The following is a 144,179-nucleotide window of genomic DNA, read 5'->3' on the forward strand; positions in this document are numbered from 1 at the left end:
TGTGTTTTTTGTTTTTTATAAAGGGCCGGAATAATACACATTTTTGACTTTGCAGGCCATATGGTCTCTGTTGCATATGCTAAACCTTGCCATTATAGTATGAAAGCAGTCATAAACAATACTTCAACGAATGGGTGTGACCAGATTTGGCCCACAGGCAGTTTGCTGACTCTTGGTTTAGATCAAAATACCTTTTTAATGATCTGAAAATAGGCAGAAAATCAAGGAAAAAAACACTTTATTGATAACATTTTATTAACTCCGGGTATATAATATAACTGGTCCTCACATCTAAAGACAATAAACCAGCAAATTTTCATAATGTCAGGTTATATATACTTTAAGTTAATGAACTAGATATATAAAAGCTATAAAATATTTCACAGGCATGGGAAGATGTGTTCATGAGACTTCATTGTAAGAAGAGGTATAGAATGTCAGAGATTTTTCAAACCTACAAAGGAATTTCAAAATTTACACTGTTTACAAAGTTCTTGCGTGGATAACTTTTAATCTTCATTCATCAGAAGACTTAATTAGAGCAGCTTTCTTCTTATACTTTTCTCCAATCTCTCTAATATTTTCCAAGAGATCTTCAGACGCATGGTCTTCATACTCTCTATCGACTTTAGCAATCTGCTCCTCAAGGTGTTTCTAGTGGAAACAATTAGCAATTGTTAATGTAAAAACATAAATTTACAGACAAGAGTACACCCTTTGTAAGAAAAGGATTAAAAGGAATGCTCTTGTATCCACCATGTAGGATCCTTTGTGCTCTTTCCAAATCATATTCTCTTTTCTCCCCAGAGGCAACTACTTTCCTAAATGCTTTTCTTTTCTTTATATACTACGCGCACACACACAGACACAGGTGTATGTACTCTAAACGATATAGTTTAGTGGAACATGGTTTCAACTTCATATTTATTGAATTATATTAAAGGTAACATTCTGACTTTTCTTCAGCCAGTATTTTAAGATTCATTCATGTTAATACATACCACTACATTTATTCATGTACTGCTATACAGTATTCTATAGAATGAATATACCCTTTACTTATACACTTTACCATTAATGAATTTTTTTATTCCCAAGCATGGTAGGCTGAATAGCAGCCTCTCCAAAGATGTCCATGTCCTAATCCCCAGGACTTGTGAATTTGTTATCTTACATGCTTGCAAAAGAAACTTTGCAGGTATAAGTTAAGGATCACAAGACGAGATTATTCTGTGCTACACTGGTAGGTCCAACATAATCACAAGGCTCCTTGGAAGAGGGAATGAGCAGTGTGACAATTAGAGTAAAGATCTACAGACAGAAGAGAAGTCAGAGGATAGGAGATGCTGTGCTAGGAGGAACAGGCCACAAGCCAAGGACTGCAGGTGGCCTCTGGAAGGACTGCAGCCAGAGGTCCCATTTTAGACTTCTGACCACCAGAAATATCAGAAATTTGTGTTGCTTTAAGCTATTCAATTAGCAATAATTTGTTGTGGCAACAATAGGAAACTAATACACTAGGTTATTTGTTTTTTCACTATTTCAAATTTAATAACATAGCAAAGCACAATTTATTTCACAAAAATTAGGTGGCCTACAACAACGAAGTTTATGCTGTCAGTTCTGGAAGCTGGCAATCTGAAATCAAGGTATTGACGGGGCTATGTTCTCTCTGAAAGTTCTAGGGAAGAATCCTTCTTTGCCTTCTCCCAGCTTCTTCCAGTTACCCTTGGTACTCTTTAGTTTGTAGCTACGTCACTGTATTTCTGCCTCTATCTCCACATGGACTTTCTATAGGATACCAGCCACTGGATTTCAGGTCTACCCTAATCTAGTACGACTGCATCCTAACTAAGTACATCCACAAAAACTTTGTTTCCAAATAAGGTCACACTGTGAGATTTCAGATAGATAGGTAGTTTTGGGGTATATTGTTTAACCCAGTACAGTACTCTAGCAGCATAAAAATTTAATTTAATACCTAGAGTGAAACTGCATGGCTTTATTAGGGATTGCCAAATTGTTCCCTAAAATTGTTATATCAATTTACAACCCCAGCAACATAAATGAGAACTCTCATGTTTATAATTCTTGTGGCAAGTAGTATTATTAAAGTTTAATTTATTGCCAGTTTATTGAGGGTGGGAATGGTATATCTTTTCATATGTTTGTTGGCCACATTAGGTCTTTATGAAATTCCCTTTCAAGTCTTTGGCCCACTTTTCATATTTATTTTTCAGAGATTATATGTATCTAGATCTGTTACCAGTTGTTTAAAAAAAATTCTACCATTTTATTGTTTATCTTTCTACTCCCTATATAGAGATCTTAATTTTAATAGAGTTGAATTTAATTGAATAATTCATTTTTTTCTCCACTATTCTACAATACTACCTCTCATATATCAGTTTCTTGCCTATGCTCAATCAGCTGTTTCTGGATTCTTTGCAAGACAGGCTAGTTTGTATGTATAAATACTACAATGTGGTGATTAATATACCTTTATAATAATTTTCGAACATCTAAACAGACAAAAGAAAAAAAAAGATTCTGTGCCCTTCAGGGAGGTAGGAACCCAGAATAGGAGTCAGCAACCTTTTTCTGAATAAGTATTTTATTTTAGGCTTTGCGGCCTGAATACAGCAGATGGTCTTTGTGGCACCTGCTGAGCCCTGGTCTTGTAGCGGGAAAGCAGCCAAGGTAGTATGAAAGTGAAATGAAATGGTTGTGTTTCAGTAAAACTTTATTCACAAAATTAGGCTGTGGGCACAATTTGGCCTGCAGACTGTAGTTTGCTGTCTCCTGGCTGAGAACATCATGGCTCCACTAGGAACTGCTCAAAGAAACACACTGACCCATGGGAAATACAACATCTGAAGACACCATTAGATCCAAATTCCTGTTTTCTTCAGTACAATTTCATCACTCATAAACTTTCTCCATATTAGGTTTTAATGATAATTGCTTAATTTTCTATGCTCCTTCTATACTTTACTGGCTAATTGTGAATTTTGCATAGTGCAAAGTAGGTGCTCAGGAAATGAACTCAGTCTGATCTTCTTAACAACATTAAACTATAGAGTAATTAAAAAGTAATAATAATCTATCATTAGACTTTCAGATATAATTTTGTGTTAACTGATTGAAACTTTAATAGTTGTGGGTACCTTTCACATAAATCCATAGTGATAAATCACTACTAGCTTAACAACACTAAGGTCAGACTAATAGTTATCTACAATAGAGGTACAAAGAATATTGGCAATTATTTAGAATAATCCTTTCATTTTTACAGAAGACAGACCAAAAGAAGTCAAATGATACACACAAGCAGACTTTCTCAATCTAAGCCAACAACAGTGTATTATGAATGAATATTTCTCTTAAAAACCAACAGTAGACTAAAACTATTACACAGCATACATGGGAGAAGGAGAAAGTAATCAATCGCTCAAATCATTTTCTGGTCTGTGGCTGAAAAAGGATTCACTAAAGGTTATAGAGCCACTAAATTGCTGAATTAGAAGAATGGGTAGAATCCTGGTTTTCTGATGTATGTAGGATGCTTTTCTTAATTTTAACTAGTAAGCAATGAAGAGCACTGGCAAACAAGAAAGCAGCAGATCAATGTCATTCAGGAGAGATGAGGAAAAGTAGGATATCATATGCTCTGCTCTCAATATACGGAAGTCTATTAATGTAACATAATGAACCTTCTTTTCTTAAACCATTCCCAATTGGAAATATATTACCTAATAAATTACCTAGGAATTATGGAGTATAGCAATTACCTTAGCTTTTGTATTCTGTACAGATGGTTGGAAGAAAAGTTTTATTGTTAAACTTTCAATTTATGTGAAAGGTGAGGATGAGGTAAGCATTATGTTTCAGAAATACTTGATTCTATGTTTATATGAAATTAACAGAATGGAAAAGTGGTTGTCATAACATGTACTTTCATCTGAATGAAATCTTAAATGTACTAAAATGTTTACAGTGCGTAGAATGAGGTTTGGCACCACATTCTATGATGTTGATGCAATAATCGTTGTTTATGTGAACAAAACAGGTTACTTATAAGATGCGCAAGTGTCCCCTCACACCACTGCTAGACAGGATTCTTCTGATAAATTTACACTAGATCATAATTCCCATAGAAATAAAGCTTATCATTTATTTTTTTGTAGAAACAAAAGAGAAATATATAAAAACTTTAAAAACTTTCTTAGAATGTAGAAAAGACCTTCATACACTTACCTCCACAGACCCTACATGGGTAGCAACCATCTCTAAAAGACACTGCAAATTATTTCCCACTTTTCGTCTTTCTTCAGTTGTGGTCTGTACAACTAGTTGGTATCTGTAGGATAAAAACTCTTGTTTGAGTTGCCTAGTAAAAAAATTTAGTATATACCCCTTCTAGTTAGTTCACTTCCCCTTTTCATATCAACAAAACCAGGCTGTGATAGGGATATGTGCTGCGTGTTATATGTATGATTAATTCACAAAGGTGCAGCTTTCAATCACTAAACAGAAATAAAAACTTTTTCAAATATCCTTTGTAAGCAACAAAACAGCAAAACTTCATTCTTTAACATACAAAGCTTGGAAGCAAATGGTTTTACCCGAGTCTCCAAAGGATTGTAAACTTCTTGATCTAATCTTTTTCTACGATTATCATGCATAATATCATTTATAGTAAAAATTTCTCTTTATGAATGTGTTTTGGGGTGAGAAATGAAATACACTTGAATGGGAGAGCAGGAGTCTTGTTCGATGGCATTCAAATTCAAATTCAAATTCAAAACAAAAACTGCAGGCCAAAAAACCCCTTCAACCAAATTTTCTATCGCTAGGCTACAAATAAGAAAATGAAGATCTGTGATTTTCTTTTTTTTTTTGAAAAATATATTTTATTGATTATGCTATTACAGTTGTGATCTGTGATTTTCTTAAGGGTAATACTTCCAACATTACAGTAAGATTTTTAAAAGTTATTTGGAGGTCACTTGACACTTAGAGAACCTGTAAATTAGCTAATAAACATACTGACTTTATACAGGTTGAACTAGAGAATTATATACACACAAAGGCAAAAAAATTTCTATAAGGAATGTCACTATTTTTAGTTACATTTATGGCACTGTGTCTAAAATGTTTCCTATTTAAGTTTTAATAAGGGAAACAAAAAGGGAAAACTTGACAGTGTATAATTTGATAGTAAAGAACTTCTAAAAAAAGTAACAGCGTCCAGTTACTTCTGCTATAGTGCTTGTTGGAAACATGTATTTGTTGCAATTGGATATATTAGGTAGCAATTAGAGCATAATGCAAATTTTGCATTTGCTTATACCAATTTCCTCCTTGAGAAACATTATGTGAATGCAGAGCACTGCATTCAGCTGAATCCAAATGCAAAGAAATATATAAAACATACACGCACACACCTGACAGGGGCACTAGCTCCTACAGTTCCTTAAATACGTGATGAGCCACATGCATCTATATCTGATACTACAATTTTCTATTTAGTTTCAGATAACCCTCCTTCTACCTCTTCCCGTTAATTCACAAGGTGCAACCCTTTGAAAGCCCACTTCCCCATATAAAATTTAGGTCTTTTTAAGGTAGAGTATACTACTTCTTGTGGTATTTAGGTATTTCTTAAAAATATTTAACATGTTTACAATTGTGCTAACATTTTCATTAGGTTCCAGTCTTTGTTTATGTGTAACTGACCAAGTTTTGGAAAGTTGGGCCCCGATCATAATTTTCCCATAAGCCCTGTGGTTTTTATTGCAGATGTTTTTTCATAGTGAAGCAGGGTGTAGACTGAGAGGCCTCCAAAGCCCCCATAGCCCTTGGTTGGAAGGGTGGGGGGAACAGATGATATGGCTTGAGATATTTTCATAACAAAGGCAAAATAATAGCTGTGCTACTGCCTCCGGGCAAGGTGTGTGTGACTTTCAGGATGTATTCTGGGGGGAAAAAAACCCCCAAGGAACTGTAATTGACTTTGAAGCTAGTAAAAGCCAACAAGAAAAAGCCTAATACCACCTTGACTGGTTGTGTGGTTCCTGGCAGTCTTTCCAGGAAAGAAACGAAGGTTGAAGGTTGCTTTTCTGAAAAAATGGCTAGAAGAAACCTTAAGGCACAATGGAAGACTTAAGGACTTGAAAAAAGCAGGTGGTAGAGGCAAGGCCAAATGGCAGATATGTGGCTCAACTTCTGTGCCCTGAAGGGTGGACTAAAAAGTCAATCTAAAGGTTCCCTGTGTAAATTCCAGCAAAGCAGACTTAAAAGTCATATGTAATCAATTGCTGCTCTTGGTGTGTTTATACAAAAGAACAGGAAATATTAAAACTGGACTTAATGCAGTCCCTTTAATGATAATAAGGGTAATCTTAGGAAGAAAAATAATAATTCAAAAAAATCATAAAGCTCAGTGTTGGACATTAAACTAGTGCAGCTATCTTCAAAGTTTTTCATTTAAAAGTTAAAATTGGGTTTTTGACATCATCAAAAATGCTCAATTTACAGACAAAAAAGATCTGTCAATTTGCCACTGTTAAATGTCATGCTATCAAGGGCCTTGCAATTAAATGTCTTCCCCAAAGACTCGCAGTCTCAAAAAACTGGTTCATGACTGCAAATTGTATAAATTAACATGTGTGTTCTTCCTTCTGTTTTCATAAGGCGTAATAAGCCTATGATCTCATTACCTAAGTAATCAGTTGCAATATAGAACTCACTTAAGAAGCCCACCTGCAGCTCCACCTCCTAAGACTCAACAGTTTGATTGAACTAAGTGGTTGGTTGGTGAAATGTTGGTGCGGTCTGTGGGCTTCACTTTAAAACTGGTTTCCTTTTCCAAAAAAAGCCACTCTTTTCCTAATGTGGGACATTGAAATGAATTGGTCCCTGCCTTGGACACAGGGTTTCAACTGTGCTTTCTAACCTTCCTGTCTCCAGAATATGACAATGCCAACATGTCCAAAGGTCAGCCCTTGGACACCAAACACGCCACTGCCTGGGGACAGCCAAGTGACCTCAACTCTGCAAGGCCCCCCCCCCCCCCCCGCCCCGCACACACAAAGGCCATCCTCTGCTCTGCTTCACGTGCTTACTTTGTTAGGAACTACTGAACTCAGGCATAGGTAGAACAATGGCTATGGCCAGCAGAAGGTAACTCCGAAAATTTAAGACCTTCATCCATTGTGCTTTATAAGATTATAAAGACCCACTTCCGCCCAAGATGGAGGCGTAGGTAGGCACACTGTGCCTCCTCCCACAACCAAAATAAGGACAACCATTTAGAAACAAAGTAACAACCAGAACTGACAGAAAATTGAACTGTATAGAAGTCCAACAACCAAGGAGTTAAAATAGACACATTCATCCAGACCAGTAGGAGGGGTGGAGTTGGCAGCCAGGCAGAGAGGGGTTGTGGCAAAAAAAGTGGTGGCACCTGGCACGCAAGGCAGCATCTAACTCCAGGCATGCAAGTCCTCAGCGGGAGGACCCTGGGCGCCCAGGTGGCAACCGGCAGACCCAGAAAGGTGGCGATTGTGAAGTGGGGCATGGCGTGCAAGGCGGCTGGCTGACCAGATGGTCCCACATTCGAGATCAGAGAAACCAGGCAAAACTGGGGAGCGAGACAGACCATGCAACCCAGGGCCCCAGTGCGGGGAAATAAGGCCTTGGAACACCGACTAAAAACACCTGCAGGAGTTGAGGTATCGGGAGAGACACCCAGCCTCACATGAGAGTTCGCTGAAGAGACCCACAGGTTCCTAGAACATACACAAGCCCACCCACATGGGAATCAGCACCAGAAAGGCCCAGTTTACTTTGGGAGAAGGGCAGAAGGGACTGAAATCCAACAGAGAGCAGAGCAAGTGCCATTGTTCCCTCTCGGACCCCGCCCCCACATACAGCGCCACAACCCAATAACTGAGCTGTCTTGCCCTGGTGAACACGTCAGGCTCCGCCCCTCATACATAACAGGCATGACAAGACAAAAAAAAAAAAAAAAAAAAGGCCCAAACGGAACAACAGATCAAAGCTCCAGAAAAGACACAATCAAGTGATGAAGAGGTAGCCAACCTATCAGATGCACAGTTCAAAGCACTGGTGATCAGGATGCTCACAGTATTGGTTGAATTTGGTCACAAATTAGATGAAAAAAATGAAGGCTATGCTAAGTGAAATGAAGGAAAATGTACAGGGAACCAATAGTGATGGGAAGGAAACTGGGACTCAAATCAATGGAGTGGACCAGAAAGAAGAAAGAAAACTCAAACAGAAAAGAATGAAGAAATAAGAATTCAAAAAAATGAGAAGAGGCTTAGGAACCTCCAGGACATCTTTAAATGTTCCAACATCCGAATTATAGGGGTACCAGAAGGGGAAGAGGAAGAGCAACCAGTGGAAAACTTATTTGAACAAATAATAAAGGAGAACTTCCCCAATCTGGCAAAGGAATAGACTTCCAGGAAGTCCAGGAAGCTCAGAGATTCCCAAAGAAGTTGGATCCAAGGAGGTACACACCAAGGCACATCATAATTACATTTCCCAAGATTAAAATGAAGGAGAGAATCCTAGAAGCAGCCAGCAAGAGATAAGGAGACAGTAACCTACAAAGGAGTTCCCATCAGACTCTCAGCTGATTTCTCAAAAGAGACCTTGCAGGCAAGAAGGGGCTGGAAGGAAGTATTCCAAGTCATGAAAGGCAAGGACCTACATCCCAGATTGCTCCAGCAAAGCTTCAATTTAGATGGAAGGGCAGATAAAGTGCTTCTCAGATAAGGTCAAGTTAAAGGAGTTCATCATCACCAAGCTCTTATTATATGAAATGTTAAAAGGACTTATCTAAGAAAAAGAAGATAAAAAACATGTATAGTAAAATGACAGCAAACTCACAGTTGTTAACAACCACACCCAAAACAAAAACAAAAGCAAACTAAGCAAACAACTAGAACAGGAACAGAATCACAGAAATGGAGATCACATAGAGGATTAGCAACAGGGGAGTGGGAGGAGAGGGGCAAAAGGTACAGAGAATAAGTAGCATAGATGGTAGGTAGAAAATAGACAGGGGGAGGGCAAGAATAGTATGGGAAATGTAGAAGCTAAAGAACTTATGACACATGGACATGAACTAAAGGGGGGGGAATGTGGTTGGGAGAAGGTGTGCAGGGTGGTGGGGAATGAAGGAGGGGAATGATACAATTGTAATAGCATAATCAATAAAATATATATTAAAAAAAATCAGGTACCACTTCAAACCCTCTGTTCCAAAAGAGAAAGAGGTCGATGAGATATGGACAAAAATTAAATTATAGAATGCAAAAAGAGAAACCATGTTAAAGAAAAATACAAATATTTATTTATAATGTGAAGATAAATATTAGAATATTAAAATGATATATACAGAAGCCATATATATATATATAGTCCCCAAAGTAAGAAAGGGTCGGAATTGAAACAAAGTATAGACTGATGGTTCCCCAAAGCCCCCATAGCTCTTGGTTGGGGGATGAGGGGAACAGATGATATTTTTCATAAGAGGCAAAGTAATAGCTGTGCTACTGCCTCAGGGCAAGGTGAGCATGACTTTCACGATATATCCTTACTCATGGTATAGCCAGAGGGGTAGTCTTTCTGGATCACTAAGTCACTCTTGCCCTGACTGGGAATGGCAGCGGGAAGAATGTAAACTATACAGGGAAGCTGGCAAATGTAGCTCACTGTGGGAAAAGTCAAAAATAAGGTCATGCAGAAGGCTCTGGGTCAGGATTTAAAACTAAGGGTGAGGAGTCACAAGGAAAGCCATGATGAAGGAGTGTAAAGAAGCCATGCTGCCAATACAGAAAGAGGAGCCATGAGAAAAACAAAAAGCTTACAGTAAGGGTACAACCATGCGGCCAGTAATAAGATAGGAGCCGTGCAGGCTGTAGAAGCTGGCCACCATGGGCTAGTAAGAAAGCTGGCATGCTGTTTTAAGCATGCCTGCTCCAGCAAACTCCAAAGCCACTAAGGATCCTGCCTTGCGAAACACTGACCTGCTGCCTTGCACACCCAGACTCTATCTGGACTCTTGAAACTTGTGCCTTCCTGGACTTCACCATAATCCAGTGCACCACGGCATATGTATTCCTTGGACTATAACGTGGAGGCTAATGACAACATACCCCAGATCCTGAAGAAAAAAGCTGCTGTGAGACTGCACAGCTAGCTTAAAATTAGAAAATGGGGAACTTTTTGAGCTTTTGGCTTATAGCCTTTTGGGAAACAATGGAAGTGTTGGGTCTTGTGAGAAAGAAGGGCTCCAAGCATTAGTACTCTGAGTGCTTGCAAGGTCAAAATATTGTAAAAAAAAACCTGTTCCTTCCAGAGTTAATTGTTGGGTCATTCACCAAGGTGCTACATGGACAGGCCTGTTTACTTGGTTACAATTATGGAGTGAATATTATGAAGATACATGTTGTGTTATAGCAGACTAACTCTGTAATCTATAGTAAAATTATAGTTTATATACACCTAATTTCTAAGAACTATATCTTAAAAATATGAGCTTAGTGGAGTTTATTAAAGCTTAGTGAGACTTTACTAAAATTTGCTAACAAATAGCCAAAGTTATTTGAATTGATTTAAAATTTTATGTTGTTTTCAGGGATTAAAAACCCAATTACTAATTACATCTAAAAATGAAGGGGCAATAGCTATAACAGCAGCAGAATGTATTTGTCTACACATATACATATGTAGACATATGTATAGCTATATGTATTTGTATACATATATGTATACCAGCAGAATGTATTTGTCTGGGGAAAGTATCTTCATGTTACAAGCTATTCTGTTTAAGTTCTATTCACCACTTCCTCAACAACCAAAGAGCTCTACAACACATATTAAAGCAAATAAACATAGATCTAGTTCTACAGAATGTCAAATAAACTGAAAATAAACATTATAAATCTTGGTGAGATGAACTTACTCCCGCTGAATAGAATCTAATTCGTTCGTAGCTTCACTGAGGCCCTCATTAACAGCACTCTCCAGCATGTGCTTGTGCTTCTCCAAGGACTCCAGCTCACTGGCACATTTATTGTCCTCTTCTTCAGCTTCCTATCAGAATAGAGTCATGGTTATATATTTTGATATTCACCTCCTATATACTTCAGGTGGATTTAAAAAAATTTATGTAAGCATTTGAAAAATCAGGTTGCATCATCATTTGTATTCTCACGATGCTTACTACTTTACATGTAAGACATATTCAATTAAAATACTCTTTTGGGAATCTTATACTATAAACATAAATGTGAACTTCTCAACAGACCTGTTTAAAATTTATTCAGCAGTGTTTTCAAGTTTGTACTGAAAGAAATTTTATGATACTCCGATTTAAATTTTTCCATGACATTAAAGATACTTTTTAATAAGTCAAAATGTGGGTAATTTTCACACAACCATTATTTTACACATATATTAATTATGAACAGCCAAAGTAGCCCAAATTCATCAATTCTTAGGTTTCTCAAGATGAAATATAAAAAAGTCTTTTACTTTCACTTAAGTGCTTTAAAGAAAAAATTCAAGTGTTGTCATAGAGAACATATGAAAAAACAAAAATGATTATCAAATGCCTCATATTTCACATGTAGATCACATTATTGTGGTGTATTTTCTACAGATTTCACACTGCTTATAAAATGTATACGTTGTATAGGTCAAGAGAAAAGTTTCAATTCCTGATACCTTGTTGGTGTAACTAAGTAAAAAGTATTGGTGGTTAAAATTTTCACATAAACTGCATAAGTGGTAATGAACAGAGTCATCTGAGTACTACCGTAAGTAAATGCTGGCCAGAAAGAGAGGTGGTGGGGAATGAATCTTATTATTTTACCCATATTCTAGATTTCATGTAAATGACCTTTAGAATTTGGCCAGGATAGTCAGTTTGTAATGACACTTTTATGCAATTACATACAAAAGGTCTTATTGGGGTATAAACTTTAGAAGTACTTAAGACTAAATCTCCATAAAAAGGTAGAAAAAATTATGTTTAAAACATAAGGATACTAAATCACATATGCAGGCATAAAAAATTAGTGAAAGAGTAAACATATTCTATGGTGAAACAGCTGGAGTCCAGACAGTCATTTAAAAAAAATAGAAAAGCTCCACACAGTAAATTCTGGAAGACAAAACTAAAACACAAGTTGTAGGATATAGCTTAAATATTTCAGTTTGCTGTCAGAACTAATACCAAGTCAATCAATCAAGACACAGCTTTGGCTAACCTATATAAACTGTGGCAACGTTCTTACCTTAACCTTTTGTTGGTAAAGATCATCCAGCTTTTGAATTTCTTCTTTCAGACTTCTTACACTTCTCCTACTTTCTGTTATCATTGTATTTAACTTGGGAAATAAAATTTTGGGTGAGAAATCATAACCATACATCAAAAAATTTAATTAGTTATTTAACTTTTATATTAACAACTAAATAAACCATGTTATTTCTTCTAGTTCTTTTGGACACTTCTCAGTAAAATAAGGATACCATCATGTTTTTCCACTAGTAGCTGTGGGAATGCCTTTAAGCTCTCATGTACATTATATAAATATTATATACTGTTTTTATATTAATGTATTAATAAATATAAATTATTTTTTCTCTCTAGTTTCCTTAGACTTTATCTACTTTAGTTCCCTAGCATCCCATTTATGTTCACTTTCTGGGATAGTAAAGAAAACTATTCATATGAATTTTATTGGGTAACATTTGCTAATTGGTTATAGTCAATACATTCTTCCAAAGAGTAACCAAATTTAATCTTGTGCTTTAAGATGTTAAAACTAAAATAAAAGAAAAGGTGTTTCTAAAGCTCATTTCGTGTTGATAGTGCTGACACCAGACGATATTGGTAATACAGAATATTTTTTAGCTATATCAAGAGGAAACTATTTCCCATAGGAAACAGAAAATAGTAAAAGGTATAAACTAGTACCTTTCTTTAAAAGGACGATTTTACATATAGACAAAAAATTTAAAAATTATATATGTTTTGGGGCAAATTTAGTGAAGGTATTGTTACTTAGCAAAAGATAGGATGGTTAAAGGACTACACTTGTTAAAGAAACGCATATATGTCTCATTCAGTCATCAAAAGTCCCTAGTAAGGGACCTTCTATTTTACAAGTGAGAAGAGTCGGCTGGAAAAAATGCTATTTACTCCAGGATCATGCAACTAGCATATACCCAGAACTAAAACCTAGATGTTCTAACTCAAAGGACATTTTGTATACCACCCACCTTTTCAATTATGTTAAAGACCAGAGTTACTGAAGTTATAAACTTTGCTTCCACTCTAAAGATATTTTACTTCTAAAGTAATTACTAAGTTAAGCTAGTTGTTTCATGAAATTCATCTACAGTAAGACCAATGGGCACCTAAAAATCAGAATCTCCACCGGGTCCTCATGACTGGTCAAAATCATGTTCACTTATCTTTGAGGAGCTTTTATTTTCCATGTCAGCTTTATTAAAGCTTTATTCATCCATTAATTAAACATTCCCCTACCCATTTATGAAAATACACATTTCCACTGTGGTAAACAGGAAAAATTAAAGAATAATAATCATTAATGATAATTTTGCAACCAAAAATAATCATTACTAATATTTGGCATACTTCCTCTAGTCTTTCTTTCTTGTTTCTTTCTTTCATTCAACAAAGAGATATAAAGTTGCTTATGAAAAAAGGAACTCAGAAAAGCCCTGGCTGGTATGGCTCAGTGGATTGAGCACTGGACTGCAAAGCAAAGGATCACTGGTTCCATTCCAAGTCAGGGCAGATGCCTGGGTTGTAAAGCCAGGTTCCACAGTGTGGGGCATGTGAGAGGCAACCACACCTTGATGTTTCTCTCCCTCTTTCTCCTTCCCTTCCCCTGTCTAAAAATAAATACATAAAATCTTAAAAAAAAAAAAAAAAGACTGGAATTCTAGCACTTCTTGCTTCCAACCAACCAAGATACTTGTATGAGACCTTTCCTTCTTCCTTTCAGTCAGTTTCAGAATACAGGACACCTATTTTCCCAATGAAAAAAATTAACCTTCCAGCTCTTCTCTGGATCCTATGCTTTCACCTTCCTTCATGAACTACATTCATATTGGTCAATCCCTTTTGCTCTTATTTTTTTTTAAAACTTTACCCTCTTGCCCTTGAACCCCCTTCTTATCTTTGTAATGAAACCCTTTTTCCTATAAAATCCCAAAAACAAAACCTCAAAAAACAGAAACCTTTCCCACGTACCACTTTCTATTGTTTCATCTCCTTTCCTTAGACAGAAACATTTACTATAGTTTAATCTGTAGTAGTCCACAAAGAGTAGCCTATTCATAGTATAGTATATTCCATCTTGTACCATTTAAGATTCGATGCACAGTAATATGCTCTCTGGCTCCTATGCTTTTGCAAATGTCACTAGTAACCATCTTAATGGCTAAAGCCATGAGCAACTTTCAGAGTTAATCTTATTTGACATCTGATTACTCCTTTCTGAAATCCCCTTCCTTGGTTTTTAAGACCATGTAAACTCCTGGTTTCCTCTTTAAGTTTTGGGAGGTCCTTCTAATTCTTCCTCATAAGTTTCTCTTTCTCTGCTTGTGCTTTGGACATGGGTGTTTTTTCAGGATTCTGATCTTGGCTACATTCTCACTCACTTGGGAGAGCACTCTCTCTCTCATTCTCACACTGGGAGATCTCCTGGCTTAAGTAGCTATACACTAAGAAATATCTGTATCTATAGATCTCCAAACTCTAATTGCCTATTGGACATTCTCCACTTTAGTGTCCCAGAAATCTAAAACTCAGTATATCCCATCCTGAAATTCTCTCTTCCATAACCTCCTCTTGTATTCTTTATCTAGGTTCTAGAACATCACCACTGACAAAGATTCTCTCCTTGACAAAACTATTTATACTCTGAACTTTCTTCTTAACTAGGGTGACTTTTGGGCTTCACGTTTGTCTCTATATTGTCTAATGTTAGCAAAACCCCCACTTACGTATTTTAACCAGAATCCCACCATCTTCAGTATCTGATCTAGTCCTCGTCTTCCAGCCCCCCTTAATGTTCTTTCCTTCAGTAAGAACTCTATTAGGTCGGTTTGGCCAGAATCCCCCTTAATTCTGAAATTCCCCTCAGTAATTTTCAATCCATTGAACTCTACCTTGCTCTTTGGCTATAAGTTCTCACTTCTCTTTATTGTTATTTGAAGTTGAGTCCAATCTCTCTTGCCTTCTACAAAAACCCCACTGTAATAGTACCACTTGAATAAAGTCTGCCTTACCATCTTTGACAAGTGTCATGAATAATTTTTCCACACCATGTACCAAAGCTGGACACCTAAACATTTTAAATTCTTCTCTCCCTTAAACTTTATATCCAAATAAACCACTAAATTAGGTTGTTTCAATCTTTAAATCTCTTTTCATCTTCACTACAATAGCCTTAGTTTCAGTCTTTACCATTTAGGTTACTGTGAGGTGTCTTTATTGTGTCTCTACTCTTCAATATAGCAACACTGATAGAAAACTTCAATGGTCCCCACCACCTATAGAATAAAAATTCAGCAGGTAAGTAAGAAGTAATAAGCCCCTTCATAATTAGGTCCTTATTACTCCAGGCTTCTCTGTCATCCTACTTATACTCATGGTGAGTCATTAACATGCTATGCTCTTTGATCTCTGCACCATCAGTGGTGTGTGTGTGTGTGTGTGTATCCTTCTGTGTAATCCACTGGCCAATTCCTACATGTTATTTACAACTCAGCTCAGCCACCACTTCTTTCAGGAAAAAAACTGTGTTTATTTTAGATAGGTAATTATGAGAATCTACAATGATGTATTTACACTACAAAAATGACATGAAAGTTAATGTTTTCAGGCCCTCCTTCTCGCTTGAGATATAATTCACAAAGGTAGATACTGTATTACCAACACCAATTACAATAACACCAGATGCAGGCTCTCAAAAAATATCTGAATCAATTTTAGTTGCTAATATTTAAACTTTACATTTATATTCATAAGTGTAACTGGTTTAATTTTCTTTTGCAATGTCTTTATAAGGTTGTGGTATGAGGATTATGAGAATTCATAAATGAAAATTTTTAAAGGTTTGTGTTTATATTGTACTACTTCATAACTCAAATAAATTCCCTCTACCTTTGTAGTATACAGATTTCTCATTTGCATTTTCTTGTTTTTTTTTTCTTAAACGATTTTGGCAATTATTTTAAAGTACTTTTCAGACTGATTAGTTTTGTTATTCTAATTTATTTATTTGTTTAAACTTTACTATTTCAAATTGGTATTTTACCTTATGCCATTTTAACTTGGTTAAACAGATTATCAAGATGAAAAAATAGTTTATATATATATTTAGGGTATACAATACAATGACTTGATATATGCATTTTTGTGAAATGATTAGTACATTAAGTTTAATCAGGATCACTCCTTTCTTGAAAAGTCTTCCCTACTTCGGCTTTTATAGCATATTCTTTTCTTTTGATTGTTCTCCAACTATTTTGTCTACTTCCTTGATGTATTTTTCCCAGAATCTTCTTCATTTTCCAATCCCTTAAGTGTTGTTCCTTCTCAAAGATTCAATCCTCTGCCACTTCCCTGTATATTCTCTCCCTAAGAAATATCACTCACATATTCAACTATCACATATATGCCAAAGATCCTGATATCTGTAATTTTGGACTCAACCTCTCCCTTATGTTCACAATCTACTGCTTCAACTTCCTTTTGGATGTCTATGTACCCAAAAGAGCAAGCTCAACATCTCTAGCACAGTCTTGGCCACCCCAACATTCATTTTTCTTCCTTTAGGTTGCCCACACTATGAAAATTTAACTCACTGTTGATATTTCTTTTGCTCTTCGGTTTTACATTCATCCATTAAATGCTTGGGTTCTACCTTCTTAACATTTCCTAAACCTGTCCCCTTTCTTCCACTTCTATTTCTACTACAATAAGTTAACCTCTTAACGATTTTAGTTGCTTCACCTGTAATTCACTTTTTTCAATGCTCAAATGATTTTGCAAAAATATAAATCTGATTAGCATAACTGCATACCAGTCTTTTTCTCCAAATGGGAATTTATATTTCATATCAATTTCAGTTATCTTTATCTTTGGAACATTAACCTGCCCATAGTAGGCATCTCATAATGTCCATTCCTCTTCAGTTTTCTTTCCTATAGACTTTAAAAAGTTTCAGTGTAAATTTGAAAGATATTTCAGTCACGAGGTTTCTATTGCTTGCATTCCACATTTTGTTGAGTCTTTTGTTTTGGTGCACATCAAAACAGAAGTGAGGAAACAAACTGAAGCGGGCTACAGGAAGAGTTCGACTTAGGTAACAATCATGTCTATGAAACATCTGTTAAAGCAGTCCTAATTCCTTATATTCTTTTCATACTGTAACGTTCCAGAAACCCCAAATTATAACAATATGTATCATGAAATTCCTCACTTATATGTTGCAAACTTTTCAATTTTTTTTCCGAGTGGAAAAATACTTTCTAATACAAAGTCAGTCTTAACAGAATTGGTTAACATTAAAAACTACGGGGTTTACTTGCATTTGTAAAACACCATAGGTTTTATTTCCAGATGAGAAAAAATAAACAAGTCTCTACTTTGAGAAAAGACAGGATTTCTTTTATATAGTAGTTCCCTTTTATCTGTGAGGGATAAGTTCTATGATTCCCAGTGGACACCTGATACCACGGATAGTACCGAACCCTATATATACTTGAACACAAGCATTGCAATACAGCAGTTAATCTGATAGCTGAGATGGCTACTAAGTGACTAAACAGGTGGGTAGGTAGTGTATAAAGTATGAATAGGTTGTACAAACGGATGATTCACATCCTGGGCAGGATTTCATCAAGCAACTCAGAACAACATGTAATTTAAAGCTTATGAACTATTTGTGGAATTTTCCACTTAATATTTCTGGACTGCAGTTGACTATGGGTAACCAAAACTATAGAGAGCAAAACTGTGGAGGGCAGGGCTGGCAACTGTATCTTGAGATCTGTTAGCCAGACAACAGTTCTTGGACAGCTGAATTAAGTAGGTTTTCCTTTAATTGTTGAATGTCATAATAATACCTTTAGTTTGTATTAGAGTGGCTTTTCCTTTTTTTAAGCGTATTTTATTGATTATGCTATTACAGTTGTCTCATTTTTTTGCTCCCTTTTATTCCCTTCAAACCTGTACCTCCCCTCCCACCAGCATTCCCCACCCTTAGTTCATGTCCATGCATTGTACAGAAACATTCTTTGGCTTCTCCATTTCCTATGCTATTCTTAACCTTCCCATCTATTTTGTACCTATGCTTCTTACTCCCTGTACCTTTCCTCCCATTCTCCTCCCACCCCCTCCCTGTGATCTCCATTTCTGTGGTTCTGTTCCTGTCTTAGTTGACATTTGCTTAGTTCATTTTTGTTTTGCTTTTTATGTTTGGTTGTTGATAGTTTTAAGTTTGTTGTCATTTTACTGTTCATATTTTTGATCTTCTTTTTCTTAGGTAAGTCCCTTTAACATTTCATATAAGAGCTTGGTGATGATGAACTCCTTTAACTTGACCTTATCTGGGAAGCACTTTATGTGTCCGGAAGTGATAGGTTTGCTAGATAGAGTTATCTTAGATGTAGGTCCTTGCCCTTAACAACTTGGAATACTTCTTTCCAGCCAAAGAAGTATTCCTTTGCCTGCAAGTTTTCCTTTGAGAAACCAACTGACAGTCTCATGGGAACTCCTTTGTACGTAATTGTCTCCTTTTCTCTTACAGCTTTTAAGATTCTCTCCTTATCTTTAATCTTGTATAATGTGATTATGATGTACTGTGGTGTGTGCTTCCTTGGGTCCAACTTCTTGGGGACCCTCTTAGCTTCCTGGACTTCCTGGAAGTCTATTTCCTTTGCCAGATTGGGGAAGTTCTCCTTCATTATGTTTTCAATTTCTTGCTCTTCCTTTCTCCTTCTAGCATCCCTATGATTTGGATATTGGAACGTTTAAAGTTGTCTCAGAGGTTCCTAAGCCTCTCCTCATTTTTTTGAATTCTTGTTTCTTCATTCTGTTCTGGTTGAATGCTTATTTCTTCTTTCTGGTCCAAATTGTCGATTTGAGTCCTTCACTGTTGTTTCCCTGTATATTTTTCTTTATTTCACTTTGCATAGTCTTCACTTTTTCTTCTATTTTGTGACTGTTGTCAGCCATTTCTGTGACCATCCTGATTATAGTGTTTTGAACTCTGCATCTGATAAGTTGGCCATCTGTTCATTGCTTAGTTCTATTTCTGGAGTTTTGACCTGTTCTTTTATTTGGGCCATATTTCTATGTCTCAACACACCTGTTAAGTTGCAAGGGGTATAGCCTTAGGTATTTGGCAGGGCTAGGCAACTCACTTTGCTGTGTTGTGGAGCTGTACGTGGGGGACGAGTCAGAGAGGGAATAACACCACTCGCTCGGCTCAGGCCTTGCTCTCAGTGACTTCCTCTGCTACCCACAAGCAAACTGGGCCCTTCTGGTGCTGATTCCTGGGGGTGTATATATGTTCTAGGACCCTGTGTGTCTCTCCAATGAACCTTCCTGTGAGGCTGGGAGTTTCTCCTGCCATCATAACTCCCCCCAGGTTTTTACAGCCAGAGGTTTTTGAGGCATTCTGGAACCCTGGGTTACTTGGTCTGTTCTCATTCCCCAGTTGTTCCTCCTGGTTTATCTGCACATGGGAGTGCCCAGTCCTTTAGGCACTGCCTTGAGGCATCCTCCCCACCCCTCCTACAAGTATAAATGAATATTTCTTCTTTAACTCCTTGGTTGTTGGACTTCCATACAGTTTGATTTTCTGGCAGTTCTTGTTGTTTTTTATTTTTAAATTGGTTGTTGTCCTTCTTTTGGTTGTGGGAGGAGGCAAAGTGTATCCACTTCTTAAATTTTCTTAACTCTAACAATTCTTAATATAAAGGTTATTATATACAATAGTACTGTTCTCTTTCAGGGATACTGGTGTTCACAAAAGCAGAAACTTTTTGCAAGCTACTTTTGGAAACAGACTATCACAGACATTTAAATTTAAGTCTCCATGAGTTCTGTCCACAATAAAAAATTTGGTAAAAAGAAATTTCTTAACTTATCATAGCTAGTTAGCTTCTAACCCCCAAATGATACATATCTACATTTAAGGTAGCCACTTAAAATTCCTTTAAGTATAAAAAGGAGTATTATTAAAATATCTCACGGTAGAGGAGGAAATTCTCCATTAAAAACAAAGAGAAATTTATTCAGTTACAGATATCCCTTCATTATCAATGATGTATCTATCAAGTCTAGGATGTTTAAGTTACTTCAAATGTCAAGGGTATTCCCAACTCTCATTTTAATATTTTATCAAGAATTAATTTCTGCCCTGGCTGGCGTAGCTCAGTAGATTGAGCGCAGGCTGCGAACCAAAGTGTAGCAGGTTTGATTCCCAGCCAGGGTACATGCCTGGGTTGCAGGCCATAACTCCCAGCAACTGCACATTGATGTTTCTCTCTCTCTCTCTATCTCCCTCCCTTCCCTCTCTAAAAATAAATAAATAAAATCTTTAAAAAAAAATTAATTTCTTAGTAAGTTAGAAACCACAAACCACATGTAATTTGAAGTTAAAAAGTATTATTTTTGCTTTTAATGACTATGTTTTATTACTTACTTGTTCTAAAGTATCATCTAATCCCATTTTTTTATTTAGAGCTTTATTACTTTCTTCTTCAGTTTGGTTCAAGAGTTCCTTGAGTGGTACCTACAAAATACAGAGGAATGTGGGTTACATATGACATATATAATTACAAACTTTCTCTCATGAAACATCTACATAATGTGATAGGAGGAACCACTTTTGGAGGAAAAAAGTGAATCTGATAGTTTGAATCTAACTTAACATCATTGAAATAAAGAATGACAGCAACTAGAGGGGAAGGGGAGAGGGATAATGGGGGAAAAGAGGGAGAGTGTTGTTAGGGAATATGTATAAAGGACACAGAGACAAAGCCAAAGGGGGTAGGATCAAGGGTGGGAGGTGGGACTAGGTGGGGCAGGGGGAGGAATGGGGGAGGGAAAATGGAGACAACTGTCCTTGAACATTAAAAAAAAAATGTACCTTGCTTTTGGTTTTGAACACATGCAAAATTCTAGATTTGTTTATCTATTCTGGAAATCCACTGTTATTATTTAAATATTTTATAAATACACTTAGTTTAATGCAGTCTCAAAAGCAATTTACATGTTTTATGCTATATATGCATCATCTTCTCTTAATCTTTTTCAGCTGTTTAGTCTTACAATTATCTGCTTGTACTTCTTTTCTTTGCTGCTATTCATTGTAACTCTATTGTAATAAAAAAGATTAGAGTAAGGATTGCTTGAATAAGCCAAACAACTGAGGACTCTGAGGCTGCATAAGAAACGAGGAATATCTCAACATGCTACTGTAGAGATTACTGGGGTAGACTATTCTGTGAATAAAGCGAGGTGGGTGTCCCAGATAGGTAAATGTTTACTAGTTTATTTAAATAAAGATATAACTCAGGAACATAGAGCAAGGTATTTGGGAAGGGGCATGGAGCTTTCATGTTCTCTGAGCTTTGCCATTCTCCCTGTATCTCCACATATTCACCAGCCTACAAGCTTACCTGCTTCTATTTCTTATGTTTTTATGCTATTTTCCTGGTTCTATTTTAACACAAAACTTCACTGCTTCTCATTATTATTACTTTTTTTTTAATTGAGGCAAAACTTACACATTAAAAAGGTTAAACTGAATTAAGGTAAAATAAATTTAACATAAAAATAACTTTCAAATGTATAATCCAGAGGCATTTAGTGATTCACAATGTTGTATAATCACCTCTAGTTCAAAAACAGTTTCATCACTCCAAAATAAAGCCCTATAAGTTACTATGTTTTCAGTAGACCTTCTGAAGTTATTAGTGAGTTTTAATTTGGGCTGCTTGTTTGAAAGATGTAATGTCCTCTAACTTTTTTCCAAATACTACTTATAACAGCTGGCATGGTACCTTCTTGAAGCTCTTTCTCCTTTTATTGTTCTATTATTATGTAATACAATTTCCAGAGATAAATGAAAAAATGGTATCTTCTTTTCTGAGAGTATGTACTTTTTATGTGATGGGTAATTTTTTCTATTGTAATTTGATTCAGGTAATTATTTTCTTACACTAGTCATGTCAAACTATTCAAAACAACAGTGAGTAAACTCTCCTCCTGGCTAGCTACCTATCTGCCTATTTACTTAGCAATTGCTTAAGAAACAATTCAGTAAAAGACTAAACGTTTACTGGTACATTTTTTTAGATAGAAAGTGAATCTAGCTTTATTTAATCAAAGTCTATCAACCAATAAACTGTAATCTCTGGGAAGGTAGGGACTATGTCTTTCTGGGTATTTTATTTCTAGCACCTAGCTAAGATGGAACATATGCCCTAAATTTATTAAACAAATAAATAATTCTTAAAGGAAAAATGCATAACTTTAGAATTGACCTTTTCATATAAAAAATTAGGTATTTTGAAAACTGGTATTTTTGGAGGGCCATGAAAATACTGAAATTTGTACATAACTGAGAAATTGCAATAGAAAAATTAAAAAATTTTCTTCCCCAAATTACATGCTTGGTCATATTAATAAGGTGGAGATTTCTCATTATTGCTGAAGCCACTTAGTGCTCTATTATATTTCATGTTTTCACATGTGTTTTTGTCCCTGAAACTCTTTCTTACAGACTACCCCCTTAAGTCTTTCAAGATTCTTTGTGGGTGTGACACTTCTATAGATGCTTTTCTCTCAATTCTGTGAAGGACTAATTTGTTACCACAACATGTAAAGACTGCTAATAAAGCACAACCCCCCCCCCATAATTAAATAGATAAAATAGGCAGAGAGGAAGAAAAGACATAATTCTAAGAGGAAGGCACAATAGAGAGAATTTCTACTGCCAAGAAGAAAGAAGAAGAAAACTTTTGGTGGTTTGTTTCTATGTTTAGTTCTGCATAATGGACATGCTGAAGTTTTTAAACTTTTAATTATAGGCATATGAACCAGACATCAATCATATAATTTGAAAACCTTTGAAGTACTCATGATTACTTACATAAACTTGAGCTCTGTATTTGACAAGGCAGTTGGCACCAGCTTCAGGATTAAACTTAATTTCAAAGTCATAACCTTTGGAATTCTCAGCACCCTTAGGTATAAGTTTTAATTTTCTAGCCAACTTGTGATACTCTGTTAATTGTGTTTCAATCTACAAAAATAGAACACAAAAAAAGAAATGTTAAAAAAAAAATAGCCCCATTACAAATGGTTTCTAATCAGCATTTCTGTAATTTTATACAAAATTATATTTCTGTACTTTTAGCAGGTTAATAATTTAGTATTTTTTAGCTGTAAGAGTGGCAGTTTTAAAATATGAAGAGTAAAAGACTTTACTCATACTAAATTTGTAGGATAATCATAAAACTATAATTAGTAAGCAATATATTATCGTTATCCCATTTATCAGACAAATAGTTTTGAAATAAAGTTACATATAAGTATTAACAAAAATTCACACCATTTCCTTTAAAAGTAACCTCAGAACCAATAAGCAGCACAAACATTAAGAAAAAATATGAAGCAAACTAAACTGAGGTACACACATCATAGTTAAACTACTGAAAACCAAAAATAGTATTTTGCCAATATTTTGTTAAGGATTTTCATTTTTGTGACATATATTTGTTCGTCACTACTGCTTGAATATAAGCTCCACGAAAGTGACTGAATTCCTAGCCTTTAGAATAGTACTTGGTACACAGCAGTTAATATTTCATTAAAGAAATAAATCTGCAGAGTCTAGGCAATTTGTTTTCATGCTGCTTCCTCCATTTAATACATACTTAGTTTCTCACTGCTGTTCCCCATGTATAAAAATGAATACTTTGAATGAAAGAATATAATGGCAAAACTACCCATTGGAAGGGACTTACTTAAATAATTTGCCATTCCTAAAAATTTATTTGCTCTACTTATTTACCAAATTTAAGATTTCCTCTTAATGAATCAAGAAATCATCTCAACTACTACAATTTGTATATCATAGCTTTCTACGGACTACTAAGATTTGCAGGTGTTAGGGGTAGTTTCTTCTATCGTTTTCTAGCATTTAATTTATCTAATGAAAACAGTTTTCAAAAGTTCATATACTGTATCATGCCTAAATGCAGGGTGAGCAAATATGTGGTACACGTGTCTCTACTTTCTCTTTTCCACAACCAATTCAGACAGTGAAAAGTGATCCCGCCTTTCCTGATGAGTCTAGATGCAGTCTTGATGTGTATCTCAACAAAGAGCCCAGAAGGCTACCACCAGTCAGAAGTGGCATATAGAATAAAAATTAGCTCAGAAAAAAAAGATGAATGAAATATGTATATTGAACTTTTGCACTCTGCCACCATTCTATACTGTCTTATCCGCCACTCAAGGGCTTTGTTCTTAGTGTCTATGGATCTAGTCTGGTTCCTCATCGGGCCATTGCTTACCTAATTTCCAGATAAATTTTTTCTTTCAACCTGGTCCTCCAAATTAAAAGTAGCATTCTTTTAAGTACAGCTATTTAACTATTAAACTCAAGAGTTTACCCAGTCCAGAGATTCCTAACTTCTCTTTTCCCACACAGTAGTCAAGAGATAAAATATGTTCATTAATATCCGTTGAAGTAACACATTCCAGATTCACCAATCTAGTCTAACCAAACTTCATTTTATAAATAAGGAAACTAAAGCTATGAGAAATTAGATGACACAATGAAGTGACACAGGCATGAGGTGGCAAATCCAGGGTGAAAACACAGGCTTACCAAATTGTAAGTTCAAAAACTTTAGGGATCACCACCACAGGCTATTTCTTTTAAATGCATATTTTTCTCCTTAATACATGAAGGTAAAGATTACTTAGAGAGTTTGGAGGATGAGGGAGTAGAGATGGTTAAGGCTAAAAAAGGAGACAATGCTTATTTCTCATACTAAGCTGTCTATTCCATATTAAGAATTACATATGTAGGTATTTAAATACAGATTTTTAATAGTGCAACTATTAAGAAACCCTCTGCACTACATCTATAATGTACTTTATCATGTGACCATGATGAAAAAGCAGTATTGCCCCCTTAGACAAACATAATTGCACTTGAATTACTTTCTCATTTTAACAATGGTGATAAATATAAGAAAAATTGTAGTAAAGAAAGTACTAGAAGTAATAGAATAAAACACCATTACTTTTGGACGAAAAGAAGGAGACTAATTTTTTATTAGTGATGTTTAAATTTTAGAACTACACCTACCAGTAAACAAACATCAAAACTAAAAATACTGCCCTGACTTATATTGCTTAGTGGGTTGCGTGTCATCGTGCAAACCGAAAGGTCGCTAGTTCGATTACTAGTCAGGGCACATGTCTGAGTTGTGGGCCAGGTTCTCAGCTGAGAGCATTCGAGAGCAACAGATCTATGTTTCTCCAGCACATGGATGGTTCTCTCCCTTCCTTCCCCGCTCTCTAAAAATAAATCTTTAAAAAAAAAAAAAAAGGCAGAAACCTGAAAACACTAGTATAAAAAACTTCAAATTAAAACTTAAGTTTGAAACTCTTAAAAGTAGAGGCTTTTAAAAGACATGTTTTCAGAGAGAGGAAGATGGTGGCGAAGTAGGATGGAGCGGATTCCACTTCTCCCTACAACACAGGAGAAAAACCTAGCCCATCTATGGAAGAACAGAGCAAACAGTCACCATTACCACAGCATATATGAAAATAGAAGATCAAAAATTGTAGTGGACATTGAAAAACTAGATGAGTAGGTGCAAGCTGTGAACACCAGGATACCCGAAGGAGATTGCACCACAGAATGTCACAGGCATTCTACCACAGAAGTTCACACTATGAACCCAGGGAGCCAGAACAGATCAATTTAAGAAGCTGAGGCTAACAAGAAGAGTCTCACAAATAATGGGAAGACAAAGAAACAATCCCCAAATGAAAGAAAAGGAGTAAGCCTCAGAAAGAATGCTAAATGAAATAGAGGCAACTCAACTATCAGATACTGAGTTCAAAGCAATGGTTATAAGGAAGCTCAATGAGCTCACAATGAACTACTGAAACTACAGGGAAACTATAATGAACTCACTGCAAACTATATCAACATGAAAAAGAAAACAGAAACTCTCAACAAGGGCCAAGAGGAAATGAAGAATATAATTTCTGAACTGAAGAGCACAGTAGAAGGAATCAAAAGCAGGATTGATGAAGCAGAAGATCAGATCAGCAAATTGGAGGACAAAGTTGAAAACACCACTCAGAAATAGGAAGAAAAGGAAAAGAGGCTCAGAAAGAATGAAGAGGGATTAAGGGAAATGCAGGACAATGTGAAACGTAATAATAACCATATAATAGAAATACCAGAAGGAGAAGAAGAAGAGCAAGGGATAGAAAACCTGTTTGAAAAAGTAATGATGGAAATCTTCCCTAATTTGATGAGAGAAAAGTCACACAAATCCAGGAAACACAGAGAATCTCCTGAAACCCAAAGTGGCCCACTTTGAGACACATCATAATTAAAATGACAAAATTCCAAGACAAAGAGAGAATCTTAAAGGGAGCAAGGGAGAAACAGGAAGTAACATACAAGGGAGCCACAATAAGGCTCACAGCTGACTTCTCAATGAAAACACCCCAAGCCAGAAGAGAATGGCATGAAATATTCCAAGTAATGAGAACCAGAGGCCTGCAACCAAAGCTACTTTAACCAGCAAGGCTCTCAATCAAGACAGAAGGCCAAATAAGGAGCGTCCAAGAAGTCTAAAAGAATACACCTCCACCAAACCAGCTCTGCAAGAAATGCTAAAGGGACTGCTTTAAGGAAGGCAAAGAGAGAGACAGAGAGGAACATAGGCACAAAAATGGCAATGAGTAAGTATCTATCAATAATAATCTTAAATGTAAATGGATTAAATGCTCCAATCAAAAGACATAGAATAGCTGAATGGATAAGAAAGCCTGACTCACACATATGCTGCCTACAAGACCCACCTCAGGACAAAAGACCTACACAGACTGAAAGTGAAGGGCTGGAAACAAATTTTCCAAGCAAATGGACAGGAAAAACCCCTTACAAAAACAACAACAACAACAACAAAACAACGGAGTAGCAATACTCATATCAGACGAAATAGACTTCAAAACAAGGGCCACGAAGAGAGACCCAGAAGGTCACTTCATAATACTCAAAGGAAGAATCCACCAAGAAGACATAAACACTGTAAATATATATATGCACCCAACACAGGAGCACCCAAATACATAAAGAAAATCTTGGAGGACTTCAAGAAAGATACTGACAGCAACACAATTACAGTGGGGGATTTTAACACTACTATATGGACAGATCTTCCAAACAAAATATCAACAAAGATATTGTGGCATTGAACAATGCCCTAGAGGAAATGGACTTCACTTATATATACAGGGCCCTCCATCCCAAAGAAGCTAAATACACATTCTTTTCAAATGCACATGGAACATTTTCAAAGATAGACCACATGATAGAACACAAAACAAGCCTCAACAATTTCAAGAAAATTGAAATCATACCAAGCATTTTCTCCGACCATCAGGGACTGAAACTAAAAACCAACCCAAGGGAAAAAACCCAAAACACTCAAAATCATGGAGATTGAATAGCATGCTATTAAACAGTGATTGGGTCAAGAATGAAATTAGGGAAGAAATCAAAAAGTTTCTGGAAACAAAGGAAAATGAACTCACAACCCAAAACTTATGGGACATAGGGAAGGTAGTTCTGAGAGGGAAGTTCATAGCAATACAGGCCTACCTAAAAAAGATAGAAATATTTCAAACAACCTAACCCTATGCCTACAAGAACTCGAGGAACAACAATAAAGACATCCCAGAGCAAGTAGAAGAAAGGAAATAACCAAGAACATAGCAGAATTAAATGACATAGAGACTAAAAGCACAATTCTAAGGATCAATGAATCCAGGAGCTGGTTCTTTGAGAAGATAAACAAAATCGACAAGACTTTAAGCAGACTCATCAAGAGAAAAAAGAGAAAGAATCCAAATAAACACAATCAGAAATGAAAGAAGACAGATTACAACTGACACCACAGAAATACAAAAGGATTGTAAGAAATTACTACAAAGAACTGTATGCCAAGAAATTTGAAAACCTAGATGAAATAGACAAATTTCTAGAAAAATATAATCTTCCAAAACTCAATGAAGAAGCAGAAAGCCTGAAGAGATTAATAACAGAAGATGAAATTCAAGCAGTAATCAAAAAACTCCCGACACACAAAAGCCCCGGACCAGATGGTTTCACAGAATTCTATAAAGCATTTAAGGAAGAGCTAACCCCTATCCTTCACAGACTATTCCAAAAAATCCAAAATGATGGACGACTCCCAAACTTTTTTTAAGAAGCCAACATCATCCTAATCCCAAAACCAGATAAAGACACAACAAAGAAAGAAAACTTCAGGCAATATCGCTGATGAACACTGACGCTAAAATCCTCAACAAAATATTGGCAAACCACATCCAACAATACATTAAAAAGATCATACACCATAACCAAGTGGGATTCATCCCAGGGATGCAAGGATGGCTCAACATTAGCAAATCAGTAAATGTAATACATCACATAAACAAAAGCAAAGACAAAAAACACATGATCATATCAATGGATGCAGAAAAAGCATTTGATAAGGTACAGCACCCATTTATGATAAAAACACTCAGCAAAGTGGGAACACAGGGAGCATCCCTCAACATAATAAAGGCCATATATGAGAGACCTACAGCCAATATCATACTCAATGGGCAAAAACTAAAATCTTTTCCACTAAGATCAGGAACAAGACAAGGTTGTCCACTTTCACCACTTCTATTCAAAATAGTATTGGAAGTTTTAGCCACAGTGATCAGACAAGAAAAGGAAATAAAAGGCATCCAAATCAGAAAGGAGGAAACAAAACTGTCATTGTTTGCAGATGACATGATAGTGTACACAGAAAGTCCTATAGACTCTCTCATAAAACTGCTTGAGCTAACAAATGAATTTGGCAAAACAGCGGGATACAAAGTCAATATCCAGAAACCAAAGGTATTTTTGGACACAAACAATGATACAATAGAAGCAGAAATCAAGAAAAAAATCCCATTCGATATAGCAAAAAGAAAAATAAAATACCTAGGAATAAACCTAACCAAAGAGGTAAAAGACCAATTTTCAGAAAACTACACAACACTGAAGAAAGAAATGAAGGAAGACACAAACAAGTGGAAACATATACCATGTTAATGGATTGCAAGAATTAACATTATGAAAATGTCCATGCTACCCAAAGCAATTTACAGATTCGATGTAACACCTATTAAAGTACCAATGGCATATTTCACAGACATAGAACAAATACTTCGAAAATTTATATGGAACCACAAAGGACCCTGAATAGCTGCTGCAATTTTGAGAAAGAAGAGTAAAGTAGGAGGGATCACAATACCTGATACCAAACTGCATTACAAGGCAACTGTAATCAAAACAGCCTGGTAGTGGCATAAAAACAGGCACATGGACCAGTGGAACAGAACAGAGAGCCCAGAAATAAACCCAAGTCTCTATGGTCAATTAATATTAAACAAATAGGGCAGCAACATAAAATGGAGTAAAAATAGCCTCTTCAACAAATGGTGTTGGGAGAACTGGACAGCTATGTGCAAAAAAATGAAACTTGAGCACCAATTTACACCATAAACAAAAATAAATTCAAGGTGGATAAAAGATTTAAATTTAAGTCACGACACCATTAAAGTCCTAGAGGAGAACATAGGCAGGAAAATCTCAGAAATTTCATGCAACAACATTTTTCTGATATGTCCCCTAGAGCAAGGGACATAAAGGAAAGAATACACAAATGGGATCTCATCAAAATAAAAAGCTCTGCACGGCTAAAGAAAACATATTAAAATAAAAAGAGAACCAACTGTATGGGAAAACATATTTGCCAATGATACCTCAGACAAAGGTTTAATCTCCAAAATATATAAAGAACTTACACAACTCCACTCTAAGAAGATAAGCAAACCAATTAAAAAATGGGCAAAGGACTTGAACAGACACTTCTCTAAGGAGAACATACAGAGGATCCAGAGACACATGAAAAGATGCTCAATATCGCTAGCTATAAGAGAGATGCAAATTAAAACCACAATGAGATATCACTTCACACCAGTGAGAATGGCCATCATAAACAAAGCAACAAACAACAAGTGTTGGAGAGGTTGTGGAGAAAAGGGAACCCCAGTGTACTGTTGGTGGGATTGCAGACTAGTATAACCACTATGGAAAACAGTATGGAATTTTCTCAGAAAACTTAAATTGGATCTGCCTTTTTACCCGGCAATTCCACTGTTAGGATTATATTCTAAGAACCCTGAAACACCAATCCAAAAGAACCTATGCACCTAATGTTTACAGCAGCACAATTTACAATAGCCAAGTGCTGGAAGCAACCTAGGTGCCCATCAGTAAATGAACGGATCAAAAAACTATGGTACATTTACACAATGGAATTCTATGCAGTAGAAAGAAAGAAGGAGCTCCTACCCTTTGTGACAGCATGGATGGAACTGGGAAGCATTATGCTAAGCGAAATAAGCCAGGAGGTGAAAGACAAATACTGTATGATCTCACCTTTAACAGGAACCTAAACAACAAAACAAAGAAACAAGCAAAATATAACCAAAGACACTGAAATAAAGAACAGACTGATAGTGTCCAGAGGGGAGAGGGGAGGGAATTTCAGGGCAAAAGGCGAAGAGTTTAGAGAAACAAGTATAAAGGACACATGGACAAAAACTAGGGGGGCTAGAAATGGGAGGGAGGTGGGGAGGCCTGGGGGGTGGGCTGGGATGGGAGTAAAAGACAGAAAAGTGTATTTGAACAACAATTAAAATAAAATTTAAAAAAAGAAGAAGAAATGGGGAAAAAAAGACATACTTTCTTTTCCTTTTCTTAAAAAAAAGTTTTTATATAAGTTTTCTTAGGAATGCAAATAGTGTATATAGTAGAAAAGATTGCTGTGAAACTGTTAGGAAAAATGTCTCTAAACAACCTGTTAATTTATTATATTGTTTTATAATACACTGGTGTCATGCCCATTATAATGCTGAATCATGAGAAGTTCATGTATACTGCATGTTACATGTAAAAAAGGCAGAAGTATAGAACATTGATAAGACTGCTAACAACAATAATAAGGATAAATTTTGTCTAGAAGTTCATATGGTAAGCCCACTTTCTCAACAATGTTGGCTAAAATGATAATGTACTATCTATAGTATTAAAATGAAGTCAAATAATTTGTTTTTGATGGAGATCACTAATGACTACTGTTAGTGAATTTGACAGAAACTTCTGAATCCTCTTATTGCATCTGACAATGGTAAGTCATTTCCTCTTCTGACCTCTCTGGATAGTCCTTAGTTTCCTTTTAGACCTCTCTTAAAGAACCTTTACCTACTCCAAGGTGTATTCCCAGAGTTCTATTTTCCTATGTATTCTTCCTTGGTAAATTCATCTACCCCTGGTGGCTTTAATCACATTACTGTACACTGATTTTTACCGAATCTACATGAGAAAGCCAAATGATCCAGACCCATATAACAATAGCCTATCAGATATTTTCACTTGGATGGCTAACAGACACAACAGATCCAGCACACCCTCTCCATTCTTGACTAGCAACTTCTCTTTTATTCCAGGGTGAGTGGTACTACTGCTTGCTCAGTCATCCAAGCCAGACACTGCGACTACTTTCCCTTTCTCTCATCAGGTCGTTTTACTCTACTTTCTAAGTAGTCAGAATCTACCCACTTTCAATCTCCACTAGCATTATCCAAATTCATTTTGTAATTTCTCACAACATTTCCACCACAGATTATTATTTGACTGTTTTTCTACCTTCCAATCCAGCTTTCACATCACCAAAACTGAGATTTTTCTGAAATGTGATCATATCTGTTTAAAAATTGTTAAGGGCTTCTTGGGGTTTTTCAGGATAAAGTCCAAACTTCTAAACATGAAAAGAATCCTCACTGTCTGTTCCATGCTCATCTCTTAAGTCTTACTTGTTGCTGTGTCCCCATCCCCTGCTATTAATCACTAGCCATATGAAATGCTTAGAATACCAGAGTGCACCATACTATTTTCTAGGTGTTTCCATACACTCTTTGCTGATTGCCCCCTACCCTTGTCATGCTAACTCTCCCTTGCATTTCTGAATTAAGTTCAGGTATTATCTCTTTAAAGAAGCCTTTCTAAAAACTAGCACAGCCACTCTGGCTGGTGTGGCTCGGTTGGAGCATCGTCCTGTGCACTAAAAGGTTGCAGGTTCGATCCCCATTTGGGGATCCTACAAGAGGCAGCCAATTGGTGTTTTTTTGTCCTTTCTCTCTCTCCCCTTCCTCTCCCTCTAAAAGCAATGGGGGGGGAAAAAAGTCCTTTGGCAAGGGTTAAAAAAAAAAAGCCCCACACCAGATCCATCTCTCTACACAATGCACACTAAATCTGGGTAAGGTATACTATATGCTTCCTCAGTATCTAGTGTAAATACCTACTAGAAGCCTAATCTCATGGTAGAAAAATACCTACTACAATACATTAGAAGTTTCTTGAGGGAAGAATTCATGTCTTTTTGTCTTTTTTCCTCCATGCCCAGCATGATGAGTTGTACACAGCAGATGTTAAATAAATGTTTCAGTAGTGAAAGGTAAATTAAGAGGGATTCATCATCTTCTAGAATAAAAGTCATGGGACTTAAAAAAATTATTCTCATGGCTTGAGAAACTTTCTTGCTTATTTTTTGGTTCACTGTTTGAAAATAAAGTCTATGTTAAATTTGACTAAAAGAAACTAGGATGTTACTGAACTGACATAAAGGGATGAGTGAGTGTGTTTCAGTAAAATGTCAAAGCTAAAAATTTTACCTCATTATTAGCTAATTTATTCTACACTCTCAGTTCTTAATTAGGACAGACCTTTACACAGGTCTGCTCTGGTGAGCAGCCACTCTGGAAATGCGACATACCGCCTCTTTGCCTCTGGCATATTTTAGCTCCTCATTCCACAACTGCTGCTGTTCATCCTCCAGGTCCTTAGTTAGTTTATTAATTGTCTGCTGTAATTCATTTCTTTCATGATTTATTCTTTCAATGTCTGCAACTGAGTACTTCTGGTTGTCAACAATATTCTGTAGTCGAACATTCTCCTGTTTCATTGTTTCACATTCTAGTTCTGCATTGAGAAAAAGAAAACAAATTTGTTAAATTCTTACAATTCCTAGAAAGAAATCATGCTATTATTTAATATACTCAATTAAGGTATCTAAATTTTCAAGTTATATAGATGTATAATTTTCTCTTTTGTATAATTCTGTTTGATCCCACCTTGTTGATAACATTCTTGAAAGATGACAAAGTTTTCCATGAACCTTATTTCCCTATTGCCATGCTATGGTTTTCAGAAAGTGCTACATGAAAAAAAATATTACCCCACACGATTATGATTAATAAGTGTTTACACTTAAAAGGGCTTTTAATACTCCTACACGATTTTCTGCAATAAGCTAGAAAACCCACAAATTTTTCACATAAAAATATTTGTATTAAAATATATCAGTTTTTTATTTTATTACTTTTCAGTGGTTTTATCAGATATTAAGTAACCATGGTGATTAGGCTCTTGCTTTGTCTATTTACCAAAATTTGTAATCAAGAGTGACTATATTGTACCAAGAAAATATGGGACAAACAGCAAATCGTTATGCAAAGAGGAAGAGAAGTTATAAAATTTGAAATATTTTGGGTTATATAGCATAGTGTTTTCTAACCTTCTGTGACTCATTGCTTACAAAGAGTATGGCAGCATTTTTGAGCAGGCTGGGATAAATGGGTGAGGATGCTCATGACCCAAGGGGCCAAGAGAAATCATCCTGAGGGCTGACAGTATCCAGATATTGGCTTTGTTACAATCCATTTGTAGCACTGCTGTTGGAAAGCACTGTACCTGAACTCATAATAAATTAATGGTTGGCTTAAGTAAAATTCTATATAGGAATCTGCACAAAATAATATGAAACATATATAATATCTATACAGTTTAAATATGTTTAATTCACTTTTGGACATGAATGGCTTTAAATAATTAAGAAAGTTAAAATACCCAGAATGAAATAGTCTTAGATTAAGAGTTGTCAAATTATTGTCTCAAACTAAATCACTCTGGGATGGCAAATGATTGCTAAAGTACTTCTCTTATTTCGTTTACAATTATTGGAAAAAAATTCTTACACAAAAAATAGGAAGTAGGAAAACTCTCTTGATTAAATGCCAATAAAGAAGATCAAGTACTAATATTATAAAGTATTGATTTAATTGCATGACAAACATTGCTATAGTAAGAAATTGGTCCATGATTCCTTGTCATGATGGAGAACAAATACCAGGGACCAAGTGTAAACAAACTATTCAAAGAGTTGGTTTAGAGCAAATCTAATATTGTATACAATCATTGATTTTTTGGGGGAAATAATGATTCAGCCAATTCCCTTGATAATTATTATCCCTGACACATGGTCAATATTCCATAGGGTAGGAGTTAAATAAGGATGACAGCTAAGCTGGGAGGTGAGGAAGTTAGGGGCTGGAAGGACTGAGTGAAAAGGTAAAAAGACTCACGAACATGGACAACATTGCAGAGATTGTGGGCTAGGTGGAGGGGGATAAAAGGGGGACTAAATGGTACTGGGAAAAAAAAATACAATAAAACACAACAAAAGGAAACAAAAAGAATTAAATCGAATGTCCTAAGGACAATCTACACAACTCCTATGTGGGACATACAGAGCCTGTAAAATCCAAAAAAGAATAAAATCAAAGAAGGCAAAGACCTGGGAAAATAGTACAGTAGGTCCATGTAGTTATTTATTTTGTAACTGCCATCCAGGGGCCCTGCGATTTGTAGATACCTTCCTTTGCTCTCTTTCTGGCACTAGAGAGTTTATGAAAACAAGGTTAGAAACACACAGGCTATAAATAAGCTTTCTGTAGTTGGGCTCCTGCTTCATTAAGAATTATAGTACTTGCATCTTTTCATTGTGTTTTCTGTCAGCTTAAGCTGCTGAGTAGAAGGTAGTGATAGAGAATAAGAGAATTATAGTACACTGATGCTAGCAGTAGTTTAAGAATCTGGCTATTAATTGGAAGGTGGAATAGATCATGTATTTATTTGTAGGCAGCATATGTTCTTAGATTAGGTCCCTCTTGGTTTCAAAAAGCCAGCTGCCTGAAAACATGTTAGAAGATATAGTAGCATGAAGAATGGCCAGCCAAAGATATGAAGCCCTAATCCCTGGAGTGTGTAAACATTGCCTTCTTTGGAAAAGGGGAGTTTTTGCAGAGGTGATTAAGTTTAGTATTTTGACAAGAGATTACCCTGGGTTATCTATGTGGGCCATAAATGTTATCAAAAATGTCCTTAAAGATAGAGGCAAAGAGAAACTAACACAGACATGAGAGGCAGATGCACAGAGAAGGCAATGTGAAAATGGAGGCAGAGATTGCAGTGATACGGCCACAAGCACTGGAATGCCATCAGACACCAGAAGCTGGAAGAGGCAAGGAATGGATTTCCCTCCATGGTCCTTGGAGCAAGTTGGTCCTGCTGGATTTTGAACTTCTAGCCTTTAGAACTGTGAATGAATAAATTTCTGTTGTTTTCAGCTACCAAGTTCATGATAATTTGTTATAGCAGCTTCAAACAACTAATATAGAAAGCACTGAAAACTTGGTACCCTATTAGATATTTACCATTAAAGGAAAAAAGATATGGATGATGAAGGTGTCTTTCTATATGTGATAAAATCCCACACACAAGTCCCCTTCCCAATCTGAATGACCTCTTTTAGCATTAGTTGTGCTTACCTATTCTAGAAATATCTTCCTCGAGACCATTCAATTTCTGGTCAAGAATGGCTGAATGAGACTCCAAATTGCTCATGTATGCCTGATATTTTTGAACATCTGCTTGTAAAGATGCTTTCAGTTTTCTCAATGTCTCTAAACGATTCTTTAAAAGAAAAAATATTAAATTAGTTATTCTCATCACTAATAATTCCATACTTTACTTGAAAGTAAAACAATATTATTTAAATTCATCTTAGAGAAAGGTAAATAAGAGTTTCTCTTTCATTTTTAGAGGGAGTCAGAGGACTTTGCTATTATTACGTAATTAAGATGTACTTTTTACCAAGTCAGGTTGGGACAGAAAATGTCAAGAGCCAGAGCGAAAAAGCACAAACATTTAAAATCTGATATTTTACAGAACAGTCCAGATACTTCAATAATACACAAAATAAAATTAGATATCTGAATACTATCATTTAGCTTTAAGAAAGTTCCTAGAATATAATATACATAATAGAAACCCTTTTATTACCATTTTTTTCCACTGCAAAACTCAGGGCTCTTGTAAATAATACTCCCTAGAGGTGTATAACATGGGACCTAATTCAAAATCCTTTTGGTCTTATGTAAATATGTAAGACTCTTTCATCATACTGTGAACATCATTAGTCCAATACTGACAGAACACCAGGGAAAACAAAGCCTCAGAGACACCAAACATGTTTTCATTGGGAGTTCTGTCCTATAAAAAAAATCCTACTTTCAACAAATATATTTTGTTAATCTATTTTTTAAAAAATTTTAATAGCTGGTATTCAGTAAGGAGACCCCATGGTCCAAAAGAACTAAGTAAATGTATAAACTTATTGAAGATAAGCATGTTTACTAACCGGTTCTTTTTCTCTTTCTTGTTCCAATCTTGCAATCTGTTCATTGAGTGCTTTGTTTTTTGCTGCTAATGATTCCAGCTTGAAAGCATCTACATTAAATAAATCCTCTGGAGACAAAACCCAAAAACTTTGTAAGATCTCAAATCTGTCTAGAACACTGTTCCCCAGGGTTTTCCCATCGCTCTCTCACTTCCTTTTGGTCTCTGGCAAAACACTGTCAGTAAAGGACATCCACCCTCTCTAAAATAGCTAATGGTTCTCCTTTCTCCACTACACTCTCTACCTCCTTGTCCTGCTTTATTTTTCTGCATAGTACTTGGCACCATTGACTTATAGTTGTTCATTTGATTACTGTCTCTAAAAGAATATAAGCTCATAGGGCAGGAATTTTTATCAATTATTCACTACTGTATCCTCAGTGCCTAATGGTGGCTGGCATAGAATAGGTATAGAATAAGTAAATACAATTTACGATGAACTAATTTTAAAAAGAAATACCAAAGGACTCAACAGATGCTTTTTGTATTAGATCACTATGAATTTTCTTTTTTTAAAACATCATTTACCTTGCTCCCTTTCTCATGTGGAGAAGCTGAAATTACCCTCATCACTCTTTAGGAAGGTGCATCCCATGGGAACATAAAGGGAACTTTCATCTTTTCTGCTAATAGTGGCAAGGCAATATTCTCCTGTTCTGATTGATTTTATTGTCTTTGGAGAAGGAGCTATACACAAATTGATCCATTTTACCTACTGCTCTGGCATTTTATATACAAGGCTATTTCAATAAAAGAAACAAAAATGTAAAACTATGCCGCTGGAACATTTTAGAGTTAGCCAGTAAGTACTGAATGTTACTAGATTATAGCAGAGTGGAAACATTTTTCTTTGGAAACATAATGGTTAACTTTCTGTCACAAATATTGAAGGTGACCTTAGGTCTTTTGACTAATTTGTGCTTTGATTCTCAAATAGTAAAGCAAGGGTACCACAGAAATATGCTCCAAGAGGAATAACACTTGCTGACTATCTTCTGTGCTCCTGGTAGTATGTTTCAACTTTATGTATGGCCATCTAATCTCACAAAGCTTTGGTAACAAGTAGTTTGTTAAGGTCATATAGCCAGTAAGGGGCAATGCCTAAGGTCTGACTCCAACATCCGTATTCTTTTTGCTCAATTTTTACTTCTCTTTGCAAAAAAAAAAAAAAAAAAATCAATGAAAACAAAACTCAGTAAGCATCCAAATGAATTTAAAGTGAGTATCTTATATAAACACTGGGTATGGCAAGCCAAGCTACAACTCCATGGGCTGAGTTAAATAAAAAGTAAACACTAGGAATGAGAACACTTACTCAGCTTTGACTGCAACTCTGCGTTCATCTCCTCAAAGCTGTCAGCACCAGTCATGAAACTCTCATAGCATTTTATGGTGTAGTCCAAAAACAACTGATTGGATTAAGCAGATTTAAAAACAAAGCCATGATTCTCTGTTTAATTTGTTTTACCTTTCTAAGTGGAACTTTAAATTTGAATTAAAAAAAAAAAAAAGTCCAGAATACTAAATAGCTATATGAACTCCTATATAAATGAGACAAACATGGGGTATATCATTAATTATGCTGCACAAATTTAGCCTGGTACTTCTAATACTGAGTACGAAAAAAATAAAACTTAAATTTGGATAAGGGTGATATTTAATAAACAGTAAAAAAACTCCATACATTCAGAATGTGAGACAGTCACACAAGGAAGCTTATTAATTCATCACAAAATTTGGAATTCAACAAAAATTGCACAAACTTGTTTATATTTAGGGATAATCTACTTTATTAAAAATTAAGTAAATCACTAATCATGTAAGTCCAATTAAACTCACAAGGCTTAGTTGTGAAAACCAGAAATTACCGCATTTTGCTGTGTATGACGCGCTCCCACATTATAGATGGGATTATTGTACCCATGGCATGTAATCATTACACCCATGAATAAGGCACATTCCTTATTTTTCCCTCAAAAATTTGGGCAAATATGCATTTCCATGCATATTATACATGGAAAAATAATGTAATTAATAAAGGCTATAATTTCACTGTAACTGTGGATTAAAAAATGGCATGATTAGTAGAGATCTAAACAGTAGAATACTATTATTCTTAATATTTATCTAGGAGAAAGTAACACAATATTTTGCAATTATAAGCTGTTTTGGTCATGGACAGTGAATAATTTGTTAGGGGGTAAGGATGGCTGATCAGAATTTTTCCACAGCCTAGATAAAGTAAGTATCGCTCAAGAGAAACCAATTCCCTTTGCACTGATTCGGTGCTTTACTAAGCAACCTTCTTATTACTTAATTGAAAGGAGTATTCTGAATAGGCAGTATACATATTCCTCTAACTAAAAAAGTGTATCACTGATGGTAAATCAATACATTTTCATTTTACAGCAGATAAGTCTCTTGTGAATTCAATGAGAATGAATCAGTTTTCTTAAGCTCAGTCAATTTTTCAGATTTAAAAAAAAAACAAGAATTTCTGGACCCCACAAAGCAGAAGTTCAGAATCTGTTCAAGTTAAATGATAACTTTCTAAAAATAGCATGTCATGGTTAACAAAGTGTTCCCTACATTGACATCTGAAATAATAGCTAGAACAGCAAGAATAACTTTTACTGGTTTAACCTTCAAAATAAATGCCAAAATTTTAATGTTTATTAAGTGTTGTGTGTACATTTGGGGGATATATGAGGTATAAATAAATCTAGTCTAGTACACACTGCAGCTTGAGAACAGGGATCACAGATGAAGTAGAAAAGGGGCACAATTTTTGTTAACAACAATAACAACAACAAAAGTAATGATATCATGCCAGTCCGTTGATACATCTTTGAATTATTTCCCAGGTAATAATAAAAAAGGTGAGTCTGAAGTTATTTCCACTTTCTTTTTATGAGAAGTGCTCCAAAGAGTAAAGATAAGAATTAAAGCAGATAATGGTATAATGGGTTTTCTTCTTAGGTCCCTGCATGGTGAAAGGTGTTTTACATATGCCACAGGACCTTCATGTTTAATCTCAACATTATAAATTTATTTCTTAGAGCTGTTTGCTCCATTTAGAAACACGAGTTTGTGTGTTTTAGGAAATAGGGTTGGGCTAGTTATACATTTTGGGCTCCAATAAAGTGTGGTTTGGAAACCAATTTCAATGATGTTTACTTACGGAAGTGGTAACTTGAAGTGGCAATATGCCTAACTAAAAAGGCCAAAATAAAAGAAACAAACAAACCCCCAATATTTTAATATCCAATCTATTATGCTTTGTACTGACAAAAAATTATATTAAAATAATGCTGCCTTACTGAAGTCTTCATTCTAAGAGACAGAAAGGAAAAGAAATGTTATATGTATACATTAGTAAGAACATGTCATGATCTAATTCCAATTGCCTTGTATTTTTTATTTACGTAGTTAACATTCCCAAGTCACTTTGCCTAATTTCAGGAAGTTACAATGTCACTCTAATAAATCCATTGACTGATATTTAAAAAATCATTTTTAGAAGTTTTTTTAGGAAGCAAAATGTCAATCTCTACAAAAGAACATATTAATTTCAATAGTGATGTATTTAGTTAATAAAATCAAGATAACACTAATGTTTATGGTAATGAGAGGTACCTTATTATACATAATTCCATCTTCAGTTTCTTCTCCCCAAGGCTGGCCATCATCAAATAAAGGTGAACTTTCTTTCATGGCAGTATGTAACTAATTGGTACACAATCAACATATTAAGTTTATGAGAAAAACATAGAGCTCTCACGTTTTGTCAATTGTTTTTAGTGTCATTTTAAGATGCATTTACATCACCACCTGCTTGAAAGTCTCTTCAGAGATTATTGTACTGAGCCTTAAAATATAATCCTTTAGATATTTTAGTAACTAAATCCCTTAGGATTAAAAAAGGATGGGTTTCATATTTAGTTCTATAGAGAAAAATATGCTGATCTTTACTCTATTAAACCACTGAAAACATATACACACATTTTAATGTAATTCTGAGAATCCACAACATAAAAGGTGAACCAACAATAATTATTTCTCTTTTATATGAACTCAATTTTGGTGCTCAAATGTTATCTACTGACTCCTTCAGTATGTATGAATATGAAATTTAGATTGAATTTTACAATATAGAATTCTTCATAAATACAATTGTTTAAACTTCAAAGTGATTATAGGTAATAAATTGTAACAAAACATTCAGATTTTTATAATTCCTAAGCTAAAGGACAAATGGCCAAAGGGTTTTAATGCATAGAAATTCCCTTTGGAATCTTGTTTTTATAATTTGTTTTAAAAATATAACTTGTCATAATAAAATAATTAGAAACTTTAAATGAAATTGCTATAAAATGTGAAGGTATAAATGTATACCTAATATAAGGATCATTAAGCTTCTAAGAAAAGGACTATGCATTAAGAGAGTAAGAAAAGGTGGTTTCTGCTGAAAATATTTCATTAAATTTTCTTATCATAGCAATTAAAACAAGATCCCTGAGTGGGGAGTCTCTCATTGATTCTTAAATTGCTATAGTTCAGTTTTACCACCTCAAACAAACCAAGATAGGAAGGAGATTTCAACTTAAATAATAGACTTGGAGGCATCTCAAGAGCTCACTTGCTGATAGAAGCCACAATAGGTATTCCAGGACTTCCTGCATTGACTATGAACATGCTAACTCCCAACCAGGTAACAATGATGTAAGTTGCTCAGGCAAGCCCCCCCCCCCCCCCCACAAGGTAGTGTTAGAGCAACAACAGGAGTGTTTGGTGGTGGGAGCAGAGAGGTGATTATCCAATGTCCATGGGTATCACTGAGGAGAAACAAATTGAATACATAAATGCTATATAAAGTTCAATAAAACTTGGGTTGTATTAATGAACTATGATATTGGATTTCTACTCTAATTTTAACAATTGGGTGTGTTGAAGGTAGTAGAATGTCTACTGGGTCAAAAATCCATCCACCCAGTGCCTGACCACATTTAGTTAAGAGCTGGCTGATGGGCAAGAGAATGCTGAGGCAATAATATTGGTTTTAAGGACTTTAACACCTCTAAGGCAAAAAACTCAGAAGCTATAAAAATAAACTGTATTAGATTGATAAAAATTTATGCTTCTGAATAGTCAAAACATAGCACATAAATCAAGAGGGAAAAGGGAAAATATTTGTACCATATACATAAAAGCTAATTCCTCCAAATTGACTATTTTTTAAAAAGATTTTTTTAAATTTATTTTTAGAGAGGGAAGGGAGGGAGAAAGAGAGAGAGAAACATCAATGTGCAGTTGCTGGGGGCCATGGCCTGAAACCCAGGCATGTGCCCTGACTGGGAATCGAACCTGTGACACTTTGGTTCGCAGCCCGCGCTCAATCCACTGAGCTATGCCAGCCAGGGCTCAAATTGACTATTTTTGATATACAAAATGGTATTTACAAATCAGTAAGAAAACAAGGCAAAAGACACGAATAGACAGTAATAATGTGAAAAATATTCAAGTTTCAAAACAAAAAATACAAATATGAAAATTATCAATGATTAAAATCAATAAGTTTAATACATAAATTCAATATATAAAGGTTTAAACTAAGAGCACAGCAAGTAATAAAATACCAAATGCGCCAAAAATATGCACCAGTAGGTTATGACAAACCATAATTGCTTTAATATACATATTAAAAATAGCTATTTTCACCTTCCAAATGGGTTAAGATTTTAAAGCAATAGTGCCTATGCTTTAAATAGTACTATGCTTTAATAGTGCTAATGATATGGGAAAAGTGGTATGCTCATACACTGTTGAGGAGCTTTTATGTAGTGCAAGTTTTCTGGAGAGGAATCTATCAACATGCATCAAAAGCTCAAAAAATATACATAATTTTCACAGCAAAAATGCACCTTTAAAACTATATTTCAAGGAAATGTTTTAAGTTGTTGGATATGGGTACATCACTCTCTGTGTATGCTTTTCTGCATTTTCCACACTTTTTGCAATAAATATGAATGTTAATTTAGAAAAGGGAAAAAAAATAAATGTTATGGGGGAAATAATCTCCTACTGACTTTGAGCTGTAAAACCTCATGAAAACAAAGAATCTCCTTGCAAATGTGATACTTCCTACCCTCACCTCTGGAACCATGATTAATAGTTTGAAGAGTTTAAAATCAAGTACACTTTGAAAAATGAAACTGATGCAGACTTTGAGATAATTGGCAAAAGCATGATTAGGAGAAACAGAAATACCTTGAGGGGAAAAAATGTTTTCTATGTATACATTTAAAAATGAAAAATCAAATACCTTGATGCAGTCTATTAGCCAAACCAAGGCTGCCACAATGTGAGGCCATGTATGAGGGGCCCCCACTGTATACATGGAGCTTTTGGATATTGCAAAAGGATACCTATGAAAAATTAGAAAAAATAAGTTAACTTAATGTTAATTTTGTAAAAGTAATGTCTAAATTAAGAAGAAATTTCTTCTTAATTAGAAACTTCTTACTTAGAAACTTCCATGTATACATTAACAGTCTCCACTTGTTTTTAGAAGATCTATGCTGAGATTCTGTCCTTAGTCTCTTACCCTCCAAGGATTCTGTGTACTTTTTGGTTTCTTCTCTGAAGATTTCTGTGTATACATATCCCCTAAGCTGCAGAGTTTGATTTACAACTAATATGCTGGACTTGTTACCTAAAAGATCATCTGTTCTCTCAAATTAAATGTACCTTGAAAAGACCACATACACACAACCCTTCATCCTCAAATCCATTCCTCCCCCTGTGTTTACACAGCTTCTTAACTTCATCTCACTCCATTTTCACCAGGCCTTCAATCCTGTCTTTTTTGTTTTTATGAACTCTGTGGTAACCAGCCCATACTATCTATTTCTTATCACTTCTGTAGTTGAGGGCCTTCTGATCTATCAGCTGTAGTTAGGTAAAAACCTCCAAAGAGTCATTCAAGTTACCCTACATATATTGCCCATAGTGACCATATTAAAATATATTATTTCTCTTAACTCAAAATCTTTATAGATTTATTAAGTTTGATTCTTCTGTGTTCCAACATTCTGTCTAGACTAATAAAAATAACATACGAACCCAAGCCCTTTGAAGATTCTTGGAACCTCTTCTTCAAACTTTGTGTCAGGAAATTCATACGAAGGGCACAGGAAGCCATAAAGAAAAGTGAAGATCTTTAGGAAGTCTTTAACGGAAGGAGCTTGTAGAGATTTCATGGATACACTATATGCATAACCATTTTCTGTAAGAAACTATAATAATTTTTATGAAACATCAAACATTTTATAATAGAAAAATTACTGGAAAATATTTAAGGAAGCACTAACAATTTAGGCTATTTAAAATTATAAAATACCTCACAGAGTAGTCGAATACACTGTTGAATGAATGCTTTGTCATTAAGTGGTCTTGGGTCCTTGATTTTTTCAGAACAGGAAAATATACCAAATTGACTATTCCGGGATCCAGGTCCACTGGTTCTGGAAACATTTTTAAAAAACGGTCAGAACTATTTCCTTCTGTGGTCAAGTCTAAATTATTTCAAGGTGATTTTATATTTTAACATAAATATCAAACATTAAAGTTCAACAATTCTTTAATTTTTATTTGAACAGAATTCTCTTCAAACAGAAAAAAAGAGCAAATAACAAAGAGTAAAGTATTAAAAAAACTCCACACACTTCTGGTGCTTTGCATTAGATCCATCCTCTAAGCATGTGCATTTTGAGTCCACTAGATCTTCTGCACAAACTGTTTTCCAAGTCTATTCAATAACTTAAGTCCCTTAGCCATTCTATTTACCCCTCCATGATAGTTCCTTCACTCCCAACCCTTTTATTTGCCACTAGTTCTTATAGAAAAACTGCGATTGAGATGTTAAGTAGGTTATGCATGCTTTTATTCATGAACACTTTAATGTCATGAAATATTATGTGTCTGATTGTTAATCTACCATAAATATATGTTGCTATATTTTACTCATAAATGGCCACAGCATATATGCTCCATTCCAAGCCTGTCTCCCAAAACAAAAACCAATTTGTTTAAATCTTTATGATGGTTTCTTTTCCTACCTATGTGGTTCAATTCAGCTCACCATTGTAGGTTATTAAATATCCTTGAAACAATTTTCTTTATTGGACAGATGGCACAAAACTGAGTTGCAGATGGCCCTGCATATCCGTGGGTTCCACATCCACAGATTTAACCAACCATGGATAGACAATATTAACACAAAAAAGTCATGTTGTTGATGACATGTACTATATATTTAGGTTTATGATGGTTGTGTCTGTACTGAACATGTACAGACTTTTTTCTCATTATTCTTCCCTAAACAATACGGTATTTACACATGTTATATTTTATTAGGTATTATAAATAATCTAGAGATTTTTAAAGTATACAAGAAGATATACTTGTGTCATATGCAAATACTATGACATTATGTGTAAAGGACTTGAACATATGCAGATTTTGGTATATGCAGGGGCTCTTGAAACAAATCTCTGGAGGATACCTAGGGATGACTGCATAATGAACTTTGCTGTAATATCTGAACTATGTTCATCAAAACTTCATTTTTCCCTGCAAGTTTGATTGCTGCATTCAAGTTCTCTCTTGCCCAGGTTCTAAAGTTCTTAGGTCCTCACAAATTTTTTCCCTTCAGAATTTGCTAATTTGAGAACCACTTTTCTTCATACTGCTATTGTTTAACCTCTAATATATAGCACTTATTCTACACAAACTATACTAATGGATATCTTTTTTGAATTTTAAGAGAAATTCCCAATCAAAATACTGTATCATTAACTTATAGTTTAAGAGCATAGGACCTAGTATGAGGGTCTGACAAACTGTCTCTAATACTAGTTGTGTGACCTTGGGTATATTAAATTCTCTGTGCTTCAATTTCCTTACTGTAAAATGGAGACAATAACAAAATCTACTCATAGTACAGTTCTGAGGACTGGTTAAAAGAGTTAATACAGATAAAGCACTTAAAACAAAGTTTGGTTTATTAAAATATTCTGCAAATGTTAGATTTTAAAATTATCACTATCTCTGAAGTTCAGCTCTGAGATAAAAGTTGTATTACAAAAATGCCTTGAGATTTTCCATCAAATGGAAGACAGTTTAACTAGGTTTCATGGCATACTTTTCCTAATGTAACACATATTTCATCTCTAAATACTTTCAAAACAATTGAACAGATTTATCTTAAAACATAGTTATATTTTGTTTTGGTGAAATGAACAGTTTATTTTCTCAATTTTGGGGTTGAACATTTCTTTTAAAAAATCAACTTTATTGAGGTGCAATTTGCTTAGAATAAAATGTTCAGTTTAATGAGGTTTAACAATGTGTACACTTGTTTAATCTCTACCACAATAAAACTGAAGATTTTTATCATCCCCAAACTCTTATACTTCTTACTAGTCAATCCTGCTCCACCTCCAGGTCAGGCAACCAACAATCTACTCTAGACAATGGTTCTCAAAGAGTGATCTAGAGATATGAGAAATCAAAACTATTTTCATAAAAAATTAAGACGTTATTTGCTGCTTTCCCTCACAAGTTTACAGTAGAGTATTCCAGGGGCTGGCTATATGATATATGATATTGTAAGAGATTAAATGCAGAAGCAGATATGAGAATTTGGCTATCTTCTATTAAGCTAGACATTGATGAGATTTGCCAAAATGTAAAACAATAATACTCTTCTTATTGAAAGTTCTGTTTTGAAATTTTTAAAATTAAAAGCATGTTATTTATGTTAACAAGTAGTGTGTTGTTATTTTAAATTGAATTAATACATGTTTTAAAGTTTTCTCAGTTTTGATTTCTAATGTAATAGATACAGCCCACAAAATAAAAGCTCTTTGGAGTCTTTAATATTTAAATGTATAAAAAAATCTGGGACTAAAATATTGAACTAGATGACGGTTCCTCCTAATTCTAAATGCTATGATTCCATAGTGTTTGAAAATTGGTATAGAATTTTTAATTAACTATTTACTGGTAACAGTGAAATAGTCTGATTATGCTGATAGGTCTCTAGCATCATCTAAAGCAGATATAATCATTTAACCATTTAAACAGAGGAGAACTCGATTAAAGCTTTCTCTTGAAAGGGGCCATGCTAATTTTTTGTACCCAGACAGCATTTAGCCCAGCTCATTGCTTTAAGAATCTCTTCATTAGAACTAATAAAAAAGATCATTACCTTTTACCAAATACAGAGACTTTTCTTTCAGATGTGGGTTTGTTTATGTTCAATTTTCCAAAGGCTGGTTTCTCCTTGCTTTAAGAAAAGGAGGAAAACAAACTTTTTAAAAATACTAGTTCAAGAAATTTTTGGAAATATGTCAGAACCAAACATCTTCCCTATTACCTATAAAAATAATTCAAAATTATGAAAACTTTCAGCAGCAATCATAACTGTTAGGCCTATTCTGTATCAGAATAGTTACACTTAATGTAAATTATCTGAATTACAGCCTAAAACATCGACAACTGGAAGCCTTTCTGCTTCCAATACAATTCAAAACAAATCTTTTGGCATATGTAACATGCAACAGCACAAATAATTTTTCTGACTTCAGAAAAAAAAATCTATAAATACTTCAAATTTCTAAAAAGAGCAGAGGTCCATACTATGTAAACCTAAGTAATTTAAAAACAGTTACCAAGCAAAACTTGTACCTTGTGTTAACAAAAAATGTTAACTTCATGGCTGAAAGTCTTTTTTAAAAAAAAGATTAGGCCACTGTTAGCACAAAAGACCAAGTCCTGGGGTATGAAGTCCGAACCCCGAGCAGCATGGCAAGGTGAAAAGACATGTCTTATGTCCTGGAGTTAAGCCAGTTTATACATCAAATGTAGGGGTGGGCAGTTGGAGTCATAAGTTGTTCCAAAAAATTTTACATTAGCTATGGACAAAACTGGGGAGAAGCTGAAGTGGAGCCAGCTCTGGGATAGCTGAGTTAGCAAGGAAGAAGTGTCCACTCCTTTGGATTGGCTGTGGGCAACAGAATGAAGTTTATGTATAAATATCAAGCAGAGGCTCTTGGGGTTCTATGGCACCTGGCTATTCTCTCTTTTAGATATTCATAAAAATAGCCACCTGGAAATTAATCCTAATCCCAACAGATATACAGAAATGTAAGTAATATTTTGTCAGAGTGGGCCCACAGCTATTAACTGGCTAATAGTTTCTTCTCTCACTCTCAGGCCACTGTAAGCTGTAATTTTATTTCAGAACTTTTTTTTCTAGTCACTTGGTATTAGAGAAGGATTGAAACAGCCCTACAGTGGCTTACTAAGAGCCCTCTCCTAATTGGAAGAAAATGACTCATAAGAGAAAACTAGTTTTTGATAGTGAGTTCTTTATCGAGCGAATCTTGAGAAAATATTTTGGAGAAGTGTTCTGTAGGCTGCTACTCAACTGCAACTTATCATCAGGGCAAAAAATACCTTTGATTGAGAAATTTGCTAGTTGAATATGCCTTAGTAAATTGAAGGTTATGGCATGGAGCCTACTCAAACAAGCAGCTCCAGAATAAAGGAGGAAAAAAGAAAGCGTGCTGAAGGGAATTAATTTTAGGAGTTGCCTTGCAAAAGACTTGACTTTGAGAATTTAAGGATCAAATGAGATAAAACACAACACCTAGTAATAGGCCCACTTTCAGCATTCATTGACCCACATTAGGTTACTACTGAGAACAGGCAAGATTCACCATGACATCACTCATTAGCTTTGTATTAACTAGCTTTAAAGATTTCTCTGTCCAAGACAATAAAGCATGAAGTACTTACTTTTGAGGGGTATAGAGGCCTTGTTTATTGAAGTCTTGGGATCTTAACTCCTGCATTGAGAGGCGGCCAGCACCGCCGGTAGATACTGAACTGCGCTTCATGCTTATGACCTGCATCCATGAATTCAGTATTAAAAAATCTTTCCCAGAGGCACTACTTAAGCACCAACTATTATCTTTATCCTCAACAGAAAGGCAGCTAATTCTATTGTTTCTTCAAGATAACCTTTTCCTGGAAGTTAATCCCCACAAACATACATGAATCTGAGCAGTTTTTTGTTAGCTGGTCCATAGCTATCAACAGGCTAACTGTTCTCTTTCTCTCACTCTCTGGCTACTGTAATTTAATTTAGAACATCCCAGAATTTTCTTGTCACCTTCTTGGTTTGAGCATCTATTTATTCTTCAATCTATGCTTCTGCATCGGCCACTTTCCCACTGTAACCCATATGCCATTCCTAATCAATACTTGAAATGTATCCTTAAGATTTAAGATTAAGACTTCCAGATGTACTTACATGGACACTAGGATGTTACACTAGTATCTCAAACACACCAAACAGTTCCTAACCCTGCTCCAATCAATTCTTCCTCCTTTCTGGTCTCCAGCCTCTCTTCTTCCCATCAGCGCCCCCCTAGGCCTTCCCCTATCCCGTGTAAAAATTTACTGGATTCCAGGAAACTAGCGTTTCTCAGATTCGGCCCAGATCTTAACACGTTAGCCTCTAAATTGCGGGCACTTGTCGCCTTCTCCCTCCACACCAGTACTGCCGCCATAGTATTAAACCGCAGTAATTATTTACCTTACTCCAGTCGAATTTCCGTAATCCCGGCAATCAACCACTAGACAGGAAGGCAGCCGCCAAAACACTAACTCCAAGATCTACCCGCCAGCGCCGTTAGAATTTTAAAATTTCCGCTTCTGTGACGTCATCACGCCTGCTTGCGCGTGCGCATCTCTTACGGGGTGCTGCTCGTCGCCGGAAATCTGCGTCGGTCGTTCCCTGCGGTCTTTCCGGGTACGTTACCGTCTCCGAGCACTACGAGATTGCCCGGTGAAATCGGCTCCGACGCCTGTTTATCTCTGAAGGCGCTTGCCCTTTAAGTTGTTGGGGAGCGGGGAGATTGCTCCAAGTTTCTTAGGAAATGCCTTGTCCGTACAGCAACATGGCCGTGCCCGTTAACTCTTAGAAAAGGAGACTTTTTTCATTTGACCTGAGAGGGGTGTCTTGACCACTATTTAGATGGGTGCCGTTTCATGATGCAAGTTTGCGAAGGCGACAAGCACTTTTCTGACATGGGAAGCGGGTGAGGTAGGAAACAGTGATTGCTGAGTTTGGGTGCAGTCATTTCCGAAGATCGCACTGGTGTGGCCGACGCTAAGGTTCGGCTCAGAATTTGCTTTGGATTTTACGATCCTGTAGTGTGGTGATGTCCTGTGAGAAGTTAGGACGAATCCAAGTGGTCAGGGGTAGGGTTAGTGAGAAGCAGATAAGTAGCAGAGAGAGGTGCAGTGAGCATAGTTAGTTATTAGTTAGCTTTGTTAAAATAGGACACTCCCGTTTCCCTGAGTTCCCTGGAACTCAGAGACACACACTGCCTAATATCTAGAGTGGTGGGGGTGGAAGATAGAGCTCAGAGCCAAAGTCGGGATACCTGGATCTTGTACCAATTGTGCTAACCTAGAGTTGTAATTTTGGGCACGCCATTCCTTCCATCTGAGTTTCACCCTTCCTATCTAAATCTCTAGCTCTCACTAGCCACTACAGGACCTCCTCACCACAAGTGGAGGTTCTGAAGGGAGGACCAATGCCGGAATTACTATCACCAATAGCATTTGAGCAATTGCTTTGTGTAAGGCACTGCACAGCTATTTATGTCGATCGTCTCATTAAATTCTCTAAACTGCCCTCTGAGATGTAATAAAAAATGATGAAATTGTGACTCAGTGGGATGAAATAGCTTGTTCATGGTCATAATGCTAAAACATGGAGTTATACTCTAAATGCTACTAGTATTAACTGTGCTTGTGTATTAGTCACTTATGTATTTCTTAGCCTGTCCCCCTCTTAAAGTGCCCCAATACACTAGATTTAGTAAGCAATATCCAGAACTGAAAACCGTCTTTTGAAAAAAGATTAGGAAGTTCTGAAAAACCTAGTTGAAGAGAGACTGTTCAGAACCAGTACAGATCTAGATTGTAACCTTGCAGTTTTGCTATGGCTTAGTGCTTCTGATGTGCTGTTAAAATTGCATTTTGCTTTGCTTTTACCCTTTTTTGCACTTCATTGATACCAAGGGTTAAATAGGGCAGTGATATTGGAGAATGGGTTGGTTTACTATGACAAATGTAGTTTGAAAAAAAAAAAAAAGCTGGCATGCTGATAACTCCTGGAAATTGTGACCTTGTGTGGGTTTATCTCATTAAAAAGGGTGGTTTCACATAGGCAGTACAGTATTATTTGCTTTCACAGGACACTTTTACTTATTAAGGAGTCAGTGACTTTCTGACTTGGAAGATGAACACTTAGTGGCTAGATCCAAGTGCCAAGCTGGGCCCAGGAAGATAGGAGGATCAAATCAAGATTCTAGAAATTAGATCAGGTTTTAACAATCTTTGGCCAAGTTGGCTGAAAGTTTTGAATTATCAACTCTGAAATTAAAAGTTTATATGAAAACATTGTAATTTTCCTTAGACCTGCTGCATATCATGAACAGTAAATTCTCTATGTGTGCATGTCAAGTTTATTTGCACATAAATCTACCCTTGTGTATGAAGTATATTTTTTTGAAATACAGGGCATTTAAGAACTTCATCTGGAAAGTTGGGTTTTGCATCTAATCTCTAATTCCTTGTGTTTTTTTTTTGTTTTGTTTTTTTTGTTTTTTTAAGAAAGAGAATGTCAGTGGTGCATCAGCTGTCACCAGGATGGTTACTGGATCATCTTTCTTTCATTAACAAGATAAACTATCAAGTTCACCAGCATCATGAGCCTTGTTGCAGCAAAAATGAACCCACTACTTCTGTCCACCTTGATTCTCTTCATGTGGATTCTAAATCTTCTTTTGGATCCTCTGCTAAATTGATTGCTTCTGACTCTACCACTAAGCCAGAGCAAGATGATAGGGGAAATTGTGAAGCGTTCATGCAAAAGTACATTTTTCGATCTGAACTGTTTGATATCAATAAACCTCATATAATTTCCGCTGTTCGCAAGGAATGCCAAAGTAATGAAAAGGAAGATATAATGAATGGTATTAAAAAGGAAACCTCCATTTCTACTCTTAGGAAGGTAGAAAGTTTTAAGAAATTTTTATATTTCTACAGAAAACACCAAAGAAATTTATTATTCCAATGTCTCAAATATCTTGTGATTTACTAAGCATTAAGAATAAAGCATAAGAAGGCTTTGATATATCCAGAGTAATTTTTAATTCTTTGCTAACAATTTGCTATAAAGAAATAGAGATTTATGATATTGTGATAAGTACCTGAAAGAGAATACTATTACTAATTCAGGCAAATAATAACACGCGACAGTAAAGGACTTTACACTTTACTAAGTATGGACATTATCTTTTAATGTTTAGGTGTTTTAGTATTTTATTAGGTATTTTAATGTTTAGGTATCGCATATTGGGTAAATTTCTCATTTTAATATGGAAAAATAGAGATGAGCATATGTAATGAATGTTATCTTGACAAACTTAACCTTATTTCTGATGTACTTTGGCAAATTGTAAAATCAGCTTAACCTTAAGTAAGTCCATTTATTTATTCAGCCAAGAAACATTTATTGTCAGTCTGTTAGGAGTTTGCCACCAAGTTAAACACAGGTTTCAGCAATAAAAAATAGAGTCCCTGCTCTGTATTGCACTGTCTTACATGTTTTTTGCTATGGAATTACTAGATACAGAACAGTGTTAATATATCTGATTTGTACCTCACCATCAAATCAGTCATAAACAACTATTAGGAATGTATTAAGAATACATTGGAAAATATTTTTGGTGACAATACGTGGATGATAGTTCCTCTTTTCAGAAATGAAGAAAGTAAATGTCAACTGAAGAAAGTGTCAACTGATGACACTGGATTGTTTATACACTTCCACAGTTTTCTTGTATTCCATGGATGTCAGTGCTACATTTTATCATTTCGTACTATTTCTTACTAATAGCGGATAAGGCTGAGGTGACCTTTTATCACCTATTAAATTTGTAGTAAAGGTAACAATTATTATTATTTGGGAAAGGTTTTGTAGCCTTTCTCTACCCTTGACACTGATTTTGACCTTGGTAGTCAATTATTACCTCTTAAAGACAGATGCACGATATGAAAAATGTTGTAAAGAAAAAAATTCAAAATCTTAATATTGTGATAGCAATATAATTTTCTCCCTGTAATTTACTCTTTAGAAGCGTAAAAGGTGTCTCACTTTCAATCAAGGTGAATTGGATGCTATGGAATACCATGAAAAGGTAAGATGGAAATGTTCATTGTTGACATTATAAGATTAATGTGAAGTAGTATAAATAAATAGTATAAATAAGGATATTCTTAAAAATCAAGCAATCATTTGATTAAGGTTAGAATTTAATAGTTGGAGTGGTTCATTGTTAATTTTATAGTAATGAACAATTTAAACTAGTTTTTATTAAAACTTCATGTACTCCTATTTTACATATTTAATGTAGGTAAACTTATGCTATATTGGTTTAAGTTTAGAAATTTTATAAGTTATAAAAGCCTGTTGTCCACAGCTAAAACAACTTGTTGAGTAGCAGAAGAAAGCACAGAGAATGTGAAGGATGTATTTCTGGAACTTTGAGGTAAATGAGATCTAGGAGCTAAAGAAATGAGAGAAAATAGAGGGTACACAAGCTTAACTCTCTAAGGAACACCTTTGATATGGGAAGTGGTGTTGAAATTTGGCTTAGAGACCTGATAGTAAGTTTTGGACATGTTGAGTTAATATGATGGAAAAACAATAGATTTTTTCCTGTCTTTTTTTGTGGTAAAATATACATAACAAAATTTATCGCTTTAATCTTTTTGAGGTATATAATTTAGCATTAATTACATTCACACTATGTGCCATCATCACCACTATCCATCTCCAGAACTTTTTTATTATTCCAAATAGAATCTGTACCCATCACATAATAACTTCCCATTCCCCACTCTCCCTAGCCCTTGACAACCTCTATTCTATTCTCTGGTTTTATGAATTTGCCTATTTTAGGTGTTACATATAAGTGCAGCTATACATTATTTATCTTTTTGGAGCTATATGATTTATTTCACTTAGTATAATGTTTACAAGGCTTATCTGTGTTACAGCATGTATCAGAATTTCATTCCTTTTTAAGGTTGAATAATATTTTATTGTGTGTATATACCACATTTATTTATCCATTGATTTGTTCTTTTGGGTTGTTTCTACTTTTAGTCATTGTGAATAATACTGTGAATGAATATTGGTGTACAATATATATTTGAGTCCCTGCTTTCAATTCTTTTGGGTACAAATTCTTTCTGGGTACCCAGAAGTAGAATTGCTGGATCATATAGTAATTTTATGTTTAACTGTTTGAAGAACTGCCAAACTGCTTCCACAGCAGCTGCACCATCTTACATTCCCACCAGCAGTGCACAAAGGTTCCAAGTTTTGCACATCTTCACCAACACTTGCTGTTTTCTTTTTAACACTAGCCACCCTAATGGGTGTGGAGTGGTAGCTCATTATGGTTTTCATTAATACATTGGATTTTAAATGTGTTGATGACAGCTAAATATACAAATGCTAAATTCTTTATTACCAAAAGTCTACTGTGTTTTGTTAATTTTGAAAATACACTTATTGCCTGGAAATGCAACTTGAAAGATTTAACTGCAGAAATATGCAAATATTCAGGGTCTGATATCATAAGAGTAATTTACAAAAAAACCCAGGGTCTGATATCGTGCAAGAAAGATTAATAATTTTACTTTAAGATGTTAAATTGGATTAGAGAATATAATTTTTAAATTCATGTGTATTTTTATTGTTAAACACTTATTACAATTAATATTAATAAATTATATAATTTATATTTAATGATAACTGTAAATTATGAAACATTTGTATGGTATAGAATGTAATCTAACTCTTAACAAGTCAGAATAGAATACTTACAAATCTAATGTAGAGCTCTTTTAGTTTCAGTAGCCAATTTGAATAAAGACACAATTTGGCCATTTTATTATCAATTAAAATTTTATAGAAATTAAAATTTCTATCTGCTGTAATGTAACATTCAGGAATTAATGACTAAGAAGGTTGGTAGGAGGACTATTAGATATGCAGGTGACTTTAAGGAACATATATTATGGAAAGCCTGGAGTAGATCTTGCCTTATTATTTTCTTCACTGAACCTATCTGTGCCTTTCACTTTCTTCCTATGTAAGTTCATTTATTCATTTGTTTACTTATTAACTAAAATTAAATTAATACAATTTACATAAAAATACTCATTAAATACCAACTGTATACCAACTGTGTCAGCCTTAGGACTTCAGAAGATTGTATCAACTGATTAGCACATTAGAAATAGACAATTTTGGCTGTTTCCTCCATCCTTACCATCATAATTATTATTTTTGATCTTTGCCAATATGATAGGTAAAAATAGTATTTTAGTATGGTTTTAATTTTATTATGTGTGTAGTTAAGCATTTTTACATATGTTTAAAATTCATTTGTATTTTTTTCATGTGAACTGTTGGTTTCTTTTGCACACTTAAAAATTGGGTTGCTATCTTTTTTACTGATATATAGAAGCTTTCCATATGTTAGGGAAATTAGCGCTTTGTGTATGATACAAATTGGGAATATATTTTCCAGTTTGTCATTTAAATTTTAATTATGATATTTTTTGTTTTTTTGCCACACAGACAATTATTACATTTTATTTAGACAAATTTATTTATTTTAATCTTTTATGACTTCTGGATTTTTGAGCCATAATTGGAAAGGTAATTCTCTTAAGGTTTTAAATTAATTTCCCCATGTTTTCTTTTAGAACATTTATGGGTTTATTTCATACTTATAGCTTTGATTCATTTAGGTTTTTTCCTGGTATAATGTGTGGACTATGGATCCAATGTTTTTTTCCCAGATCACTACCCTTTTGTCCCACCATCATTTATTTTTTTCTGCTGATTTGAGATGCTAAATGTGCTAAATTTACATAAGTATTTTCATTTATTTTTGGACCTTAAGTCTTATTTAATTTGTTTGTCTAATGTATTTGCCACTCTCCTTTCAGATTTTACAATATCAGTATGTTTCTTTTTTTTATTAAATACTTTTGAATTTTGTTGTTGTTCAAGTACAGTTTTCTGCCTTTTACCCCCACCTCTCCCTCCCACCCCAGCCATCCCCACCTCCCTCCCCTGTTTCTACCCCACCTTGTTTTTGTCCATGTGTCCTTTATAGTTGTTCCTGTAAACCCATGTTTCAATGTTTGGTAGTACTTGTCCCCATGCCCCATCTTCTCATTGCTTCTCTGTAACAGAATTTTCTTGGCTTTTAAAATAAATATCCCCATTTGAATTTTAGGATTAATTTTAATGTCTTGTTAGAAAAAAATACTATTGAAATTTTTATGGCATCAAGTTAAATTTGTCAATTAGATTAAGGGAATATTGACATCTTTAAGATGTTGATGATCCTGTCCCAAAACATGAATATGTCTTTCCATTGTTCAGGTTTCTGTTGTCATTCTGTAAAATTTTCTTTATAAAGGTCTTGCAAATTTACTGTTGCAGTTAATTTTTGTTTTACTGAATCACATGGGTTTTCCAGGTAATAACTATAACTCCTCCAAGTGGTAATAGTTTTATTTATATTTTGCTAATTGTTATATCTCTTATTGATTCCTCTTTTCTAATTATATGGGCTAGAAAATACATTACATTAAATAATGTTTGTGAGAATATCTGTCCTTGTTATTTTAGTGACTTAGTGGAGATGATTTCCTCATGAAGTACGATTCTATCGGTAGTTTTAGGACTGAGTGAGAAAGAGCAAGGAAGTTTACATCTATTCTTATTTATTTAGTGTTATTATCAAACATGGTAATTGAGTTTTAGCAAATGTTTTTTAAGCAATTATGGAGATTGAATAGATGATTTTTCTCCTGATATTTTATTTTTATTTTTTCTCATACATAACCATCCTTGCATTTATTTGTAGTGTGTATTCCACATGACAATGGTATAATATTTTTTAAATATTCTGCTGGATTTTATTTGCTAATATTTTATTTGGGACAGTCATAAGTGAGATTGGTCTGCTATATTTTTTTAAATATATATAATTATATACAGATAACTACATATATTAGTGTTGGGAATTGTGATTTTTCTTTTTTCCCTCCTCACCTCTCTGGAGTAATCTATTCTTTAACAGTTTGGTAGAGCTCCCCTTTGCTTCCATCTCAGTATGTTGCTTTTCATGGTGATAGTTTTTTGATATTTTCTTTTTCCTCTTTGGAAATCAATTTTAGACTAAAAAATTTTCTTTTACAGTCAATCTTGGTAAATTATATTATTTTAAAATATTTTCTATTTGATCCAATTGTAAAATTTATTTATGCATCCTGTTTCTGTGGTTATTTTGTCTTCATTATTTATGTCATATGTTTACTGTCACGATAGATTAGTTAATAGTTTACCTAATTTATTAGTTATCTTTGAAAATAATTTATTTTTAAAATTTTCTGACTCATTTTTGCTGTAATCTATATTTATTTTTTCTGACTTTCTGAGTTGTCTTTTAAAATTAAATTTATTGGGGTGACATTGGCCAATAAGATTATATAGGTTTCAAGTGTACAATTCTATGTATGATACATTGTCTGTATATTGTCTTGTGTGCCCACCACCCAAAGTCAGATGTTTTTTCCATCACCATATGTTTGACTCCCTTTTCCCTGTACTGTGCCTCCATCCCCTTTTCCTCTGGTAACCAGCGTATTGTTGTGTCTGTGAGTTTTAGATTTTTTTCCGTTTTGCTCATTTGTTACTTTCAGTTTTATATCCCACATATGAATGATCATATGGTTCTTAACTTTTTCTGTAGGGCTTATTTTTAGCATGATACTGTCAAGATCCATCCATGTTGTCACAAATGGCAATATTTCATCTTCTTGTGTTCGAGTAGTGTTCCATGATATACATGTACCACATTTTCTTTATCCAACCATCTATCAAAGAACCTTTAGCTTGGTTTTCCTGTCTTGGGCATTGTGAATAAAACAGTGAATGTAGGGGTGCATATATCTTTTTGTAAATAAATGTTTTCAAATTTTTCGGGTCGACACCCTGAAAAGGGATTCCTTTGGTGGGTTATAGCTGTTCATGTTGTTGAAACTTCAAGGCGAGAAGCTGAGGGGCCCTGTCACCACCATGCCTCTGACATCATCTGAGTAGTCTTAATTCATTTCTGTTGTTTTCTTTCTTTGTTCATAGAAATATTCAGTGTTAAGAACTTTTCTCTGGGCACTGTAGCATCCCATAGATTCTGATATATTTTAATTTTAATGATATGAAATTTCATTGAAATGTCATGGTTTTCTAGAGATTTGCTTAAGTGTTGTTTGTAATAGTTTTAAAATTCCATGTTGGATTGGTATTGCTGGATTGATGGTAACTTTTTGCTTAGCACTATAAGAAATGCCAGATTGTTTATCAAAGTAGTTGTACTGTTTTTATATTTCCCACCAGCAATGTATGAGAATTCCATTTGTTTCATATCCTTGCTAGTATTGATAAAATCAGGTTTGAACTTGAAGAATACTAGTAGGTGTGTAGTGGTATCTTATTGAAGGTTTTAATTTGCATTTTCCCAATGACTAATAATGTGAGAATCTTCATTTGCTATTTGATATCCGTATACATTCTTTGTTGAAATTTGTGTAGATTCATTGTTTTTTTCCCATTAAATATTTGATATAGTTAATCAGTGAAGTTATCTAGGCCTGGAGTTTCACTTTGGGGAAGGTGTTTAGTAACAAAATTTGGTTCTATAGACAACGGGGTTTTTTTAGGTTTTCTGTTTACTGCTTATGTTAATTTTGGCAAGTTGCATTTTCCAAGAAATTTGTCCTTTCATCTACATCATTAAATTGTCAGTGTGAAGTTAGTCATGGTATTCTCTTATGATGCTTTTAACGTGTGTAGAATCTTTGGTGAACATGACACCCCCTTTTGTTTCCAGTAGTAATGATTATTTTCTAATAGCTAGGGGCTAGTTATTTTGTTGATTTTTTTCAAAGAACCAGCTTTTTTTGGTTTTTGGCAGTTTGTGGCAAAGTGTATATAACATAAAATTTACCACTTGAACCATTTTTAGGTATACAATTTAGTGGCAGTAAGTACATTCACATTGTTATGCAGTAATCACCATTATTCATCTCTAGAACTATTTTATCATCCCAAGCTGGAATTTTACTCATTAAGCAATAACAACCAGCTCCTCTTCCCCCTAATTGCCACATATTCGCTTATTCATTTGTTCATGGGCTTTTGGGCTGTTTCCACATTTCAGTTATGAATTATACTGAAATAAATATTAGTATATAAATACCAGTTTGAGTTCCTGATTTTAGTTATTTTGGGATTATACCCAGAAGTGGGATTACTGAATTGTATAATCTATTTTTAATATTTTAGGAACTACCATATTGTCTTCCATGATGGTTGTACTAGAAAGGAAAAAACTCAGCTTTTTCCTACTAGTTTTCCTACTTTTTCCTACTACTTTTTCCTACTAGTCTTCTTTACTACTCAAATGGAACACTTCACTTCTAACACTTCTGGTCACCAAATGTGTGAAGGTTTTTTTTCTACACTAAATAATTCTCTTTGGCACCAGCTAGGTGTTCAAGAATTCAACTCAGTTCTGACACTGTGCATCCATAGATAGCATCAGATTTCATAAATTAAGGAGTCAGTCCCATGAGCCCTAAAGGTGACAGTCATAAGCCCAGGTTGTCATCTGTGCTTCTGATCAATCTGCTATAGATCATAGGTTCCCATGACTGCCCTCCTAAGCTTTGATTAGTTCACTAGAGCAGGTCACAGAACTCATAACTCAGGGAAACACTTATGTTTACCAGTTTATTAAAGGATATGGTAAAGGATACAGATGTACAGTCCAATGAGAAGACATAGGGCAAGGTCTGGAGTGTACTGGTGCAAGAGCTTCTGACCTTGTGGAATTGTAGTGTGTCATCCTTCCTTTATGGGTATGCTCACCAAGTTGGAAGCTCCCTGAACTATTGGAATTTTAAGGATGTTTCCTCATGTAGGCATGATCAATTATAAACTCCATTTCCAGCCCTTTCCACTCTGGACAAGCTGGGGTGGGGTGCTGAAAATTTCAAGCTTTAAATCATGGCTTCTTCTTTCTGGTGATCAGTTCTCATCCAGGAATCATACATGATCCCACTTAGGATCACTGTATTAGAACAAAAGATGTTCCTAGTACACTAGTCACTCAGGAATTTACAAGTCCACACTTGTAGGAGCTCTGTGTCAGGGACAGGGTCAAAGACAAATATTAGAATAAAAGATGCTCCTAGTGTTCTTATCACTAGAAGTTCTGTGCCAGGAACCTGGAGAAGAGGCCAATATATATTCTTTTATTTCACATGTACCATTTCACATTCCCACCAGCAAAGCACAAGGGTTCCAATTTCTCCACATCCTTGTCAACACTTATTTTCTTAAACAGCCATTTTTAATAGCCACCCTAACGGGTGTGAGTGCTATCTCATTGTGGTTTTCATTTGCGTTTAACTGATTTGTGATATTGAGCATCTTTTATTGGGTTCTTGACCATTTGTTTATCTTTGGAGAAGTGTATGTTTATGTCCTTTGCTCATTTTAGAATTGGGTTTGTTTTTTGTTTGAGTTTTAGGAGTTTTCAAATATATCTTTAGGTATAAATTTCTTATCAGACACATGATTTGATATCAAGTATATTTGAAGAAGCAGCCTTTAATGCAGTTAATTTTTTTTACTGTTTTCTGTTTTGTTATTATCTGTTCTTTTTTATTCTTTTCCTTTTGTTTTACTTTGTTCTACTTTCTCTAACTTCTTAAAGTGGAACCTTAGATCACTGAATTTAGATCTTTTTTTCTTTTCTAATATAAGCACTTAAAGTTGTAGGTTCCCTTGAATCACTGCTTTAGTTTCATTCCACATATTTTGATACATATTTTATATTTTCACTTTCATTTACTTCCAAATATTTTCTGATTTTCCTTGTGATTTCATTTTGACCTACATAAATTATTTAGAAGTGTGCTATTTCATTCCTTGATATTTGAGGTTTATCTCGATATCTTCTTGTTAATTGATTCTGACTTAAATTTATTTGGATATAAGAAGATTATACTCTGATGATTTCAGTCCTTTTAAGTTTATTGAGTTTTGTTTTATGGTCCAGCACATGAATTATCTTTGTGAGTATACCATGTATTGTTTTCATATCATTTTGTTTAGTCTTTTTAATATGTATTATATAGTTGTTAGAAAAAGTGTTCTGTGAATGTCTGATCAAGTTGGTTGATAGTATTGTTCAGAACTTTTACGTCTTTAGAGATTTTTGGTTTAATTTGTTTATCAATTGGTGTGTAGATTTTTTTAGGTGAATTTAGAATTGTGTTTAGTCTAAGTCTAATGTTCTCTTTTACTGATCAAAGATCTGTGATCTACTCAATACTCTGTCAAGAATTCTCACAGCTCTGAGCTTTTATCCTATTTGGAAGCTAACAAATTAGCAAGTTTAGATGTAAGATTTTATTACAATAATGATTTTTTTCTCCCTGCATATCAGGAAGCACGTGTATTATGTTCATAGATTTTCCTTGTACTCCAAGTCCCGTGGTGATGATGCTAGCATCCTCGTTGGATACTGTGAGTGTAGTAGATTTGATTCCTAGCTTAACAACCCAAGCTTAGGGAACCCCAGTCTTTTAAATGGGTTGCAAACAGATTTGTTCAACCTTTGCCCCAGAGGGAGCCTTTATTAATCTGGACAGCAAATATGTCTGCCCTCTGTCTTGGATGGAGACATAATCTCCATCTTCTGTGCCATATAAATGTCCTTGAAAATTTATTGTGGAACAGAATTGCCTCTGGTCACATTGGGAGGCCCACGGTGAATTGTCTTCCAGTTGCCCAATGAATCATGAGTTTTTCCAGTCTGCATGGTGGAAACAGGCATTATTCTTGGTCTTTTGGGAGCTCCAGGCACTGTTTCTTCTCCATCCTTTCTGGTGGTCCTTTTCCTGGCCTCAAATAATTCTCTTGCACTTTTTTGCTGATCAGTAGTACTTAGGGTAATTTCTCTAGTGTGACTATGGCAGATCTATGGAGTTTTCTCTCTGTGCAATTTTTTTCATTTATGGTATTCTGTCCTGTGAACTCTTATTGTCTTAACTACTCCAGATTCTCTGCTTAGTTTCCACACCTCTGGATTTCTTTTAGGCTCTACCCAGATTCCTAATTCCCGTGGCCTGGAAACTCTCCAGGCAATTGGTGGGGGCAGTCATAGGGTTTACCTATGATTTCTTTCACTGTCCTTTGTTGCCTTAGTGTCTTGAAAGGTGCTGCCACTGTTACTCTGTGTTGCCTGTAGGTTGAAGTCCCTGGCTGCTTTTAATATTTTCTCTTATCATTGATTTCCAGCAGTTCGGTTATAATATTCCTTAGAGTAGCTGCTGCCTCCTTCTCCTCTTCCTCTTCCCTTTGTTGAGTTTCTTAGATCTGTGCCTTCCTAGTCTTCAGCAAATTTAGAAATTTTTGGCTATTATTTCCTCAAATATTTTTTCTTTTCCCTTATTTTGGACACTTTTATTGTGTTGTGTTTTAAGTGCATCAAACTCTTCTTCAGTGTGCAATCTGCTGTTAATTCAGTCTAGTGTATTTTTCATTTCTGCTTTGTAGTTTTTTTCTCTAGACACTCAATTTGATCTTTTTAAAATAGTTTCTGTGTCTCTTACATGCCCATTTTTTCTTTATAGTTTGAGCATTCAAATATGGCTATAAGTGCCTTAATATCCTTTTCTCCTTTTTTTCTAATCTTTTTTTTAAATGGGCTGCAAGTAAACTGTCTCAACTTTTCCTACTTTATATCATCGGTGTCAATCCTGTGTGTTTCCATTGACAGACTTATCCTCTTATAATGTGTTGTATTTTCCTGGGTTTTTTTTTTTTTATATTCCTGATAATTTTTTATTTTTTGTGAGATGTTTCAATTTTAGATTGTTGGATACTGGGTATTTTCATATTTCTATAAATAGTGTTGAGCTTTGTTCTTGGACAAAATTACTTTGAAACTGGTTGATTTTTTTGAGACTTCCTTTAAGTTTTTTTAGTTAGGATTGGTGCAAACTTTAGAGGTTTTTTTTTTTTTTTTAAACCATTACTGAGGCAATATCTGTGAATTATGAGATTTTTTTCATTTTGGCCTTTGGGAACACTAACTGTTCCCAGCTCTGTGTGAGCTCTGGGAATTGTTCTCTTTGATTGTTTCTGGACCTTTTCTGACATTGGGTAGTTTCATCACATGTATATGCTGATCATTACTCAGATGGAGACTTGGCCCTTTGCAGCTTTCAAAATCTCTCTCTGTGCAGTTCTCTCTTCTTTGGTACCCTATTCTGCATACTCTACCTGCTTGGCCTTCTCAGGCTCCCAGCTCTCTCTCTTCAAGACTCAAAGAGACTGTTGGACTCTGAATGGGTGAAAAGTAATTTTTTGAAGTAGCTTCAGATGAAATGAACTCCATCTTGTCCAGAAGCAGATATTGGCTTTTATTTTTATAATTATTGTAGTTGTATTATTGCAAAATTTGTTTATATGTTAATTTTATAGTTACTTTTCTTAATAATTTAAGCTATATTTTACAAAATCAAAGGTAGGTTTATTTTAAAATTAAGTCACTAGAAAATGTAAGATTAAACCTTATGATTTAAACTTAATTCTTTTTGTAGATTAGAGATGACACTTTCTTCTAGAAGAATTATCAATTCATTTTATAACTTATTTTAAAGATATATTTTCATATATAATGTTTTGTTATCTGTCTGTTTATGAATAAAGTTAGTAAATAAGTTTATTTTTAAAAATTCCAATATTTTATATTATTATGAACTCTTTCAAATGATTTCTACAAAAGAAAATGGAACAAGATTATTTTAGAAAAATCAGAAGACCAGAGCTAAAGTAAAATGCAAAAAGAAATTTTCAATATTACTATAAAACTTAGCAACAAATAAATTTTAACTTCTATATTCATCCATTACATCCCAAAGTATGTTTCAGCTATATGTAATTTTAATTATTTTTTCTCACCAACATTCTTATCACTTCAAAAATACCATAAATCAAACATTTTTAGTTTTTGTATGTTATAATGAAGAGAATATCATATCTTACCCACTACTACATTAAAACACATACAGAACAATCTTTATGAACAACAGAGGTAATTCAAGGAAAATTAAATATCAATATATAATATGCTTAGAAATGAGTTTGAGTGTTCAACATTCATTGAAAGATGACATGATAATTTTGTCCTACAGGATCTACTAGTAATTGTTTTCCTTCATTTTCTTTTTTATACTTTTTTACTCTCTGAATATATGAAAAATGAATAAGATTTTGAGTGTCTTCACAGTTCTACTCTCTCTACACTAGACAGTAGGCAAGGAGCAAGAAGAGAGATTGATTTATACAACAAATTACCTTTATTTATTTGCTTGTTTATTTATATTGAATTTATTGGTGTGACACACTGGTTAACAGAATTATACAGGTTTCAGGTGCACAATTCTATAACAAATCATCTGTACACTGTATTGTTTGTTTACCACCCCACGTCAAGGTTGCGCCCACCACCATTTATCCCACTTAGACTCTCTTCTACCTCCCTCCATCCCACACCCTGATAGTCACCACACTGTTTTCCATGTCCATGAGTTTTGTCTCTTTAAAATTTTTGTTCAATCCCTCCATAATGCCCACCCAGTCCCAGCTACCACACTCAGGTGTCCGCCTGTTCTCTATGACTTTCCACTATTTTCTTGTTAGTTCATTTTGTTCATTTGATTTCACATATGAGTGAAATCAGATGGTATTTGTCTTTCCCTGACTGGCTTATTTCACTTAGCATAATGCTCTCCAGATTCATCCATGCTGTCACAAAGGGCAAGATTTCCTTTGTTTTTATGGAGAAGTTGTATTGCATTGTGTAAATGTACCACAGCATTTTTATCCACTCATCTACTGATGGACACTTGGGCTGCATCTAAATCTTGGCTATTGTAAATAATACTGCAATGATCACTGGGGTACATATATCTTTTCAAACTACTGTTTTGGGTTTCTTCAAAGAAACACCTAGAAGTGGCATTGCTGGGTCATAAGGCAATTCCATTTTTGAGGTAACTCCATAGTGCTTTCCACTGAGGCTGTACCAATCTGCACTCCCTCCAGAAGTGCATGAGGGTTCCTGTTTTTCTATATCCTCGCCAACACTTGTTGTTTGTTGATTTACTGATGCTAGCCATTCTGACAGGTGTGAGGTGATATGCCATTATAATTTTAATGTGCATTTCTCTGATGACTGGTGACACTGAGCATCTTTTCATATACTGATTAGTCATCTGTATGTTATCTTTGGAGAAGTGTTCATTGCTCATATTTTAATTGGATTCTTTGTATTTTTGATGTTGAGTTTTGTGAGTTCATTGATGAATATACTCTCCCATTGAAAGGGTTGTCTTTTCATTTTGATTGTTACCTTTGTTGTGCAAAAACTCTGTAGTTTGACGTAGTCCCATTTGTTTATTTTTTTCTTCTGTTTTTCTTGCCCAAAGAGAATGTCAGAAAAAATATTGCTACATGACATGTTTGAAATTTTACTGTCTATATTTTCTTCTAGGATTTTTATGGTTTCGGGCCTAACACTTATATATTTAATCAATTTTGTTTATCTTTTCAAAGAACTAACTCTTGGATTTTTGTGTCCTTTTTAAGACTCCATTTCATTTATTTCTGCTCAGATCTTTATTATGTCCTTCCTTCTACTTTGGGCTTTGTTGTTCTTCTTCAAATTCCTTTAAGTAGAAAGTTAGATTGTTTTTTTGAGCTTTTTCTTGTTTTTTTGGGTGGGGGGATAGGCCTGTAGTGCTATGAATTTCGCTCAGGATTGCTTTCCCAGTGTCCCACAGATTTTGGATTGTTGTATCCTCAAAGCATCTTTTGATTTCTTCTTTGATCTTGTTGACCCATTCATTGTTTAAGAACACACTATTTAGCTTCCATGTGTGCATGTTTTTCAGTGTTCTTGTGATTGATTTCTAGTTTCATAGTATTATATGGTCAGAGAATGCTGACCATATGCTTGATATCATTCCAGCCTTCTTAAATTTATTGAGACATGCTTTGTGTCCTAAGATGTGGTCTGTCCTAGAAAATGTTTCATGTGTACTTGGAAAATATGTATATTGTGCTGCTTTGGGGTGAAAAGCTCGGAAGATATCAATTAAATCCATTTGATCTAGTGTGTCATTTAAGGACACTGTCTCCTTATTGATTTTCTTTCTGGAAGATCTATCCATTGAAGTCAGTGGGGTATTAAAATCCCTGACTATCCCTGTATTCCTGTCACTCTCTTCCTTTATGTCCATGAAGATATGCTCTGCATTTTTAGGTGTTCCTGTGTTGGACAGGTATACATTTAGTAGGGTTTTATCCTCTTGTTGGATTATTCTCTTTATCATTATATAGTATCCTTCTTTGTCTCTTACTATAGCTTTGGTTTTAAAGTCTATTTTATTGGATATAAGCACTGTTACCTCAGCTTTTTTTTCTTTTCCATTTGCATGAAAAATATTTTTCCATCCCTTTACTCTTAGTATGTGTATATCTTTTTATCTGAGATAGGTCTCTTGGAGGCAGCAAATATGAGTCTTGTTTTCTTATCCATTCAGCTACCCTATGTCTTTTGTTCAGAGCATTTAAGCCATTTACACTGAAGATGATTATTGAAAAATACATATGTAATGCCATTTTATTGTTATAAGACTGTTTCATTCTGTTCTTTTCTCTCTTTCTTTTTTTCTTCTTTTTAAAGAAGCCCTTTAACATTTATTGCAGTACTAGTTTGGTGTTAACAAACTCATTTACCTTTTTCTTATGTGGGAAGCTTCTTATTTCTTCTTCAATTTTAAATGATAGCCTTGCTGGGTAAAGTAGCCATGATTATAGGTACTTGCTTTTCATTACCTTGAATATTTCATGCCACTGCCTATGGACTGCTATGTTTCTGTTGAGTAATCAGAAGCCAGTCTAATTGGTGCTCCTTTGTAGGTACTACCTGCTTTGCTCTTGTAGCTTTTAGGATTCTCTCCTCATCTTTAAGTCTTGTCATTTTAACTATGATGTGTCTGGGCATAGGCCTCTTTGGGTCCAACTTGTTTGGGACTCTCTGAGCTTGTTGGACTTGTGTGTCTTTTTCCTTCACCACATTAGGAAAGTTTTCAGTCATTATTTCTTCAAATAAGTTATTGATCCCTTGCTTGCTCCCTTCTGCTGGTATTCCGATGATGCAGATATTGTTATGCTTCATGTTGCCTAAAATGTATTTTAAGCTTTCCTCACTTTTTAAAAATATTTTTTCCTTTCGCTGTTCTGCCTGAGTGTTTTTTCCTACCTTGTCTTCCAGAACGCTGATTTGATCCTCTGTTTCATTTAACCTCCTGTTTATTCCTTCCAGTGTATTATTTATTTCAGATACTATATTCTTTTATTTCTGACTGGTACTTTTTTATAGTTTCTATGTCTTTTTTTCATGCTGTTGAGTATGCTTATAATCATTACTCTAAATTTTCTGTCTGATAAATTGCTTGTTTCCAGTTCATCTTCTTCTTTGGAGAATTCTCTCATTTGAGAGTTCTTTCATTTGGGGTCTGTTTCTTTGTCTTCCCATTTTGTCTGACTCTTTGTATTTTCCCCCTTAGTTGTTAAACTATTTAAGCTGTAACCAGCAGCCCTGCTTTAGCTCCACAGGGTGGGGCAGAGTAATTCCTATGGGTGGCTGTTGCTTCCCCGCAGGCTGATGCCACTTTTAAAGGAGTGCTCTGCCTGAGAAAGACAGCTTCTGCAGTGTCAGGAATGACTCAGCACAGGGATCATTGTGGCTCTCCTCTCAGTTCTCTCCCCAGAGCCTCTGGCCCCAGACTTTCCTCAAGCATCTCTAGTCCACTCTGCTCTCCCTCTGTCAGAGGCCAGAGTAAGTGGCTGCGAACGAAATTTTGTACATTGGCTGTGTAAGAGGCTTTCTGCATCTCTACCCATCTTTCCCTGGCAGACACAAACCCTGCTGCTTTTCACAGTTTTCTGGGTTTCTTTCTAGCTCTAGTGCTGTAGGCTGGGGAGCCCAACTTGGGGTTTAGATCCCATACTTCTCAGGGGAACCGCCCAGCTGTTGAAATATCCCTCTGGAACTTCACTTGCTGCCTGGTAAAGCCCAGGCTCCCTGTGGGAGCCCAGCCAGCCCTGTCTCACCTCCTCTGCACTCCCTACCAGTCCCATTGTGGTGAAGTGGTTTCTTCTATCTGTCCTTGGTTATAGGCTTCTCTCCAGTGTTCAGTTGTTTATTCTGGATGATTTCTTTACAATGTTATAAATCCAGACTGATGTTGGGAGAAGGTAGTATAGCTTCCCCTTACTCTTCTACCATCTTGGGTCTCTCTTAGTTTTGGATTTATTCTTGTGTATAGTATAAGATAGTGGAAGTGTTTCATTTTTTGCTTGTATTCATCCAATTGAATAGACTGTCTTTACGCCATTGTATGTTTTTGCCTCCTGTGTCAAATAATAACTGATTATAAAGGTGTGAGTTTATTTCTGGGCTCACTATTTCATTAATCTATGTGTCTGTTTTTATACCTGTAGTATGCTGCTTTGATTACTATCGTTTGTAGTATAGTTTGGTATCAAGTATTGCTGCAGTCTTTTGTAAGTCCATATAAATTTTTGGAATATTTGTTCTACTTTTCTGAACTATTGGTATCTTGATAGTAATTGCACTGACTTTATAGATTGCTTTGGGTAGGGTGTATATTTTAATGATGTTAATTTTTCCTATCCATGAGCACAGTATATCTTCTTCAGTTTCTTTAGTGTCTTCTTATTTTCTGAGTATAGGTCTTTTACATCCTTGGTTAAGTTTATTGTTGGGTTTGCAAGCAGTTGAGAATGGGTTGTTTTCTTGTTTCCTCTTCTGATAGTTCACTACTGGTGTAATAATGTAACTGATTTCTGGATATTTACTTTGTATACTACTACTTTAGTAGTTTTATAAGTTTTTTGGTGGAATCTTTAGGGTTCTCAATATAAAGTATAATGTCATCTGCAATTAATGACAGTTTTACTTAGTGTTTTCTAATTTGGATGCCTTTTATTTTTTCTTATCTGATTACTGTGGCTAGGACTTCCAGTACCTTATTGAATAAGAGTGGTAAAAGTGGACATTACTCTCATGTTCCTGATTGTAAAGGAAATGCTTATAGTTTTTACCCATTGAGTATGATATTGTCTGTGGGTATGTTATACATGGCCTTCCTTATGTTGAGGTTTATATTTCCTCTATTACCATGTTCCTGAGAATTTTTTTTAACCATGAATGGGTGCTAGATTTTATTAGATGCTCTTTCTGTGTCCATTGATATAATCATGTAGTTTTTATCCTTCATTTTATGTGATGTATCTATCATGTTTATTGATATGGGGATATTGTACCAACCTTGCATCCTCAGAAAAAATTCCATGTGATCATGGTGTATGATCTTTTCAGCCTGTTACTGGATTTGGTTTGCCAATATTTTGTTGAGGATATTAGCATCTATGTTTATCAGGGACACAGACCTATAAATTTTTATTTCTTTGTAGTATCTTTATTTGGTTTTGGAATTAAGATAATGCTGGCCTTGTAAAATGAGCCTGGGAACCTTCCCTCTTTTTGAATTTTTTGGAATAGTTTGAGAAGGATAGGTGTTAATTCTTCTTTGAATGTCTGGTAAATTTTACGGTCCAGGACTTCTGTTTGTTGGGAGTTTCTTGATTACTGCTTTAATCTTAGTAGTTGTAATCATTCTATTCAGATTATCTGATTCTTCTTGATTCCGTTTTGGAAAATTGTATGTTTTTAGGACTTTATCCATTATGTCCCGATTATCTAATTTGTTGGCATATAGTTGTTCTTAATATTTTCTTACAATCCTTTGTATTTCTTTGGTGCCAGTTGTTACTCTTTTATTTCTGATTTTATTTATTTGAATCTTCTCCTTTTCTTTTTCTTAGTCTGGTTAAAGACTTGTCAATCTTGTTTATGTTTTCGGAGAACCAGCTTTTGATTTTATTGATCTTTTGTATTTTTTTAGACTCTATTTTGTTTGTTTATGTTCTAATCTGTATTATTTCCTTCCTTCTACTCACTTTGGGCTTTGTTGGCTTTTGTCAATTACCCTTAAGTATAATGTTAGATTATGTGTTTTAGATTTGTTTTTGTTTTTTTTTTTTGAGATAAGCCTGTAATACTATGAATTTCCCTGTTAAGACTGATTTCACTGTGTCTCACAGGTTTTAGGTTTTTGTGTTCTGATTTTCATTTGTTTTAAGGTATCTTTTGATTTCTTTGATCTCATTGTTAACCCATGTATTGTTTAGTAACATGTTCTTTAGCCCCCAAGTCTTTGTTTCTTAGTTGTTTTTTTTAAGATTTTACTTATTTATTTTTAGAGGAGAGGAAGGGAAGGAGAAGGAGAGAAACATCAATGTGTGGTTGCCTCTTGTGCACCTCCTGCTGAGGACCTGACCTGCAATGCAGGCATGTGCCCTGATTGGGAATTGACCCAGTGACCCTGTGGTTCACAGGCCAGCATTCAGTCCACTGAACCACACCAGCCAGGGCTCATGCAGCTTTTAAGATTCTCTCTTTGTTTTTGACCTTTGGCATTTTAAAAATGATGTGAATTGGTATGAGCCTCTTTGGGTCCATCTTGTTTGGGACACTGTGCTTTCTGGATTGTGGTTTTTTCTTTACTGGGTTATGGATATTTTCATTCATTATTTCTTTAAATAGCTTTTAATCTCTTGCTCTCTTTTCTCTTTCTGGTAGCACTATTATGTGGGTGTTGTTATGTGTCATGTGTTCCAAAGGTCACTTACTATACTTATTTATTTTTTCTTTTTGCTGCTCTGAATGGGTGTGTTTTTTTTCCTACCTTGTCTTCCAAATCAGTGATTTGATCCTCTGCTTCATTCATCCTATGTTTTATTCCTTCCAGTGTATTCTTCATTAAATATAGTATTCTTCATTTATGATTGATCCTTTTTTATGGTTGCTATGTTCTTTTCATGTTGTTGAGCAGCCTTATGCCATAACATTGAACTTTCTCTCTGGGAAATTGTTTGTCTCCATTTCATTTAGCTCTCTTTGGGGGAGATTTTTCTGTACTTTTATTTGAGACCTGTTTCTTTGTCTCCCGATTGACTGCCTTTTTGTGTTTGTTTCTATTTATTAGATAGGTCTGCTATGACTCCTAGTCCTTGTAGGGTGGCCTTGGAGCAGTCTCTTTGATCATCTGAATTGGGTGCTCCAGGAATGTTTTTTGTGTGGGTTTGGTGGGCTCCCCTGTAGTAATTGAGTCTTGATTGCTATTGGTCTGTTTGTGCCTGGATTCACCCTGCTGAGTAGGATGCTGAACCTTGACCATGGTATGTGAGCTGCTGTGCAGGTGCTGGTGATGTGAAGCAGAGTTCCTCTTAGCATGGTTTGGTGCTTGCTGAGATCTCCCTTTGGATATGCTGCTTGTGAAGCTTATTGGATCCTGTTCTGCTATTATCTAAAGCAGGCCACTGGGGGTTTTTTCTGGGTCTCATGGGAGGGACTCTGGTGCACCCCAATGTTGGACCCTGTTTGTGACTGGCTCTTGGCAATCTGTTTGGAGCTACAAGTGTTCCACAGTTTGTGTCTGCCTCTACTGGGCAAGTGTGTGCTTGTGAAGGACAAAGCTGCACATGAAAGTTGGCCGTTCCAGCACTAGGTTTGGTGGCAGGTCAACAGTATTCCCAAGGTTCCCTAACGAGATTCACTGCCATCTGTTTCTACTTGCCAGCTACCTGTTAGGCTCAGTCACTTTAAGAACCTCTGGGTATACTCCTCAGCAGGGCATAAGCTTCACTGAATGGGTTGAGAGGGAGTCCAGAGTGTGGAGTTATTACTTTCCCCTGTGCTGATGCCTCACAGAGGGGAGTGCTCCTACCAAGAAAGATGGTGTTTCCTGAATGGATGAATGACTCAGCTCCGGGATCCTGCCAGCTGTCCTTTTAGCTTCCTCCCCAGAGCCACAAACCCCAGACTTTAGTTTGCTCTGCCCTGTTTCTGTTGAAGCTCAGGCTGAGTGGCTTCGAATGAAATTTGTGTGTGTGGCCTGTTGAGGGGATGCCTTTGTCTCTAGCAGACTCCTGCCCGTCTCTGGCAGAAAGAAATTCCCCTGCTTTTTACAGGCAGATTTTTGTATGGGTGCCTCTTCCCAGCTCTGGTTCTCTGGGCTGGAGTGCCTGGTTTGGGGTTTAGATTCCATGCCTCTCAGGGGGAATCCCCTGCGACTGAGCTATCCCTCTGGAGCCACAGCTGCCACCCGTAGGAGTCTCTTCATGTCTCTTTACCCTTCCTATCAGTCTTGATGTGGCTTCTTTTTTTTTAAGTTTTTAAGTATCTTATTAATTATGCTATTACAGTTGACCCATTTTTTCTCCCCTTTATTCCCCTCTACCCTGCACCCCTCCTCCCACCAGCACTTTCCTTACTCAGTTCATGTCCATGGGTCATACATATAAGTTGGCTTCTCCATTACCCATACTATTCTTAATCTACCCCTGTGTGTTTTGTACCTGCCGTTTATGCTTATTTCCTATACCTTTTCCCCCATTGCCCCTTCCCCAACTCCCAACCCTCCCTGTGATCTCCATTTCTGTGATTCTGTTCCTGTTCTAGTTGTTTGCTTAGTTTATTTTTGTTTTTGTTATTAGGTTCAAAAAATGTTTTGTTTTTTAGGTTTGTTGATAGTTGTGAGTTTGTTGTCATTTTACTGTTCATAGTTTTGATCTTCTTTTTCTTAGATAAGTCCCTTTAACATTTCATATAATAAGGGCTTGGTGATGATGAACTTTAACTTGACCTTTTCTAGGAATCACTTCCATTCTAAATGATAGCTTTGTTGGTAGAGTAATCTTGGATGTAGGTCTGTGCCTTTTATGGCTTCTTCTATAAATCCTTGATTATAAGACTTCTCTTCAGCTAGTTTTCACTTAGCTATTCAGGATGATTGTTTTGTAATTTAATTGTAATTCCAGTTTTGTCCTGGGAGGAGGTAAATATAGCTTCCACGTACTCTGCTGCCATCTTGGATAGAGTGTTTCATTATTTAATTTTTGGTGAATTTATGAGGTTTGTATTATTCCCCAATTAGAAAACTGGATTTGAAAGGTATACTCGCACATTTTTATCTTTCATTGTAGTATAATAGTATCTTCCTGTAAGCACTTAGAATGTTGATTTCAATCCATAAAGTTCACATATTCAAAGCATAATAGGAATTTCATTATTTAGAAAATTGCTTTAATGTCAGTGACCTTGTAATGTACTTAAAAAATATTCTCTTACAGATCAGAGGGCTGATATTGGATGGATCTCGACAGATAATCCAAGAAAGTTTAAAAAATGGCTTTCTACATCCGCTATCTGAAAAACCAAAGTGTAGTGAGCCCATTGCTTTACCACTGGATACCTGCAATTTGTCAGAATTATGTGAAATGGCAAAGCATTTGCCTTCTCTGAATGAAATGGAACTTCTGACATTACAATTGATGGAAAATGATATGTTTGTTACAGAACAGGATTTATTTTTACGGCTTGTTGAAAACAACTCCAGTTTTACAAAAATCATTACTTTAATGGGACAGAAGTATCTTGTGCCACCAAAAAGCTGTTTTCTTTTGTCTGACATTTCTTGTATGCACCCACTTTTGAATTGTGAGTAATTATTATGTTTATTATTAGAAAAAGAATTTTTCTCTGGCCTCAGAAATCAAGACTTTGTCTGAATAGGGTAAACACTGAATTTTCTCAGTGTAATTTTTCTTTTAAATTCAATTTTGAAATGTAGACATTAGTTTTTTTTAATCCTCACTTGAGATATGTTTATTAATATTTAGTGAGAGAGAGGAAGGGAGAAAGAGAAGTTATAAGACTGAAGTTTATTTCATATAAAAAGTTTAAAAAATAAAGCAAAAACCCCTGAGGTTTGAAAGGACCATATTAACATTACTGTGAAGACTTAGAGGGCATTTGAAATAATTAGTATCCAGGCCCTGGCTGGGTAGTTCAGTTGGTTAGAGCATCATCTTGATATGCTAAGGTTGTGGGTTTGATCCCCAGTCATGGCACACACAAGAAGCAGCCAATGAATGTGTAACTAAGTGGAGCAACAAATCTCACTGTTTTTCTCTCTCTGTTTCTTTTCCTAATCCCCGTAAAATCAATAAATTAAAAAAAATCATTAGTGTCTACCTAAGTGAATTGTAGTTATTTTTAGTAGTCTTTGTAAAAATAGTGGTAGGTGAAATCATGTTAAATCCCAGCAGTACTAAATTAAAGAGGGAATCTCTTAATATGTTTAGATAAGTTATTCTGTTTGAATAAATGCCACAGATTCTTTGTTGCATTGCATTATATTTTTTTATGTAGTAAATGCATTCCAGTTTGGGAGAACATGTTTAGTTTTTAAAGTGATTACATATAGAAGGTAGTTTCTGAAAGTGTGTTTTTGTTCTTAGGTGGGAAAACATATGATGTCATTGTGATAGATCCACCATGGCAGAACAAATCCGTTAAGAGAAGCAATAGGTAGGTATAAATAAGTTTTTTATTAGATATATTTCCTAAAGCTATTGTTTTTGTACGTTTTATTTACATATGCTAAAAGCATTAGTTTATGACAGAGTTTGTCTCAAACTACTAAAACACTTTCATGTTAAAATTTTAATTTTCTTACCTAGGTAATTCTCTTGAATTAGCTATATAGAGATTGCCAGAAGTAGGTTTATAGTTGTGAGTATAGTTGAGAGTTTATTTTTGTATTATTATTTATTAATTATTGTGTTATTTACTTGTATTATAACTGTAAACCTACCTTTGCCCACCCCTGTGTATAGGTGTAAGGAATGACTGAGGTTACTGAGCAAGGAATGTTGCTCTGTAACAGCACAGAGCAACATTTTTGCCTTCTTTGACATCACCTTCTAAAGTTTAGGATTACTATGTACCAAATTACTTTAATGGATTTCTTTAATAATCTGACCATTGCCCTGACTGCTGGAGGTAATCTGTATTATACCTGTTAGGACTGTCCTTGTGTAGTGCAGGTACGGATGGGTGGAATGGGCATCATTTGTTGAAAAGGTTGTTTTTTCTCCCTTGCTTCTCATATTACAGTTAAGTGTTAAATGCAAAAGAATCAGAGTCTAGTTCTGTAATATTCTTTGGTAATGTGTTCCAGTTTTCTTCAAGAATTATTTTAAAAAGTATATAGCTTAAATTTCATTTGCTTCTTTTTATTTTAATGAAAATTGATTTTTTTTACATCTTATTTTTGAATACTCTGTAGAAGTTTTTTTTTTTTTATCCTCACCTGAGGATATGTTCATTGATTTCATTTCATTTATGTTATTTTATGTTTTTTATCCTTACCCAAAGACATGTTTATTGATTTTAGAGAGGGGAAGGGAGGGAGAGAAATATCAATGTGAGAGAGAAACATTGATCTGTTGCCTCTCCTACCCGCCTCGACCAGCCAGAACATGCAACCTAGGCATGCGCCTTGACTGGAAATGAAACTGTGACCTTTTGGTTTACCAGACGATTTTCCAATGGAGCCATACAAGCCAGGGCTGTTGATTGATTTTATTCTTTTTAAAGATTTTATTTATTTTTAGAGAGAGGGAAAGGGAGTGAGAAAGAGAGGGAGAGAGACATCAATCAGTTGCCTCTTGCGCACCCTCAGCTGGGTTACCTGGCTTGCAACACAGGAATGTGCCCTGACTGGGAATTGAACTGGTGACATTTGGTTTTCAGGCCAGTGCTAAATCTACTGAGCCAAACCAGCCAGGGCCTGTTCATTGATTTTAGAGATAGAGGAAAGGAGAGAGAGAAACTTCAATGTGAGAGAGAAACAGCAATTGGTTGCTTCCCTTACACACCCCAACTGGTGATTGAATCCCCAACCCAGGTATGTGCTCTGACCTGGAATTGAACCCACAACCTTTTGGTGTATGGGATGATGTTCCAGCCAACTGAGCGCCCTGGGCAGGGCACTCAGTAGAAGTTTTTAAAAAGTGAACAAGTATTTGATCTTGTTAAAGTATTTTGGGGGAAAAATTTTTTATAACTCTGAGTAATAGACTCCTTCATTTAAAACATTTTATGATTGCCTGCACTGGTGTGGCTCAATTGTCTGGGTGCTGTCCTGCAAAATGAAAGGTCACTCTTTGATTCTCGGCCATGGCATAAGCATGGGTTGCAGGTATGTCCCAGGTAGGGATGTGTGAGAGGCAACTGATCAGTGTTTCTCTCTCACATCAGTGTTTCTCTCCCTCTCTTTCTCCCTCCCTTCTCCTCTCTCTGAAATAACTAAATAACTAAATAACTAGATAAATAAGTAGTTTTAAAAATAAAGCATTTTATGATAGTTTTACAGAGCACATTTTGAAAGTTTGGGTTTTCTTTCCCATTTATTTTGCAGATGTATATTTGTGATCTCTTTATTGTGACAATTTACTGTATTGTTTCTTTCCATTAGCTTTTGATTTAAAAACATTCCAAGCTTTTAGAAAAGTTGAAAGAATAGTACGTGAATATCAAATTACTTTCCCCCTAGATTTACCAGTTATTAATATTTTACCACATTTGTGTGTATTATGTCTCTGTCCACATTTCTGCTTTTTTTATCTGATGTTGCAGATACTATAATTTCAACACAAATTTTTTAGCATTCATCTCATGAAAAACAAGGATGTTCTCCAACATAACTTCAATACTGTTATTGTCCCAAGAAAGTTAATATTTATTATATAGATAGATTTCTCTAATTATTCTCCAAGTTTTCCTTATGGCTATCTACTTTTTTGCTGTTTGTGTCCAAGAGCTAATCAAGGAATGCTCATTGCACTTGATCTTTAAAAAAAATTTTTTTTTTAATTAAAATTTTTTTTAATGTACAATAGTCTTCCAGTCATTTTTTATCTTTAGGACATTGACTCTTGTTTTAAAAAAATTGTGATCTGTTTATTATAGCTTTGACAAATGTATTACTAAGGCACAATCTGACCAAAAATATGTGACCTACACTTTGAAAATTATAAAATATTTTTTGAGAAAAATTAATGAATTTTTAAAAATTTATTTTCAATTATATTTGACATACAATATTATAATACTTTCAGCTGTGGAACATAGTGATTAGACATTGATATACCTTATGTCATGATCACCCCAATAAGTCTGGTATCCATTTGGCATCATACTGAGCTACTACAATATTAGTGAATATATTCCCTAAGCCAGGAGAATCTTAATAAAAGAATATGCTACATATATAAACTGGAAGACTGAATATATAAAAAAAAAGTCTTTCCCTGAATTGTCTAGGTTTTGTAGAATCTCAAACATAACCTCAGAAGAGATTTTATTTCTGGTGAAAATAGACTAAAGTGATTCTATAATTTAAATGGCAATGCAAAGGGCCAAAAATAGCCAATTAAAAAACTTTAAGTATACTTGGTATATAATCTTATATTGGTTATCTTAGTTTCAGGTGTACAACATAGTGATTTGACATTTTTTGCCTTACAGTGTGGTCACGCTGATAATTCTAGTGATCACCAATCGCCATGCAAACTTTTCACAATATTATTGACTGTATTCCCTTTTCCTTTTCACTTATTCTCCCATCTCCTCCCTTCAGGTAACCATCTCTTTCTTTGGTCTCCGTTTCTATGAGTCTTTTTGTCTTGTTTGTTTTTTTTTTTTTTTTTTAGATTCCACATATAAAGGAAAGAATATGGTATTTGTCTTTCTCATCCTGACCTGTTTCATTTAGCAAAATACTCTCTAGATCCACTCATATTACAAATGGCAAGATTCTTTTTTTATTGCCATGTAATATTCCACTATGTGTGTATCACATCTTTATCCACTCTATCTTTTGATGGACATCTGTATTGCTTCCATGTCTTGGCTACTGTAAATGAAGCTGCAATGAACATAGGGGTGCATGTATCTGTTCAAATTAGTGTTTTCATTTTCTTTGGATAAATATCCCAAAGTGGAGTTTCTGGGTTGTGTGGTATATCTGTTTTTAGTTTTCTTAGAGAATCTCTATATTGTTTTCCATAGGTGCTATACCAGTTTACAGTCTTACCCAAAGGGTTCCCTTTTCTTCACATCCTCACCAACACTTATTTGTTGACTTTTTGATGAAAGCCACCCTGACAGGTGTGAGGTGTTATCTCATTGTGGCTTTAATTTGCATTTCTTTGATAATTAGTAATGTCAAGCATCTTTTCATATGTCTGTTGGCTATCTGTATGTCTTTCTTGGAGAAATGTTTTTTCATGTCCTTTGCCCAGATTGTTTATTTTGTATTATTGAATCATATGAGTTTCTCATACATTTTAGATATCATCCCAGATCATATATATCATTTGTGAATATAATGTGTCTTTCAGTAGGTTTGTTTTTGTTTTGTTGAAGGTTTCTTTCACTGTGCAGAAGCTTTTAAGTTTGATAAAGTCCCATTTGTGTATCTTTTTTCTTTTGTTTCTCTTGCTCAAGGGGATGTATTCAGACAAGATTGGGCATATTCAGGGTGGTATGGCAGTAGACTCAAGGGGGTGTATTAAAAAAGATATTACTCAGACGGGTGCCAAATCATTTACTTCCTATGTTTTATTCTAGAACTTTCATGATTTCAAGCCTTACATTTAAGTCATGAACCCATTTTGAGTTTATTTTGAGTTTATTTTTGTAGCCAATGAAATTTTGAAGGCATATGTCAAAGTTGAAAGACTTACACTACCAATTTGAAGACCAATTAAAAAAACTACAACAACTAAGATTGCATTCTAATGTCAGGATAAACAGGTGGAACAATGACATATAATAGCAGAAATAAATTCTCACATATATAGCATAGTAGCTAGACAATCACATATCCTACAAAACCTTCCCCCTGTTCCTTTCAGTACTCGACTGGCACCATACATAGTTTTACAGTGTTACTGACTATATTCCCAATGCTGTACTTTATATCACCATAACTGTTTTGAAACCGCCCATCTGTAATTCTCAGTGCCTTCACCTGTTTCATCCAGTCTCCCAAACTCCCTCCACTCTGGCAACCATTAGTCTGTTCTCTGTATCTATGAGTCTTTTAGTTTGTTTGTTCATTTATATTGTTCTTTAGATTCCACATATAAGCGAAATTATAAGGTGATTGTCTTTCTTTGACTGACTTGTTTCACTGAGCATAATGCCCTCTATATAGGTCCATTCATGCTGTCACAAATTGTAAGACTGATACACTGACTTTTTTTTAAGTGTGTGTACCCCCTGTTTGTAGATATCCCACAGTTTGGAATTTTTTATTATTCATTATTACAATCAGATTGAAGCTTTTGGGAAGAATATAACATAGCTGATGTTGCATATTTTCTTTTTTTTATTATATTTTATTGATTATGCTATTACAGTTATCCCAATTTTTCCCCCTTTGCTGCCCTCCACCGAGCAACCCCCACTCCCTCGGGTAATCCCCATACCAGTGTTCATGCTTGTAGGTTCTTTGGCTACTCCATTTACTATTCTGTACTTTACATCCTGTGGCTATTCTGTAACTACCTATTGATTTGTACTTCTTAATCCCTCATCTCTTCACCCATTTCACCAACCCCTGCCCCCATCTGGCAGCCATCATAATGCTTTCTGTATCTGTGATTCTGTCTGTCTTCTTGTTTGCTTAGTTTATTTTTTAGATTCAGTTATTGATAGATAAGTATTTATTGCAGTATTATTATTTATAGTTATGATCTTCTTTTTCTTAGATAAGTCCCTCTAACATTTTATGTAATGATGGTTTGGTGATGATTAACTCCTTTAGTTTTTTCTTGGCTGGGAAGCTCTTTCTCTGCCCTTCAATTCTAAATGATAACTTTGCTGGGTAGAGAAATCTTGGCTGTAGGTCCCTACTTTTCATGCCTTTGAATATTTCTTGCCAGTCCTTTCTGGCCTGAAGAGTTTCTTTTGAGAAATCACCTGACAGTCTTACAGAAACTGCTTTGTAGATAATTCCCTGCTTTTCTCTTGCTGCTTTTAAGATTCTCTCTTTATCTTTAACCGCTGGCATTTTAATTATGATGTGTCTTGCAGTGGACCTCTTTGTATCCATCTTGTTTGAGACTCTGTGTTTCCTGGACTTGCATGTCTTTTTCCTTCACCAATTTAGGGAATTTTTCTTTCATTATTTTTTCAAATAGTTTTCCAATTTCTTGCTTTTTCTCTTCTCCTTCTGGCACCCCTATGAGCCATGTGTTGAACCTCTTAAAGTTATCCCAAAGTTTGTTTATACTGTCCTCATTTTTTAAATTCTTTTTTCTTCTTGTTCTGTGTGGTTGTTTTTTGCTTCCTTATGTTCCAAATTATTGATTTGATTCTTGGGTTTATCTACTTTACTGTTGTTTCCCTGTAAATTGTTCTTTATTTCAATTAGCTTATCCTTTGTTTCTGACTGGGTCTTTTTTATGCTGCTGAGGTCCTCACAGAGTTCCTTGAACATCCGTATAACCATTGTTTTAAACTCTGCATCTGATAAGATTACTTATCTCCATTTCATTTAGCTCTTTTTCTGCAGTTTTGATTTATTCTTTTGGGCCATGTGCCTTTGTCTCCTCATTTCGGCAGCCTCCCTGTGTTTGTTTCTATGTATTAGGTAGAGCTGCACTGACTCCCTATCTCAGTAGCATGGCCTAATATAGTAAGTGTCCTGTAAGGGTCCCATGGCACAGCCCTCCCATTACCCAAGCTGGGTACCTGGAGTGTACCTTTTTTGTAGGCAGAGGCCACCCTCCTCTTATAGTTGAGCCTTAATTGCTGTTGGCAGATCAATGGGAAGGATTTACCCAGGCCAGTCAGCTGTAAAGATTGGCTGTAACCACTGACCACTACCCTCCTTCCTCTGTGGAGGATAAGCTGTGCAGGGGCAGGGTGGTGGTGCTCCACTGTGGTCTGTAGCTGTCCATTGGGTACATAAGCTCTGGGGTTTTCCAGGTGGTATGGGCCAAGGTTAGCCCCCAACTGTGTTTTGCCCAGGGCCACCCTGCCTGAGTTATAAAGCAATTTGACTGATATTTGTGTTGGGCTTGGAGATTCCCAAGTGAAGTCAAGCTGTGAATCTAGGCTGACTGCTGCTAGTAATGAGCCTGGGGCTCCTTAGCAGCGGGTATGGTGGCTAGGGACTCACTGAGGCTGGCTGTTGCTTGTTTGAGAGGATTTAGGAAGTTGTGAAGCATGAGCCAAGACCAGCCATTCATATTGAAAAGCAGCTTGGGTGGGCCTGTAAGTTGCATGGAACTGAGTCTCCAGGGATCTCCAGGGTGGGGCAAAGAGTGTTAGCTGAGTTGATGGAGTCTCAGATATAGTACCAACCTACTAGCTCTGTGGCTGTGTTCGGGGAGGGTTCAGAAAAGAGACAATGGCCTCTGCCTGCCTTTCTCTCTGGGAGAAAGCTGTCAGCCAGCTCTTGCCTCGATGCCAGACACTTCAGTTTCTCCATGCATGCCACTGGTGCTTTTCAGGCTGTTGCCCCAGTGCAAGAGCTCAGTGGAGTGAGTCTCAATAAGTCTGTGTGTGGGGTCTTTAAGAGGAACTGCTTGGAATTCCACAATTTCCTTCCATCAACTCAATCCCTGCTGGTGTTTGCAGGCAGAAGTAAAGGGGACTTATCTTCCTGGCACTGGAACCCTGGGCTGGGTGGCCTGGCTTAGGGCTATAACTCCTCTTGATATCCCAAGGGATATCCCAAGATATCCCTCTTGATTTTTTTATCCACCACACATCATCGTGGGACCAGCTGGTTCTGCATCTCTACCTCTCCTACCAGTCTTGTTGGCTACGGTTCTTTATTTCCTTAGTTGTCAGACTTCCATTCAACTAGATTTCTGATAGTTCTGAGTGATAGTTTTCTATTTTTGTTGTAAGTTTGATGTGGTTGTGTGAGGAGGTGAGCTGTGTTTATCTTTGTCTCCATCTTCACCAGAAGTCTCCATACTTTGTATTGCAACACAAAGATGGAATCTGTTCAGTGATTTCCAGGAGATTACAATTAGAAAATGAAGTATGACTATTTCCTTCTTCCCCTTCAATAATCAACCTAATTAAATAAAATTAAGGCAATTAAAAAATCTGTAGTTATGGGGACCATCAAACTTCAAGTTTTTGACCTGTGTTCTTCATACTGTGGCAAACTTATCTTTTAAAATCATCATTTTGATTATAAAAAAAATGCTAGTCTAGTGGAAGACCACTGGTCTAGATGGCAGGAAATTTGGGTGCTTGAGATCAGAATTGTTTTATTATTTAGTTATTTAAGAAATATTTATTGATGACTTCCTGACATCATACAGTTGCCATGCGTTAGAGCTGGATCCCAATGTTTATTGCATTTGGCCATTTGGATATGACTTACTTTTTCCAGAGCAGCTATAATAGTAGAAGCCTCATTGTAGTCAATTGAGCAATAACGGAGAGACAGCAGAAAGACTAAATGCATACTAATCCTTACTTTAGCTAAAGACAGAAGGAGACCAAGTTGAGGGAAATTCTCTACTTTTTTTCTCTTCTCTCCCTTCTCTCCTCTTTCTTTCTTTATAATTGAAAAGTTTAAACATCTTTATAGGCTGATGGCAAGAAACTAGAAAGGTCAAAGTACAGAATGAAGGCATAATTAGTTTTATGAGATACTATAAGATGGGAATAGGAGAACGCACCTGGAGATATAAGCTTTAAATAGGTGAAGCCATGCCATTTCTCTTAAGAGTTAATGTGTAGAAATAGGTAAGTGAAGGAGTACAAGTGGGGAGAAGAAGGGTATGTAGTTGAAGGAGTCTGGTGGCCTTTCTGTCAAGAGTGAATTTGGGTAAGGGACTTGAAAAGAGATGAAAGTTTGTAATAATTTACCAAGGATAAATAAAAGAATTTAGTAGTTTTGAGAGCCTGAGAATGGATTTAATTGACTAAATTCTTTAGTTCTCTATTTTTCTCCACCTGGTTTCCTCCATATGAAGTAGTTGAATTGTACTGAAGTTTAATTGAATTTAAGTTTGGAGTTTTGCAGGAGATGTGGGGTGCGATGGGAGTAGGTGCTAGTGACAAGGAAATGAAGTGATTGATAGTCTGGGGAAGGAAGAAACTGATAGACTCAGTAAAGTGGAGGAGTGGTGCATTGACTAGATGGTTTGATAAGGTCAGGGAATAGATGAAGGATTGGGCATTATGGCTAGTGTTTGTGGTTTCAGAGATGGAACAAGTATGAGTGATGGCAAGGTCTAGGTTATGGCGATTGGAATGGATTAATGAAGTGGGGTGAATGCAGTTGTATTTAAGGGAAGAATAATTGAAGTGTGTACACTATATAGATTTGTGCTTTGAAATTGCCTGGGATAATGTCAAGATTTATACTGGTGAGGTAGAGGGTCTCAGTGCTTAAGTCCTCATTAAATATGGAGAGTGAAGATGAAATTAGTTCTGTAAGAAACATTAGAACCCTGGCTGGTGTGGCTCACTGGATTGAGTGCTGGTCTGCAAGCCAAAAAGGTCACTGTTCAGTTCCTGGTCAGGGCACATGCCTGGGTTGCAGGCCATGTCCCCTGTTGGGGGTTTGCTAGGGGCAACCAGTTGATGTATCTCTTGCACTTTGATGTTTCTCTCCCTTTCTTTTTCTCTCCCTTTCCCTCTCTCTAGAAATAAAATAAATAAAATCTTAAAAAAAACATTAGAGGCTGGCATAGCTGGATAGCATACCTCCCAAATTGAAGGGGATTTTATGGAAAGGTATATGAGTTATGTCCTGGAAGCAGCAGTAGGGGAGCTAGGAGAATGCTGACCTCCCTTCTCCCTGTTGTGTGTATTGAGTGTTGGAGAAAGGGCCATGTTTTTTTGATTGAGTATTATAGAGCAAGTAGTATTCTAGTGAAAGAAGCTAGACTTTATACTATTAATGTGCAGAAGGTGCAAGACTGTAATTTTTAATTATTTTATTGTTTATGGTAATGAAAGCATGAGGGTTTCAGAGAGCCCAGTGTAACTAATTGGGAAGAAAGAAAGAAGCAGATTGATAGACTGAGGATTGAAAATATGGTAGAGTATTGAGACAGTAGGGTCAGGACTCACTGTGATAGGGTCCCTGTGTAATGTACAGATTATGAAAACCAAACAATAACGGTAAAAAGCATATTGTAAATATTAGTAAAATTACTGAAATGTAATGTACTTAGAAATGCTAAAGAAATATAGCCTGACAATTTTAAACAATAAAAACAAAAAATGAAGTTATTTCTGACTTGCATGGAATAATTTGTCCACTGGATGTCACTGTGGCCTCATATTTAGTAATACAAATAAATACCTATGGGTGCTTTGTGTTTGTGGAGTCAGTATTGTACAGATCTTCTTCCTGCTTATTTTTCTTTTTTGCAGCAAATTTTGCTAATATTTTTTCTGTGTGTTTTTAGGTATAGTTATTTATCACAACTGCAAATAAAGCAGATACCTATTCCTAAACTGGCTGCTCCAAACTGTCTTGTTATTACTTGGGTGACTAATAGACAGACACACCTACGTTTTGTAAAGGAAGAACTTTATCCTTCGTGGTCGGTGGAGACAGTTGCTGAGTGGCACTGGTTAAAAGTAAGTTCAGAAGTTAACTTTTTTGTTAATATAGTGTGACTTATGAAATCACATTAAGGTAGCGTTTACTATTTAACTCTTAATATGTCACTATTCTACTTCTTCAACATGGAGTACTTTTACTTTGCTGCTAAATACTTTAATCTTTTTATTCATAAGGCTGTGTTCATTCTCTGTATTTTTTGTAACAGAGTCCCAAACCGCTAGCCTTAATAAATTACTCAAGAAAGACATCAGGATGACATTTTAAAAAGCTCTGGTGTCTATAGTTTAAAAAACAAAACCCGAAAACTTCAGGAAATCTGTGTGTCTCTAAACATAGAGGTAACCTTACCCTTCATCTTGTTCCTCTTTCTACATCCACAATTTTAGTCACCCTTTTGACTTCTTTCCTTTTTCCTTTCTTTTTCTTATGTTGCTGGAGACTGGAGGGAGAATAGCAAAGTAAACCAGTGTGGAAGATGTGGGAAGGACAATGCTAGAACCAAGAACTTTTCATCCTTTAAATCTTAACTTAGGTCCTTCAGTGCCTTATGACTTGCTTGCTTATTTTTGAAAGAAATGATTGCAACTCTCAAATTGGTTGAATGGTCTTTCTATCTGTGCTTGCTATAAGCATACCAAAAAAATTCAGAAAATTTAAGTTATCAGTTCAGAGTTCACTGGACATCCTTTTAAAGATACATTTTTTATTTAGATGAATTCCACAATAGCCCTGCTAAATTTTAAAAAGATAAGCTAATTATTATTAATTGAATATTTAATATGTATGTAGTTGGTATATTCATATTAGATATAGGAGAGTTCTGTTTTTATGTGCTTTGTTTTTACTTTGTGGTCTACTGGAATGTCTTGTAAAAGCTGTGTACATTATTTTTTACACCTATTTTTATAGGACTTGGAAAACAAACATTTATAGTTATATCTTTGTTGTCATGACATACTTGGGTGTAGCTTTGGTAGACTGGATAAGAGGAGTATGACAGGAATATAAAACCCGATTCCACCCTGTTCATTATGACAGTTCTTTAAATAATTAGAGCCAAAGCTAGGAAAAATCAACCTTATGAAATTAAAACCAGTAAAATGTTAATATGTAAAAACTAATACTATTCAATTGTAGTAATAAACAGTTGTGAGAGATGGTATGGTAACACCAGAATTTAAAATAAAAATACAATGTATTATATAAAACACTGTTAGGTAATTATACATAGTTATAACAGAAGAAGTAATCTGCATTGAGTATTAAAAAAAAATCCTTGCCCTGGCTGGCATAGCTCAGTGGATTGAGCACAGGCTGTGAACCAAAGTGTCGCAGGTTCGATTCCCAGTCAGGGCACATGCCTGGGTTGCAGGCCACAGCCCCCAGCAACCGCACATTGATGTTTCTCTCTCTCTCTCCCTCCCTTCCCTCTCTAAAAATAAATAAGTAAAATCTTTAAAAAAAAAATCCAAAGACTGAGAATTTCCAGTGTGGTAGATGTCACTCATGGGCCCTTGAGGTGATAAAAAGATTTTACTGCTTTTGATTTTTAGGTACTTTGAATATGGGGTTAAAGGCTGCATAGATAAAAGATATGAGGGGGGACCCCCAAAATATGGAATTTATTTATAAAAAGTTGTATATTTATTCTTACATGTTTAAACCTCAGTTACCTTCAAAGTACTCTCCATTTGATGCAACACACCTACCTATCAAGATTTTCATCCCCACTGCTCAAAAGTTTTTGAATTTGTTGACTTTGAAGACTTTGAGTACTTCTGCTGTTTTTTTGTTTCACATTTTCCACATTGGCAAAATGTTTCCTTTTGAGGGCTTTTTTATCTGGGGAAGAGAAAGTCTCTTGTGGTGAGATATCAGGTGAATAGGGAGGGTGGGGCATGGGAGTGATGCCATTTTTGGTCAAAAACTGCTGAACACTCAGTGTGGTGTGGTCAGGTGTGCTTATAAATTACCCATCATGAAACAGACAAATCTGTGGAAAGTCTTCAAAAAAATTCTCTGAAACCGAACACGGCCTCTTGTAACAATACCAGCTGGCACACCGATGCAGATGGGTTCCTAAAAAGAACCCTCACCTTGCACTACAGGGGGCCTGCCCTCCAGAAGATAATTCTGTTTTCCCCCTCCCATATGGATATTCTGATAACAAATATATATATCTTTATAGTTAATTAGTGAATTGATAGTCTTATTATAAACTGTGTTTTGAATTTGATTAGCTTGAGTCTTTGAGACTCTGATCACTCCAGGATGAAATGATAAAATTGATACCTGGATTTATAATGCCAAAGGATTAGACTATTATCTATCTCATCAATCCCTGAGTTTCTTTCATTATTAATTTTAGTTCTGATTGTGTTTAATGACACTCTTTCCTATAAATAAAGGAAAATATTATAATCTACTTAGTCATATTGCTAGTAATCATTAAATATTATTTGAATGAGTGAATAAATGAGTTAATGAAAAATAGAGATTTTTGTGTGCAAAATGACAAAGTGATATTTTAAATATATTTAGTCCCTTACAGCAGCTCTGTCCAATATGGTAGTTACTGTGATGAGGTATTAAGTGTAAAATATTAGATTTTGAAGGCTTATTATGAAAGAATATAACATATCTCAGTAACTTTTTGCATTGATTACATATTGAATGATAATACTTTAGATATGTTAAATTAAATTAAAGATATAATTAAAATCAATTTCACCGCATTTTTTATTTTTAAATGTTGCTACTAGAAAATTTAAATTACATATGTGGCTTGAATTTGTGGCTCACATTATATTTTTATTGGACAGCACTAACCTGGAGGTTTAATAATTTCTTTTTCTTTGGTGGAAATTGGAGGGGGGAATAAAACCCTTTCTGGGATATTTACAGATTTGTTTTTTAATTCCTTCCTATCAGATAACCAATTCAGGAGAGTTTGTATTCCCATTAGATTCTCCACACAAAAAGCCTTATGAATGTCTTATACTGGGGAGATTTCAAGAAAAAACTGCTTTACCATTAAGGTAGGAAAGGTGATTTTTCCAAATTATATAAATGTATTAAGTTTTAGGTTTTTCCAAATTATTAACAAAATGATCATTGATTTTCCTTAGTTTTTACATTTTTGAAAATCTAAAAGTGTCCCATGCCAGGAAGGTGTGAGTCTTATTGTCACAGGTAACCAGGTTCTTGGTGATCGGAACAAAGAATTGAACCGAACACCCAGAGTTTATACCAAAGAACATGGGAGCAGGCCAACTCCAAGCAGAGATTGACCTCATGGGCTGGAGGGATTCTATTCTTACAGGGTGGATCCATCCTGGCTAGTTTTGGCGGGCTTTTACTGTGCATGTACAAGTAGTTGTATTACTTTAAAGCTACTGAACATGTGGTCTCCCGTGATTTTCCCTGATTGGCCGCCAAGGAATGGGGTTGTCGGGATCTCCAGTTCTTATTCCAAAACCACATGGCATTTTCTCATGGCCCACCAGCAAGAGTCCTTTCACTCCTTTCCTTCCTGCAATGTCTCTCCTGCATTCTTCCAAACTACTAAGAGAGAGAGAGTTCTGCATCGCCTCTACATTTTGCTTTCCAGCTTCCTAAGCTGTGTGGCAAAGGGAGATCCAAAGCCGCGTGATTGTCCCCTGCCAAAGCTGTGTGGCTGTTCTCTGTCAAAGCTAAGTGGTAATCCTTTGCTAAAGCTGTGTGGTGATTCTTTGCCAAAGCCATGTGGCGATTCTCTGCTAAAGCCAAGTAGCAATTCTTGTCATGGAAGCTGCGCCTGGGTTTAAATCCCAGCACTAATCTTCCTCTGCAGCCCCATTTTCGACTCCTCCCACAATCAGCTACACTTGCCAGCACTCCCACATTTTCCAGCTTTTCTGGGCGGCAGTGGTGAGTCTGGCCAGGTGTGGCCCCGTGCTGTGGAGCCAATGATCTCTAAGCTCTCACGCAAGCTCTGTAACCAAGGGGAGTTGCTTCCCAGTTACATCTTGGGTGGAGGTCACTCCCTTCTCCCTGGGTCAAAGTGTGGCCACAGCTATTTAACATATCCATGAAACCAGTTTACAGTTACAGATACGTTAAATGACTGTTCTAGAGGTTATTTGTAAAGCTGTTGCTATGCAAAACAACTCAATAACCCTGCTCCATGTATCCCATACCCCAGCTCAGACTGGTGGGGGTGAGGACGTCCCATATTTTTAATATTTCCTTGACACCCTAAGTTCTGGACCCCATTACAAATCCTTCTTTTGGGGACCCCCTGGCTGCACCCTCTTACAGTATGGCACATGAAATTTTGTAATATTTTTTGTTTTATCTAGTGTGTAATTGTCATTATATTGAAAAGGAAATTATTGGAAATGTCTCTATACTTAAATTGTCGATGTCCATTATTGTTTTTCTTAAATTATTTTAAGTTCAGATATTATTTGAAAGGTGAAAAACGTTAAGGAAACTATAGCTTATATATAAAAATGTTCTTTAAAATATAATTTACTTTGTTGTTCTGTTTCAATTAGGAATGTGCTTCCCATTCCAGATCACAAGTTAATTGTCAGTGTGCCCTGTACTCTTCATTCACATAAGCCACCTCTTACTGGTATGTTTTTATAAATAGAATTGTTATAATTCCTGTCAAATTGATAAAAGGATTGAATTTAGTATTTGAGTAGTCTTGAGATTTGGGAATTAAATCAGATATGTTATTTTAATTAATATTCTAAAATTTTATAACAGAATTTATGAATAGGTTAGGGTTTTTTTTGTTTTTGTATGTGTGTATGTGTGTGTTTTTCTGCAAAAAGATTTATCGTTTTCATTTGGTCCATGGCTTGGGAGAGGTCTCTATTATGATGGTTAAAAAGCTGCCTAGTGTCTGCAGTGAAAGGCTCAGGCAGAAGCCCTGACAGCAGGATGTTGCAGATGGGCCCTTAAAGGTCACCAGGCTCAGAAGGCTTCTTGTGCTCCAGGGTGAGCCTTTTGAAGAGATGCTCATGCCCTGAGTGGTGTGGCTCAGTGGATTGAGTGTGGGGCTGCAAACCAAAACATCACTGGTTCAAGTCCTGTCAGGGCACATGCCTGGGTTGTGGGCCAGGTCCCCAGTTGGGGGCATGAAAGAGGCAAGCAATTGATGTTTGTCTCACACATAGATGTTTCTGTCTTCAGTTCTCTCCCTATCTTCCCCTCTCTCTGAAAATATATAAATAAAATCTTAAATAGAAAAAAAAAGACTGGCTCAGCCCAGCCTGGGTGCTGGCCAGCCTGTAGAGGTTAGTCTGTTCCCATCTGCTTGATGAGTTTTACTTCCTCATCTAGAAAGTAGCTCTCCAAGAAGGCACAGAAAAGGGGATCTTTGCGAGCAGAACCCAAGGCATGTAGATCTGAAAAGGGGCTGGTTTGGGTTCTTCTCAAGGGCCATGGTATCCACTTTTCTTGGGACAGCTTCTGCATGTCCTGGAATAGGGCTCCGCCAGCCTGCTGGTTTTGCATCTTTAAGAGAAACGTGGCTAACTTGTGGAATAAGTGGCCTCACATCCTCCAGAGCCATATTGTCATGGTGGGAATAGAAATGAGAGAGAGGCAGGTGTAGGAGGCTGACAGATGCAGGTCGACCAGGCAGCTGATGGAGGCCTCTACCTGGGTGCAGTAATTCTGATGAATGTGAGAGAGCTCATGCTCGGTGGGCAGTAGGAGCTAACCATGAAAAATGGTGTTTGCTGGTCCTGGAGGCTGAGACTGGAAAGGAGGTTGGAGGATGGTCATGTGGCTGGAAGAAGGGGAGTCCCCTGGTCTATTCCATCTAAATGCTATTAAGGCAAGAGACAGATTAGTTTTATATTACCTCAGTCTTTCCTCTTAAACCATTTTTTTTTTTAGATTCTCTTTACTGTTGGTTTCTATCCCATCACTGGCCTGGAGAAATAAAGACTGGTGGGGCCTCTAAGGAATGTAGTTCGACTAGGAGCTTTGTTTTACTACTAGGGCTCTGTCCTTTGCTTGTTCTAAAACCAGAAGCTCAGAAGAGCAGTCAGAGATAAGGTTAGAATTCCTTCATTATTTGCTAGAGACTCTAGGGATTTTCTGTTGAGATAATGTTGCTTTTCTGAACCTTTGGAAATGTAATTGTTGCAGCCTGCAATTCTTACTAGTCTTTTTTTTTTCAATGTTTGTGAATATTTATTTATTTTTTTAAATCTTTTTAAAAATGGTTGTTTAATTACAGTTGTCCCCATTTCCCCCCCATTACTCTTCCCTGCCCTACCCACTCTCCACCTTCCACATTCAGTCCTTCATCCCTGCCCCCACCCCGCCTTCATTGTCTTTGTCCATGGGCCCTTTATACAAATTCTTTGACTTGACCAGTCCCCTACTTTCCCCATTATGCCCTCCCCCCTCCCCCCTCCCCCTCCCCCCTCCCTTCTGGTCACTGTCAATTTGTTCTTTATTTCCCTGTCTCTGGTTCTTTTTGCTCGCTTGTTAGTGTAAAGTTCATTATTCAATGACAATAAGTAGCAAGGAATAGTGGAAAGTTTTGGCTTTGGAGATTGAATGGCATGAGTTTGAATCTTGGCTCTGTTCCTTGAGATGCTGTAGTCATTTTCCACCTGAAAGTTCTCATTTAAGTAGGGATGATATTTAATCTTTCAGATTTGTGAGGATTGGTTATATTTGAAACTCTGTAGCAGATAGTAGAAGCTCATGAATACTAAATTTTAAGTGAGAGTTAAATAATAGAATCTAAGTCCTTGAGAGATACTGAATTTGATATGCAAAGTTTACTATTTGAATAATTTCTTCAGTAATATATATTTCATTAATTTGGCAATCCCTGCTTTAAAAAACCTCAAACTTTTCAAGCTGTCATGTAGGAAAACTACAGGCTGCCATCCTATCATTATTTTGCATAAAATGGTATAGTTTATAAGCTAGGATATGTGAGAAAATGAATAAAAATTCTCTAAAGAATTTTCTCCAAAAAATTCTTTAGAGAATTTTTATTGATAGCACTTAAGCATTCAGTTATCTTACATTGGTTATGGAAAAGGAGCATTATAGTGTTACTTCATTTGAGAAATATTCAGATGTCTACTGGATGATTAATTCTTATAAAGATTCTCAATGAATAATCAATCACCTTTAAATTTTGTACTGCCATAGATTCTTTAATGCATTAAATATGTGACTTAAATGAAAAATGAGATTGTATTGTTTTTTAAGAAAAAAGTTGTTTGACACAAATTATAATTGATGGAAATCTACATTGGATTCTCTGCATTTAAATTTTCTTTATCAGTTAGTAAGTACCAAAGCTTAATTTAGTGTTTGCCTTAGGGCTTTTTTTTTTTTAACTAAGTTTCAAAAATCCAAAAGCCAAGACCCATAACCTTTTATTCTTAAATGATAATTAAACTATTTATAAATTACTTTCAAAAAGAATGAAATTATATTTAAAGGTTAGTTTTAAGAGATAGAGTTTTAAAGTATTGAAAACAGTCTTTTATTACTACTAGTAAAATTAGTATTATGGCATATATCTATGAAATGCAGTTCTACCACATTCCCAGTAGATAGCACCACAATCACGTTTTTAAGATTGAGAACCATTTTAAAACAAAAGTTAGACTCTTTTGGGAAAAAAAATACCTTACTCCATGTATGTAATCCTTATGCTTTGGGTAAGTAATGGTAAACAAGAAATCTTTATGATCATTTATTTTCGAGGTCATGTTATTAAATAGCAAGTGCATGTATTTTAGGTGTAGAGCCGTACAAATTAAAGCTACCAGAAAACAACTTTCAAATTTCTGCCAAATATTTCACTCGGGGTTCATAACTCTAGGAATTGGGATGATATGTGTTCTGTATACAGTGCTTAGAACTTTTACATGTAAATGTTCTTAAACTGCAAATTTAGAAAATAACATATTCTCTTTTGCTTCTGGAAACACTAATTTTTAAAAAAAAGTTATAACTTATTTCTGCTGCAAAATATAAAAAAAGATATCACATTTCAAATGATACATTTACTCTATTTTTAAGTTTTGAAGTTTCCTTTTTAGCTTGAAAGATAAGTTATCAATAGCTATGGCTTACAACCTAACATTATAAATATATATGCTTGTTAAATATTTAGTAGGAAAATTATGAAATAAAAGTATTTGAATCAAACTTTATTTTTTATACTTACTTTAGAGGAATTTCCACTCCTCTTTTACTACTTTACTCACTAACAGTTTTCATTTGAGAAGTAAAACATAGTTTGCTGGGATTCTATACTGTTTGAGTGACTTCATTCCCAGCCCTGCTCCTTGTTCCCAGAGCAAAAGGGGAAGCATGGATTACTTCCTCTGTTGGTTAGAAGTGTGTTGACTAATGCCAGATGTTACCTAATTATCTAAGTATGAATTGTACATGTTATACACATTTAAATTTATGTATTTGCACTTAAAAAATTAAAATAGAGTTGATATATTAGTTTTAGATGTACAACATAATAATTCAATATGTGTATATACAGATGGTCCCCAACTTACAACAGTTCTACTTTTTGACTTTACAATGGTGCCAAAGAGATACACATTCAGTAGAAACCATACTTTGAATTTCAAATTTTGATCTTTTCCTGGGCTAATGATATGCAGCACCATACTCTCATAGTGCTGGGCTGCAGTGGTGAACCACCACTCCCAGTCAGCCACCCAAATACCAGGTAAACAATCAGTGTAAACCTACTGTGCATGTATTGTATTAGATAATTTCACCCAACTGTAGGCTAATGTGAGTATTCTGAACACATTTAAGGTAGGCTAGGCTGTAATATTCACTAGTTAGGTATATTAAATGTATTTTTGACCTATGATATTTTCAACTTGTGATGGGTTATCAGATGTAACCATCGTAAGCTGAGCATCTACTGCAAAATGATCACCAACAATAAGCCTAGTTAATATCCATCACCACACAGTTATAAACTTTTTTCTTATGAAGAAACTTTTAAGATCTTGCATTTACTCTAAAAATTGATATTTAAAATTACTAAGAATAAAACATTTTTTAATTAATTTGCCTTTATTTCTTTTGCTTTGTTTTGAAATTAAACATTTAACATAACACTGTATAAGGCATTATTCCTTGATTTTCTATTTTTGTCAACTAGAAAGAAAAAAATCATGTGGGAATGTGTTACATTGAGAAAGTAGGAGATTAAAAATGGGTTTAGGTTGTATATATTTTTCCATTCTAGGTACCTGGTCATTTTTTCTATTAGATTGTGAACTCTGAGAAAACATGGATACCTGTTTTTCTTGTTAAATCCCATAGCACTGATTATAGTGGATTCTCGGAATGATAAACATGTTTGACAGGCTGACTCCTGTAAAAAATGTAGTTTAGACTCCAGTATAAAGTACCAAAATAGAGTTGCTAACATCTTTGTACTGAAAAACTGAACAAGTAAGCAAAAACAAACACAGAGAACTTTGGTTCGTTATAACATTAGCCCACATTAAAAGTGAATTGAGGATGGTAGGACACTGAATTCATGGGGGAAAAAATGGAAAAATGATGTAAGTTTGTTGTCCTCTAAGACTATGGGGAAATCTTTCTAAGTTCAGTAACATTCAGTTATATACTTATAAAAGGACTAGAAGTCTTCATGTCACCAACATCTAGAAGCTAGTGAAGCCCAAATTTGAATTCAGTTGACTTACAGACAATACTTTTAATTCTTTGATTTTGATGAACAGGACCAGTACTTACAGAAAAATAAATATTTTGCTGTGAGAGCAATTGAAGAACATTATAAAACACAAACATTATCATATATTGTCTTTTACACTTTACCTACATCAAGTATTCCTAAAGAACTCTTCTTATTCCTAAAGGGAATCTGATAGCTTTCCACCAAACTCAATTTTGTATAGCAGTTAAGATTATACAAAGGTGGGCAAAAGTAGGTTTACAGTTCATGTGGGAAATAGACATGCGGGTTACTATTATTTATATTATTTACACATTCTTGCCGTCTACTCTCAACTGTAAACCTACTTTTCCCACCCCTGTAGTTTACCTCTCTAGTGACTTTTCAACCCTAAATTGTTATTTTCATACCCAGTTTCTGTAATTGGTTAATATAGCTAATTTAGCAACATGATCAAGGTTAAATTGACTTATATATTTGTCATCCAGATGAGCATGTACTTAAAAAAAAAAAAGCTTCTGTGGTATTCTTTTCTTTCTGTTGGTGCCAACCACAGCTTTTTAGCCAATATATATGAGATAGCTTTTTTCCCCCAACAAAATAGTTTTCAGTATTAATACATTAACTAAGGAATACTTAACTGCGAAAATAATATGGTAACGTTTTAGCTAAATAAGCATCTATAATTTGGAAGTGAAGGAATGTTTTTAGTACTACCAATTTATAGCCAAGGGCATATATTTACTTGTTAGTTATACATTCTGAATATTTATATCTGTGTCAAACTCTTCATTTACTGCACTTTCACTACAGTATATGTTTGCAGAGACATTGTGTCTTAGTTTTTTAAGTGGGTTGTCTTTGTATTGTTGCTATAGACTTTTTTCGTGCATGGATTACATTTATTAAAAAATAAATTAAGTTTGTACTCAGGAGATACGGCAGCAGTATTGGAAAACTGAAAAGTCATCTGTGTGGGTGTTAAAATCCTCATTTCTCATCTACAAATGAAAACCAATAAATCAGGCCTACTGCAAGTTCTCACGGTGTTGTTCCCAGTCTCAAGGGTACTTATTTCAGATGACTTTCTACCTATAAATTAATTTGCTGTCCTTTTTTATCTAAGGAAATATTTTTACTTTTCTACTCTTAACTGCTGAAAGGATATTGATTCCTTTCTTAATAATAATTTTTGTGTTTTTTTTCTTTTTTTGGACAGAGGTTTTAAAAGACTATATCAAGCCAGATGGGGAATGTTTAGAATTGTTCGCTCGAAATTTACAACCGGGTTGGACTAGTTGGGGCAATGAAGTTCTCAAATTTCAACACGTGGATTATTTTATTGCCCTGGAGCCTAGAAGCTGACATGGACAGTGGTGGGCATGGACAATGGGGGAGGATTGACCGTGGGAGTTTGCGGGGGCAGGGTAGGGGTGAGCAGTGGGGATAAGTTGGGATAACTGTAACTGAACAACAATAAAAAAATAATAAAGTTGTGATTTTTTGCAGTTTTTATTTATCTCTCTCCCTTCATTATAACTGATTTTTCCTTTTATTACCAACCAGTAGCTTAGTTAGGACTTGGTTGTTCGGCAAAATGGCCAGCTGTGTCTAGCCTTCATGTAAATTTGAGATGAATTTTACTTCACTTGCACTAGTATTGTATGTTATGCTAGGTTCATTACAAATAAAGATGTAAGCCTTTAGAAAGATGGCAATACTTTGTTATTGAAAAAGTCACAAAGCCTGCACCGTGGACCAAAGGTTATAATTCTGCCAATGGGTGTGTTATATTTGGCCCAGTCAATGTTATAATATTTGAATCATCATTCTAAAAATATCTGGAAATATTATATATAAGTCCAGATTTCTGCTCTTCTTTAAACTGAAGATGCTCTGGCTACCCTGTGGCATGTATTCTTCAGTTTATAAGAGTACCTGTTGCTCCATGTCACTTACTTATATTGTCTACATGACCCCTGTGCAACTCAATTGTACAGCTTCTGTTATACTGTTACATTGTGGGAAAAGCATTCAAAGAGATGTCAAGTTTGTACTGAGTTTAGGAAACATTTTTGGAGGATTTTAAGTTGTGTTCAAATTCACTTTTCAGTTACTTGTTGCTTGCATTTCTGGGAAACATTTTTAAAAAATATTTAGTTTTTCCTTATTTTTAGAGAGGGAGAGACAAACATTGATGTGTGAGAAAAACATTGATTGATTGCTTCTTGCACACCACCAACTGGAGACCTTGCCTGCAACCCAGGCATGTTTCCTGACCATGAATCCAATTGGTGACCTTTCAGTTTGCGAGACGATGCCCAGTCTACTGAGCCACACCTCTAGAGTGAGGGCTCTAGAAAGCATTTAAAACATATTTCTTACAAAAATGTCAGAGGTGGATCCAAGATGGTGCTGGAGTAGGTGTAAGCTATACTCATCTCCACCTAGGATCAAACTGGAAATTACAATTGAAATGTAGAAAAATCAACCTGAAAAACCAACTGAAGATTAGCTAAACAAAAGTCTTATAATCAAAAACTGACAGAAGAAGCCACACTGAGACTGGTAGGAAGGGTGGAAATGTGAAATGGGCTGGCAACAGTTCTGTGGGTGGCTGAGTGTTCAGAGGGACATCACAGCTGTAAATGTTTCCCCTGAGGAGCCAGGAAGAGGCACCTACATAACATTTGGCTGTGAAAATCATCAGGGATTCTGTTCGACAAGGAGAAATAGGAGTCTGCTAGAGACACAGGCACCCTCTTAAAGGGCCAACACACAAAATCTTTCTCAGCCATTCACCCTGAGCTCCAGTTGAGTGAGGGCAGAGCAGACTAGAATTGTGTGAGGAAAGACAGGGGTTTGTGGCTCTGGGGAGACAGCTAAAGGGACAGTTTCCAGGTTTCCTGTGCTGAGACCCTCTCCCACACCACTGATATCTCTCTTGGGTGGAGCACTTCCCTCCATACAGCAGTTTGAGGGAATTCAGTAGTCCCACCTGTGGATTCCTTGTCACCCCACTGGGCAGAACTCACACTGTACTGATGAATCAGCCGCCTGGGCTGGGGTGTAGAGGTCCAGGCAGACTCAGAGAGTGTTAGTGACTGAGTTATGTGGCTTTGAGGTAGGGGTATTCCCCTCACTTTTTTGAGAACCTGATTGGTGCCTCTCCCTATTGGAGAGCATCTAATCCCACCCTATGGGCTCTGGAAGCCCTACCATTCTGACTCATGGTGCTCCCAACCTGCCACGCGTGGGCTCCCCAGGAGGTTTGGGTGGAATCTAGGACAGACTGAGTTGTGTAGCTTTAGGAAGGGGGACATTTTCCCCTCATGTGCTTGAGTGGTGCAGAGCCCTCCATTCACATTGCCAAATCCTGGTATATTTGGGCCTCATAAACTCTGCTGGCCTCACCCTGATGACCCCCCAAGACCCTGCCCTATCTACAAAGGTGTGCGGGCACCCAGTGAGTGGCAGCAAGACTTGGTATATGCTAGAGCATTTTCTGAGGGACCTCACACTCAGCACTGACACCAAGTTTGGACCAGTATCAGTCTGGTGAACACCACTTGCCCCTTACCTGGTGACCCACTGATAACCTACCTCATACAACTTAAGTACCACCAGAGGCTCTTTCAGTAACTGAGTGTAACAGGCAGCCCACTGGTGGAGGTAGGTAGAGGTGGAATAGGGGGTCCTTGACCTTTTCTGACCTGCCCCAGTCTTTGGTTCTGGTGGAAATTGGCCTTGGTTTGCAGCTTGGTTCTTCCCATGCACATCTAGGTCCAGAAGAGGCAGCTGCAAACTGTGGATTGCTTTGTAGCTCCAAATAGGCTGTCCAGGGCCTGTCCCAGGCAGTATCTGACATTGACCAGAGTCCCTTCGAAGAGGCCACAAAACCAACATACTGAATGGCCAGCTTCAGACAACAGAGCAGGATCCAGTTAGCCTCACAAGCAGCATATCCAAAGGGATATCTCAGCAGGCACCAGACATTTCTGAGGCTGATTTCACTTTGAGTGGACAGCACCTACACTGTAGCTCATACATTGCGACTGGGGTTGATCCTCAGCCAGCCTGAGGGTTGAACCCACACACAAGTGGGCCAATAGACTCAATTCAAGACCCAGTTACAACAGGAGGACTTGCATAACCCACACAAGAGACATTGCTGGAGTGATCAAGTAGACTGCCACTGGGTCTCACAGGAAACCTACTACATAAGGCCACCCTATCAAGACAGGTAGACAGAACAGATTTACCCAGTTCATAGAAACACAAAGAGGCAGCCAAAGTGGGGAGACAAAGAAACATGCCCCAAATGAAAGTACAGGAGAAATCTCCAGAAATAAAAAGCTAAATGAAATGGAGGCAAGCAAATTACCAGTTATAGAGTTAAAAAAAATGGTTATAAAGATGCTCAAGGAACTTAGTGAGAACCTCAGGGAAGTCAGTGAGAACTTTAACAGCATGAAAAAGGTCATAGAAACCATGAAAAACGAACCAGAAATAAAGAATACAGTATCAGAAATGAGGCCTACACTAGAAGGAATAAACAGTAGGTTGGATGAACCAGAGAATCCAATCAGTTTGTAAACAAGGTAGCAGGATACAACCTATCATAGCAGCAAAAAGAATAACATAATTTAAAAAATGAGGATAGTTTAAGGAATCTTAGGGACAAAATGAAGTGTAAAGACATTTGTGTCATACAGGTACCAGAGGGAGAAGACAGCAAGGGATTGAGAACCTATCTAAAGAAATAATGAGGACTTCCAGCCAAGGTGGAGGCATAGGTAGATATACTGTGCCTCCTTGCACAACCAAAAGAAGGACAACAACAAATTTAAAAACAAAAAAACAACCAGAACTGCCAGAACATCAAACTGTATGGAAGTCCAATAACCAAGGAGTTAAAGAAACATTCATCCAGACCAGTAGGAGGGATGGAGACAGGCAGTCAGGGCGGAGAGGACCCATGGCACGGTGGCAGCTGGTGGACTGGGTGAGGCCATGGCTGGCAGAATGGGTGGCCCCACATTTGTGTGCGAATAAACCAGGAGGAAAAATGGGAGAGAGACAGACCATGCAACCCAGGGCTCCAGCATGGGAAAAGAAAGCCTCAAAACATCTGACTGAAAAAACCTGTGGGGGGTTGCAGTGGCAGGAGAAACTCTCAGCCTCACAGGAGAGTTCATTGGAAAGACGCACAGGGTCCTAGAATGTACACAAGCCCACCTACTCAGGAATCAGCACCAGAAGGGCCCAATTTGCTTGTGTGTAGCAGAGGAAGTGTCTGAAAGCCAGCCAAGAGCTGAGCAAGCAGGATTGTTCCCTCTCACACTCATCCTCCACATACAGCACCACAATGCAGCAAAGTGGGTTGCCCTGCTTTGGCGAATACCTCACTATGTAACAGGTGCAGCAAGAAAAAAAATAGCCTAAATGAAAGAACAGGTCAGAGCTCCAGAAAAAAATACAACTAAGCGATGAAGAGATAGCCAACCTGTCAGATGCAGAGTGCAAAACACTGGTAATCAGGGTGCTCACACAAATGGTTGAGTATGGTTGCAAAATAGAGGAAGAAGTGAAGGCTACACAAAGTGAAATAAAGGAAAATGTACAGGGAACCAACAGTGAAGGGAAGGAAACTGGGACTCAAATCAATGGTGTGGACCAGAAGGAAGAAAGAAACATCCAACCAGAAAAGAATGAAGAAAGAAGAATTCGGAAAAAATGAGGAGAGGCTTAAGAACCTCTGGGACAACCTGAAATGTTTCAACATCTGAATCATAGGGATGCCAGAAGGAGAAGAGGAAGAGCAAGAAATTGAAAAGTTATTTGGAAACATAATGAAGGAGAATTTCCCCAATCTGGCAAAGGAAATAGACTTCCAGGAAGTCTAGGAAGCTCAGAGAGTCCCAAAGAAGTTGGACCCAAGGAAGCACACAGCAATGCACATCGTGATTATGATTATGATTATGTTACCCAAGATTAAAGAGAAGGAGAGAATCTTAAAAGCAGCAAGAGAGATGGAAAGTGTTACCTACAAAGGAGTGCCCATAAGACTTTCAGCTGATTTCTCAAAAGAAATCTTGCAGGCAAAAAGGGGCTGGAAAGAAGTATTCCAAGTCATGAAAGGCTTGGACCTGAAGGCAAGGACCTTCATCCAAGATTAATCTATCCAGCAAAGCTTTAATTTAGAATGGAAGGGCAGATAAACCTCTTCCCATTTAAAATCAAGTTAAAGTAGTTCATTATTATTACCCAGCCCTTATTGTCTGAAATGTTAAAGGGACTTATCTAAGAAAAGGAAGGATATCAAAAATATGAATAGTAAAATGACAACAAACTCACAACTATCAACAACTGAACCTGAAAAAGCAAAAACAAAAACAAACTAAATAAACAACTAGGACAGGAACAGAATCACAGAAGTGGAGATCACATGGAGGGTTATCCACAGGGAGGGGGGGTTGGGAAGAAAGTTACAGGGAATAAGAAGCATAAATGGTAGGTACAAAACAGACAGGGGGAGGTTAAGAATAGTATAAGAGATGTAGAAGCTAAAGAACTTATATGTGTGACCCATGGACATGAACTAAGTGGGGAAAGTGCTGGTGGTGGGAGGGCATGCAGGGTGGAGGGGAATAAAGGGAAGAAAAAAAAATGGGTCAACTCTAATAGCATAACCAATAAAATATATTTTTAAAAAATAAAAAAATATGAAAAGAAATAATGAATGAAAACCTTCCTAACATAGTGAAGGAAAAACACATGCAACTCTGGAAAGTGCAGAGTCCCTAAGAATGTGAAGTCAAAGGGGCCCAGACCAAGACACATCATAATTAAAATAGCAATGGTTAAAGAGAGAATCTAAAAGCAGTAAGAGAAAGACAGTCAGTGATCTACAAGGGATCTTCCATAAGAAGAATTTCAAGCCAGAAGGGATTGGCATGAGAAATTAAAGTGATGAAAAGCAAGGACCTATAGACAAGACTACTTTACCTAGCAAGGGTATAATTGAAAATTGAGGGAGAAATGAAGAGCTTACCAACAAGAATAAGCTAATGGAGTTTATTACTGTTAAAGTAATGTTATGAGATATGCTACAGGGTATTTTTGAAGAAGAAAAAAGAGAAGAAAAAACAATAGAGGAATATAGTTACAAAGAATGAAATTGCAACAAATAGGAACCTATCTATAATCATTTAAATTATAAGTTGCTTAAATGCTCCAATCAAAAGACATAGGGTAGGTGAATAGTTAACTCAAGACCCATATATATGCTGTCTACAAGAGACCTGCCTCAGAATGAAAGGTATACGCAGACCAAAAGTAAAGGCATGGAAAAAGGTATTTCATGCAAATAGAAATGAACAAAAAACTGGGATAGTAATCTTTATATCAGACAAAATGGACTTTAAAACAAAATCTATAATAAGAGACAAAGAAGGACACTACATAATGATTAAGGGATCAATCCAACAAGAGCCTCTAACCCTTGTAAATACTTATGCACCCACATTGGAGCACCTAATTATATAAAACAAATCTTGATAAACATAAAGTGAGAGTTGGACAGTAATACAGTCATAGTAGGGGATTTTAACACCCCATTGACATCAATGGAAGGATCTTTCAGTCAGAAAATCAACAAGGAAACAGGGACTTTAAACGACACATAGGATCTGATGGAATTAATGATATATCTTCAGATCATTTCACCCCAAAGACAGCAGATTATACATTGTTTTTATGCACATGGGACATTTTATAGGATAGACCACTTGTTAGGACATAAGAGAAGTCTTAATAAATTTCAAATTGAAATCATTATCAAGCATCTTTTCTGAACTTAATGGTATATGACTAGAAATGAATCACAAGAAAAAAACTGAAAAACACACAAGGTCATGGAAGCTAAATAACAAGTTACTAAATCAGCAATTTTTAACCAGTGCACAGCAAGAATTTTAAAAACATGCAATACCTGACTATTTAGTCAGGTGCACTGACCTCTTTTTCCTTAGATTGCCTAAAAAAAAAAAATGACAACAGCCAACCCAATAATAGCTATTTGGTGTGAATGATTCAAAATTATACCTGGTTTTGGCGGTCAGATTAGCAACAGATGTATTTTTTGTGTGCCATAGAATTTTAGTAATTAGTTTGAGTGAAAATTGCTGTACTAAGCAATGAATGGGTTGACAGTAAGATCAAGGAAAAATTCAAAAGATACCTTGAAACAAATGAAAATGAGAACGTAATGTATAATTTATGGGACAAAGAAAAAGGAGTCCTAAGAGGGAAATTTATAGTATTACATACCCACTTGAAGAAACAAGAATAATGTCAAATAAACAATCTAACTTTACACTTAGAGGGACTTGAAAAAAGAAAAACAAAGCCCAAAGTGAGTAGAAGGAAGGAAATAATAAATATCAGAAGAGTAAATGAAATAGAATCTAAAAAACAATACAAAGGTCAATGACACCAAGAATTGTTGTTTGGAAAAGATAAAGAAGACTGAAAAACTTTTACCCAGATTCCTCAAGAAAAAAAGTGGACCCAAATAAATAAAATCAGAAATTTAACTAGAGAAATAACAACTGAAACTATAGAAATACAAACAAGTGTGGGTAAATATTATGAACAAAAAACTGGACAATCTGGATGAAATGGATAAATTACTTGAAACATATAATCTTCCAAAACTGAATCAGGAAGAATCAGAAAATCTGAATAGACACATTGAAGCTAATGAAACTGAAGCCATAATCAAAAAAAAGCTCATCACATGAAAGTCCTGGACTGGATGGCTATACAGGTGAATTGAACCAAAAATTCAAAGAACTAACATCTATCCTCAAACTATTCCAAAAACTTCAAGAGGAGTGAACTCTTCCAAGCTCATTTAATAAGGCCAGCATTATCTAATCCCCAAATCAGGTAAAGACACTGCAAAAGAAGAATATTATATGCCAATATATTTGATGAATATAGATGCTAATTCCTCAATAAAATATTACCAAACCAGATCCAGCAATTCATTAAAAAGATATACCATGATCAAGTGAGATTTATTCTGAGGATGCAAGATTGATACAATATCTGCAAATCAATAAATGTGATATCCTACATAAAATGAAGGATAAAAATCACATGATCATATCAATAGATGCAGAAAAAACATCTGATAAAATCCAGCACTCATCTATGCTAGTAACTCTCAGCAAAGTGGGAATAGAGGGAACATGCCTCAATTAATAAAGGCCATATATGACAAACCTACAACCACCATTATATGCAAACAGCAAAAACTAAATGCCTTTTCCTTAAGGCCAGGAACAAGAAAGGGGTCTGCTTTTACGACTCTTATTCAACACAGTACTGAAAGTCCTAGCCACAGCAGTCAGAGAAGAAGAAATAAAAGGTATCTGAACTAAAAAAGTAGAAGAAAACTGTCATTATTTTCAGATGGCATGATATTGCATATAGAGAATCCTAAACATTTCTCTAAAAAGCTACTAAAACTGATCAATGAACTCACTGAAGTTGCTGGTTATAAAATGAGTATGCAGAAATCAGTTGCATTTTTATACACCAATAATGAGCTATCAGAAAGGGAAACTAAGGAAACAAGCCCATTCACAATTGCTTCAAAAAAATAAAGTACCTAGGAATAAATTTAAGCCAGATGTAAAATGTGTGTACTCAGAAAATTATAAGACATTGAAGAAAGAAACTGAAGAAAATACAAATAAGTGAAGACATATACTCTGTTCATATATAAGAGTATTAACATCATTAAAATGTCCATGTGCTCTGGCTGGTGTGGCTCAGGCATTGAGCACTGGTCTATGAGCCAAAGGGCCACCTGTTCGATTCCCAGTCAGGGCACATGCCTGGGTTGGGGGCCAGGTCTCCAGTTGGGGGTGCGCGAGAGGCAACCACACACTGATGTCTCCCTCTCTTCCTCCCTCCCTTCTCCTCTCTAAAAATAAATAAATAAAATATTTTTAAAAATGTCCATGTAACCCAAAGCAATCTGTAAATTTAATATAATTTCTACCAAGAGACTGATGGCATATTTCACAGAACTAGAATAAATATCCTAGAAATTTATATGCAACCACAAAAGACCCAGAAGAGCCACAGCAATGTTGAGAGAGAAGGACAAAGCTGGAGGAATAATGCTACCTGATGTCATACCATGCTACAAGGTCATATTAATCAAAATAGCCTGACAGTAGTAGAAAAACAGACATATAGATCAATGGAACAGAATAGAGAAAACAGAAATAAATTCATGCCTTTATGGTCAATTAATGTTTGACAAATGGGGCAAGGATATACAATGAGTTAAAGAAAGTGTCTAATAAATGGTGTTAAGAAAATTGGACAGAAACATGCAAAAAATGAAACTAGACAACCTCTTACATCATATACAAGAATAAACTCTAAATGGATTAAATGCTTAAATGTAAGACAAAATTATAAAGATCCTAGAAGAAAACATAGACAGCAACATCTCAGACATTGCTTATAGCAATATTTTTTTCAGATATATCTCCTAAGACAAAGGAAACAAAAGAAAAAATGAACAAATAGGACTATATCAAACAAAAATGTTTTTGCACAGCAAGGGAACCATCAACAAAATGAAAAGATAACCCACTGAATGGGAGAACATATTCACCAATGGTGCATCTTAAAGGGATTAATATCCAAAATTTATAAAGAACTCATAAAACTCAACACCAAAAAGCCAAACAAACCAATTAAAAAATGGACAAAGGGACTGAGTGACACTTTTCCTTAGAGAACATACAGGTGATTAACAGACATATGAAAAGATGCTCAACATCACTAATCATCAAAGAAATGCAAATTAAAACCACAATGAGATACCATCTCATACTGGTGAGAATGGCTGTCATTGATAAATCAACAATCAATTGTTGGTGAAGATGTGGAGAAAAGGGAACCCTCCTGACTGTTTATGGTAAAGAAGATTGGTGCCAAAAAGTTAAAAATGGAACTGCCTTATGACCCAGCAATGCCATTTTTGGGAGTATATTTAAAGAAACCCAAAACACTGATGTGAAGTAATATATATATACCTCTATGTTCATTGCAGTGTTATTTACATTAGCCAAGATTAGGAGGTAGCCCAAGTGCCCATCAGTAGATGAATGGATAGAAAGCTCTGGTACATTTACACAATGGAATACTAGTCAGTCATAAAAAGGAAATCTTACCTTTTGGAACAGCATGGATATACCTGGAGAGTATTATGCTAAGTGAAATAAGCCAGTAAAAGAAAGAAAAAAAATGCCATAAGGATTCACTTATATGTAGAATATGATGAACAAAATAATCAGGGAAAGTAAACAGAGATGGACTCATTGATACAGACAGCAGACTGATGGTTGTTATCAGGTAGCGGATTTCGGGGGACAAGGTGAAAAATTTGAAGGGATTAAGAAAAACAACTCACAGACACACACATACACCAGGATGGTGATTGTGTGTCCATGGTGGGAAGGTGAGTGGGGGAATGTAGAACGTAAATGGGGGAATAAATGGTGAGGGAATGGGACTTGACTTTGGATGGTGAACACACAATACAATATATAGATGATATATTACAGAATTGTACACTTGAAACATATCCAATTTTATTAACCAATGTCACCCCATTTCAATAAAAATACAAAAGAAAAAAAATTAGAAAGTAAACACTGCTTATGATTGTGAGAAAGTATTTTATAGATTTTCTACAAGCATTTGTTTACTAAGTAAATTGTTTTTACTGAAATGATTCTTTGAAAAGTATGCTGATCTGTTATTTGTAACCTTTAAAACATTTTGAGATATAATATTAAAATAAAAAATTTCAATTTACAATGTCGAAGTTTAGTGAATTTTGAAAACATATATATACATAGTCATCTGTCCAGTACTATAATTATGGTATAGGACATTTCTTTCTCCTTCAAAATTATGTGTCTTTTTGCAATCAACTCTCTTTTCCCTGTCATGGCCCTGTATAAAAAATGATTTGTTTTCTGTCATTACTTTTGCTTTGTCAGAATTTTATATAAATTGAATCATAGACGATGTAATCTGTGGGTCTGGCATCTTCCACTTAGCATTTTGCAGTAGTATACTATTTATAGATCTTCTACAAATATTTATTCAGCATGTAAAATGTTAGATTAAAATGATTGCCTGTCAAGGTTACCAAATAATTTACATATTTTGCCAAAGAAAAATGTTATTTTTAAAGTGTGTTAATTATTTAAGTGTGTGAGCATCAGAGGCTTAACTGTGTATTTATAAAGGTGTTCTCACTTGTTATTTAAAAGGAAAAAAGTATTAAACATGAAGCAAACTTTCCAATCTCCTTTGACATTCTTTTCAGCTTCTTATAGTATTTGTAAATTTATGTAGTTTGTGGAAACATTTCATTTTACAAAAATTTTTAGACTTTTTTTGCATCATAAGGTACTTAAGAGAGTATAAGAGAGAATTTTATTCATTGAGTTTGGTATTCAAGGGAGAGAAGTTGCAGTGTTAACTTTGCTCTTAAGTTGTACATCCTTTGCGCCTTGTTTATAACACCTGTTTAATTTGGTTTTCCTTTTAAAGACTTTATTTTCAGAGCATGGGAAAAGGGAAGGAGAAAGAGTGGGAGAAAAACATCAATGTGTGGTTGCCTCTTGCACGCACGCCCCCTACTGGGTGCCTGGCCCACAACCCAGACATGTGACCTGACTGGGAATGGAACTGGTGACCCTCTGGTTCATAGGTTGGCTCTCAGTCCACAGACTACACCAGCCAGGGCTAATTGGGCTGTTTTTTGAACAAAGAATGATCTGTAAAATAAAACCGTAACACACCCTGTGAGAATGAAAATGCTAGGCTCGGAGCAATGACCTTTGACTTCATTACCAATGAGTTATAGCCAACTGACCTAATGAACTTTATTTTTCACTTTACTTAATAATACAAGATAATTTTATTAACAACTTTTTATTTTAATTTTAAAACTTGTGAGGATGTATCTATTATATTCTTTTTAGGCTTAAGTTCTTTTAGGTTCTTGGAAATACCCAGAAAAAGGGATAGAGCTACATAAATTGTTCAATAGTATGTACTATTCTTTGTCACACATTTTAAAATATTTTATTGCATTTAATCCTTACACAGACCAGAGAAATATTATTTCCATTTCATAGTCAAGAAAACTGAGTTTAAGGAGACTATTTTCTCCAAAGAATATGTATTAGGTATTGAAACTAGGAATATAATGAATGGCTCCTTGACTCCAAAGTCCATGCTGTATTCTACTTAAGACTATGGAAAATCTAAGCAAATTTATGGAAAACTATGAATTTCTAAAGTTTATCACTCTATGCTAGTCTGTTCTCTCAACCCTAGATTTTGGTTTAATTTGTATTTACCCAGAGGCCATGCAATAACCATGGGCATCCTGGGCCACCCCCACAAAAAGCCTCACAGTTATTTCACCTCCACGTAGTTAAGGGCTGACACCACCCAAGAAACTGGGAATCTTAATTCCTGAGATTGTATTCTTGGAAGGCATGGCCTTTCCCTTAACACTCTTTTACTCTCTCAATCAGAATCCATTAGAGTATATCACAGAACATTTAATCACTCTTTTGGAAGCAGATCCTCTTTAACTTGATCCTTTGTCACTCATCTTCCTATCTTGTTCAGCCTTTATTTGTAGTCAAACTTGAGTCAAAGTTTGAATTAGTTTCTTTTAGTTCGCTTGGCCACTGTAGGCACAGGGTCTTTTTTGAGTGTATAAGGCTTCTATTAGGTTCAGTGTAGCAGTCAGTATATTCTGAAGCCAACCTGTCAAGGTTGGAACCACAACTGTTTTAGCTCCTCTCTTTTGTTTTGGTCAAATTAGTTAAGTCTCCAAGCCTTCGTCTCTCCATTCACAGATACGGGCAATGATAATACTTACCTCGTAAAGCTGTTGTGGGGATTAAATAAATTAATACATGTAAGTCACTTGGAACAGTGCTTAGAATATTTTAAGCACTCAATAAATATTTGGATTCCTTGCATATTTTTCAATTTCTGGTCAAAATTTTCTCTATCACAATCTATACTCTAATTTAGGGGTTTTCCTGAATATTGCCCATAGATATTTTCTGTCTAAGCATCATATTTTCTTAATCCTTTTCTTGAGACCAGATTTCTCAGCCTGAGCCTGATATCATACATGAAGAAGCTTTGAGATTTTTTTTTTGGTGGCAGGGGGTGGTTCTCAATGAGTCTCACATCCCTGGGTTACAGGAAACCCCAAGGTGGTGGACTGAAGCCACAGCTGGGGTGTACCATACCCCATGGTGAGAGTAAACAAACCAGTGCATAACGCCCTGCCTCAGGCAGAGGGGTTGTGCCCTTATGCACTGTTAGAAACTCTCCTACCCACTTCCAGGTCATAGTGGCAGGAGGAGGGGCGGAGACATTGTGTGGGCTGATGAGTGTGGTGGCTGTTAGTCTGGAGTGGCTGGCAAGTTGGAGGCTCTCACAGCATGCCAGATTTTGGGGCAGAAGATTTAAATGGAGTGTGTGAGGATATTCATCCCTTTTTCCCTTCCCATGGCTAGCCCAGTCAGAGGTCAGGGGACTGAGCATTCCCAGGCCAGTGGACCCTGGAGACCATGTGGTCTGGTTGCATTCCCATGCTCCTCTTAGTTCGTGAAGCACTGGCCGTGCTGGTGACTGGAGCTGTGCTGTGCTGTCCTACTTTATCAGGCACATGGATGCACAGGTGAGCCCATGGCTGGAGGAATGGGATGCAGAAGCTGAGCAGGCAGTGGCCAGAAGAAAGAGCAGTGTGCAGTGAATAGGATGTCAGCATACACAGACTTCAAAAGGAGCTGGACTGTGACAGAGGACCAGCTAAGCTGCCTGGATGATCATGCTATAGTGATGTGTGTATCCCAAATGATGATGGTATTTTTAAATGGGAGAAATAATTCCAGGTGCAGCCTTGAGCCAATCTGGCAAAGGGCTAGGGGTTATTTATTGATCTTTGGGTATTTTAAAGGGAATGGACTTTGAGGCAGAAGTCTGTTATTCTTCCAAAACTGTATAGCTTTTAAATAAAAGACTTTTTTCCTTTTTTACCAAACCTCTGCCTTTGGGATTTATGGGCAGTGGGCAGCAAAACCCCAGATAGCTGTTTGGTAACAAACATATCTAAATATAGAAAAGATACATTAAAAATATGGTATAAAAGATAAAAATGATACACCTATTTAAGGAATTTCCATGAATGGAGCTTGTAGGAAAAACTAGAAGTTTTCTGGGGGAGTCAGTGAGTGGTGAGTGAAGATGAAGGCCCAGGATATCACTGTCCACTACTGTAGACTTTATAAACACTGTATACTTAGGTTACACTAAATTTATAAATTTTCTTATCAAAAATACCCTCAGCTTACTGTGACTTTTATACTTTATAAACTTTTAAGTTTTTGTTAGTTTGTTGACTCTTACAATAAAACAGCCTAAAACACACATTGTATAGCTGTACAAAAATATTTTCTTTATATCCTTATTCTATACCTTTTTTGTACTGTAAAAATCTTTTTATTTTTTACTTTTTTTTTTGCTAAAAACCAGGACATAAACACACACATTACCTTCAACATATCCAGGGTCAGGATCATCAATATCACTGTCCACTACCTCTACCTCTTCTCACTGGAAGGTCTTCAGGGGCAATAACGTGCATGGGGCTGTCATCTTCTATGATAACAATACCGTCTTCTGGAATACTTCATGAAGGGCCTTCTTGAGGCTCTTTTTGAGGGACTGTCCCTTTTTTCAGGAATATGTTCATGGTAATGGCTTAGTTTGTTTCTGGTTTTCATCAGGGATGTGCTTGTAAGCAGATAATGCACCACACACATTCCTCCCTGAAAATGAAAACCTTTTACTGTTAGAGTTTATCTTTTATATTTTTTAAGGAGCTCATTGAGGTCTGCAAAAGACTGCTAAATCCTTCACTGAATTTTTTCAGGGGAAGGGGTTCTCTTTTTCTTCTCCTGCAGTTCTTTCTTGCCTATTCTTCAACTATACATTCCTGTTCCAGTTCCAATAATTCCTTATTAATTTCTTAGGAACCACCTCCAAGTGCTCCTCAATGTCACCCTCATATACACCCAGGTTAAAGTTGTTTGCCATTTCAACCACAGCCTTGTTCATTTTTGCTGTCTTTTCATCATTGGCAAATCCTTTGAAGCCATGTACCAACCTATTGAGTGTCTTCCAGTTACCATCCATACACGGAGCAAGGTTCTTAATGCAGTCATAGATGTAATCCTTCCAGAAATGCATCAGTGTCTTCCTCAGTTGCCTTATAGCTTGGTCAAAGGTCCTCCTCAGGTAGTTGTTGAGGACCACCCTGCCTGGTCTCAGGAAGCTGTAACCCCCCGTGACTTAGGCTGAGTAAAAGACCTCCGGACCAGGAGCCACGAAGGAGACAAAACTTATTTCCCTGGCATGAACGCTGCCTGTTCATATGCCTCATTCCTTTTCATGCTTGAATGGCAGTCAATGATGGGTAACAATTCTCTTGGATAGAGAATGAATTTAAGACAGACGCATTCATGAATGGCAGGGACAAGACTCACGGGGTTGTGGAAATAACAGGTGATCGACATCAATTACCAATTTTGCCAATGCCTGAGTCCTTGCGAAATCCAGGTCTCCCAGCTGCCTTTGTGTCCTCTGCCCAACTCAGGCCCGTTGGAAGTAACAGGGGCAGTACAGTCCAGACCAGAAACTGTGGACTCCTGGGGTAATCAGGCCTAAGACATAGAATATGAAAGACCCTGTGAAATTTGCTTGCTGGAGGATGCTCTTTAATTAGAATATGAAGTCACGGGAAGGAAACAGAACTAAGCTTTAAGTCCTGTAGTCTTTCTTTTTAAATGATAAACCCCCAAAATCTCTGGCTTAGGATCCCAGTAGGAAATCTGCCAGGACCTTTCAAAAGCTAACTACTTATAATTTGCAAACTGTATTGGTATTCAAGAATAAAACCCTGCTTGTGCAGGGGGACGAGGTGCTCCCCACGAGAGGGAGTGGCCAAGATGCTCCCCATGTGAGGAGTGACCCTTCTGTTCCTATTCCCTGACAGGACCTGGTTGTCTCTGTGTATGTTTTTCTTGTGTTTCGACAAACCATCCACAGCGTTCCGTGCTCAATGCAGGCAGGTGGGCACAAGACAGGTAGTAGGCCTTAAATACTGCTATAACTTCTTGATTCATTGGTTGGATCAAAGAAATGGTGTTTGGAGGGAAAAACACCACTTTAACATTGGGGTGAAGATCACCAATAAAAGGAAGATGCCCAGGGGTGTTAATAATAAGCAAAATGATGAAACAAATGTTATTCTCCAAGAAGTATTTCTCTATCTTGCTCTCAGAACAATTCAGGAGGACACTTGGAAGAGTAGCTGGTTTATCTCTGACTTCTTATTGCTCTTGTAGTATATTGGCCATGTACACGTATTGGTATGACTGAAGGCCCTGGGGTTTTCACCGTGACAGATCACAAAGAGTTTCAATGTGTAGCTTATAACATTGGCCTCAAGCAAGATAGTTACCTTGTCCTTAAAAGCCTTAAGACCTGGCAGTGACTTCTCATGGATGAGAGCCCTTTTAGGCATTTGTTTCCAGAATAGGGCATTTTAATCTATATTGAATATTTGTTCTGTTAAGTAATTTTTCTCTATAATTTTATCCTGAGTTCCAAAAACTCTTTAGCGGCCTTCATATCAACACTCACAACTCACCACTCACTTTCACATTATGTAATGAATAATAATTCTTGAATCATTTAAGCCACCCAGAGCTAGCAGTAAACTCAACATTGCAGGCAGTTTCAGTCTTTTCTTTCAAAATTGCAAATTTTTGCTTTGGCTGTGATCATTATGTTGCTGAGAGGGATACACTTTTGTGTTTGGTCCTTAGTCCAGGTCATTACAACTTTCTCAATGTCTGATATAAGCTCTTCTCCAATTTTTGTTAGTCTAATTGCCTTTAACGAAACACATCCTTTAACAACTTTAATCATTTTGGTTCATATTTATGCAGATTACAGCTATGCTAGAATGGGACATGCCTGACCGACAAGCAATAACCATCACTGATTTTCCACCTTTGCAGTCCTTAATCATGTTTAATTTTGTTTCACTTGATTTGGCCTCTTATTGGCAACATTAGAGTGGATTATATATGTTTGGGGACCATGATGAACAAAACAATATGGAGTTAAATCAAGCACAACAGAAAATGATTCAATCAAGAGACACAGTAATCACAAAATGTATGTGGCTGCTGCTGGTATAACAAAACATACTGTTTTATAGTAAACTTTTTTTATAAATAGAAAGAGCACACTGTAAAATAATGATGAAAGTATAGTACAATAATAAAAATGCACAATAAATGTATAAACCAGTAACAGTTGTTTATTATGATTATTAAGTATTATATAATATACATAATAATATGTGCTATACTTTTATATGACTGGTGGTGCTGCAGCTTTGTTTACACAAGCATCTCCACAAATGGGTGGGTACTGCATTGTGCTATGATGTCATGACAGCTACAGAATCACTAGGGGATAAGAATTTTTCAGGTCCATTATAATCTATGGGATGATCATTGTATATATGATCCATTGCTGACTGAAACATTGTTATGCCGTGCATGACTGTAACAGAGAATTTAGGCTCATGTCACATCGATTTTCATTCAAAACAGTTCTGTTACTCTTTGCTGGAGATATTAGGAACTTGGTCTTTATATGTAACATATATGGACTGAATATTTGTGTACCTCTAAAATTCATATGCTGAAACTCTAACACCTGATGTGATGGATGGTATTTGGAGATGGGAGGTAATTAGGGTTAGATTAGTTTATCAGAATGGGTCCTCATGATGGGATTAATGCTTTTATAAAAAGAAAAATCATGGGATCTCATTCTTTGCACATAAGCACCAAGAAATGGCCATGAGGCAACTTAACCAGAAATAAGTTCTATTACCATCCTGGCATCCTGATTTTGGACTTCCAACCTCCAGAACTGTGAAAGCTAAAAGTTTGTTGTTTAATCCACTGACACTGTGGTAAATTGTTCCAGCAGCCTGGAACGGACTGAGACAGCCACCCAAGGGACTTTCCAGTTGATAAGGTACAGACCAAGTAAATAGGGCCTGTTTCTTCAGATGATGTGAAAGGCATTGGTGGGGAATAGGATTTTATTGATGTTAGAGAGAGGAAGGGAGAGAGAGAGAGAGAGAAAGAGAGAGACAGAAACAGAGACATCAATGTCAAAGAAAAACATTGACTGGTTGCCTCCTGGATGCACCCTGACTGGGGATCAAACCCACAACCTAGGCATGTGCACTGACCGGTGATTGAACCCATGGCATTTTTGGTGCATGGGATGACGCCCCAATCACCTGAGTCACTCAGCCAAGGCTAGAGTGATTTTGAATAATTATTTAAACTATGTTATACTGTCTTTTGATGAATAAGAAGACTAATGTTGGGACTTTATTAATGATGAGAATGAAGTGAAATAGCATATGTGCAGGTACCTAGCATTAAGGCCTGGTACCTAAAAGGTATTTAATATTGCATGCTCATTTATTTTTATTTACAGTTTTTCCTGTCAGCACTTCTTATTTCATGATCCACTTTTTTAAAAGAAAATTTTTATTCTTGCTTTTACAGCCACTTTTTACATATAGGGGTTATCCACATAGGTTTTTCCTTACACTTGTTAGGTAAGCAGACTGGTTTATTCTATAGCTGGTTCTTCTTTTCTCTTAATAGGCCTTATATCTTCTTTCTCCATAGATTGTGGGAGGTACAACAAATTTTTATTTATGTCCTTACACCTGAAACTGCCAATACTTAATGAATAAATGACCTGACTCGTGGCCTTCAAGTATCTTTGAATTCAATGAGCAAATAAGACTCTTGCAAGAAACCATTAGAGCTTAACAAACCATAATATACAGTCAACCACCAAGCTTGACAGAAAGTGATGCTTAAGTTTAGAGAAGCATCTTACTTAGGGATCACTAAGCATTATGAGAAATGGAGGGCAGAAACCATGTTCGAGTTAAATATTGGTTTATTTCCTAACACTAGGTAGTGGCTTGTAATGATGTTACTAGACAGTAAGCAGCTAAAACATATTAATTCAGGAGTTACAAAGGAAACATCTTGTTCATCTTAGATTGTAAGCATTTAAAAATCATTTTTTAGAACTAGAGAAGATATTAGTGCATATAATTTATATTATCAATTTAGCAGAACTAGAGGCTAAGTTAACAGGATATTTTTATCTGCTTCTCCGTGTTCTTCACCTTTTGAATGAAAAAAATTTTTGACCATCTTTTCTTCAGTTGTCTAGGAGGCTTACTTTTATTTTTTATAGCAGTATTGAGGTATAAATGATGTAAATAAATTGCACATTTTTATAGTATACAGTTTGACAGGCTTGACATATGTGTTGTACACACACTTGATGAAGCCCCATCAAATGAGATAATAAACAATCATTATATTCCAAGATTTTCTCATGGCTGTTTAGAATCTGTTTTCTCCAATCACCCCTCCTCATTCTGTCCCTAAACAGTCACTGATCCTACTTTCTGTACTATAGAGTTGCGTGCATTTTCTAGAATTGTACATGGATTAAATCACACAGCATGTACACTTTCATTTATTTTTTTGTCTAGCTTCCTTCACTTAGCATAATTATTTTGAGATTCTTCCATTTTTTTGTGTGTGTATCAGTCATCTTCTTTTATCGCTGAGTAATATTCAATTGTATAGACATACCTCATCTTTTCTACTCTTGTATTAGTTTTCTATTGCTGCCATAGCAAATTCCCACAATCATAATGTCTTTAGTTTTTTTTAAGATTTTATTTATTTATCTTTAGAGAGAGGGAAAGGGAGGGAGAGAAACATCAATCTGTGGTTGCCTCTTGCATGTCCCTCACTGGGGACCTGGCCTGCAACCCAGGCATGTGCCCTGACTGGGAATCCAACCAGCAACACTTTGGTTAGCAGGCTGGCAACTCAGCCCACTGAGCCACACCAGCCAGGGCTCATAATGGTTTTAAAACAAAACCCATTCTTAGCTTAAAGTTTTATAGGTCAGAAACCTGGGCAGTCTCAGCTGGGTTTACTGCTTAGGATCTCACAAGGTCAAAAATAAGATGTTGGTTAGGCTGAGCTCTAGAGGCTCTAGGGAAGAGTCCATTTTTGAGGTACCATAGTTTTTGGACCATAAGATGCCCCTAGGTTTTAGAGGAGGAAAATAGGAAAAAAATTTTTGAAGCAAAAAGTGTGGCAAAATACTTAATAACATAAATAACATAATATTTCGCCAATGTAAATGTAAACAGAACTCAACAGCAGCATTAACAACCATTATTCCTCCCAAATTTGGGGGGTATGTGTCTTATAGTCTGAAAAATACGGTATTTTAGGTTTGCTAGCAGAATTCACTTTTGTTCCTTTGCTGGGTGTCAGCTAAGAGTCAACTCTCGACCTGTAGTAGCTGCTCTCCCTGCCTTTGCACATGGCTTCCTTCAGCTTTAGTATCACAGTAGCACAGTTGAGTCCTTTTTACCCTTTGATTTCCCCTGTACTGCCATGCAGAAACTCTGCTTTTAAAATGACACATAATTAGAATTTTACTTCTTCCTTTTTAATTTGAATACCTTTTAATTCTATTTATTTTCTGATTGTGGTGGCTAGGACTTCTAGTACTATGTCGAATAAGAGAATGTGTGTCCTCATCCCTGATCACAGAAAAAAAGCTTGCAGCTCTTCACTGTTGAATATGATGTTAACTGTAGGCTTGTCACATCTGTTAGGTGTCTTCCTTCTACACTAAATTTGGTTGAGTTTTTATTGTAAATTGGTGTTAAATTTTGTCAAATGCCTTTTCTGTATTTACTTTGATGATATGGCAGTTCTCCATTTGGTTTATATGGTATATCACATAGGACAATGGTGGTCTTGTAGAATGAGTTTGGAAACTTTCCTTCTTCAAATTTTTGGAACTGTTTGAGAAGGATAGGTACTAATTCTTTGAATGTTTGGTAGGATTCACCTGTGAAGCTGTCTGGTTCTGGATTTTTGTTCGTTGGGAGTTTTTTTTTTTATTGCTGATTCAATCAGTATGTGTGTGTGTCTTTTTATCTGAGTTGAATCTTTTATAGGCAGTGTATGCATGGTAGATATTTTTCTTAATCCATTCAGCCACTCTTTGTCTTTTGATTGGAACATTTAATCCATTTACATTTAAAGTTATTATGGATAGGATTGTACTTATTGGCTTTTCATTATTTTCTGGTTATTTCTTCTCTTACTCTCTTTTCTTATACATTGATGGCTTTTTTTTGCATTTTAGTGATTTGTTTAGGTTCCTTTTTCTTTGCTATCTTTGTATATATTATAGGTTTTGTTTTGTTGTTACAATAACATTCAGATAAAACAGGCTATGTTTGTAGCATATGAAGTTTAAATTGATGGTCAGTTAAGTTAGAATCCATTCTAAAAGCAGTACATATTTTTACTCCCCCACTAAGTTTAGGTTTTTTGACATCATATTTTACATCTTTTTTGGTGTGTATTCCTGAATTTATTAGCATAGTTATACATGCTCTTACTGCTTTTTTCTTTTAACCTTCATACTAGCTTTATAATTGGTTGATCTACATTTACTAAATATATGGCTTTATCAGTCAGATTTTATCTTTAAAAATCTTTTTTTAATTTTTAAACCTTACCCAAGGATATGTTTTTTATTAAGACAGGAAGGGGGAGGGAGGGAGGGAGAGAGAGACAGAGAGAGATCACTTTGAGGGAGAAACATTGATCAGTTTCCTCCTGTTCGTGCCCTGACAGGGGATTGAACCTGAAACTTAGGTATGTGCCCTGACCAGAAATTAAACCCACAACCTTTCAGTTTATGGGATGAGGCTCCAACCAACTGAGCCACTGAGTCAAAGTGAGATTTTATCTTTCAAATATATCTTTTATTTTTAGTTATGGCCTTTTCCACTTAAAGAAGTCTCTAATGTTTTTTGTAATGCTAATTTAGTGTTGATGAACTCCTTTAGCTTTTGCTTGTCTGTGAAATTTTTTCCTTCTTCATTTCTGAACAGTAATCTTGATGAACAGAATATTCTTGGTTTTAAGGTTTTACTTTTTAAATTTTGAATATATTGTACCATTCCTTCTGGCCTGTCAAGTTTCTGCTGAAAATTAGCTTATAATCATATGGGGGATCCATTGTATATAACTAGCTATCTTTACAGTGCTTCTTTATTTAAAATTTCTTTGTTTTTTAGAATTTTTATAAGTTTATTTGAGCCAAACTGATGACATATGCTGGGGAGCAAAATCTCAAATGCTCCTGCTGTGCTGCTTTTAAGATTTTCTCTTTAACTTTAGGCATTTTAATTACAATGTGTTTTGGTGCGGACCATTGGGTTTTTTGTTTGGGGTTCTTTGTGCTTCCTGGACTTAGATGTCTGTTTCCTTCACCAAGTTCAGGAAGTTCTTAGCCATTATTTCTTTAAATAGGTTTTCTGTCTCTTTCCCTTTGCCTTCTGGGACCCCTATGACTTGAATGTTGCTCTGTTTAATGTTGTCCCAGAGGCCTCATAAACTATTTTCATTTTTTGGATTCTTTTTTTCTTTTTGCTATTCTAATACTATGATTTCTACTACTTGTCTGCCAGTTCACTAAATCACTCTTCTACATCATATAATTAATTGGTGATTCTTTCTAGTGTATTTACATTTCAGTTATTGTATTCTTCAGTTCTGATTGCTTTAAAAAATATTTTCTACCTCTTCATTAAATTTCTCACTCGTTTCATCTGTTCTTCTCCTGAGTTTGTTGAAAATCCTTATAACCGTTGTTTTGAACTGTTTTTTAAAAATATATTTTATTGATTATACTACTACAGTTGTTCTGACTGCCCCCCCCCCCCTTGGTCTTTCTCCACCCAGCACCCCTTACTTCCTCAGGCAATCCCTCCACCATTGTTCCTGTCCCTGGGTCATGTGTATAAGTTCTTTGACTACTTCATTACCTATAGTGCATTTTACATCCCCATGGGTGTTCTGTAACTACCTATTTGTACTTCTTAATCCCTTCACCTTTTCCCCCATTCTCCCCTTCCCCCCTCAAATCTCGCAACCTTCTGGTACCCAAGTTCTTTTCCATTGCTTTTAAGAGCCTCTCTTTATCTTTAATCTTTGGTCTTTTAGTAATGATGTGTCTTGGAGTGGGACTGTTTGCATCCATCGTAATTGGGACTCTCTGTGCTTCCTGGACTTGCATGTCTATTTTCTGTCACCAAATTCAGGAAGTGTTCACTATTTTTTCAGATAGATTCCCCATTTCTTACTTTTTCTCTTCTCCTTCTGGCACCCCTATAAGCCAAATGTTGGACCTCTTGAAGTTGTCCCAGAGGCTGTTTATGCTATCCTCATTTTTATGGATACTTTTTTCTTCTTCTTGTTCCAATTGTTTTGTTTTGTTTTGTTTTTTTTTGTGTGTGTGTGTGTTTTTTTTTGCTTTGTTGTGTTCCAAATCATTGATTTGACTCTTGGCTTCATTCATTCTACTTTTGTTTCCCTGTAAATTGTTCTTTATTTCAATTAGTATATCCTTCATTTCTGACTGGGTCTTTTTTATGCTGCTGAGGTCCTCACTAAGTTCCTTGAGCATCCTTATAACCAGTGTTTTGAACTCTGCATCTGATAGAGTGCTTATCTCCATTTAATTTAGCTCTTTTTCTAGAGTTTTTGTCTGCTCTTTCATTTGGGCCATGTGTCTTTGTCTTATCATTTTGACAACCTCTCTGTGTTTATTTCTATGTATTAGGAAGAGCTGCTTTGACTTTGTGTGTTGGTAGTGTGGCATAATGTAGTAGGTGTCCTGTAGGGTCCAGTGGCACAGCCTCCTCTATCACCCAAGCTGGGTACTTGGAGTGTGCCCTTCATGTGGGCTGAGTATACTCTCCTCTTGTAGTTGAGGCTTGGTTGATGTTGACAGATCAACAAGGGGGATGTACTCAGGCCAGTCAGCTGCATGGACTGGCTGTGAGTACTGACCACCAACCTCCACTGTCTGTGGAGGACTAGCTGTCATGGACCTCCACTGTCTGTGGAGGACCAGACTCTGACATGGTCTATAGCTCTGCTGAGTGTGCTGGCCCTGGGGTTTCCTGAGTGGTGTAGGCCAAGTTCAGCCCCCACCTGTGTTTTGCCCAAGGCACCCTGCCTGAACTGTAATGCAATCTGAGATGGGTACTACTTGTGCTGGGCTTGGAAATTCCCAGGTGAAGCCAAGCTGTGACTCTGATCTGGCTGCCCCTAGAGCTCACTGAAGCTGGCTGTTGCTAGTTTGATAGGATTTAGGAGCCAACACCAGCATTCTTAAAGGAAAAGCAGCTTGGTTGGTCCCTTAAATTGGGTTGGGCAGAGCATCTGGGGATCTCTAAGGTGGGTCAAACAGTGCTAGCCACGTTGTTGGAGTCTCAGATATGGCACTAGCCTACAGGCTCTGTTGGGGGAGGGATTAAGCAAAGGGACAATTGGCTCTGCTTGCCTCGTTGCCAGACACTTCATTTTCTCCTTGTACACTACCGATACTTTTCAAGCTGCTACGCCAGTGCTTGAGCTCAGAGAGAGTGAGTCTGAGTAGGTGAGTGCATGTGTGCTTTCTTTAAGAGGAACTGCTTAGGGTTCCTGAAGTTTATTCCACTAACTCAATCCCCGCTGCTTTTTGTATCTAGAGGTTGTGGGGACTTAACTTCCTGGCACTGGAATCCTAAACTGGGAGACCTGGTGTGAGTCTGGGACTCTTTGCGCCTGAGATATCCTTTCTGAATTTTTATACACGTGGGTGTGGGACCAACCCATTCAGTGTCTTTGCCCCTCCTACCAGTCTGGATGGATGTGATTTCTTTAGTTCCAGAGTTGTCAGACTTCCATTCAGCCTCATTTCTGATGTTCCTGAGTGATGGTTGTTTCATATTTTTGTTGTAATTTTGATGTTGTTGTGCAAAGATCAAGCCATGTCTGCCTATGCCACCATCTTGACCAAAAATTTGTTTTGAACTCTTTATTGAGTAGTTTGCTTGTCTCTTCCATTTAGTTCTTTTTCTGGGATTTTGTGGTGTTCTTTGGAACATATTTCTATGTCTCATCATTTTGGCTGTCTCTTTGTGTTTGTTTCTATGACTTAGGCAAAAAATTAACTTCTATTTGTCTTGAAGAAGTAATCTTGTATAGGAGATTCTGCTTTGTAAATTGCATGAGCTGGGTGTCTTTAGTAGTATGGCTGGAGCAGGTATGGGCTACAGGGGGATCCTGGGCCAAACTATATAGGGGACTCTTTGGAGGGCTGGCTGGGGCTGTAGCTATAGCCTATTTAGGCCATAGGAATTACTGGGGTCAGGCTGCATTGAGGCCACCTTTGCAGGCAGGCTGAAACTGGAGCTGTAGCGGGTATAGGCTAAGGGAAGACCTGGTGGCAAGCTGTGCTGGAGCTGCCTTGGCAGGCCATTGGAATTGGAGCTGGAATGGGCTCAGATCATGGAGTCTCAGGCATAAGCCATTCCAGGCCTGCAGCTATAATGGTTGGGTGCAATCTCAGGGGCTCCCAACAACAAACAGAGCAGGGTCACCTTAGCAGGCTGGTTGGAAGCTGTAGCTGGCTGTGGGGAGACCTAGGGTAAGCTGCACTGAAGCCCAGACTTGTGGTTGAAGTGGGCAAGGGCTATGGGGAGTCCTGAGGATGAGCCATGGAGCTAGTGTGGGCCTGGGGTACCCTGGGACAGCCTTGGCTGCCTGGGTAGGGTGTCTGAATTGTGCTCCTGTCCATGTGATCAAGACAGAAGGGAGGGCAACAGTTGGTGCTTTCCAGTGCTTCTGACACTGGAGAGAGTTTCCATAGCTTCCCTCCCATTTGGCAAATGCTCTACGGCTAGTAAATGGATTTTCTTCCTGTACAGTTCAGATGCCCTTTAAACCACTTTGTTTTTTGCTCCTGGGTGGGCGAGTCTGCCCTTGGGCCCTTAAGTGATCCCTCCCTATGTCAGATCACAGTGTTTAGGATGGGATTCTTATAGTACCTACTGTGCGATGTCTCTGTCATTCATTGTGTAAAAGCTGTTTGGTCACCTGTCAGTTTTTCAAGGGGAATTGCTCTGTCAGTTGTAAATTTTATGTGCTCATAGGAGGAGGTGAGTTCAGGATCTTCCCACACTGCCATCTTGTACTAGGGGCTGCCTGCACCGCACTACCCCCCCCGCCCCCCGCCCTTTTAATGCCAGGATTTCAGAAGCAATCTCTTATTTTACCATCTTTTGCTGTCTGGATAGACTAAGAATTTCCCAAATCAGCAAGTTCTTATCTGTTAACAGTTCCTTCCTCAAATTATCTCCTCTTGCATTTTACTATAAGCAGCAAGAAGAAACCAGGGAGCATTTTCAGGACTGAGTTTGTTTGAAACAAAACTGAACCGTGATTATCTTAGCCTAAAACAGAAGTAACCTATTTTAACATAGAAATATGCATTCCATTTTGTCCTCCTAAATTTTGTACCATTCAACTGTTTTCCCATTATGAGGATATATTATGTTTTTTTTTAAGTTAGTATAAAAGTGGCCATGGACAACAATGTGGTTATTGTGGGTGGGGGGTGGAGATGGCAGAGGGTATAGGGAGCATATATGGTAATGGAAAAAGTACAATGAAGTAAGTAACTATATTAACATATTAACATATTATCATTGCGGTTTTATGGATGTTGAAATGGAGAGTCAAGGGTGTTAAGTACTTATCAAGGTCATACAACTAGTAAGAGGCAAAATTAGAATTCAAAGCCAAGTAGGTAGGAGTCTAAGCCCTTTAATGTCCACTATCCACAACCATCCCCACTGTGCATTGTGCCATGTGCTACAAGCAAGCCAGAATATGCTTCTTTCTAGCATAAAGTTTAGTATTTTCTGCTTACAAATATGGAAATGAATCAGCATGTACCTGTTTTTTTCTGGTTTCTACAGTGAGGTAGTGTGTGCTCTCATTGCTCTTACTGACTAGCCATCTATGAAATGTCGAACTGCAGATATCATTAATTTTTAATCTTGAGAAATAAGGTATATTTCCTGAGATCAAATGAGGGCTGGGAATATAATTTGTCTTGATGAAGCAGAGGAGTGGATAAAATAAATAATCCAGTTAATTTTCTTTCAAATTACTGTAAGAGACATTATTAAAGAATAAAATGGCCCTGGCTGGTGTGGCTCAGTGGACTGAGTGCTGGCCTAGAAACTAAAGGGTCGCTGGTGCGATTCCCAGTCAGAGCACATGCCTGGGTTGTGGGCCAGGACCCCAGTGGGGGTCATGCAAGAGGCAACCACACATTGATGTTTCTTTCCCTCTCTTTCTCCTTTCCTTTCCCTCTCTCTAAAAGTAAATATATGAAATCTTTATAAATAAACAGGAATAAAATGGCAACTCTGAATAGCCAAAACATTTGTAGAGTATACCTCTGTAGAATATGACATCTGTAAATAATTTTCAACCTTTATTCATTTTCTTATTTTCTGTATTTTAGCTATTGCATTTTGTAGTTGCTTATCATTCCTTCTCATTTGCCATATACTCTAAATAGTTTTTTCTTTTTTTGTTAGATTGGTTGGAACATTAAAGACAATATATTCTAAATTGAGGAAAAACTTTTTAGTTGCAGAATTACAGCTGACATGTGATCATAGGGTCCTTCGGTGCTGGAAATGAGATTCCCTGATTCACTTGAGTGGATTAGCTTTGCTTTTACTTCATTTGCAATTACTTGTAAACAGATATTTTTATATTATTTAAAATATGTTTATGTTACTTACATTGGTATAAGAAGTAGAATTACTTGGCCAAAACATTGATGGTAGATCCATGAGAATTCTCGTGCTTTAGTTTTTTCCTGGTTGAGATCAGGTTACCAATGAAGATGTTACATACATATATATGAAAAGGTAAGCAGTATTTAAAAAAAAAAATCTTCATCCAAGGACATGCTTATTGATTTTAGAGAGAGGGAAGGGAGGGAGGGAGAGAGGGAGAGAAACGTTGGTTGGTTGCCTCTCCTACATACCCCAACCAGGGATCGAACCCACAACCTAGTCATGTGCCCTGACCAGGACTCAAACAGGCAAACTTTTGGTTTACTGGACCACACCCCAGCCAACTGAGCCACATTGGGAAGGGCTGAAAGTAAGCAGTTTTGACCTACTTTGGGAGGTCTTTAATCCAGGTTAAGAATGATGACAATGACATAATCAATGATGTTATCTTCCATGTGTCAGGTTCTTATTTTTAAACATAGTTTATTGTCTATGCTATTACAGTTGTGTCAATATTCCCCTATTGCCCCCCTCCACCTAGCCTGCTCACCACTTCCTAGAGTTTTCATTAAAGAAATTAACATAATCCTTATAAAATTTGTAAGGCTATATTGTTATTCTGGGTTTTTGATTTAATTATTTTTTATATTTATTTTTTATTGTTGACACTATTACAGGTATCCCTCATTTCCCCCCTCCCCTGTGCCAACTCCCACCCAGCCCCCACTCCTCCTCTGGCCCTCACCACACTATTTATTGACTGTGTCCATGGGCTATGTATGTATGGTTTTTTTGGCTAATTTCTTCACCTTCTTTTATCCAGTCACTATAACCCCCTCCCTTCTGAGATCTGTCAGTCTGTTCCTATCCATGCCTCTGGCTCTGTTTTGATTGTTAGTTTATTTTTATCTATAATTTTCGTTGTTAGTTTATTTGATCTATAAGTTAGATCATGTGGAATTTGTCTTTCCTTGAGTGGCTTATTTCATTTAGCATAGTACTCTCCAGGTTCATCCATGCTGTCTCAAAGGGTAAGAGTTCCTTTTTTTCAGCTGCATAGTATTCCATTGTGTAAATGTGCCACAGCATTTTTTATCCACTCTTTTATTAATGGACACTTTGATTGCTTTCAGATCTTGGCTATTGTAAATAATGCTGTTATGAATACAGAGATGCACATATTCTTTCTGATTGGTGTTTTGGGATTCTTAGTTTTATAGAAGTAATAATAATAAATAATAAATGAAAGCCTCTTAATTAGAAGGTTTAGACCACTTATATTTAATGTAATTATTGATATGATTAGGATTATACTTATATTTTGTTAGTATGAAAAAATCAACATGACTTGCCAAGGCCATGTTGATTTTTTGGCTCAATTGTAATTATAAATTTAAATCACCTTTTAAATTCATTGTGACTTGTTTTATCACCCAGGATATGGTTTATTTTGGCAAATATTTACTGTATATTTAGAAAAAAATATCTTTTCATTTATTGTTTTTTGGAATGTTCTATAAAAATCAAATAGGTAAAATTAGTTTATGGTGTTGTTCAAGTCTTCTATATCCTTACTGACTTTCTGTCTACTTGTTCTATCAATTACTGGTATTTCCAGTATGCTTTTTGATTTGTCTGTATCTTCTTTCATTTCTGTCATATTCTGCTTCATGAATTTTGCAGCTCTATTACTGGATGTATAAACATTTCAGATTGTTATACTTAGTTATCATTAGTAAATATCCCTGCTAATGTTGCTCATTTTTATGTGTACTCTGTGTGATGGATATTTATTAGACATTCCAACTTTCTTAGAATTATTGTTTTTATGAGAAACTCTTTCCATTATTTTATTTTTAGCTTATCTATGTCTTTATATTTCAAGTGGATTTCTTGTAGAAAAAAATTGTTGGGTCTTGCTTTAAAAATTATACTGAAAGTCTCTTAATTAGAAGGTTTAGACCATTTATATTTAATGTAATTATTGATATGATTAGGATTATACTTACATTTTGTTAGTTTTTTTTCTACTTGATTCGTCAATTCTTTTTTCCCCTCTATCCTAGGACCCAACTTCTCTTGGATTAATTTTTAAAAAATATTTTCATTTTGTCTTAACTATGGTCTATAAGCCATGCTTCTTTTCTTTTTTGGTAGTCATCTAAGATTTGAAACATCTAACTTTAGCTGCTTATAGTCTACCTTCAAATGACATTATACTACTTTATATTTTCAGCTCTATGGAGGTATAATTGAGTAATAAAATTGTATCTATTTAAAGTTTATGACATGATGATTGATATATGTTTACACTGTGAAAGGATCCCCTCCACCAGATTATTTAACACATCCATCATCATACATATTTATTTATTTTTGGTGAGAAGACTTCAGTTTTGTTCTCTAGCAAATTTCATTTATACAATACAGTATTATCAACTGTAGTCACCATGTTATAAATTATATTCTTAGACCTTATTCATCTTATAATTTAAAGTTTGTACCCTTTTACTAGCCTCTTCTTACTTCCCCCAACTGCAGCCCCTGGCCATCACTATTGTACTTTTTTTTATGAATTACCCTATTTTTTGTTTACAGATTCCACCTATAAGTGATACCATGCAGTATTTGTCTTTCTCTGCTTGGCTTATTTCACTGAGCATAATGTCCTTCCGGTTCATCCATGCAAGCATAAATGGTAGAATTTTCATCTTTTTTAAAGGCTGAATAATGTTCCATTCTGTAATTATATAATAAATATACTTTATAAATATATTTATATAAATAATGGGGCATTATTTAGCCTTAAAAACATGGGAGTACAGATAGTTTTTGAGACAGTGATTTCATCTTCTTTGGATATGTGGTATTGCTAGATCACATTGTAGTGCTATTTTAATTTCTTGAGGAACTGCCATATGGTTTTACTGTACACAGTGTCTATACCAGTGTATATTCCCACCAAAAGTGTACAGGGGTTCTTTTTATCCACATCCTTGCTAGTAATTATTTCTTGTCTTTTTGATAATAGACATCCTAACAGGTGTGAGGTGATGTTCATTGTGGTTTTGATTTGGATTTCTCTGATGATTAGTGATGTTTAGCCCTTTTTCATATATCTGTTGGCTATTTGTAGGTATTCTTTGGAGAGATGTCTGTTCAGGTCTTTTGCCCACTTTTAATTGGATTTTAATTGAATTATGAGTTCTTTATGTATTTTAGATATTAATCCCTGATCAGATATGTTGCTTGTAAATATTTTCTTACATTTTATTTTGTTGATGGTTTCCTTTGCTCTGTAGTTTGGTGTAGTCCCACATGTTTATTTTTTAAATATATTTTATTGATTATGCTGTTACAGTTATCCTATTTTCCCCCTTTCACTCACCTCTGCCCTGCACACGCCCTCCCACTCATATTCCCCCACTTTTGTTCATGGGTCATACATATAAGTTCTTTGGCTTCTACATTTCCTATACTACTCTTACCCTCCCCCTTTCTATTTTCTACCTACCATATATGCTACTTATTTTCTGTACCTTTTGCCCCATCTCCCTCCCAGTCCTCTGTTCATAACTCTCCATGGGATCTCCATTTCTGTGTTTCTGTTCCTGTTCTAGTTGTTTGCTTAGTTTGCTTTTTTTTTCTTTTTTTAGATTTGGTTGTTAATGATTGTGAGTTTGCTGTCATTTTACTGTTCATATTTTTTATCTTCTTTTTCTTAGATAAATCCTTTTAAGATTTCATATAATAAGGACTTAGTGATGATGAACTCCTTTAACTTGACCTTATCTGGGAAGAACTTTATCTGCCCTTGCCTTCTAAAAGATAGCTTTGCTGGATAGAGCAATCTTGGATATAGGTCCTTGCCTTTCATTACTTAGAATACTTCCTCCCAGACCCCTCTTGCCTGCAAAGTTTCTTTTGAGAAATTAGCAGGAAGTCTTATGGGAACTCCTTTGTAGGTAATTGTCTCCTTTTCTCTTGCTGCTTCTAGAATTCTCTCCTTCATTTTAATCTTGACTAATGTAATTATGATGTGCCTTGGTGTGTTCCTCCTTGTGTCCAACTTCTTTGGGACTCTCTGAACTTCCTGGAAATTTATTTTCTTTGCCAGAATGGGGAAGTTCTCCTTTATTATTTGTTCAAATAAGTTTTCCACTTGTTGCTCTTCCTTTTCTCCTGCTGGTACCCCTATAATTTGGATGTTGGAACAATTAATGATGTCCTGGAGGTTCCTAAGCTTCTCCTCATTTTTTTGAATTCTTGTTTCTTCATTCTTTTCTGGTTGGATATTTCTTTCTTCCTTCTGGTCCACACCGTTGATTTGAATCCCAGTTTCCTTCCCATCACTATTGGTTCCCTGTACATTTCCCTTTATTTCACTTAGCCTTTATTTTTTTCATCTAATTTGCAACCAAATTCAACCAATTCTGTGAGCATCCTGATCACCAGTGTTTTGAAATGTGCATCTGATAGGTTGGCCATCTCTTCATCACTTAGTGGTATTTCTTCTGAGCTTTGATCTGTTCTTTCATTTGGGCCATTTTTTTTGTCTTGATGCTCCTGTTATGTAGTGAGGGGCGGAGCCTTAGGTGTTTACCAAGGTGGAGCAACCCACGTCTGCTGGATGTGGGGTATGGGTCCAAGAGGGAACAATGGCTCTTGCTCTGCTCTCTGCCATAGTTCAATCACTTTCCTGCTTCCCACCAGCAAATTGGGCCCCTCTGGTGCTGATTCCTGTGTGCGTGGGTTTGTATATGTTCTAAGACCCTGTGGGTCTCTCCAGTGAACTCTCCTGTGAGTCTGGGAGTTTCTCCAGCTGCCTCAACCCTCACAGGTGTTTTCAATCAGTGGTTTGAGGCTTTGTTTCCCTGCACTGGGGCCTCCCCAATTGTTTCTCCTTGTTTATCTGCTCAGGGATGTGGGACCGCCCAGTCTGCAATCCATTGGCTACTGCCTTGCTGGCCAGCTGCAGCCTTGTGCCCCCTGCTCCACAATCTGCCACCTTGCTGGATCCACCAGCCTCTGCCTTACCTCAAGTTTTCTCTGCCCTGTTGCCTGTCTCTGTCCCTCCTACCCATTTGGATGAATGTGTCTTCTTTAAATCCTTGGTTGTCAGGCTTCCATGCAGTTTGATTTTCTGTCAGTTTTGTTTTTTTTTTTAAATTTTTGTTGTCCTTCTTTTGGTTGTGTGAGGAGGTACAGTGTGTCTACCTATGCCTCCATCTTGGCCGGAAGTTCTAGATTCTTTCACACTTGTTTATTTTTTAATTTGTCATTCTTTTGGTGTCAAATTCCAAAAAAATTATTACCAAGACTGATATCAAGGAATTTACTGCTTATGTTTTCTTCTAGGAGTTTTATGGTTTCAGGTCTTACATTGAGGTTGTTAATCCATTTTGAGTTTATTTTTGAGTATAGTGAAAGATATGTGTCCAGTTTCATTTCTTTGCCTGTGACTCACCAGTTTTCCAACATAATTAATTGAAAAGACCTACCTTTTTCCATTGTATATTTTTTGCTCCTTTGTTTTAAATTGATTGCTCATATATGAGTGGGTGTCTTTCTGGGCTCTCTATCTCTCTTCCATTGATCTTTGTGTTGGTACCATAGGTTTTTATTACTCTAGCTTTGTAGTAGAGTTTGAAATCAAGATGTGTGTTGCTGTCAACTTTGTTCTTTCTCAAGACTGCTGTGGCTATTTGGGGTATTTTATGGTTCCATACATATTTTAGGATTGTTCATTGTATTTATGATAAAAATGCCATTGGTATTTTTGATAAAGACTGCATTGAATCTGTATATTGCTTTGAGTATATGAACATTTTAGGCATGTTAATTCTTTTGATCCATGATTATGAAATCCCTATTTATTTGTGTCTTCTTCAATTTCTTTAATCAGTGTTTTACAGTTTACAGATCTTTTACCTCAGTTAAATTTTTTCCTAAGTACTTTGTCCTTTTTGATGCTATTGTAAATTGCATTGTTTTCTTAATTTTTCTTTCAAATAGTTTGTTGTTAGTGATTTTTTTGTATGTTGATTTGGTATCCTGCAACCTTACTGAATTTGTTTATTAGTTCTAACAGGTTTTTGGTGAACTTTTTAAGTATCATGTCACCTACAGACACAATTTTACATCTTTCTTTCTGTTGTATGCCTTTCATTTCTTTTTCTTGCCAATTGCTATCAGTGCTACATTGAATAAAAGTAGTGATAGTGAGCATTCTTTTCTTGTTCTTGATCTTAGAGGAAAATCTTTCAGCTTTTTACCATTGAGTACGATGTTAGCTGTGGGCTTGCTGTATCTGGTCTTTATTATGTAGAGGTATGTTCCCTCTATGCATAGTTTGTTGAGAGTTCTTATTATGAAGGGTCATTTTGCCAATTTTTTCTGCATTAATTGAGATGATCATGAAATTTTTTTATCTAAACTTATTTTGTTAATGTGTTGCATCATATTGTTTGATTTGAGTGTTGAACTATCATTGCATTCCTGGAATAAATCCCACTTGATTATGTAGTATAACCCTTTTAATGTACTGTTGAATATAGTTTGCTGATATCTCGTTGAGGATTTTTGTATCTGTGTTATCAAGAATATTGGCCTGTAATGTTTTCTTCTTGTAGTGCCCCTGTCTGGCTGTGGTATTATGGTAATGCTGGATTTGTAAAATGAGATTTGAAGTGTTCTTTCCTTTTCTATTTTTTGGGGGAGAGTTTGGTAAAGATTGGTACTAATTCTTTTTTAAATGTTTGGTAGAATTCATCAGCGAGTCTGTGGTTGGACACAGGGAAAGATGTAGTATTTTGAATTTACTGATTCCAGGAACTATCATGGGATGCCATGGTGGGTGGGTGGATGTGGGGCAGGTTGGTTGTTTCTAGGCAATGCACATAAGTTGAATGGCTGTGGCAGGATCTAAAGAATAAGTTAGTAAGAGAAAGACATGAAACAAATGTCAATCATCCTTCTGTATACTGGACTTATGATTAGAGTACTATAACAATGGCTTGGGCGTTGTTTAGGAGCATTTTGTCTCATACCCATCTCTGAGTTCACTCTGTCTCTTCTTTCTCCCTTTCTTGTTGGCCCATAAAGTGCCTGATAAGAACTCCTTCTTATCAGGAGGTCAGCCATCTAGTCTTGTAGCTGCTGAAAACTCAGCCTTGACCTCAAAACTAAAATGAATTTGCTTCTGAGTAGCAAATTGCTTCGCCCAATTCTTAATTCTTCAGAGAGAGTAGGCCCTCATGTGGCAACACTCAAAAAGGCATAGAATTTTGGAGTCAGCAGGTAGACCAACAAATCTTATTTGTACCTGTAAGAGTACCTCAGTTAGAGGCAAGACCTACTTTATAATATTATTGGGGACCTTGAAGGAGAAATTCATAAGGAAATGCTTCTAATCTCTATAGCTATTAGTTGTATTTTATTTTTTTGTATTTCTTATCTTTGATTATTGTGAGACCCTAGTAATGTAGCTAGGATTATTTTAGCTACCTGGAAGTCCTTGAAGAACAGATATTAGGAAGAAAAGATTTATGTTTTTGGTGATCCTTTGCAGTTAATTCTGATTTAAAGTTACCTTCAGTTTCTTAGCATGTGGAGAAAGAGAAAACTTGTTGTTTCAACTTCGAGGTAGCCAGGGCAGCATTAAAATTGCCCTTAACTACCAGGATATCAAAGGAATGCAGCCTCCTATGTCAGCACTCTAATAACAGGACCCAGGTAAGCTGAAACCTGGGCAGGAAAGTGAGAGGAGCTACTGTTATCTCCAGTGACATCCTTTCTGGGTGGCCAAGCTTCTAAGCACAGGATTTTGTGCCTTCGGTTAAGAACCGTGCAATAAGGCAAAACACAACTGCTGTTCTAATTCATGTTATTTATGGCATAGCCCTTCTTCTGGATTGGTTTTTAATCCCTCCAAGATGAAGGAGCTGGAAAGAGCCTGACCTGAAGGGTTTTTCTTTAAGAAAAACGTGACATCCTGGTAAAAACTGGGATAGAAGCTGTAAGTAGTCCCTCCATAGAGATCTTTTCTTGGCTCATGACATGTGATTATCATAGTTTGCTCCAAACTTGTCTATTTGTTTTGGAAATCATAAATTAGTAAGTGATCAGTGTGACAGCTTGAAATGTTGACAGGCAATATTTATAAGAAATCAACAGTGTGATTTGCCATTGTATTTAAAGTTCTCAGGGAAATGAACTTCTTAAGGTGCTTTGCAGAGTCATCTTTTTTTTATTCTTCCTTTTAAAAAATCCCCACCCAAGGATATATACATTGATGAGAGAGAGAAAGAGAGAGAGACATCAATGTATGAGAAACATTGATTGCTTGCCTCCTGGACACACCCTGACAGGTGACCAAACCTTCGAGGTAGGCGTGTGCCCTGACTGGGAATTGAACCTGTGACCTTTTGTTTTATGAGATGACACTCCAAACAGTTGCACCAGGGCTGCAGAGTCATCTTGAACTGAGCTGTGGGATGGGTTTCTGGGAGGACAGATCCAGTTGTTGAAGGAATTGGATATATGAGTAGAAGGATGATTGGGGCAGGACGGAAAAAGCCCCCAAACTACTAGGAGTTTCATATGGATGTTCTCCAGATTATGTTATTCATATCCCTTACAGTATAGATAAGTCAATGAAAAATAAGTTACACATGAGAATATATTAAAATTGCATTCTAAAGAAATATGAGTTAAGATAATAGAAAGTAAATAAAAGAAATGCAAAAGAAGCTAAAAATAACAAAGGGAAAAGAAAAAGAATTAGGATAAGTTAAAAATTCCCACAATTATATTTACAATTTTAAAATGAAATATGGACAGAAGTGAAAGAATAAAACTGAAATGTTGAGTTAGATAACAAGCTGCAACTGAGTCCAGATGGAAGTAGTTAGACTCTGGCCATGCCTCTCACCACTGTTAGCTTTCTGCTAGCCACCTGTCTTCTCCAAGTGGTGAGGATCTGTTTGTCTCTTTCCAAGACCTTTCCTTTGTGCTTGGACCTGCTAAGTTCTCTTGCCTTTTCACTCTGTCAGAAGGCCATTCTCCTTCTCTGTGGCTAACTCAGGTTTGTTCTTCAAGACAAACTGTGCTTTCCCCTCTCTGGAGAACCTCCCTTATCTTAGTCTGGATTAGGGATCTTCTCTTGTATACTCTTTATATAGTTTTATCCTAACATTTATGATAGCGTAAATTGATACATTATAGTTGCTCAATAACTGCTATTACTACTACTACTACTACTACTACTACTACTACTACTACTACTGTGTTGTCTATTTGTAAATTTGTCTCCCCAAATAGGCTGAACTTCTTGAGGGCAAGAACCTTAACAGTTTTATCTTTGTATTCTAGCACTTACTACGGTACCTGGCAGATAGTGTGCAAGGTTTGCTAAATGAGTAAATCAGTGGTATTAGTCTAAATAAAGCAATCTCAAAGCCACCAAATACATGGGAAACTGCCCTACATATTTTAATAAGGATGTTACCAAAAGTGGGCATTTAAAGTATCTGATAATGTAACTCCTAAGTATCAGATATTTACCAGTCTTATTAAATAAGGAAATAACCATAATTTTAGAGTTCCAGTAAGAATAATAAAGGTGTTAAACTTTATATTCACCTTTAAGTAAAACTTTATTAATGCCAGGAAACAAGATCTTGCTATAAAATTGCCCCAATTCCTTTCTTTCTGTCTCTGATATTATTTTTATCTTAGAGTACTTCTATTTCATTTAGTTTCATTTTAAGATGCTTTTGACTCTAAAATAACTAATTTATCTTTTATTATGCTCCCAAAGAACAGCTAAAGCAATTTTGTTTGACTCACTTTGGGATCAGTCCTTACATTAAACTGAAATCTTTTTAATGATTATATTATTTTCTCAAATGTTTTATGGCCCTTTAGAGCACAAGTGGCAAACACCAGGCCCGCGGGCTGAATCCAGCCCTCTATCTTGTTTTATCTGGCCCAGCACCTTGTTCCTACCTGGCAGCAGCACCGAGCTCTTGCTTAACTGTTAGGCAGTAGTTATATTTATATTGTCCTAAAATTGTATTCTGCCCTTTGAAGGCAACTGTGAGGCTGATGTGGTCCACAGTGAAAATGAGCTTGATACCCCTGCTTTACAGTATTGTCAGAAAAGTATGTAATCGTCAAATATATCTTACTCTAGTAACTCTTCTTCAATTATAAAAAAAACCAACTTTACTTACTTGGATTGATTCTTGTGGAGAATAATGATGAACTTAAAGTGTGCGTGTAGTGTTGCTAGATATCTCACCTAACCTTATTTAAAAAACATTGGCAATGCTGTTTTTATTTGCTTCATATAGCAATTGTATTAAGGAAAATATTAATAATTACAGTTGAAAACATATTTTCCCCTTATATAAACTTTCTGCTTGAATATAATGGACTCTGCTGAGTAGTGTGACAGGATAAATTCCAAAGTTTTTACATGACATATATTTTTACTTTCAGCTAAATAGAAGAAAGTGCAGAGTAAAGTATATATCTTGCTCTATTTTTTGAAAGGGAATATAATACTAAATTGAGGGGATAGTGTCTCTTGGTGGCATTTGTGACACACGACTCAAATGCTGTTTTGTTTAGGCAGTGCTGGGATACTGTCTACACCATCACTTTGCAATTGAACTTTCTTCAGGGATGGAACTGGTTTATATCTGTCCATCCAAATAATAGCCACATGTATCTTTTGAATGCTTGAAATACAGCTAGTATGACTGAGGAACTGGATGTTTTACTTTATTTCATTGTAATTAATTAAAATTTAAATCATATTGCTAGTAGCTACATTATTAGACAGACTCAATTTGATTTTTTATTTACAAGTAGTATTTTGTAAGAATAGGATAATCAAAAAATTTTGAGATAGAATAAGATATTGTAAGTGTACACAGGTTCTCTCTGTCTCTGTGCAGTGGGTTCTGTTAAATATTTTTGGAAAGGAGGCAGTATAATATCATGGAATGGGAAGACTTGCATTCATTTTGATATGCCATTAAGCAGCATGGACAAATTATCTGGACCTTTCCTTGCCTGTAAAATGAGGAGTTCATTAGTTTTCCAATTTATATTTAACAATGGGACTCCTTTCTTTAAAAAAAAAGTGTAGAAACCTCATTGGTGGGACAGAGCTGAAAGTTAGGGGTGGGTTGGAATGGGACAATACAGTCCTGTCCCTTAAGCAATCCCTTTATCTCTCAGTAATTCCCAAACTCCTCCACTACAGTACAGAGTGCAATCCACAAAGCACTGGGGTTCATGAAATTCAGAGTTCCTTCCAGCACTGATAAAGTATGGTTTCAGTAGGACTGCATATGGAGTTTTCTTTCTTTGACATCATCTTTGTAGCAATTAATCTCCAAAAGCCAGTCTTCACATGTATTTTGACCAAACTCAATTCATTAAAATTGTGTTTGAGAGATACTGAAGGCATTCAGTAGGGAGATGTTTGTGTTCTCTTAGCTCACTAAGGATGAAACTAAAACAAAAGCTTAGTGGATATAGCATATATGGGCAGCACCAAATAATTTTTGCATGCAAGTTTAAAAAAATAGCCATTTACATTTCCCCTTTGTAAATGGTTTTAGCATTATTTCTAGACTGAGTTTAGTTAAAAAATACATGATTGAAGAGGCTAGATTGCTATTTTAGTTGCTTACTCTGGACTCTGTGTGTGCTCAGGGAACATGTGCTTGCCTGTCCCTTCCTTCTAGGGAAAAGTAACTGACTGGTAATGGAGTCCTCAGATGCATACAACTAGAACTTGGCATAAAGGGAAAAGCTTGTGAGGGAAATATAAAGAAGTGGAAAGTGCTCTTTTTCCACAAAATTCTTATTGGGAATGGCCATCTATTTTGGATCTCTTTCTTTCATCTTCATTTTCCTTCCCTCCCTTTCCATTGCCCTCCCTTCTCTCAAATATGGCTGGTGAGAAGGTTGTGGGAACTGACCCTTGGGAAGCCTAGCAGGCTCTAGACTAAGGTACAGAGGACACATGGAGAGTCTGACTCTAATTTTGGCAAAGTAGTTACACATGGATTTTACACTGTCTTTCCAAGCTCACCTGAAATAGGTGAAGTCTTAGAGGCTTAGGGCCAGAAATATGCTCTTATTGATCTCTGATAAAGTTAGGTAGTCCATGTCCATGGAGGCAGCAGAAACTTGAGAGATCCTGTCAACCTTTTCATTTATTAAGATTAAGAAATGCTATATGTTCAATATTATATTACACTATGATTTCAAACATATTGATGGGAAGGATGGTTTATTATCTCTGAGGGCACAGTGTTCTATATCAAGTTCAATGCTATGAAAGTTTTTAATTGAATAAAATAAACACTTCTCTCTTGGCATTCTTGAAATTCGGCAAGTTAAAGAACATAAAGAAAGAAAAATGAGAAAAAGTTTAGGTTAAAAAGATGTCAAGCCTTTTGATTATACTTGCACACAGCATGTCCCAAGGTTGTTCTATTCTGTTAAATATGAAGGGACAGCTGAGCCCATATGATTTTCTCCTTCCTCTTTGTCTATTTCTTTTTGGATCTTTAGCTGCTAGCACAGTGCTTCATAAAAGAAGGAACTCAATATGTATTTTTAATGCTGGGTGCGAGATGTTTCCATAAAAATCGAAGATAAACGTAAGGAAGAGAGATCTTTGACAGACTGAGCTGAAATTTTAGTTGCCAGGTGCACGTTAATGTATCTATGAAGCAAAGGACTGCTACATACAGTGTCTTATTTTTTCTCACAACAGCCCTATAGGGTAGATGTCATTGTTCCTCCTTTATTCGTGTAACTCAGAAAGGTTAAGTGACTTGTCTGTTGTCTTACCTACAGGCTGAGTCAGGTCTCAAACCCACTTCTTTCTCCTCAAATGGGAGAGTTTCCCAAAGGAGAGGATTAACAGGGGGATACAAAGCCACAGAAATATTAAGGAAGATATAATTTTGCAATAATATTCATGATTTTTCTGTGAAAAAGCCATTTCAGTAAAATGAAAGACAGGAAGACAGTTAAAAATGGGCAGAATAATGCCACAAGTTGATCTTTAGCTGAATTGTAAATGTATAGTTTCCAAATACTTTAAGGTTGATAATGTAGTAGCACTTATAATACTAGGAGAATAAAAGTACATTTTTTTTGCACTTAGAAGTAATTATTTTCTGATATGTTTAAGGGCTAAAAATCTGTGCCCCATTTCTCTAAGGTATTCACAAACATTTTCTAAAAGACATGTATTTGTAAGAATTTTATTATGCAAAAGTGTACTCAGATTAGAATATCATTTTTATTGCACCATTTATTGCTAAAGTTTCTGTGGAAATTAGTATTTTAGAAATGTTTCTTATATACATGTCAAGACTTTTCTGTTTAAAATTATACAACTACTGTTGTTCTGATTGATAGTCATGTAACATCCCCCAAACCTCCCAGCTAACACCCCCTGCCCAAATATAGCAAAGTGCATTCAACTGATAGAAATGCAGTGCCCATAGTGGAATGGATATCTGGAACTTGTCCCCACATCAGCAAAACTTAAGAGATTTCATGTACTGATATATTTATTTTTACAATATTCTTAATATCTTACTTATAATTTCATTTGTTAGAGTTTGCTCTAAGTCCTTAATCTATGATATAATAGTTTTGTATATAACCAAGAAAGAGTCTGAAAATGACATGAGAATACTTTAGAATTTTTCTGTTGAATTTGTACTATATGTTGGTAAGTGGGTGATGTGATGATAGAGTGCTTGGCACTTAGGTCAACAATCCAATTCATTCATTAGTTTAACACATATCTATTATATGCCTACTTATGTTCTATTTGCTGGAGATAATGATGTGGAACAAGACAGACATAGTCCTGGCTTCCTGGTCTAATAATGTCTTATTGACAGATTTACAGAGTATAGAATAGAAGCAAATTGACTAAAAAGTTTTGTGTAAAGATGAAAGTAGAGCAGGAGTCATGTGATTTTGAGTGTAAGAACGGGGAACATCACTTGCTGTTGTCACCTTGCTCTGCTTCTTTAATAGGTCACAGAATGCTGGTTACCGTCATCTTGATATGAGCCTCATCCTTACCTGGCAACTCAGTCCAGTAGCAGCTGTAATTTGCTAAAACAAAAATTTTTTCATTGTTGTTGTAGATTTTTTAATGTATGTATGTATTTTATTTACATTTATTTGGGTGGCATTGGTTAATAAGATCATATAGGTTTCAAATATATATTTCCATGATACATGATTGGTATATTGCATTGTGCACCCACCACCCAAAGTCAAATCATCTGTCATGTATTTGGCCCCCTTTACCAATCCAGCATTAAAAATACATATTCTCAGTGCCCATCCATGTTGATGCAAATGGCAGTACTTTGTGTTTTCTATGGCTGAGTAGTAAGTATTCCATTGTATGCATGCACCACATCTTCTTTATCCAATCCTCTCTGGAAGGACCCTTTGGTTGTCTCCATGTCTGGTCCACCATGAGTAATGCTGCAGTGAACATAGGAGTGCATATATCTTTGCAAATAAATGTTTTCAAGTTTTGCAGGAGATACCTAGAAGAGGTATTGCTGGTTCATATGGTTACTGTATTCTTAATTTTTTGAGGAGTCTCCCATACTGTTTCCCACAGTGGCTGCACCAGTTTACATTCCCACCAGCAGTGAATGAGGGTTCCTTTTTCTCCACAACCTCTCCAACACTTGTTGTTACTTGTGTTGTTGATATTAGCCATTCTAATAGGTGTGAGGTGGTATCACATTGTAGTTTGGACTTGCATTTCCATCCAATTCACTGCTAAAAGTGCTAAACAACCTTGGTTAACTTAAACAGAAAATAAATTTGTTGCAAAGATATCCAAAAATGGGAAGGTCTTGAGAACCAGGCTCAGAAAATTAGCAGGGACCAGGAAAGCTGGGCAGCCACAGCTGGAATCAGAGCCCAAGTCTGGCACTGAGTTAGTTTAAGGACTGCTAGTGGGTCACAACATCTGTCACTTCTACAACTGCATTCTCAGCCATCCAGGTACTCTGGTTTAATAATGAAATATATGTGAAAATTAATATTTTATAATTAAAAATACAAAGATGTTTTATGTTTATAATTATACCAGAAGCTGTCATTAAATTGTCATACCTCTCTCCCCCCACCATATACCCTAGCCCAAATTGTCAAATTAGAGCAAACAAAAGAATACATTCACATGACAAAAAATGGTACTCTTAGGCATGAAGTATTTGGAGTATGTCTTATCCTAATGATGCTAGAGGATATCATATATTGAAATACTTGATGTTTACAATGTGCCTCATGTCTTATTTATTATTTAAACTGCTGCCTGTGCCTTGAAGAATTTCTCAAGTTGGTTGTACCTTTTTGTGATTGCCTCAAGGTGGAGTGTAGGACATGGAGTTGGCCGAACCTATGGCCACAGGTGAGGGCCCTCTTTACAGTGGCTGGAGAAGGAGAGTCGGCTCCTTCTTTGGCTCCTTTTCTTCCTTCCTCCCAAACTCCACCTAGGGTTTGGATTTTGGAGAGCCAAAAAGAAAGAAATCTTCACTAGAGCATCTGGATTTCCTCCAAAGTCCTCACCCCCTTAGTATCCTGGCCAAATGACTGTGCTACTCTTCAGTATGATGAACCACAGATCTGGGAAGGGGTGAGGTCAGCATCCATTTTGTTCTTAGTACCACTTCAAAACCTTTGTTCTTCTTCTGTGCTGGTCCTCCTTTGGGGCTCTTGCCATATGGCTAGAACACCATCTACTCCATTCTAGTTGGGGTTATTTACTAACTTGCCTCTCCTCCACATTTATTAAAAATGTCATACGGCTTACTATTCTGCTCACTGCTCCTAGATCTACCTTTGTCCTGAGAAGTGATCTTAATATATTTATGCACTAATCATCTAACATTATGACTTTGTGATTAAAGTTGGTCTCACAGCTGAATTCACAGTATGAATTGACCTTTATTTTTATCCTACAGATAATTCTTGTTTAATGTGTTAAACTGAATTTATAATCAATTCCTTCCAATCTACCTCTGTTCCTGAATTCTCTTAGTTAATAGTATCACTTTTCTCCAAGTTTCCCAAGCCAGAAATCAGTGAGTCATCCTGAACCCTCTCCTATTTTGAGCACTTTATACACAGTTACCACCTTTAAGTAGGTACCACCTTCTTAAAATCTCTTCAGTCCATTTCATGTTTCTAATTGTCTTATATTTGCCTTAGTACAAGTTTAGATTTTTTAAAAATGTGGATAACTTCAATATCCTTCTAATTTGTTTCTATTTTATTTTATTGTTTATTCTATTATAGATGTCCCAATTTTTTTCCTTTTGTACCCCTCCACCTAGCACACCCATCTCTCCCACAGTCAATCCCCTGTCTATTTTCCATGTTCATGAGTAATTCGTAAATGTTCTTTGACTAATCCCTTCCTCTTCCTTCTTCTATTACCTTCCTCCCTCCTTTCCTCCAATAGCTAGCTATCAGTCTATTTCAGGATCAGAGACATGGGCCGCTGGTCCTAGTTTTCTCCTTAGTTTATTTTGTTCATGAGGTTCCGGGTATAAGTGAGGTCATATGCTATTTGTCTTTTGCCAATTAGCTTATTTCACTTAGCATTATTAGTCTCCAGCACTATCCATGCTATTGTAAAAGGTAGGACTTCTTTCTGCTGCATAATATTCCACTGAGTCAATGTACCACATTTTTAAATTCACTCATCTACTGAAGGGCACCAGGGCTGTTTCCAGCACTTGGCCATTGTAAATAGCACTGCTAGGAACATTGGGATGCATAAGTTCTTTCAAATTGGTGTTTCAGGATTCTTAGGGTATATTCCCAGCAATGGGACACTGGGTCATAAGGCAGTTCCATTTTTAACTGTTTGAGGAAATTCCATACTGTCTTTTACAGTGGCTGTACCAGTCTGCTTTCCCACAACTAGGGTTCCCTTTTGTCCACATCCTTGCCAGCACTTGTTGTTTGTTGATTTATTAATGATAGCCATTTTGACAGGTATGAGATGATATCTCATTGTGGTTTTAATTTGCATCTCTCTGATGGCTAGTGATACTGAGCATCTTTTCATATGTCTATGGTCCATCTGTATATCCTCCTTGAAGAAGTGTGTATTCAGGTCCTTTACCCATTTGTTAATTGAATTGCTTGTCTTCCTGGTGTGGAGTTGTGTGAGTTGTTTATATATTTAGTAGATCAAACCCTTGTCCAAGTTAACATTGGCAGATATGTTCTTCCATATGGTTGTTTCCATTTTCATTTTTTAAAAAAGATTCTGTTTATTGATTTTTTAGAGATGTGAAGAGAGGGAGAAAGAGAGGAAGAGAAACATCAATGTGTGGTTGCCTCTTGCACGCCCTCTCCCGGGGACCTGGCCTGCAACCCAGGCATATGCCCTAGACTTGGAATCAAACTGGCAACCCTTTGGTTTGCAGGTTGGCACTCAACCACTGAGCCACACCAGCCAGGGCTCCCTTTTCATTTTAATGATGGTTTCTTTAGCTGTGTAGAAACTTTTTAATTTGATGTAGTTCTATTTGTTTATTTTCTCCTTTATTTTTCTTGCCCTAGGAGATATAGTGGCAAAAATATTGCTATGTGGGATGTCTGAAATTTTACTGCCTATGTTTTCCACTAGGACTTTTATGACATCATGACTTATATTAAGTCCTGTATCCATTTTGATTTTATTCTGGTGCATGGTATAAATTAGTGGTCTATTTTCATTTTTTTTTTTTTGCATGTACCAGTCCAGTTCTCCCAACAGCATTTACTGAAGAGGCTGTTTTTACTCCATTTATACTTATGCCCCTGTAGTCAAATAGTAAGTGACCATAGAGACATAGGTTTATTTCTGGGCTCTATTTTGTTCCATTGATTTATGTGTCTGTTCTTATGCCAGTACCAGACTGTCTTGATTACAGTAACCTAGTAGTATAGTTTAATATTAGGTATTGTGATCCCTCCTACTTTGTTCTTCTTTTTCAGGATTGCTGAGGCTATTTGGAGTCATTTGCTTCCATATAAATCGTTGGGATATTTGTTCTAGATCTGTGAAATATGCCATTGGTATTTTAATAGTAATTGCATTGAATCTATATATTGCTTTAGGTAATGTGTACATTTTAATGATGTTAATTTTTCCAACCCATGAACATGGTATAAGCTTCCATTTATTTGTATCTTCCTCAATTTCTTTCTTCAGTGTTGTGTAGTTTTCTGAGTATAGGTCTTCCACATCCTGGGATGAAGATATTCCTAGGTACTTTATTGCTATATACTTTATTGCTAGGTACTTTATTGCTAGGTACTTTTTGCTATATAAATGGGATTTTTTTCTTAACTTCTCCTTCTGATAATTCATTGTTGGTATACAAGAATGCCATAGATTTCTGAATATTGGCTTTGTATCCTACTACTTTGCCAAATTCACTTATTAGGTCAAGTAGTTTTTTGGTGGAGGCTATAGGGTTTTCTTATACACTATCACATAGTCTGCAAATAATAACAGTTTTGCTTCCTCATTTTCCATTTGGATGCCTTTATTTCTTTTTGTTGTCTATTGCTGTGGCTAGAACTTCCAATACTATATCAAATAGAAGTGCTGAAAGCAGGCACCCTTGTCTTGTTCCTGATCTTAAGGAAAACGCTTTTAGTTTTTGTCCATTGAATATGATGCTGGCATAGGTTTCTTACATATGGCATTTATTTGATTGAGATATGATCCCTATATTTCCACTTTTGAGATTGTTTTTGTCATAAATGGGTGCTGGATTTTATCAAGTGCTTTTTAAGTATCTATTCATATGATCGTGTGATTTTGTCTTTCAGTTTGTTTATGTGATGTATTATGTTTATTGATATGTGAATATTATACCATCCTTGCATTCCTGGGATAAATCCCACTTGATTGTGGTGTATGATCTGTTTAATGTTTTGCTGGATCTTGATGGCAATATTTTATTGAGGATTTTAGCATCTATGTTCATCAGATATACAGGTCTGTAATTTTCTTTCTTTGTTGTGTCTTTACCTGGTTTTGGAATTAAGATAATAACTAGCCTTGTAAAAAGAGTTTAGGAGTCTTCCCTCTTCTTGAATATTTTGGAATACTATGAGAAGGATAGGTGTTAGTTCTTTGAATGTTTGATAAAATTTGCCTGTGAAGCCATCTGCTTCAGGGCTTTTGTGTACTGGGAGTTTTTTGCTTACTTCTTCAAAATTACCACTAGTGATTACCACTAGTTGTTTTCAGTCTGTTCAGGCTTTCTGCTTCTTCTTGATTGGGTTTTGGGAGATTGTATGTTTCCAGAAATATATCTATTTCACCCAGGTTGTCTAGTTTCTTGGCATACAGTTGTTCATAGTAATTTCTTACAGTCCTTTGAATTTCTGTGGTATTGGCTGTTATTTCTCTTTCATTTCTGATTTTATTTATTTGGGTCCTCTCTTTTTTTCTCAATGAGTCTGGTGAAAGGTTTGTCAATTTTATTTATCTTTTCAAAGAATGAGTTCCTGGATTCATTGATTCTTTGGATTTTTTTTTTTTAGTCTCTATGTCATTTAGTTCTGCTCTGATCTTGACTATTCCCTCCTTCTACTTGCTCTGAGCTTTGTTTGTTGTTGTTCCTCTGGTTCTTTTAGGTTTAGGGTTAGGTGTTATTTTGAGATTTTAATTTTTTTTTAAAGATTTTATTTATTAATTTTTAGAGAGGGAAGGGAGGGAGATAGAGAGAGAGAGAAACATCAATGTGCGGTTGCTGGGGGTCATGGCCTGCAACCCAGGCATGTACCCTGACTGGGAATCGAACCTGCGACACTTTGGTTTGCAGCCGGCGCTCAATCCACTGAGCTATGCCAGCCAGGGCCCTATTTTGAGATTTTTCTGTCTTCTTTAGGTAGGCCTGTCTATATTGCTATGAACTTCCTTCTCAGGACTGTATTAGCTGTGTCCCATAGGTTTGGGTTGTTGTGTGTTCATTTTCATTTGTTTCCAGATATTTTTTATTTTTTTCTTGATCTCATTATCAACCATTCATTATTTAAAACATGTTATTCAGTCTCCATGAGTTTGAATGTTTTGAGTTTTTCCCTGAGGCTGGTTTCTAGTTTTGGGCCCTTGTGGTCTGAGAAAGTGCTTGATATTTCAATTTTTTTGAAAATTAATGGCATATTTTGTGTCCTACCACATGGTCTATCTTTGAAAATGATCCATTTCCAAATGTTCATTTGAAAAGAATGTATACTT

The 144,179-nt window shown here is 36.1% G+C and overlaps 2 protein-coding genes across 4 annotated transcripts; one reads left to right on the top strand and one right to left on the bottom strand.

Annotated features, from left to right (window-relative positions):
* Positions 1–237: 237 nt before the first annotated feature.
* Positions 238–49,888, bottom strand: NDC80 (NDC80 kinetochore complex component). Its single transcript, XM_045850129.1, has 17 exons — positions 49,768–49,888; positions 48,966–49,075; positions 47,374–47,451; positions 44,503–44,626; positions 44,226–44,398; positions 43,426–43,528; positions 40,740–40,829; positions 38,419–38,512; positions 37,066–37,172; positions 36,194–36,338; positions 33,301–33,506; positions 23,250–23,402; positions 20,796–20,885; positions 12,339–12,431; positions 11,003–11,133; positions 4,258–4,360; positions 238–654 (listed from the first exon to the last, which is right to left on the bottom strand). The coding sequence occupies exons 2-17, from the start codon at positions 49,064–49,066 to the stop codon at positions 517–519; spliced, it is 1,929 nt and encodes a 642-aa protein (XP_045706085.1). The 5' UTR covers positions 49,067–49,075; positions 49,768–49,888; the 3' UTR covers positions 238–516.
* A 29-nt stretch (positions 49,889–49,917) lies between these two features.
* On the top strand, positions 49,918–96,284 carry METTL4 (methyltransferase 4, N6-adenosine). Of its 3 annotated transcripts, none has more exons than XM_045850039.1 (9): positions 49,918–49,983; positions 51,858–52,257; positions 53,384–53,446; positions 73,765–74,131; positions 74,935–75,004; positions 84,940–85,114; positions 88,032–88,138; positions 89,639–89,718; positions 96,038–96,284. In XM_045850039.1, exons 2-9 carry the CDS (start codon positions 51,865–51,867, stop codon positions 96,181–96,183), a joined length of 1,401 nt encoding a protein of 466 aa, XP_045705995.1. In that variant the 5' UTR covers positions 49,918–49,983; positions 51,858–51,864; the 3' UTR covers positions 96,184–96,284. The 3 variants fall into 3 exon arrangements, with proteins under 3 accessions (XP_045705995.1, XP_045705994.1, XP_045705993.1); XM_045850038.1 differs by lacking the exon at positions 49,918–49,983 and adding an exon at positions 49,994–50,348; XM_045850037.1 differs by lacking the exon at positions 49,918–49,983 and adding an exon at positions 49,994–50,277.
* Positions 96,285–144,179: the final 47,895 nt, after the last annotated feature.

Source organism: Phyllostomus hastatus, unplaced genomic scaffold (assembly GCF_019186645.2).
Source record: "Phyllostomus hastatus isolate PE091 unplaced genomic scaffold, TTU_PhHast_1.1 phas_contig_80, whole genome shotgun sequence".
In the NCBI taxonomy this organism is placed as follows: Eukaryota; Metazoa; Chordata; class Mammalia; order Chiroptera; family Phyllostomidae; genus Phyllostomus; species Phyllostomus hastatus.

Excerpts from the sequence above, each read along its gene's own strand:
- NDC80 (XM_045850129.1), bottom strand. The coding sequence starts at position 49,066 with ATGAAGCGCAGTTCAGTATCTACCGGCGGTGCTGGCCGCCTCTCAATG. Across the intron at positions 44,627-47,373 it reads GTCTCTGTATTTGGTAAAAG|AACCAGTGGACCTGGATCCC; the intron begins GTAATGATCTTT and ends AAATGTTTCCAG. Across the intron at positions 11,134-12,338 it reads TTTACCAACAAAAGGTTAAG|GAAGCTGAAGAAGAGGACAA; the intron begins GTAAGAACGTTG and ends CTATTCTGATAG.
- METTL4 (XM_045850039.1), top strand. The coding sequence starts at position 51,865 with ATGTCAGTGGTGCATCAGCTGTCACCAGGATGGTTACTGGATCATCTT. Across the intron at positions 53,447-73,764 it reads CTATGGAATACCATGAAAAG|ATCAGAGGGCTGATATTGGA; the intron begins GTAAGATGGAAA and ends ATTCTCTTACAG. Across the intron at positions 85,115-88,031 it reads CTGAGTGGCACTGGTTAAAA|ATAACCAATTCAGGAGAGTT; the intron begins GTAAGTTCAGAA and ends CCTTCCTATCAG.